Raw genomic sequence first — 144,179 nt, 5'->3', positions numbered from 1 at the left:
CTCAAAATGTAACTATTTATCACCTGTGAAATTTAATTTATGGCACCGAAGGTGTTAATATATATACAACGTTTTTGAAACTGTAAACAGTACCCAATCACCATTTCGATCAAAGAAATAGAACGCAAAGAAAAAACATCTTATAGTAACAACTGCTAGCATCACAGTGAAGGTACTACGCAGTTGAAGGTGCCACCACAAGATTGCAGCACCTGATGCGATATTTCGTGAAAAAATTCAAATGTTGCTGTGCACCCCCGTTGCAACTTGACCCTCTCTCCCCTGCCACTCATCATGTGTAGGTTGCGAATTTGTCTCTTACTCTAGACAGCGTCTGTATTGCTACAATCCATAAAACATTCTCTGTATCTTTATGCAGATTTCGCGTTTACTAAACAAGATTGTGATGAAAGCTTTACTCGTCTGTTACTTCATTACTTTTTTATTATTATTACTCCATCATGAATCCCTTTAATTAAGGAACCGTTGGCTTGAAGACTTCAAAATGGCATTTTCACGGTGGGAGTTATCGTTCAAAGTTCCAAAGATCACAGAAGATGAAACCTAATATACAAACGAACACATCACGCTCTAAAGTAGGACAGCTGCTCAGAAGAAAAGAAATTATACACATCTTGATAAAGCTGTATACTCGTATTTACTTGCTAAGCGCGTCAGTGCGCAAAGGTTACTAACACAAGAGCCAGAGCAAGAACAGTTCACACATACTACAGAATGCAGAGTCAATGGAGCGACCTGGTCGGCGCAGGTTAGCACAAAAGGTGGTCCAAAAATTTCGACGCAAGTCAGCAAGGAAACGGACAGTTCGTCTACGGCACATAGGTAAACAATATGATTTAGCACTCATAAGCCATCACAAAACTCCAGGGTCCAAGTCGAAGTTACTGATGCATCTGATCCAGACGTGAGCTACTGGTTCTGGTCCCCCCCCCCCTTCTTTTACAATTTAATTTCCCACAGAGGGGCAAGCTAGAAGCGTTTTACAATGCATAAAAAGCAGATTTTGGTTGACAGTACTTACCAATTTCAAAACCTGTTAGTTGATTTTATATTACAACTGTATCAGAGTCATTGATGATAATGTTATGCTGCCACGGTATAATAGTGATGCTGGTGGTGCATAAAATTGATCACGGTCTTGATGTAGATCGAATGCTGCATGTGATTATGTAGCCGCCTGCAGCAGCGGATAGAGGCTGGAAGTGATTGAGGTACATGAAGAAGGGAAATGAAAGAATCTTGTGAAATGGGGCTTTATGACTGCCTGTAAGGTGGAGCATTTCTCGGGACAGATTTCATCGTTTAGTAGTGGGCGTTGGTGTAAATTAATGTGGGAGAGTATGGATAAGGCATGAAGGAGTAAGAGAGGTGGGATATGGGATATTGGGTGCCAGATCAGGGTTTTACTGTTAATGTGTTGGGCCTAACGGTGCTCCAAGAAGAGAACATGTGGGAAGTGGATACTGGAACAGGATGCGAGTTGAGCAAGTAGCCGGCCGTGGTGGCCGAGCGGTTCTAGGCGCTTCAGTCTGGAATCGCGCGACCGCTACGGTCGGAGGTTCGAATCCTGCCTCGGGCATGGATGTGTGTGATGTCCTTTGGTCAGTTAGGTTTAAGTAGTTCCAAGTTCTACAGGACTGATGACCTCAGAAGTTAAGTCCCATAGTGCTCAGAGCCATTTGAACCATTTTTTGGGCAAGGTAGGTAGATGCAGAAAATAAGGTGGCGTGCAGTTCTTTACAGGAATTCGGGGGACTTGTGGTATTTATTAGAGACAGAGATGCAGGCAATCCTATCATAAGTTGTGATGAGGCGGAAGAGGAGTTTAGAGATTATGATAATTGTGGAAGGGCGTAGATTCCAGGTGACGCCAATTTATAGTTTTAGACGCTTTGAGGCTTTGTGTTGGATGATAAGGAGGGGTGAATTCGATGTTAATTTTCTGTAACGGCGTAGCCCCAAATATTTTAGTGTTTGGCAGATGGGTCGATTCCAGATGGAGAAATGGAAATCCGGTAACAGAAACGCCAAGTGGTGGGACGAAAGATAGTGGCTTGGTGTTACAATGAATTTACTCGAAGGTGCCTCGAATTATACTTCTTGATCAGAAGATTCAAGAGGCATTGTAGGGAGGCATAAGAGACTTGCAGAGTGTGTTTGGTACCTAGAAGTGCGGTGTCGTTAGCGTATTGCATAAGATAAGCCTTGTGGCACTCACAGTAGGGTAAGAGATGCGAGAGGAAGTGTGACTGATTCCAACATACAGTATGTAGGACAGTGGTGAAGAAAAGATAGGTTTATAGCTGGAAGAGCAGTTCAGAATGCCATACACTATGAAAGGATTTTTGGATACCACGGAAGAATTTCGTTTATTTAGTCGACGGGAGATAAGACAGGTAATGGTTCAAATGGCTCTGAGCACTATGGAACTTAACATCTATGGTCATCAGTCTCCTAGAATCTAGAGCTACTTAAACCTAACTAACCTAAGGACGTCACACAACACTCAGTCATCACGAGGCAGAGAAAATCCCTGACCCCGCCGGGAATCGAACCCGGGAACCCGGGCGTGGGAAGCGAGAACGCTACCGCATGACCACGAGCTGCGGAGCTGCGGACTAAGACAGGTAAGGTTGGTCGTAGAACGAATAATTGGGACGAAAGCTAAACAGTGTATTTGGGTGTGGTTAGATCTGGTAGCTCCACCTATGTCGGTGTCACCTGTATCACAGGATCAGCTCGCGTAATACCAGTTGTGCGCCGCCTGCTGGTAAAACAGCATACCAGTTTCAACACAAAAATTGGTTAAATGGCTCTAAGCACTATGGGACTTAACATCTGAGGTCATCAGTCCGCTAGACTTTGAACTACTTGAACCTAACTAACCTAAGGACATCACACACATCCATGCCCGAGGCAGGATTCGAACCTGCGACCATAGCAGTAGCGCGGTTCCGGACTGAAGCGCCTAGAACCGCTCGGCCACAGCGGCCGGCAGTTTCAACACAGTATCGATAAGTTTTTACTGTGGTAATTACCTCCGCTTGGATGACTCCTGCCGAAAATCGCGCATATTTTCTAAGCGAATGGAATGGACGTCGCTAGGTTTGATGTACACGTACAGACAAACAAATAATTACAATTACAGGAAAACTGAACAATTTATTCAAGAGAAATAGCTTCCAAAACTGAGCACGTCAGTAACGCATTTGCACGCCTCTGGCCCTTATGTATGCAGTTATTTGGCTTGGCATTGATTGATTTATAAATTTGTTGGATGTCACTGATGTCAATGGTCTTTTCTTCTTGGGGGACCACAGTAATATAGAAGTTTTTTGAAAGAAATTTTCACCATTTGACTTTTAATTGTACATTTATTTTACACAATCATGATTTCGGTTTTATAACCATTTCCAATTGCATGTTGAACTGTTGAAATTTGTCTGACCTGTCTGTCACATGCCATCACCGAAATACGTTTCTTCGACGATGAAATTCCACTAACAGGTGAACACATTTTAACATTTCAACATGCACTTGAGATTGACTATAAAGCCGAAATCACGCTTGTTGTATGTTCTCCTGAGAGATATCGTGAAAAATTCTGTCCAAATGGCGCTATAGATCCTCAAAATCCCGAGCTGACTGGAGGGCTCTGCTCAATATGCTCCATAAGTTCTCAACTGGCGAGAGATACGGATATCTTGCTGGCCAAGGCAGGATTCAACAAGCACGAGGACAAGCCATGAAGTGTATCAAAACGGAGCGTAGAACATTCGTCGACATACCGCGGTCCCGTAAGGGAGCCGCGAATGACAGCCAAATGGGAGCTGCTATGTAAAGAAACGACAAACTAGACCACCACTTCTTGTTGTCGGGCCCTATGGAGGACGACAGCCTGGTTGGTATTTCACTGCTGGGGTGTCTCCAAACATATCTTTGGTCTGGAACCTCAGTGACTAGAGTAGTCTTCAATGATGAGTCCCTATTCGAGCTGAGCCCAAATGTCCACGAAAGATGTGTGTGCAGGCTCTCCACACAGCGGTGGGATACTAACCTGACTGTAGTCCGCCACATGGACCAACAACCAAGAGTGATGATATGGGGTATCATTTCTTTGCATAGCAGGATCGCTTTGGGTGTCATCCGTGGCACCCTTACAGCACAGCGGTACGTCGACGATATTCTACGCCCCACTTTGTTGCTGCTCATGGCAATTCATCCTTCGTCCTGGGTCAATCGAAATAACGCCGGACCGTACACAGCAGTAGTTTCTACTACTTATGGTAGTGCTTGCGAAACCTACCTTGGTCAGTGTGATTGCCGAATCTCTCCCCAACTGAGAACGCTCGGAGCATTATGGGCAGGGTGCTCCAACCAGCTCGGGACTTTGACGATTTGACGTGCACTTTGGTATAATTTGGCATAATATCCCTCAAGCGCACATCCAACAACTCTGTCAATCAATGTCAAGCCGAATAACTGCTTGTATAAGAACCAGATATAGACCAATACGTTTCTGTGGTATTGTAGTCGTTTGTTTATCTGTAAATGTACATCACATTTACCGATTTTCCGTCCCGTTCGGGTGACCGGAAGTCATACTCGATAGCTCCCTACACCGTGACTCCAGGAGTAACACCGCAGTGCCTCTCCAACGAATTCGAAGAACGGGACTTCTCTCCAGGTCGCCACCACACTCAGCGACGATGTTCATCCAGAGAAGTGCAAAAGCACAGCTCATCACAGTGCGTTGCCATTCATCTCCAGCCCAAGCTTCACGGTCATGAGACGACCCGTTTGGTATTAACAGCAGCCTATTCGTGGGATGGTAATTTCCTAGTCCATCTGTTGCCAGTCCCCAAGAAATGGTTCGTGATGACACAGAATGGTGCAGGGAGTCCATTACTTGTTCTCGGATGCTAAGCGCAGATGTGAATGCGATCTTCCTTGTGGTGGTCAGATGAGGTCCACCGGAACCTTGACGACGAGTATGGCTGCCCTCATGTTCCCATGCAGTACAACATTGGGCAACTGCCACGGATGAATGCTCCAAAAATCTGGAAAACTGCAAGATTAGACCAGCTCGCCAAATGGAGACTCACAAGGAGGTAGGTTTCAAACTCTGTCAGGTACTGATAAAGCTGTCTTACATGACTATGCAGCATCTCCGTGTCCTTCACAGTGATCACTCAACGTGTGGTGCGATTCACGGGCCTTAAATACCCTACCAAGCCTGGTAACGTCACTTACCACGAACAACACTACTGCACCTGTCTCAAAGAATTGCCACTACAGTCATTTACAGACCTACCAACGGTGTGTACATCCACGAAGTTACTTTCTTACCCGACCACATTTTAGGCATGCTTTATTCCTTCTATCAGGTAGTATAGTGATACATGTCCATCATTTATTTCCAATTTATTCAGTAACTACACTGATGTGCTACAAAATTATGATCTCCTGCTCATTACTGTGTTGGTCCACATTCGAACGTAATACTGCAGCGACATGCGTGGCATGGATTGGGCAAGTGCTTGGCAGGTTTCTGTAGGTTTTGGCATCAGGTGTCTACGCATAGCTCACTGAGTTCCCGTAAATTACATGTCGATGGAGCTGGCGCCTGAGAGCCTGCAAGATGTGTTCTACTGCCCTCATATTATGCGAATGAGATAGCCCAGACAACAACGCGAGTTCACGTAAACTGCTCCTATTATTACGGTAACACGGTATTGGTCTTGCTGCACGTATATTATTATATAAAACCAGTAATGCAGTCGATATCGGAGAAACATCAAGCTCGAAGGGATGCAGCACATCAGCAATTGCATTCAAAAGTCCACAGACTCATCTCCCCCCCCCCCTTCCCGCCGTCCGGTGGCCGTGATGCGATGTATTATTCGAGCAGCCATTCATTTGGACGCCACTATAAATAATATTCGTCCGGTAAGGCATGATGTTTCCACTGACCCACGGTCCCGTCTCGATGTATGCGTATCTAATGCAGTCGTAAATGAGAATGTCGATAGCTTAAGATGGAAGACGTAGGGCTTCTCGTGTTAACAACATGGGCAGCAGTCTGCTCTGACGCACGTGCGCCTGCACCAGCGCTGCATTCAGTCTTCAAAACTGCCACAACTCGCCGCCTGTCGTTCTCTACAGATCGGGCAAACCACTGACTTCCACATTCTATAATGTGTAGTGAAAGCCCAATATCTTGTCGCCTTCTCTTAGTTTCACCGTACATCAATCGCTTTCCGTAGATGGTCACAACAGTAACACATGAACAGCAGACTAATTTCGCCTTTCCGAGATGCTCGTTTCTAGGTTCTAGGGGCCAATCCACAAAAGTCTGCCCTTTGTCAAAGACGCTTACATCAGTAGGCGGGGGCAGTGATGAACAATGGTTGTAATGTTTTAGATCAACAGTGTGTACACTTAGTACTAAAACACTGTAAGACAAAAAAACGACGCACCATGAAAGGATGATCCGAATGGGACGGAAAAACTGTAAATGTGGTGATTGAGGGAACTGTGACTACACTATGATATGTCATGGACGTGGTGCCTCCTCATGCGTTCTCTCTCATGTGACAGTATCTTGACGATATTTTTCAACAGCATATTTCTCGTCCACACATGGCATCTGTCTCCATGAAGTGTCTGCGTAATGATGAGGTACTCCTGGGCCAGCGAGGTCTCCAGATCCGTCCTCAACAATAGGTGAACAGGACCAGCCCATACATCAAATCCATCCCAGAGTCAGCAACGAGAATACAAAAGACCAGCTACAACAGGTGTGTGCCAATTTGCCTCACGATGGACACAACGACTTTATGACACCCTTCCCAACAGAATCAGTGTGTGCATCCAGGGCAGAGCGGCTCCAGCCTCACACTGGTACGTGGGCTGGGCTCATACCGTCAAATTCTTTGTAAATTTCACTCGGCTTTGTAATCACTTTAGGAATATCACATTAACTCTCAGCCCTTGAAGTTACATTTTATTTGCTCCTCCCCTTCTGGGCTCTCCACTTTTTTGCAGGATGTGTATTGCTGGATGTGTATGACTGGTGCCCCGACTGACCTACACTGCCGGAAAATAATTAGTACACCCATTTAGAGGTTTTCAATTCATTCAAGATTTATTGTTGAAATAGTGATTACATTTACAGTATAAGCAATTCTGAGTTCCCAGGTATGCACCCATGCTGAAACTCCCATATTAGCATGTGGTGTAGACTCCATGGATGACCATTCAGGTGCTGACTCTGGCATCCAGTCGCTTCTACAGATGGTGAGTAGTGTCCAGGGATACGTTACGCCGCTCTCTCTCTAACTATTCGCTTAGTTATGTAACAATTCTTAGCGGACGAGTCACACAAATTACTTCTCGTCCCATCATATCCCACATGGATTGGAAACAAGTCCCGAGTTCGTGCTGGCCAGCGAAGTTGCTACACTTCTATCAGAGTACGTCGAGTTTCCTGGGCAGCGTATGGGAGAACATTATACTGTTGGAACAACAAATCACCTTTCTGCTACAAGAACGACAAAAGAACGGGTTTAACCACATTCTGCACGTACCGAGCGCTCTTTAGTGTTCCCTGCAGCACTACTCAAGGTAAACGAGAGTTATAGCTTATCACATCCCGGACGATAAGTCCTTCGGTGGAGTTAGTGTGTCGCTGACGATGCACTCTACGAGACAGCGCTCACCAGGTCTAGATCGTAGCGAAAACGACCATGACTTGCGAGCACGCAGAGTCTGCTTTCGTCGTTGAAGATCACGGCACACCATTCCATCTTCCAAGCGATACTCTGACGACACCAGTCCGGCCAAGCATGTCGACGCTGTGGCATGAGTGGAAGAGGTGTGTGTGTGCCCATAGTCCCACTGTTAATAACCAGTTCGTGACAGTCCGTGTTGACACGTCCGGGCTCACAAGCCTTCTTATCTACGAGGGTGAGGCAAATGAAAACCTTAAATATTTTTTAAAATATTATTTATTGTGCAGAAGTGGTACAAAGCTGTATCACTTTTCAAGATAGTCTCCCCCACGCTCAATGCAAGTCCTCCAGCGCTTACAAGTGGATAAATTCCTTTAGAAAAAAATGATTTTGGTAATCCGCGCAACCACTCAAGCACCGCGTGGCGTACCTCTTCATCAGAACGGGACTTCTTACCTCCTATTGAGTCTTTGAGTGGTACAAACATATGTAAACCACTTGGGGCAAGGTCTGGTGAGTATAGTGGATGAGGAAGACGACCTCAAAATGCAGGTCTGTGATTGTACGGGCAGTGTGGGAAATTGCATTGTCATGTTGCAAAAAGACACTTGCCGACAGCAATCCACGTCGCTTTGATTTGATTGCAGGCCACAGATGACTATTTTAGGAGACCTGTGTTTGATGCGCTGGTGACAGTGGTCCCTCTAGGCATGTAATACTCCAAAATGACGCCTTTTTCGTTCCAAAAAAGAGTCAGCATAACCTTCCCTACTGATGGTTCTGTTCGAAACTTGTTTGGTTTTGGTGATGAGGAATGGCGCCATTCCTTGCTCTCTCTCTTCGTTTCCGGTTGGTGGGAGTGAACATAGGTTTCGTCCCCAGTAACTATTCTTGCCAGAAAGCCATCACCTTCTCGTTCAAAGCGCCGAAGAAGTTCTTCACAAGCATCAACACGTCGTTTTATCATTTCAGGAGTCAGTTGCCGTGACACCCATATTGCAGACACTTTGTGAAACTGGAGCACATCATGCACAATGTGGTGTGCTGACCCATGACTAATCTGTAAACATGCTGCAATGTCATCCAGTGCCAGTCGGCGGTTTTCCTTCACTATGGCTTCAACTGCTGCAATGTTCCGTGGAATCATAGCTCGTTGTGCATGACCTGGAGAGGAGCATATTCCACTGAAGTCAAACCATTTGCGAACTTCCTACTCCATTCGTAGACTTGCTGCTATGACAAACATGCATCACCGTACTGAACCTTCATTCGTCGAATTTCAATAGATTTCACACCTTCACTACGCAAAAACCTATAACAGATCGTTGTTCTTCCCTGGTGCATGTCGCAATTGGGGCGGCCATCTTTATACTGATACTGCGACGGTATGTTTGCATATGATCTATGTTGCCACCTGCAGCCCATGCTGCACGCTGTTTGTAGCACGCTTAGCAACTTACAGGATAACGGCGTTAAATTTCTATTTGTTATTACAAATTAAAAGTTCTCATTTGACTAACCCTCGTATGTTGTGGTGGCTGTACGATCTGCCACAGCTGCCTTCGTTATACGACGATCCAGGCGGGCGTCTGTGCTGCATGGATGTCCAGAACCTCGTCTACCAGTGTGAGAATGTTCACGTGACCACTGATACGAGCGTCGAACACAACTGAAGCAGCACGTCCAGTTTGTGTGGTAGTTCTCCGAGAGGAGCATCCACCATTCGGAAGGCCCCAGTTGGCTGCAGGAAGCAAGAGTGTGACTCCATGGCATGCTTCACACCATACACCACATCACATGCACCATACTGAGCTTTCTGGGTGTGAGCATTTTCCGCGCAGGTGGCGCTCTGGTAGCTATGCTACTACGCTACCATTTGGCAGGCGTCGTGGGAAGCATTATCAGTACTTGTACTAACCGCCAGGCGGCAGATTGTGACGCGCTCAAAATCGACGTCGTCCTCCCAGGCGAAGTAATTATTTTTGCCGGTGGTATAGATCCACTACGCCAACGGCCTTGCCGCAGTGGTAACACTTGTTCCCCTGAGATCACCGAAGTTAAGCGCTGTCGGGCTGGGCTACCACATGAATGGGTGACCATCCGGTCTGCCGAGCACTGTTGGCAAGCGGGGTGCACTCAGCCCTTGTGAGGCAAACTGAGGAGCTACTTCATTGAGAAGTAGCGGCTCCGGTCTCGGAAACTGACGTACGGCCGGGAGAGCGGTGTGCTGACCACATGCCCCTCCATATCCGCATCCAGTGACGCCTGTGGGCTGAGGATGACACGGCGACCGGTTGGTACCGTTGGGCCTTCGTGGCCTGTTCGGGAGGAGTCTAGTTTTAGTTTTATAGATGCACCACTGCACATCAGTAAATAGTGTCCTAATACTCATTCGTGAGACTGATTTAGATTCGTCGCCTACAACATCCCTGATGTGAGCGCAGATCGCATGAAGTGGCATATAGAGAAACCCACACGCCAGACAGAGAGAGACATACCGACGCCGCACCCCAGTCGCAGCGGTGGCCGCATGCGTGGCTGGCAGGTGAGAGCGTCCCTCGGCGGCTAAAAACCGCCCGTCCCCCTAGTGGTCGTGTAATAGCGGCGGCTGGCTGGGAGAGGAGAGGCGCCGTTTCCTGCAGATTACCGCCGCCCGGATATTGTGCTGGCCGCCGGCGCCACACCAATATCCTGGCCCCGTCTGCCCTGGGCGCCGTAACCAGCGTCACGCGACCCGCACACACCTTTCTCGCTGAGAGAATAGGTCGGCGGCGGCGCAGCGAGCCGTGGGATAGAGGCTAGGCGAGCGCCGGCACCGACGCCTCTATACGCGGGACAATCTACGACGAGCGTTCAATAAGTAATGCAAAAAATTTTTGCTCCCCCATTTTCGGCTGAAAAAATGCTGAATTTTTTGTGTGACATCAAGTATTATTTTAGCTTCAACCCTTATAGTTTCACGAAGTTCCGATCGGTGGCGGCGTTTTAGCCAGCCTTCAAAATTGTGTCTGTTACGGAGGTGATTTCCAAGGGCCTTTTGGTGGTAAACCAGAGCATCGCAGAAATTCATAGGCGCTTGCAGAATATCTACGGAGATACGGAAGTGAGCAAAAGCGCAGTCAGTCGTCGTTCGGCGAGGCGTTTGTCATCATCGCAAGAAGGTCGCACAAAACGGCCTGGCCAGCCGCACACAGTTGTGACTCCTGCAGCGTTGGAACATGCGGAGACTCTCATTTGATGTGATCGACGGATCACAGTGAAACACCTCGCTGCACAACTAGAAGTCTCTGTCGGCAGTGCTGACACACTCCTCCACAGATGGCGTACTCAAAGGCGTGTGCCCGATGGGTTTCTCGCCGCATAACAGAAGACCACAAAGATCAACGAAAGACAATGAGTGCGTAATTGCTTGCGAATTAATAGGCTGATCGTAACAATTTTTTGTCGAAAATCGTCACAGGAGATGAAATATAGATTCATCACCCCAAACCGGAACAAAATGACAACCCATGGAGAGGAGCCACACCATCTCTCCTCCGAATAAAAAGTCCTCAACGGGTAAAATCATGACGACGGTCTCCGATAACTCAGAAGGGGATAGTTTGATGGATGTCATCCCTCAGGGAGCAACGATAAATTCTGTATTGTGCTACCCTCAGTAAACTGAAGAAAACTTTTCAGCGTATTCGTAGCCACGGAAATTCAAACGAACTTCGAATTCACCATGACAATGCAAGGCCTCATACATGTCTACGAACCTGAGAGCACCTCACGAAACTTCATTCGATTTCTTCCTCGTCCGCCCTACAGTTCAGATCTCGCATCTTCCTTCCGTTTGGCCAAATGAAGGGTACACTCGACGGTAATCAGTACCCGGTTGACAGGGAGGCCATTGGTATAGCAAGACGTTGGCTCAGACTCCAACCAGTAGAGTGGTACCATGCGGACACGTTGAACGAAGACATTTTTGAAAAATAGGGTTTTTTAACCAAAAGAGTCCGGAATAATGTGGTGTATTGGAATTCTGAATAAAAGCAACCAGTTTTCAGAAAAAAGTGTTTCATTACTTACTGGGCACCCTGTGTAGCTACTGACTCATTTCTATTGAGCATAGAATATGTTGCACAGTGAGCCTTAGAGTAAGATTTAACAACAGAAACGAGAGGTTTTACCATTCAACGTGGCTTTAGATAGCAGTGAGGAAACTATTGATTTTGTATTAAAGGTTTTTTTCTCATTGCTGCTAAAATTTCAGTAATATTAAACCAACGGACACACAGGCCAAGTATACGAAACAGGTTCTCAGAAACGTGAGTGGCTGGAGTACTTTCTAAGGAAGAGAACCCAGTATAACTGCCGGGTTGGCGAGTATACAGGAAAGTACGACAGTACCGCTATTATTCTCGATAGACATAAGCTAAGATACGACGAGGAACAATCTGCCACTGTTTGATGATGATGCTGCAGCGTGCGTGAAAGCTACGAAACACCTCAGTGGTTTGGAAATCGTAAGAGATAAAATACAATTTACGTTACTGGAATACGTGACGCGGAATCTCCTGCCCACGTCAGAACCAGCCTTAACGTTCACCATTGATAATATTCACACAGCGGTCTAAATGTCCTAAAATGAAGACGCAATGACTTGTACGTTGTTACACTTAAGACTGTTGGGAGCCATCAAGGACACTCCAAGACAGGATATCAAAGAGACAATGCAGAGAGCAAGCAACGATAGTACCGTTTAGGTTACCGGAGACAGATAATAACACTAGAGTCTTGCAAATTGCAGACGCTCTGGGCAGGTGTCCCAGGGGACAAGTTCACTTCAGAGAATTAAATGATAGCTCCATCCACCGCCTAAGACACTGTTGTAAGGCGTCGCAGCAGAAGACAGCCATGAAAAGAAACGTCTTAGCAGAGGCAGCAAGCTTCATGCGTCAGTGCGTTTACTCAGGTTAGGGTGCTTCTACAGCAGTACCCACTCGCAACAAGATTGAGGGCGGGGCCAAGCGGCGTAAAACACTGCAGTTGATGGCCATAATACGAATGGCAAAGACGTTTGGCTTTCAGATGAACGCTGTTGTCCAGAAGCATCTCTACATACCGAGTAGGAGAAGGGGAGGAATCTAAATGTGGTTGACCACAGTGCCCTTGAGGTGCAGAGCGACTCAAAATATTGAGCGAAGCTTGTTAAGTGCCGGTGGATTGGTGGAATGACTATAGGAAGAGGGAAATAGATCGCTGCAACGATTCTTTCAAAACCAATGTTTTTGTATTGAGAGGGTATTCTGAGTGCGATCGTTGGGGCGTCGACTCCGTGTCGCTCGCCGCGCGGGATTAGAAGAGCGGTCTAAGGCGCTGCAGTCATGGACTGTTTGGCTACTCACGGTGGAGGTTCGAGTCCTCCCTCTGGCATGGGTGTGTGTGTTGGTTCTTAGGATAGTTTAGGTTAAGTAGTGTGTAAGCTTAGGGACTGATGACCTTAGCAGTTAAGTCCCATAAGATTTCACACACATTTGAACATTTTCCGTGTCGCTCGTGCCCAGCCTGTCTGTTTTTCTCTCTTGGAGTGCTGCTCTCAAGTTTGTCCTTAAAGTGCTGTTAGTGTTCACTACTTCTGTTAGCACCCACACCCGTGACTTCAAACGCTGACTTGTGCAAACAATTCATTGTAGTAGCTGAATTCCATGAATCTCTTGTTGCAAGCATCCCGTCGAGTCCTAAAATGGGCGCCTTTCGTAGGTGCCCTCTACAGTCTTTGGCGTTGATCCAAGTCATTAACCTGTGGGCACTGGGAATTTGTCTTTCTACATTTGCTCCTCGCCCCTCAGAAAGTGCAGACCGACCTCAAGCCCCCTGTCTTCCCTCTATCCTGTGTTAAGAAACGACCTAAACAACGTTAACAAATCAACTGTGGCCCCTTGAGATGGGTATCTTAGTATAAAAAAACCTGTCTTCCTGACATGTGCTCAACCCACATGAAAGTTAATAAATGCTAGGGTGATCAGGAAGAAAATGATACTGAAATGATATATCGTTTTCCTCTGACTTAGTTTATATTATAATATAAAACATACGAATACACAGAAATAGAGCACTGATCAAATTGGAAAAACAAACACGAAACAGTTACCGATTAAGGGCTGTACTGACGGTTAGCAAAGCTACTAAAGAGGAAGGAGGGAGGGGGGTCAACCACCTACAAAATAATAGCAACAAATTCTATCGGACTAATATATGTGGAAGAGTTAGATATTGTGCACCTCTAGCTGGACGTTCAATGCGACCTTCATTGGCTGAAATGCAGTACAGCAGATCAGTACGACCAGCTGCAGTGAAGACTAAAGTCCTCAAAGAAAGATTCCCAACATGCAAGAGCTGCGGATGTGCTCACCAATGTACTACACCTCAAGTGGAGTCTGCTTGAAGTTGCATAACTGTTAAGCCCGCTATCAGTGCATCCATGCACCAATACGACTGGAGAACCATAGTTGGCGCCCGCCGAAAACCAAGACCGTCCCGTCCTGAGATTCGGCACCGAATACCACGAAAAAGCTTCCCTTCTCAATGCCATCGTTCTACGTGGAGTGTCGCCAACCAAGAAGCGACTCGCGCAATTCGCACCGATGGGGTAATTACACTGAAAGAAGCCAAGGAAATCGGTACACTGTGGCGTTCGCTGTGTTATTCGGTGGTTTGGTATTTAACTAATTTGTAAATGGAAATGATAATCTTATTTTATTACATTGAGTAATTACTAAATAACTTTTCTCCCGGCTAAAGATTTGATCAAGTTGCTAAAGAACTCCAAGTTAACGTCGTGTTAAAGTGTTGTCTGTAAGTTGTGTGTCACTAAATCACAGTTCATACAACAAATTCTATACAACTATGGATTATGATGAAAACAGTTATCTTCAGCAAAATGATCATTAAAACCAGCCGCGCACAACACTGACGTATGTTACCTGAAACAATATTCTTCGCAACTCGTGCGTAATTAATTTGAACATTTGAACATTTTCCGTGTCGCTCGTGTCCAGCCTGTCTGTTTTTCTCTCTTGGAGTGCTGCTCTCAAGTTTGTCCTTAAAGCTGATGTATCAGCTAGAAAAGTTTGTTATAACGATCGTGCTATGAGCACTGTTTTTAAAGAACCAATCTGATTCGAATTATTTTCATTAAAATGAGTTCGGAACCACCGATGCACATTTATTTTTACACATTTGTATTACGTTCAGCATTTATGTCTGCAGAGTTGCGTAATTTGAATTTGCCGCTGTCATAATTCTTAAGATGGCGTCAGACAATTGATAGAAACTTTCTATTGTTAGAGCAAATAAGTAAAGATTTAAAACGTTTATTAAACGCTATAGACTACTTTCATATTGTGCAGTATTTAGACCTCATCAAGCAAACATTTGATTTGTTTCTAAGGAAAACACAGGCAAAAACGCGATACAAATCGCTATCATCAATGGCTGCGCTCGTTGCAGTGGAAAGAAATAATTAACACAGATAATACTTACTGAGAGAGGAATTACAGTTACAAATAATTATTCACTCATGTTTATAATAATAATGAACTCTATTTTCAAGTAATAATTTTCAAATAATTACAATTTCTTAACAGACCTCAGTTTGATATGCGTCTTGCGTGCTGAACCTACAAAAGCCAACCAACAAAAGGTAAAAAACAAAGGAAGACAAACGCAGATCATAAAAGGAAATTACAATTATCATTATCTTTGTATGATACACATTGATATGTCCAATTACATCATAGAATATTATATAAATAATTAATATTTATCATCGTTTTCATTGTTTTCAATGTTTTTTCATACGTCGAATAGATGTTTATAGCTGTTAGAGGCATAATTTCCTCTCGTCGCACTGTAGCCAAAAAACTCATCACGTGGATGTTACAACACCTGCCTAATATCGTGTAGGGCCCCCGCGAGTACTCAGAAGTGCCGCAACACGATGTGGCATGGACTCGTCTGAACTAGCGCTGGAGGGAATTGACACCATGAATCTTTCAGGGCTATCCATAAATCCATAAGATACGAGGGGTTGCAGATGTCTCCTGAGCAGCACGCTGCAAGGCATCCCAGATATGTTCACTAACGTCCACGTCTGTGGAGTTTGGTGGCCAGCGGAAGTGTTCAAACACCGAACTGTATTCCTGGAGCCACTCAGCAGCAGTTCTGGACGTGTGGGGTGTCGCATCGCCCTGCTGGAGTTACACAGGTCAGTCGGAATACACAGTCGATATGAATGGATGGAGGTGATCAGACAGATGTTTACGTGTGTGCCATCTGTCAGAGTCGTATCTACACGTATCAGGGGTCCCGTATCACTCCCACTGAACACGCCTCACACCATTACAGAGCCTCCACGAGCTTGAACAGTCGCCTACTGACACGGAGGGTCCATGAATTCACGAGATTGTCTCCATACCTGTACACGTCCATCCGCTCGATACAATTTGAAATGAGACTCGTCCGACCAGGCAACGTTTCCAGTCATCTTAGAGTCCAATATCGGTGATGACGAGCCCTGTGAGGCGTAAAGCTTTGTGTCGTGCAGTCATCAAGTGTACACGAGCGAACCTTCGGCTCCGAAAGCCTATATCAATGATATTTCGTTGAATGGTTCGTACGCTGACACTTCTTGATGGCCCAGCATTGAAATCTGCAGCAGCAGTTTGCGGAAGAGTTGCATTTCTGTCACGTTGAACGATTCTCTTCAGTTGTCGTTGGCCCGTTCTTGCAGGATCTTTTTCTGGCCGCAGCGGTGTTGGAGATTTGACGTTTTACCGGCTCGCTGGTATTAACGGTACACTCGTGAAATGATCATACTGGAAAATCCCCACTTCATCGCTACCACGGAGATGTTGTGTGCCATCGGTCGTGCACTGACTATAACACGTCGTTAGAACTCACTTAAATCTTGATAACCTGCATTGTAGCAAAAACCGATCTAACAACTGTGCCAGACACTTGTCTTATATAGGCGTTGCCGACCGCAGGGCCGTATTCTGCCTGTTTACGTATCTACGAGTTTGAATACGCATGCCTATACCAGTTTCTTTGGCGCTTCTGTATAACACCACGCAGGTACTGCGTGCTAGACGCACCATGTTTTCCCAATGGGAAAACGTGCCCCCAAAAACTATGCACAACCCCGCAATGTGTTGTGACGTCAAAGGCGGTCTTCCAATTGCGCCGCGATGTTAAGCCAAGCGCGCAGGTCGTCCTACGTCAGAAAAGTTGTGGCTGGTCTTTGGCTCCCACGCAGCCTTGGTGCCAGAGAAACGCGCTAGACAATGCTCCTCTTGCCAGAGCGATAGTTTGTGAAGGCGTCATTTCGTCGCACATCCGAGCCGGACAATACGTCCCGTAGCAGAATGCAAGGCGATGGTCAGTGTCCTGCGGCGTACCGGCAACCAGCGTCTCAGGGATCTGAAAACGTCAAAGACGACGGATGCCGCCAGCCTCCACAGCGTTGCGCGGACACCGCTTTGTCAAAGGCGTCGGCGAGCCTTCCACGAATAACCCCTCGGTGGACACATCGGTCATGGGTAACGTCCACAGCGCGATGGACGCATCTCTCAGGGGAACTTGTCAATGGGAGAGAAAAGATACCATTCTCACTATCAACTACCCCCAACTATTAATCCTAGCGGCAAACAATCTCTGTCACTCTATGTGTTATTCATTCGTTTAAGTGTCCTGATGGGTTACTAAGTGACTGAGATGGCTATAATGCCTCTGTATTTATTATTTAATAAAGAAGAAAGTAAGTGAGCCCATAAGCCTAGCAATATTTAAAAGTATAGTCGTTGGGTGACTGCAGGAAGATGCAGAATAACTTGGATGAAACTTCATCTTGTTGTTATAGATGACAGCTCGCTCAACATGTGGAAAAATATAAATTAAGGCAGATGAGTAAGAAAACCAGTCACGTACTATTTCATTACAGTATTGGTGGTTTCCTGCTCGACAGAATCACTTCCATAAATATTCAGCCGTAAGGCTGAAAAACGACATAAAATGGAACGAGCACGAAAGTTCGGTTGTAGGGAACGTGAATCGTCGACTTTGGTTTATTGGGATAACTGTAGGAAAGTGTAGTTTATCTGTGAAGGAGAACTTGAAAGGTCTCTGCTGGATTCCATTCATGTTAATTTCTTAAATCTGTGGTCATTTACGGCATAAATTCCTCGTCTAAATTTACTGAGGCGTTTCTGACTATCTGGGAGGAGACTGAGTAGTGGAACGTCTTACTTTTACACAAAAACAAGAACGATCTGTCACACTACTACACTTTAAAGCATAGTTTATATGTAATTCATGTCACACAGTCTCATACGGAACCTACATCCGCTTTCTTTTACACTCCTGGAAATTGAATTAAGAACACCGTGAATTCATTGTCCCAGGAAGGGGAAACTTCATTGACACATTCCTGGGGTCAGATACATCACATGATCACACTGACAGACCACAGGCACATAGACACAGGCAACAGAGCATGCACAATGTCGGCACTAGTACAGTGTATATCCACCTTTCGCAGCAATGCAGGCTGCTATTCTCCCATGGAGACGATCGTAGAGATGCTGCATGTAGTCCTGTGGAACGGCTTGCCATGCCATTTCCACCTGGCGCCTCAGTTGGACCAGTGTTCGTGCTGGACGTGCAGACCGCGTGAGACGACGCTTCATCCAGTCCCAAACATGCTCAATGGGGGACAGATCCGGAGATCTTTCTGGCCAGGGTAGTTGACTTACACCTTCTAGAGCACGTTGGGTGGCACGGGATACATGCGGACGTGCATTGTCCTGTTGGAACAGCAAGTTCCCTTGCCGGTCTAGGAATGGTAGAACGATTGGTTCGATGACGGTTTGGATGTACCGTGCACTATTCAGTGTCTCCTCGACGATCACCAGTGGTGTACGGCCAGTGTAGGAGATCGCTCCCCACACCATGATGCCGGGTGTTGGCCCTGTGTGCCTCGTCGTATGCAGTCCTGATTGTGGGGCTCACCTGCACGGCGCCAAACACGCATACGACCATCATTGGCACCAAGGCAGAAGCGACTCTCATCGCTGAAGACGACACGTCTCCATTCGTCCCTCCATTCACGCCTGTCGCGACACCACTGGAGGCGGGCTGCACGATGTTGGGGCGTGAGCGGAAGACGGCCTAACGGTGTGCGGGACCGTAGCCCAGCTTCATGGAAACGGTTGCGAATGGTCCTCGCCGATACCCCGGGAGCAACAGTGTCCTTAATTTGCTGGGAAGTGGCGGTGCGGTCCCCTACGGCACTGCGTAGGATCCTACGGTCTTGGCGTGCATCCGTGCGTCGCTGCGGTCCGGTCCCAGGTCGACGGGCACGTGCACCTTCCGCCGACCACTGGCGACAACATCGATATACTGTGGAGACCTCACGAGCAATTCGGCGGTACGTCCACCCGGCCTCCCGCATGCCCACTATACGCCCTCGCTCAAAGTCCGTCAACTGCACATACGGTTCACGTCCACGCTGTCGCGGCATGCTACCAGTGTTAAAGACTGCGATGGAGCTCCGTATGCCACGGCAAACTGGCTGACATTGACGGCGCAGCTAGCGCCATTCGACGGTCAACACCGCGGTTCCTGGTGTGTCCGCTGTGCCGTGCGTGTGACCATTGCTTGTACAGCCCTCTCGCAGTGTCCGGAGCAAGTATGGTGGGTCTGACACACCGGTGTCAATGTGTTCTGTTTTCCATTTCCAGGAGTGTATATACTGTATATGATAAGATACTGTCATCCCCCTTCCCTTCTGTGTGAGAGGATGAATGAGCAAATGTATTTCTAGTTGCATGCTTGATGGTAGCAGACAAGCCTGTCTGCTAGGGAACAGTAGGACCAACGTCGGAACAGGTAGCTACGCTTTCTAAAACCAAAGAGGTTTCTATCCTTAGTATGGTCCTGTCCGTCTCTTGTCATGTTGGTATAGGAAGCTGCCCCTCTGGCCACTTCCGTTTGTATTTGTGAGCCACCCTCAGGAAGGGACCAGGTCAGTCTGTCCATGGCGAGCGTCTGAAGTGGTAAGATCTCCGGCTAAGCGCGCCTCTGCTAAGTCCGTAGGACAATGGATTTCTTAAGTTCAGCCTAACTGAAAATTTAATCACCTTTATTTCAGGTTTAGCTCTAAAATATCTAATGTTATCTTAAATTGCAACGCAGTGTATTTCGAGTGTGAAGTTCAGAACATGCTTTGTCACTACTTTGTGAGTAAAGTGGAACCACGTGTTGATCAGTAACTCTAACTAAGATCATCAATCTTAAATGCGAGTGTGCGTGAGATTATAACATCTCGTCTTGACAATATTTTTCAATATAGCAACTTTTCTTTATGTTCAACCCACGTGGGGTGTACTTTGTGAGACCACTACCACATGCTTATACAACTGTTTGACCCATCAGGTTAATAGTAAGACGTTAGTAACCAGTTCGAGGTTTTTCTTTTGTAAATTGCTTTTCGATCTAATTTATTTTAATTATCAAAATTATTGTGGAGTTACATGCTTTGTGTAAACCAAGTTGACCACGTGAAGCATGTGGTGTAATCATCAAAGTAGCCCTCAGCCATTCTTTTTGGGAAGATCTCACAGAGAGTTAGTATGAATTTAGTATACCAGTGTGTGGTAATTACATGACGGACAGGATTGTGCTACGAACGTAACTTCTTTGGGTGAAAATTGAATCGATTGGTTGTGGTTAATTTCCTCTTGCATTTGTTTCAACGTTCTTCGTGTATTATTTTATGAATGCAGTGTTGTATGCAATCTCCCAATCTTGGCTCCATATTTGATGTGTTCCGTAAGATTACAAACTCACGTTTTCCACAATCCTAAATAAGGCACCAGTTTAGTTATGAATCAAATTTAATATGCTGAAATTTCAATGATCAATGTTAAAATAAATTTCCAAATACAAACTGATTTATTTCTTTTTATTTAAATTCTCTTTTATATATATATATATATATATATATATATATATATATATATCACCGGTTGTCGTATGACTATTAAAAGATTATAATCAATGTTACTCTGGTTGGGAATTTGGTAAGCTAGACTGGATACCTGGTGAAACAGTTGCGCAGTAATGCAAGGTTAACTTCCCCAGACAGCTCACAGCTTTTAACCCACTTTTATTGTCTATCACCACCGCTTTCATAGCAAATTAAATGCAACAACATTACACATGGCGACCCTGTTCTGTGATTCCGCTAGACTCTGGAATCTCTGAAACGTTAGATTGCGAGCGTTGTATGATCTTAAGCTTTTTCCCTACAGCGCTCAAACAACTTCTGCGTTGTTTCTGAGCAGACTTTCAAAAGAATCACGGCGTTGTTGAGCGGCGTTGTGTTGTTCGTCTTGTTTTGTTTTCTATATTTGTTTGTTTTATATGTATGTTTTTTTTCTCGCTTGTAAATTGCACTGACTTCGATCAAAGATATAAATTTGATGCGCGTGTGAAAAAGTGCGTACTAAGTTGGGTACCTTTCGTGTGACTGTCGTAATTTTTGCGGGATACATTTATTCTGATTAGTGTGTTGCGTACCGGGCATAAATTGAACTAATGCAGACTCGTAACCAAGCTAAAAGTAGGCGGTCCAACAACTTAAGCAACATGGACCATGGGGATAATTTGATTTCGAATATTAACACGCCAGACGGTTCCGAAAATGCAATGGGGAATACTTCAGAGGAAATGCAAAACAGGACTAACAGGCTAACATCAGAGCCTGAAATTAGTTTGCCTCCAACTAACCAAATTGATTTGGCAGAACTCATGAAAGCCTTACTGCAACAAAATAAAGAAAACACAGAGAAATCTGAAAAATTGATCTGAGAGCTAGGCGAACAAATGACGCAGAAACAAAAAAAATCGTTCTGAGAACAAAAAGAATCATCCGAAAAATCGATCCACGAGCTAGGCGAACAATTGACGCAGAAATCAGAAAAATCGTTCCGAGAACAAAAAGAATCATCCGAAAAATCGATCCGCAAGCTAGGCGAACAAATGACGCAGAAATCAGAAAAATTGTTCCAAGAACAAAAAGAATCATCCGAAAAATCGATCCGCGAGCTTGGCAAACAAATGACTCAGAAATCAGAAAAATCGATCCAAGAGCTAGGCGAACAAATAGACGAAAAACTAATCCAGCAGACAAATAAAGTTGACAAGTCGATGCAGAGAGTGTCCGTTGATATCTCACAAGGAATAAACAATCTGGCAAGTGAAATAAAAAGTGATATTATGAAAGAATTAGGCCGTACATTTCAACAAATCGATGACCGTCTGCAAGCCTTAGAACAGGGCAAGCGGAGTCGCGATGCGGAATCTAAAGAGATCGAAGAACAGCTACTTAGGAATTTCTAAGCGCTGAGAGAAGAATGCCAGAGAGAACACCAGCAGGTACTCTCGAGGGTCCAAGAGGCGGAAAGCATTGTCCCACGTCCGTTAGCAACACAGTAGCGGACAAGAGTTAAGCGATTCACGCACTGGAACAGCAAGTAGAACAATTGAAGCAGACTGGGGCGGAGGACAACAGACAAATACATGATAAGATTGCGGCATTAGCGGACATCGTAGGCACGATGAAGGTGATGGAAAGCGAGAACAATACTACACCGGTAGCGGCTGCAGAGACCGAAGAAGTGCGTTCGCTTCTTTGGTTTCAGAAGGGACAGTTCGAAGTGAACAGGTGGCACAAAGCTGTAACAGGAGATTTACAAGAACGCATGGCGCATCTGGAAAACCGCATGGCGTGTGATTCCGAACTCGCCAATAGCACTAAAAATAGCCGTACGAACAGTGCAGAGAGGGACTCCAGCCACGAGGGAGATTTTGATGACAGGGAAGAATGTATTTTGAGGGGCAGACATGGGAAAAATAGAAACATTCAAGGGTCTCGCTGGGAGGAAATGCGGGGATTTGATTTCAAACATTACCTTACGGTGAGAAAGTTTGAGATATTTCGAAATTCGCAAAAAGGAATACATCCACGAACATGGCTCAAGCAATTTGAGTTTTGTCTTCCCCCTGACTGGGCAAGTTCACATAAGATAGAATATATGTGTGGCTATTTGGAAGGCGAACCGGCGATTCGCATGAGGTCGGCAGCGCGTCACTGCAACTCCATTTGCGAGTTTCGACAAGCCTTTCTGTCCGCCTATTGGTCGGAAGCGGCACAAGATAGGGTCAAACATGGCATAATTATGCTGCCAAATTTGAACCAGTCTGGTTTCGGCAGCCCAGCACGCCTATCCGACCACATGCTCCAGGCAAATCAATTTTTATACGACCCATACGGGCCTGCGGAACTAATTAGGATATGCATCACCAAATTGCCGATGCACATGCGCCACGTCATTCTTGCGGGACGATGTAAAGAGGACGTGGAAACGTTTAAGACACTTCTCCAAGAGTTGGAATATAATACAGGAGAATGCCCGCCTTATGAGGCACAAAGTTATTACGGGGCACAGCAGTGCGACCACAGTCGTGGCCGTAGTACTAATCAACGGCGTGACTGGTCGTAACGACGCGAACGGAACAATAATCGGAACCGGCCGTATAGAAACTGGGGTAACAGTCGCGAACACAGGTGGAACAACGGAAATGATCGAGGACGTGGACAAGATCGTGAACGCTACAGGTACGGCAACCAGAATCGATACTACGATGAATACGCTGGGAATAGGACTGTAGGCGGAGCACCTCATGATGTTGAAATTCGGCCGGCTAACCCTAGACATAATCCAGCAAATGGAAATGAACAAAAGCGGCAATGACAAACGATCAGCGCAGAAGGCGCCCAATCGGAACGAATGAGCGACATGGCAAATGAGTAGAAAGAACAGTGAGAAGTAGAGAGGACGGTGAGGAGAAAGAATTGATTAGTTTAAATTTGTGACATATGCATTTTGAATAATATGTTGTTAAAAATAATGATAAAGATGTTTCTATGTGATTGATAGAAATGATGTTTTTAATTTTTTTTCTTTCCTTGTGCAATTAGGATTTAGGTTGGTTCAAAGGTGAAGATAAAAGGTTTCTTCGTGAACGAGCGAAATGCTGTTTATGTTTTTTTTTGTGTGTAAATTGAAATGAGTCGGTCCTGAGGGAAGCAAGATCTGTGTTGAATTAATGCAAAACTCAGGGGAATATCCGATCTGTGGGTGTTATGGGTCTGGCAAACCCAGGTCCCCAGCTGTTAGTAGCCTTGTTTCCGATTTTATGCTTTCAGTGCTACTATCTATCTGTTACTATTCTATATCTGTCAGTATAAATGAGGATCTCTTACTATAGTATGCGTGCTGTATGAATATTTTAAAGATAGGAGAACTCTGAGAAAGGAATGAGTAAATTTGGAATCTTGAAAACAGGATGCGATAATACGATTGTTTAACCAGTGGCTTCCCAATATACGCTGATATGATAATATTGATGATATTTGTATTTTTTGTTCTTTATAGCTGAGTACGTAAAGTGCTGTCTGTGGATTTCGTAAGTAGATTGATTCCCTTCAAGGTGAAATAAGAGTTGTGGTTTGTGTAATTTACGTGGCTTGAAATAGTATTATGACAGTCAAATGACGAGCAGTTTTTCAGCAAATGCAGAATGGAACAGTAATATGGATCCTTTCTGTGGTCTGATTGATGTTGAGCCAAAGCCTGAAAACTTATTCTGCGTTAATACTTGTCCTAGAAAAGCGACGTTTATGTGTTTTGCTGATACTGTGAGCATTACAGCTTATTGTTTTCGCTGGTTCGGGATGCACTGCAGCCTATATGATTTGTACTGAGGAAATTTCCCTCTTGAAGGTAGAGGAAGATTAAATAATTTTGTTATGGGACCGAAGGAAAGCTTGGTTTAATGTAATAAGGATGAAGCAAAACATTTGTCATTTAAACTACAGGAGGATTCGGATCTTTTGTGTCTGTTGTAAGTTCAATATGTTAAGATGAAACTGTTTTACAGAATAGAGGAGACCACAATTTTGCCATTCATGAGATATGAATCCAGAATAACCACCACAGGCGAAATAACTGATTTGGAAGCGAAAGGTAACTTAAAGAAGGAACGAAATCGCAGCAAAATGGGTAAGAAAATGTAGTATAATCTGTATGATGCAGATATTTTTACCGTTCTCAGAGTCATCTATGTGATTAATTCTTGTGATAACGTAATTTTAGATGAAATTTTCTTACTGTTTTATGTGTGAATATATGAGTATGATAAATGTATAATTGCGAGTCTCTTATCAGGTGTGTCAACTGGTATAAATGTTTTGGCGTGTAAATAACCATTGTTCTTTTTACTGTGTATGTTTAAGGAAAGTTCTCCATATTTATCATGTGACAAGACATATGCCGCAAGCGTCAAGAAGAGGACGAATTAGAACAGTGTTGTAGTGGTATAAACACTGTGTTGAAGTAGCATTGAAGTAGCTTGTTGGATTAACTAGTAGTGGATGGAAGTAGAATTTTGAGTAATGCATGTTTATGGGTAGTTAGTTTGTAGAATAGACAACAGGTGTGCATGTGTGTGTGTGTAAATAACATGTGAATCCTATGCTGTCCTGATCTATACTTGCACAAGGCATAGTCCTATTCATTTTAGTGAATTAATAAGTGGCATTTGATTTATTAAAACATAAGTGAACCACATTAGTGATGTGGATTTAAATATTATATTGTCAGTTCATTTAATTTTTATTTTTATACTGTCAAGTCATTTCACTTTTATTTTTTTATATTGTCAAGTCATTTAACTTTTATTTTTATATTGTCGATTCATGTAACTTTTTTATTTTTTTGAAAAAAAGGATAAGTCTCACTTTTGTTCTTAAAAAATTGTGAAAGACAATACTAAGCGGTATTATGTATGACATTTTGTAATCACATAACTATGATGAACAATTTCTGTGAATGCAGTTGAGAACGTGAAAGCGAATTGGCTAAACTCTTACGAGACAGTGGGAGCAGCGAGGAGGAGGGCTAGTTGTAAACTGGCGGGTTTCCCAGCAGGACACACTGTCAACCGGGCCACTTCGGGAGCGCGGCCGACAACAAAAGAAGGGTACGCAGCAAATACTTTCCCTTGCACCTGGAGCTAATGGCCAGCCGCATCAATGCGACCCTTCCTGGAGGCGATGACCTGAGATGTCCGAGTGGTCCACCGCAAGGAAATCCATCTGCTGGCAACGCACCACACGCAGGCGAACGTGACGAGACGGCCACGGTGAAACGACACAAGGCAGGGGATAAAGGGGCGTGGAGCCTTTTGACAGGTACTGTCCAGAGGAACTTGCAGACTTCAACGACGCCTATCAACATTTCCTGACGGATGCCCACTGTCAAGCGACAGTAAATCATAGTTCGATGTTCTCTGGCCGCTAAGGATGGCACAAAGAAGAGCCATTAAGTGTCATCCTTGCCCAGGAATATCAACCTGGCATGTCAAACGAGGATACCACACGAATTTGACAACGCAAACATGGAACCTAATCGAGATGTATGTGACACGGGCCACCAAGAGAAACTTCATGAGAGGGCAGAGAGGGCGGTATTGCACGCAACACATGGACAAAAATCCCTAGTGACAGCTGCGGCGACGATCCCCCCACCTCCCCTTATATTGTGCCTCGGAATAGTGGAACTACTGAGTGTGTCAGTGAACAGTGATTATACAGTTCTTAGTTCAATGCATATATGTGTGTTTCTGTCAGAGAAACTTTGACACGTGTGTTTTTGCAGGGGTTCGATTTATTGGTGTTTATTAGACTGACTCTTGTATTTTGCAGGTGTTCTATTTACTGTGTTTTTTTAGACTTTGACGCTTGTATTTTGCAGGTGTTTTATTTATTGGTGTTTTTTTTTTAGATGTTGACTATTGTATTATTTTATTGATCAATGTTTGTTCTTGTGTGATGTATTAGATTTGTGATATTTTGTTTCGTAAATTCATTCAACTGGCATTGCTTCGCTTATCAGTCAGATAGCTATTCATTACATTGGACTGTGATCGATTAGCCTTTGCATGGGGCATATTTATTGTGAGGAACCCCTTAATGGTAACAATCACATAATTATTGTAGTTTCAGTATAATGAAACAGTGCTCATTGTTTGCTAACTAATTGAAATATAGCAGAGTGATTAAATTAGTGCCACATAGTTATTTTATTTCTACAAATTATTAGTTTTATAAGATATAGAATTTTTTTTTTGCGATAACCACTTTGTAAAACATGTTTTTTCTCTTATCTTTTTTTTTGCTTTTGCGGATTGTGCATTGTAATGTTCTGCTTTATAATACTGATGTTATTTTCATGTTTTTTTTTTAATTTCTGTGGTACCTTTGCTATTTTCATAAATTTTACTTGTTAATAAACAGTCATAAATTTTCCTGTGATCATTTGGCTCTTGCAATGAGCAAATACTGGTGAACTCCATAAGGGTAACAACCAGAAATTGTTTTCATATTAATGACACAGGAACCATTGTTTTACTTGCTGACCGAATTAGGTCTACACTATCTTTTAAATAGGTGTCAAAGATTGTTTTTTTTCTCTTAGAAATTGGTAGATTCTATAGATGTGTTGAAATTATTGTGTTTTAGCAAGTAGCTGGTGACCTTTTGCCTTTTCTTTGCATTTTGGTTTAAGTTGGGTGTGAGAAGCCTGCTTGGGAATGTCCTAGCATGGCCACAAAATTCCCTGCACAGTCTTTTCCCGGAGCGTTGGGATTATGAAAGGTCTCTGCTGGATTCCTTTCATGTTAATTTCTTAAATCTGTTGCCATTTACGGCATAAATTCCTCGTCTAAATTTACTGAGGCGTTTCTGACTATCTGGCAGGAGACTGAGTAGTGGAACGTGTTACTTTTACACATAAACAAGAACGATCTGTCACACTACTACACTTTAAAACACAGTTTATATGTAATTCATGTCACACAGTCTCATACAGAACCTACATCCGCTTTCTTTTATATACTGTACATGATAAGATACTGTCATCCCCCTTCCCTTCTGTGTGAGAGGATGAATGGGCAAATCTATTTGTAGTTGCATGCTGGATGGTAGCAGACAAGCCTGTCTGCTAGAGAACAGTAGGACCAACGTCGGAACAGGTAGCTACGCTTTCTAAAACCAAAGAGGTTTCTATCCTTAATATGGTCCTGTCCGTCTCTTGTCATGTTGGTATAGGAAGCTGCCCCTCTGGCCACTTCCGTTTGTATTTGTGAGCCACCCTCAGGAAGGGATCATGTCAGTCTGTCCATGGCGAGCGTCTGAAGTGGTAAGATCTCCGGCTAAGCGCGTCTCTGCTAAGTCCGTAGGGCAATGGATTTCTTAAGTTCAGCCTAACTGAAAATTTAATCACCTTTATTTCAGGTTTAGCTCTAAAATATCTAATGTTATCTTAAATTGCAACGCAGTGTATTTCGAGTGTGAAGTTCGGAACATGCTTTGTCACTACTTTGTGAGTAAAGTGGAACCATGTGTTGATCAGTAACTCTAACTAAGATCATCAATCTTAAATGCGAGTGTGCGTGAGATTATAACATCTCGTCTTGACAATATTTTTCAATATAGCAACTTTTCTTTATGTTCAACCCACATGGGGTGTACTTTGTGAGACCACTACCACGTGCTTATACAACTGTTTGACCCATCAGGTTAATAGTAAGACTTTAGTAACCAGTTCGAGGTTTTTCTTTTGTAAATTGCTTTTCGATCTAATTTATTTTAATTATCAAAATTATTGTGGAGTTACATGCTTTGTGTAAACCAAGTTGACCACGTGAAGCATGTGGTGTAATCATCAAAGTAGCCCTCAGCTATTCTTTTTGGGAAGATCTCACAGAGAGTTAGTATGAATTTAGTATACCAGTGTGTGGTAATTACATGACGGACAGGATTGTGCTACGAACGTAACTTCTTTGGGTGAAAATTGAATCGATTGGTTGTGGTTAATTTCCTCTTGCATTTGTTTCAACGTTCTTCGTGTGTTATTTTATGAATGCAGTGTTGTATGCAATCTCCCAATCTTGGCTCCATATTTGATGTGTTCCGTAAGATTACAAACTCACGTTTTCCACAATCCTAAATAAGGCACCAGTTTAGTTATGAATCAAATTTAATATGCTGAAATTTCAATGATCAATGTTAAAATAAATTTCCAAATACAAACTGATTTATTTCTTTTTATTTAAATTCTCTTTTATATATATATATATATATATATATATATATATATATATATATATATATATCACCGGTTGTCGTATGACTATTAAAAGATTATAATCAATGTTACTCTGGTTGGGAATTTGGTAAGCTAGACTGGATACCTGGTGAAACAGTTGCGCAGTAATGCAAGGTTAACTTCCCCAGACAGCTCACAGCTTTTAACCCACTTTTATTGTCTATCACCACCGCTTTCATAGCAAATTAAATGCAACAACATTACACATGGCGACCCTGTTCTGTGATTCCGCTAGACTCTGGAATCTCTGAAACGTTAGATTGCGAGCGTTGTATGATCTTAAGCTTTTTCCCTACAGCGCTCAAACAACTTCTGCGTTGTTTCTGAGCAGACTTTCAAAAGAATCACGGCGTTGTTGAGCGGCGTTGTGTTGTTCGTCTTGTTTTGTTTTCTATATTTGTTTGTTTTATATGTATGTTTTTTTTCTCGCTTGTAAATTGCACTGACTTCGATCAAAGATATAAATTTGATGCGCGTGTGAAAAAGTGCGTACTAAGTTGGGTACCTTTCGTGTGACTGTCGTAATTTTTGCGGGATACATTTATTCTGATTAGTGTGTTGCGTACCGGGCATAAATTGAACTAATGCAGACTCGTAACCAAGCTAAAAGTAGGCGGTCCAACAACTTAAGCAACATGGACCATGGGGATAATTTGATTTCGAATATTAACACGCCGGACGGTTCCGAAAATGCAATGGGGAATACTTCAGAGGAAATGCAAAACAGGACTAACAGGCTCACATCAGAGCCTGAAATTAGTTTGCCTCCAACTAACCAAATTGATTTGGCAGAACTCATGAAAGCCTTACTGCAACAAAATAAAGAAAACACAGAGAAATCTGAAAAATTGATCTGAGAGCTAGGCGAACAAATGACGCAGAAATAAAAAAAATCGTTCTGAGAACAAAAAGAATCATCCGAAAAATCGATCCACGAGCTAGGCGAACAATTGACGCAGAAATCAGAAAAATCGTTCCGAGAACAAAAAGAATCATCCGAAAAATCGATCCGCAAGCTAGGCGAACAAACAGACGAAAAACTAATCCAGCAGACAAATAAAGTTGACAAGTCGATGCAGAGAGTGTCCGTTGATATCTCACAAGGAATAAACAATCTGGCAAGTGAAATAAAAAGTGATATTATGAAAGAATTAGGCCGTACATTTCAACAAATCGATGACCGTCTGCAAGCCTTAGAACAGGGCAAGCGGAGTCGCGATGCGGAATCTAAAGAGAGCGAAGAACAGCTACTTAGGAATTTCTAAGCGCTGAGAGAAGAATGCCAGAGAGAACACCAGCAGGTACTCTCGAGGGTCCAAGAGGCGGAAAGCATTGTGCCACGTCCGTTAGCAACACAGTAGCGGACAAGAGTTAAGCGATTCACGCACTGGAACAGCAAGTAGAACAATTGAAGCAGACTGGGGCGGAGGACAACAGACAAATACATGATAAGATTGCGGCATTAGCGGACATCGTAGGCACGATGAAGGTGATAAGATACTGTCATCCCTTTTCCCTTCTGTGTGAGAGGATGAATGAGCAAATGTATTTCTAGTTGCATGCTTGATGGTAGCAGACAAGCCTGTCTGCTAGGGAACAGTAGGACCAACGTCGGAACAGGTAGCTACGCTTTCTAAAACCAAAGAGGTTTCTATCCTTAGTATGGTCCTGTCCGTCTCTTGTTATGTTGGTATAGGAAGCTGCCCGTCTGGCCACTTCCGTTTGTATTTGTGAGCCACCCTCAGGAAGGGACCAGGTCAGTCTGTCCATGGCGAGCGTCTGAAGTGGTAAGATCTCCGGCTAAGCGCGCCTCTGCTAAGTCCGTAGGACAATGGATTTCTTAAGTTCAGCCTAACTGAAAATTTAATCACCTTTATTTCAGGTTTAGCTCTAAAATATCTAATGTTATCTTAAATTGCAACGCAGTGTATTTCGAGTGTGAAGTTCAGAACATGCTTTGTCACTACTTTGTGAGTAAAGTGGAACCACGTGTTGATCAGTAACTCTAACTAAGATCATCAATCTTAAATGCGAGTGTGCGTGAGATTATAACATCTCGTCTTGACAATATTTTTCAATATAGCAACTTTTCTTTATGTTCAACCCACGTGGGGTGTACTTTGTGAGACCACTACCACATGCTTATACAACTGTTTGACCCATCAGGTTAATAGTAAGACGTTAGTAACCAGTTCGAGGTTTTTCTTTTGTAAATTGCTTTTCGATCTAATTTATTTTAATTATCAAAATTATTGTGGAGTTACATGCTTTGTGTAAACCAAGTTGACCACGTGAAGCATGTGGTGTAATCATCAAAGTAGCCCTCAGCTATTCTTTTTGGGAAGATCTCACAGAGAGTTAGTATGAATTTAGTATACCAGTGTGTGGTAACCTTCGATCATATGATTTTGAATTTATTCTATAGATGTTTGATAAAGAATCTATGATAATCCATTCCTTTTATCTCCCCTTTTGTATGCTATTCTCAGTATTTGAATGGTACAGGTGTTAACCAAAGTATTGCCAGTGTAGATTTTATCCTCAATAGTTGCCGTCACTGTCAAGATGACTCACTTCCCTACTTTAAGTTTCCACAAAGTTTGTTAATTGGGTTTTTCTGTCCTTGGGGCGTTACTCAGTCCGCTGGAAGCGTTTGGATTTCGCGAATGCCGGGAGAACATTACCTTCCTTCATGTGTCGTGCCAGCAGTGAAGTGGAAAAAGACGAGGACTAGTAGAAAGTCTTGGATAACCCAAGAGATATTGAATTTAACTGTTGAAAGAAAAAAATCTAAAAACGCAGTAAATGAATCAGGTGAAAAGGAATACAAACGTCTCAAAAATGAGATCGACAGGAAGTGCAAAATGGCTATGCAGGGACGGCTAGAGGACAAATGTAAGGATGTAGAAGCATATATCACTAAAGTAAGATAGATGCCTCCTATAGCAAAATTAAAGAGACCTTTTTCTGAAAAGAGAACAACCTGTATGAATATCAAGTGCTCCAATGGAAAACCAGTCCCAAGCAAAGAAGGGAAAGCAGAAACATGGAAGTAGTTTATAGACAGTCTATACAAGGGCGATGTACTTGAGGGCAATATTACGTAAATAGAAGAGGACGTAGATGACGATGATATGGGAGATATGATACTGCGTGAAGAATTTGATAGACCACTGAAAGATCTCCGTCGCAAAAAGGCCCTGGGAGTAGATAACTTTACGTTATGACTACTGATACTTTTGGGAGAGCCAGGCATGACAAAACTCTTCCATCTGCCGAGCAAGATCTATGAGACTGGTGAAATACACTCAGACTCCAGTTCAAAGAAATCAAGTGTTGACAGATGTGAAAATTACCGAACTTTCAGTTTAGTAAGTCACTATTGCAAAATAATAACATGAAGTCTTTACAAACGAATGGAAAATCTGGTGGAAGCCGACCTCGGGGAATATCAGTTTGGATTCCATAGAAATGTAGGAGCACGCGAGGTAATGCTGACCCTACAACTTATCTTAAAAGACAGATTAAGGAAAGGGAAACCTGCTTATAACGTTTGTAGACTTAGAGTAAGCTTTTGAAAATGTTGACTGGAATCCTCTCTTTCAAATTCTGAAGGTATTAAGATTAATATACAGGGAGCGAAAGACTATTTACAGTTTGTACAGAAGCAAACTGGCAGTTACAAGCGTCGAGGGGCACGAAAGGAAAGCAGTGGTTGAGAAGAGAATGAGACAGGGTTGCAGCCTATCCTCTATATTGTTTAGTCTGTATACTAAGCAAGCAGTAAAGGAAACACAAGCAAATTTGGAATAGGAATTAAAATTCGAGGAGAAGAAATATACACCTTGAGATTTGCCAGTGATATTGTAATTCTGTCAGAGACAGTAAAGGACTTGGAAGAGCAGTTTAACGGAATGGACAGTGTCTTGAAATGAGGATATAAGATGAATATCAACAAAGCAAAACGAGGATATTGGAATGTAGTTGAATTAAATCAGGTGATGCTAACGGACTTGGGTGAGGAAATGAGACACTTACAGAAGGAGATGAATTTTGCTATTTTGGAAAAAAATAACTGATGATCTAAATAGAGATGAAATAGAATGTAGACTGGCGATGGCAAGGAATAAGTTTCTGAAGAAGAGAAATTTGTTAACATCGAGTATAGATTTAAGTGTTAGGAAATCTTTTCTGAAAGTATTTATGGCGTGTAACCATGTATGGAAGTCAAACATGGTCTTAAACACTTTATACAAGAATAGAATAGAAGCTTTTGGAATGTGTTGTTACAGAAGAAATTAGATGAGTAGACCACGTAACTAATAACGAGGAACTGAATAGAACTGGGGAGAAGAGGAATTTGTGGCAAAATTTGGCTAGAAGAAGGGATCTGTTGGTAGGACACGTTCTGAGGCTTCAAGGGATCACCAATTTAGTACTGGAGGGAAGAGTAGAGAGTAAAAATCGTAGAGGGAGATCAATAGATGATGACACTAAATAGATTCAGAAGGATGTAGGTTGCAGAGGTTACTCGGAGATGAAGAGGCTTGCACAGGATAGAGTAGCATGGAGAGCTGCATCAAACCAGTCTTTGAACTGAAGACTAAAGTAATAACAACAACTCTCCATTTATCAATCACTTGTTGGGTAGATTTTTAACAATAAAATTGCCTTTTTTAGAAGAAATTTAATCGAAAAAACCCGTGGTCAAACACCACAGTATCACAACGATTTTTCAACACCGTCGGCAACGAATCTTTTAATCTTCCTTGTAAATTGTCATTTAAATTGTTTTAAATCAACTGAATAGAGAGTCTCAGAATGTTGTTTCAGAATTTAGAAAGACTGTACAGCACGATGGTTTAACTGTATTTTTTTAATAACGTTGCCTGAAATGTCCGTTTTAGTACGCCTGAAGTGGACACAGTTCGTGTGAGTGTCGTAGATGGATCTTAATGCATCGAAAAAGATAGCATAGTTCTTTAAATTGCACGGACCCGGCGTCTCCAGCCCAAACACTTGTGCGAGCACAGTGAGAGGCGAGGTGTCAGATGTTGGTCAGGTACTGTTACCAGACGTGGACTGATACTTGACATAATTCAGATGTTCACGCTTAAGCAATGTGTTAAGCGACCTAGTCGAAATTTCACAAGGAATTTCATTTACTGCTAAGTGCCATTATGGTCTTCTTTTATTAGCCACCCGGGGCTACTAAATGGCATTGCAGTTACATAGTCACATGCTACAAATGGACACCCACTACAGATGCTCATAGTTTTGTCCAGAGGGTTCGAGATACGCCTCACATTGACACTGCATTGAACAGCGTACCCTCTCAAAGATACCTGGTGTATGTCGAAGACATCTTTCTGCCGTAACGATCCTGCCCACTACGCCTCCAGCAATGTAATAGGTGTTTCATGCACAAGACCCTCCAAATACCAGCTCACCAAAAAATTCGCTTGGGGGCAGATCGGCTGTTCTTGATGGTCTCGTGACTGCCACACCGCGACCGACCCAGTGGCCAGGACATGTGCCCTCACTTCTCTGCTGAAATTCGCTAGGGTTCAGTCGTGCAGAAATCGAATGCGGCGACTAATAGGAGTGGGAATATCGTCCACCATGTCCAGAAGAACCTCAAGCAGGAATACGAGACATGTGCGACCATCAAGTCTGTCCAGGAGAAAGTAAGGCCCCATTAAACTGTATCCGACGACGCCACGCGTTAAGTGTAATTTGCGCTGAGAGTCACGAGTACGTTCAGTATGTGGGTTCATATGCAGGTTGTGAAAGTTCATCAGTCCTCGAGTGAGAATGCACCCTCATCGATCAGAGGACACTCGCTCTGAAGATTCGCTCTCTGTGGATTCTTGCAGAAACCACCGCGCAAATCCCATGCGCTTGTTGTAGTCCCCCGGCTGCAACAATGCCTGAACTCTTTGGAAATGAAAAGGATGCAGTTCTTCGTCGTGTATAATACGCCAGATTGAGGGCTGGGGGATATCACCGGAGTAGGATACACCTCGTGTACTAGCTGACGGCTTATGCTGTACCCTTTCGAGAACACTTTCCCCCGCCACAACTGTCCGTGTTGTTCCTTGCGACCAGCATCCAGCTTGTGCACGTGTAACTAGCCGATTTCGCACAATCGGCAATGCAGAGTGGTGAATAAAGCGCGGTACGGCACCTTTCTAACGGGATATTTCACACGATACAATCGCAAGGCTTCTTTTCCATTGCAGTTGGCCACGCCACAAGTCCAATGCATCTCTCCCATTTTGTGGTACGTCTAACTATGTTACTCCCAACTCTTCCATGGCGTAGATGGCAACGGTCTCAGTGCGCTCCGTTCTTGTTCGTATAGCTACGTCCTCTCATGACCGTAGCGCCCTCTCATGGCTTTTGCAGCCCCCGGTTCCTACGTGATTACTGATCCCTGTTATGTGCCCTGTGTGCCTTGTCAGTTTGTAACCGGTTTTATGAATCAAAAAATGGTTCAAATGGCTCTGAGCACTATGGGACTTAACATCTGTGGTCATCAGTCCCCTAGAACATAGAACTACTTAAACCTAACTAACCTAAGGACATCAGACACATCCATGCCCGAGGCAGGATTCGAACCTGCGACCGGGCTGAGCGCCTAGAACTGCTTGGCCACCGCGGCCGGCTTTATGAATCACCCTGCACATTACAAGTAGCCAGTCGGAATGTAACATTGCTCTGTCGATTCCACTTCAGTTAAACGAAGCTTACCAAACTGTGTTGCAAGGTGCAAAATCGTCATTTGACACCGTTAATTAGCACCATGCATCAAGTATCACTTTCTTGTGGCTCGAGCTGCGTGCTACAATATGGAATGTACTTTAAGCGACAAAAATACAATCATGGCAGCAACAGCCAAGAACGTTACAACAAGGTTGCGTGGAAGGATCAAGATGAAGATTGTAACCCACATCAGGAAGTCTGACTAGCTGACTAGATAAAGCATAGCCTCTGTCGCCAAACCTAATCACATTAAACTACGTCCAACGCTAATCCGTGATGAGTGTGTCTTATGAAACTCCATCCGATTCAAATACACTACACGCTAGAACGTACGTTACAACGAATTTGTCAGTCGGTGGTAAGCAGGTGCGTGTTGTGGTCTTCAGCCCAGAGAGTGGTTTGATGCAGCTCTCCATGCTACTGTATCCTGTGCAAGCTTCATCTCCCAGTGCCCATTGCAACTTACATCCTTCTGAATCTACTTAGTGTACTCATCTCTTGGTCTCCCTCTACGATTTTTACCCTCCACGCTGCCCTCCAATGCTAAATTTGTGATCCCTTGATGCCTCAGAACATGTGCTACCAACCGATCCCTTCTTCTAGTCAAGGTGTACCACAAATTTCTCTTCTCCCTAATTCTATTCAATACCTTCTCATTAGTTATGTGATCTACCCATCTAATCTTCAGCATTCTTCTGTAGCACACATTTTGGAAGCTTCTATTCTCTTCTTGTCCAAACTATTTATCGTCCACGTTTCACTTCCATACATGGCCACACTCCATACAAATACTTTCAGAAACGACTTCCTCACACTTAAATCTATACTCGATGTTAACAAATTTCTCTTCGTCAGAAACGCTTTCTTACCATTGCCAGTCTACATTTTATATGCTCTCTACTTCGACCATCATCAGTTATTTTGGTCCCAAAATAGCAAAACTCATTTACTATTTTAAGCGTCTCGTTTCCTAATCTAATACACTCACCATCGCCCGATTTAATTCGACTACATTCCATTATCCTCGTTTTGCTTTTGTTCATGTTCATCTCACGTCCTCCTTTCAAGACACTGTCCATTCAGTTCAACTGCTCTTCCAGGTCCTTTGCTGTCTCTGACAGAATTACAATGTCAACGGCGAACCTCAAATTTTTTGTTTCTTGTCTATGGATTTTAATTCCTACTCCGAAATTTTCTTTTGTTTCCTTTACTGCTTGCTCAATATACAGATTGAATAACATCGGGGATAGGCTACAACCCTGTTTCACTCCCTTCCGAACCACTGCTTCCTTTACATGCCCCTCGACTCTTATAACTGCTATCTGGTTTCTGTACAAATTGTAAATAGCCTTTCGCTCCCTGTATTTTACCACTGCCACTTTCAGAGTTTGGAAGAGGGTATTCCAGTCAAGTATGGTAAGTAGGTACAGATGTTAAAGACGTGAGAAACAAACTCTTGCAACCTTCTTTTCCACGAGATGACCTTGAACACTCGTGCTTGACTTCTTCAAACTTGATTATTTTCCGACAACTATCAACAGACTATTAGTTTACGTTTGTGTTTCTGTACCATCTAAATTGCAGGGAAAGGAGTGTAAACATAGACAGCAATGGATACGGAGCTTTTCTGAAGAGTGAAGAAAATTTTCAGTGGGTCCTTGATTCAACAGCTAAGGAAAAGTTTGATGGAGTGTTTCGTGTTAAGTTTTGCCTTTTATGTTACTTAAATATACACGCAGCGAAAATTCTAACACCAGTTCCTACATGCGCTAGGAATGTGGAGGTATTAATAAGGGTAAACTATAAATATCCGTAAGTAAGGACAGTCAAGAACGCGAAAATAAATTAGCTGTGCCATACATTGAGGATATGCAGTGCGGAATGCTTTAGAAAGACCTGTGAATGTGCAATGGGTCAACGACGGAATGGAAAAAAATTAGCGCAGACTCATGACCTCAAAACAGATTCACAGTATTACAAAACGAAAGGAATGTCAGAGAAGATGAAGTAATGGAATATGTTTACCTTACAATGAAACACTTTCCCGTAAGACAGAGTAAACGGTAATGATTATTTGTCTTTTAACTATCACACGCAAATGAATTTGTAGATTGTTTCTTATTATTAGTACGGGCCTCCAACGACAACAGCAATATCCGTAGGAGCTTCTAGCGTGGCGCAAGAAACGCATCGTTTGGCAAAATATTCGATACCAAATAGAGTCAATGAACCAAGTTTCCGGACATACATTCCAAGTAAGTTTGCTTCTTCAGATATTTCATAATGCTCAACTTCCACTACATCACAATGAAATACTTTCTATATTCCTTGAGCCGTCTACTAGATAATTATTCAGATTCATTTTCCATCTTTTCGAGAGAGACGTCGGCCAGTAATTTAACGTGGAGCAAAAATGTCACGCAGGTTCAGTGAGCACAACTCGTATATATTTGCCCACGACGGGGCACATTTTTTTCCGGGCGTAGCACCAAGGCTCTGCTTTACAGCGAGGAAAATGATTCTTTTCTAAAGAAGTACAGTGAATTTCTTTTCGGCCTTTCACGCATGGAAAAATACTTTCCACTCGCGTGGTAATTACAATTCTGTATCCCCGTCAATTAGTGCAGCAGCCGTGAATCCGCTGTGACCATAGTAGCCAGCCGAGCATGTCTCACTGAAGTTGTAGCAAACAGGGTTAGAAAAGGAGAACAAATTCTCAGTCGTTGTCGAGAGTAAATAAGAAAAAATTCAGTTAACCTGTTTCTGTTGTAAATATCACGGGCACTAGTTTTCCCTTAAAAGCTCTCTTTTCTTTTCCTTTATACGCATTCGTAAACTCTATGTCGACGGTTAAGTGAACGTCCTTTCCAAGCAGTAGTCCAGCATATCTCTGGACTTCCAGATTACCTTCCAACACCGCAAAGGTGCGAAAATATTTATGTCAGTAATCTACAAGCCAATGAACTAACTTACTCTATCGCGTTTCACCTGATATGCGTGCAACTCACATACCGTAAATGTTTTGCAGGTCCTCTGTTCTCTTTTCGGTTCAGTTGTTTGGCTATACAAAATAGTTACTTCAAGAGGCACAAGATATAACTGCTCTGTATATCTATTAACTGAGATGCCAATTAATAGCAGGATAATGCAAAATCACAGAACACGTTATTTTAGAGATGACACAACCATTACGCTTGTAAACTCAAATTATTAGAGTAAAAGACATTTCAAAAAGTTTTATCTTGAAGTTTTATCTTGAAGTTACATTAAGAACATTTATGTATTAGAGAGGAACACGCCACTCCAGAATAGTAAGTATTGTTACTGTCAACTAACCACAAAAGATGTTCAATATCGTATTGATCACAAGTAACAAAGTGTGCACAGATTTAAAGAGGAAATGAGGAGGCATAAAGCATTGTGTTGGATGAGAATTCGAGCCGATCGGTGTGGCCGTGCGGTTCTAGGCGCTTCAGTCTGGAACCGCGTGACCACTACGGTCGCAGGTTCGAATCCTGTCTCGGGCATGGATGTGTGTGATGTCCTTAGGTTGGTTAGGTTTAAGTAGTTTTAACTTCTAGGGGACTGATGACCACGGATGTTAAGTCCCATAGTGCTCAGAGCCAATTTTTTGAGAATTCGATTTTATTGTTAACTGATCAAATAAAATGTGAGAATAGTAATTTTTCACCAATAGCGAACTGGCTAAAACTGAAATGAGGAGACGAATAAGTTTTCACATACCGGGCTTCGAAGCCAGTACCTGTCTTCGTTAACTTATAGTCACGAATAGAAGTTAAAAATCGGTTTATTTCACCCGTAACGAAATGCACATATGTCTGAACAAGAAACATAATGACTTAAAGTTACGTGACTGACTGGGATTAAAAACCGGTACCAAACGTTATCGCTGAAAACGCACGGAGACGCGTTAAAAATCATAACCATTTGTCACCTGTAGTTTGGTGTGCGCAGGCTACAAAATGAAATGACACAATGGAAACTTTTGTGCCAAATCAGTATTCGAACCGAGACACGCACTTCATGGAAACCCTGGGGAGTTCGGAATCTTGGGGGAACCCTGGGACAATGGAACTGCATTGTCTCAATGGCGACAAACCCAGCGAAAGGAGAGATGTGAGTTCGAACCCCAGTCCAGAATCAATATTTTCAGTATTTCAAATTCGGATACAAAAAGAAATACGCGACCGTTGACCTTATATGACGATTCGCTCATTAACAAGAATAAATTGCGAAAGACAGCAAGCTCGTGACATAGTTTATACCGAGCGTAACTACCGCCTCTGCCGTACTCCAACCTTTACAACTCTCCTAAAGTAGGTAGCTAAGGGAACTCATGTTTAATGTGGCTTTTGAACCATGGTGCTACTCCCGTCGTTCTACTTGTGTTGCTAGAGGTGTGCCTGTTAAAAATGGTTGCCTGGTGTGTGAAACGAACCCAGACCTTAGGCGTATATACCAAGAATCATTCCAACAGCCCACACTTGAAACAGCACAAGAAGGATGCTCCACAGTCTGTGGAGGTTGACTACAAGTTGCTCGATACTTCGTTTTCTTGTTCGTCTACCTCGATAGTCATTAGCCGTCTTACCAATGTGAATTTTTGACTTGACTTTTTCATTGCTGAAATGAAACCTCATAACAGCCAGCTGCAAGAACTCGCAACGCGATAGGATGCCGAAATTTCTGCTGGAAGTGTTGCTTTCCACTTTTGATTCTGTGCTGATACAGGTATTTATAATCTACTCATAAATTTAGCGCAGTGTAAATGCGAAGGCCAGATTTCGAACACACTATTATCCTTACGTTTTTAAACCGCATTTAGTCTGACATAATTACTTACGTAAGGGCGTAGTCACCTTTTCTCATGGAGCATATTATGAGGAGAGGAGAGATGTATGTAATCCACCAGCGTGAAGTTTACCTAAGAATCCAGACAAGTGCGAATAGAACTGGCGCGTTGAGGATTTCGTACAAACTTTATTATGCCTGTAATTAATTATAACAATAATAATTACTATTATTCTTCTTTTGAGTGTCTCAGTGCTCTAGTGTAAGTCTTTCTATTGGCTGCCACTTTAGTGACTTAGTTGTCCATAACCTACCCCAGTTATCAAGCCGGGAAAAGGGGATCGACAGTTTATCGTGGACTCCTCATATCGTTGAGAAGTGAAGGCCATCTTAAAACGAAGTCTTAAAAATCGATGATCGGACAGGAATCGATCCCAAGACCTCTGGTTTGTAGATACGAACTTCACGGCTAGAGCACCAGGACCAAAATGCCATTAGTTTCTTCATCTATAGAATTTGATACTTGAGTTTGCGTTAGCTAAATACCTGACATATTTTGTTGTATTTTTGACTACTTTGACTTAGAAGCTTAAATAATTTCAACTTGATACTTGTACCCATTCTTGAGAAAAAAGGATCTTTATAGACTACCGCATCTTTTGATTGCAGTGAGGTAGAATATTAAATGTTTTCATTACGAAGGCCCCGTAAACATTAGTATTTGAAATAAATTTCAAATTGATACCTCTGCCAGCTCCGGAGAAAAAGTGGTCTTAATAGACGGACAGCCCGACAGATGAGCAACAAATGGCAAAGTCGATTTAAGAGAATAAAGGAAAACTACTCAGCCATCACAATGGTGAGATGGAGATTTGAACAATAGCGTATTAACTTCATGAATAGAAAATAATGGTTGGCCCGAAAAAAACACTGAAGCATATGCCAATCGGAGTCCTTAAAATATAATTTTATGCATCTAGTTGCACAAACAAGAGGTTTTGTGTTAATAACTGCGTCCCAGAGGTGTGTTCATCGCAGTTGACACCTCTTCAACAACTGAGGCGTCTTGCAGTCGCAACCTACGAAAAGTCACATAGGAAACTGTATGTTAGTACTGTAAGAGAGAGCTCGTCTACACTCTGATGGTTTCACAAAGAAACCTATTCAGGAGCTTGGCTCGAAAGGATTCCCTATAGTACTTATTTTTCCTACAATGAGTCTTAAGATGGTGAAGTTAGAGTTCCTTAATGGTTTTCGATGTGGAGGCTTATAGATCGGTAGGAGCAGATGTAAAAAGCAGACAAAACGCTTAGGCCTCTTGCGACATAAGAAGCTAGGGATAACGGAACGTTCCTCTTCCCAAGGTGGTCACGTTACCGCTAAGCTAGCGAGTCATTGCTGTTATAGTCCATATCACTGTAGTATTGTTGATTAGCAGAGATAATTAATAATGTTAAATATGAGATTTGTGCGGAATGGCCCTCCTGGAATCTAATCATAAATTTGACAGCTCATTGTTACACCATAAGTCAGAATCTTTTAGATTATTTATCGGAAATGACAACGAAATGTCGAGTGAATTTAGCTGGACAATTCTCGACCGCACCAGGAAGTAAATCGACGGCCACGCAGTTGTCAAAAGTATTCTGTGATGTGGCCAGCTCTCCATTAGCCTAGCGACAGGAGAACTTGTTTGCTCAGCCGACGTGCAAAGCTGGCTAGCACTTGTGAAGCCGGCTGCTACCTCGTTTACTGGCAGTCAAAACTCTGAAGTACACCCCAATTCCGTGCAGTGTAGCTGCGCGGCCTAAGGCGCTTGGTCACGGTCCGTGCGGCTCGCCCCGTCGGAGGTTCGAGTCCTCCCTCGGGCATGTTGTCCGTAGCATAAGTTAAAAGAATGGTTCAAATGGCTCTGAGCACTATGGGACTTACCTTCTAAGGTCATCAGTCCCCTAGTACTTACAACGACTTAAGCCTAAGTAACCTAAGGACATCACACACATCCATGCCCGAGGCAGGATTCGAACCTGCGACCGTAGCGGTCGCGCAGTGCCAGACTGAAGCGCGTAGAACCGCTCGGCCACATCTGTCGGCTGGTAATTGGTCTCAATTCTGAAACAATCCATACCTGGCAACTGGATCAGGAAAAATACTGTGTTTTTGTCAAGTTATTCAGTGCTGCGACTGTCCATAAAGTGTTACGAAAGTGGGGCTATGCAGTAGATTTTGTGCATAGAAATGGTTATAAAAGTGAGGTTTCCACCTACAGAGCTGACATTAATTACAAAACCGTTCGTGTCTTGAATCTTCCCATTGAAATTGAAAACGATAAGATTAAGGAAGCTATTTCAAACTACGGGGACGTTAAATCAATTGCAAATGAACGTTGGTCACCTCGCTTTCAGCTGCAGTGTTTCAACAGGGTCCGCTGTTTAGGGATGGACGTTAAGACAAATATTTCGTCTCACACAACTGTTTGTGGGTATAACGCACAAATTGTTTGTACAGGTCAGGAAGCTATATGCCATGTATTAACGAAACCGGTCACTTAAGACAGGAATGTCCGCGGCGAACTGTTGCTCTTAAAAGTAATTTGATAAAGTCAGAAACAGTCTGGAACTTACCTTAAATGATGTGTTACCAAAGAATAGTCCGGATCAACTATTTGAGGATTTTAACGCAACGGTCCAACCTGCTATCCCTCTTCACGGTAACAGTCAATTTCTCCCGTTATCAACAAAGCGAAACCAACTACTGGTGAAAGTGATATATAACCGGAAAACGACGTCTGGAGACAACTGATAATTGTTCAGAGGACATGCTGTCTCGTACAACTCTCTCAGTTCGCAAGCAAAAACAGTGCGCTGAAGAGGCAAAGGAACTGATGACCAGAAAGAAAATACACATACGGTATCAGAAAATGAAGGAGGCGTACTCAGTATTCATTTGCAAGACACAACATGTGGACTAGCTGATTGCAAAGATCAGCAGTTACCTGTTAGTAAACAAATTCAGGGAGAGGTTGCAAAACTGTCGTCTCCATTTGTTTTCCTCGATCAGGAAGTAAGTGATATTAATAAAGAACAAGGAAGTGCTGGCCAAAATGAAATCACGGTCAACACCGCAGTGTAGGCGCCAGGAACAGAAATTGCGAAAGCGTCTGCTGCTGCCCCAGATAAGCTGCGAGGTAAAATAAAAACGCAGCCAAATGTGAATGTAGCCCGTAACCAAGGGAAGGGAAAATCTAGAAAGGGTGACTCAAGCCAAAAGAATGTTCGTTACGGAACGGTCCTACACGAATCACTGGAGTAAAAAGTAGGAAGTGTACGAGGAAATCAGTCTGCTAGCGGTACAACAGAAAGCTTCAGAAGTAGAAAAAAGCGGGTCCGTAACTAATAAACTGACTGAAATGTTTTTCCATGACCAGCCTTCCGAGAAAACTGTTAATAGTTTAACAGGACCCTGAACCACAGGAAACTAAATTAGTTCATCAAAACAATTAGATAGTAACAGCGCAATGACGCAATCTTATTCCGTCACCACTATAAACTTAAATAAAACGTCTTCCGGTTTGAAATTATCGGCACTTAAAGAATGTTTGTACGAATCCGCGACTGATATTGCCCTGTTACAAGAAGTTATAATGTCGGAGTTAGTAATTCCCGGTTATGTCAGTTACATAAATGTATCTCACGAAACAAGAGTTGGAATAACTGTTTTGGTGAAGGAAGGGATTCCAGTAAGTGAGGTGAAACGACTGGAATCCGGAAGGGGAATTGGACTAAATATCTATGGTGTGACTATCATCAACTTGTATGCCCCTTGAGGAAGTTCTCACCGAGCTGACAGGGCACGTTACTTCAAAGATGAACTGATATACTTGTTAAGGAAAAATCCAAGACATTTATTACTTGGAGGTGATTTTAATTGCGTTTTAAATCTAAAAGATCAGTTACCTAATTTCAGTTTCTCAAGTGAACCACAACAACTAGTTACTGGTTTGGAATTAAAGGATATATGGGACATCAAATATCCCTCCATTGTTGAATTCACTTATGCCACGGCAACATCTCGTACCACGATTGATAGATTATATATTTCTAAAAATCTTGAAACTTCCGTGAAAAAGGTAGAAACCATTCCTAAGTACTTTTCAGACCATTCAGTTGTCTCACCTTGAATACATCTAACAAGAGAGCCAGTTAGCCGATTCAAGAATCAGTGGAATTTGAATATTTCCTTGTTAGTAAATTATGATTTAGAAGACCTGATTCAAGAACCATGGGCAATATGCCTACGTGCTCGAAATAAATATGCCACTGCTATTGACTGGTTTGTTAAAATGGCGAAGCCAAAATTGAGGAAGGTTCTTATTCAATACAGTGCCCTGAGCGCAAGAGAACTGAAATACACTATAGAATATTAATATCCCGTTTTGATAGATCTATACGATCAGGTCTCAGCAAGTTCTTCACTTCGAGTAGCAGACATAAAAAAAGTCAAAGCCAAGTTACTTAATATTAAGAGAAATGAAATTAAAGGGTTGAAAATAAAATCGGAGGCAAATTCGGTGTCAGAAGACGAAAATACTTCCCTGTATCATTTAGTGAACCATACGAAAAACGGAAGAAGGGCTTTTATTGATGAAATTCGAACAAAAAACGGTACGATTCTCAGAACCCAGCAGGATATCATTGACGACATTTATCGCTATTATTGCGAGCTATATTCTGTAAATCAAAGCAGTGACGCGTCCTTGGAAGAATTCCTTGACATCCTAGCCCCACAGCTGACAGAGGATGACAACGAAAATTTTCTCGAGGTAGTCAGTGAAGAGGAGGTGTATGAGAGACTCTGTGCGCCTCACCACCAAAAATATCCCCAGGACCGGGGATGGTCTGCCAGCAGAGTTTTACATCCGTTACCAGCCAATAGTAGGTGTGAAAATCACGGACATTGTAAATGAGGTTATTCAGAATAAAATGATTCCGGCTGAGTTTAAAGAGAGTAAAATTGTTATTGCGCCAAAAAATAGTGGAAACAAAGATTTACGTAATTTTCGTCTAATTTCACTGCTGAATTCTGACTATAAATTAATAGCTAGACTAGTAAACAAGAGAATGTCATACCTTACAGATAAAATTATTAGTAAACAACAGAACTGCCTGCAAGGAAGAACCATTTTTTAATATCTAGCAGAATTCAGGGATATCATTGCAGTAACTTCTGTATCAAACATAAAGTGTCCTTCTTTTTTTTTTTTAGATTTTTATAAAGCATTCGATGTAGTAAATCATGAATATCTTCTACGGACGTTGAAGAAAATACGTTTCAACGATAGGGTCATATAGTTGATAAAGAACGTAGTAACGGGAATAAATGCAAAAATAGCGGTGAAGTGTCGACAATCCAGGCCGATACAAATAAAACGAGGTGTTCATCAAGGAAGTCCCTCTTCGCCATTTCACTGGTACGTTTCCTCCAGCAATTCCATGTTAGATTAAAAGGCTCAACATCATCAGGAAATAAAACAGTTATAAGAGCCTATGCTGACGATATAGGAGTCATTATAAGGAATAATGAAGAGGTAACCACGCTAGCAACAGTGATTGATACGTACTGTAGATTATCTGGAGCCAATGCAAACGAAAAAAAAACAAGATGTTAAATCTCAGAGGTTTTGATAGTATCCACGTCGAGTGGGCAAAATGCATGCCGCATGAAAATGACGGATTTAAATTGGAAAGTTGCAGAAGATAAAGTGCAAGGAGCTATTATAAAGAATTTAACTCTACATATGAACCAAGTTCAAAGAACAAAGTATATCAACTCAAGCATCCTTGCTAAGGCTTATAATACTGCCCAGCTGTTTCCAATACCGATAATAACAGCAAGGATAATAATGTCCAAAATAACAAACTTCTTGTGGAAAGGTGAAGTGGTCAGAGCACCTGCAAAAGTAGCCACTTTTGAGCCTAAACATGGTGGACTAGGATTAACTGACATAACGGATAAAACCGCTGCACTTCTTATCAAAACGCAAGTTAATTTAATAAGAGACTCGCGAGAAAGCATAACGAGCCAACGTTTCGAGATCATTAAAGCTCGAAGCCTGCTTCCCTCGATTGACGTGCAGAACATCAACAGTCGTTTACAGCATGCGAGAGTTTTCTATGTTGAGTTGAGTTCTGTAAGTGCCGATGTCAGACAGTCACGACACTTAAAATCAAGAGCCAAAATGCGGGAAAGAAAGAAAAGCGAAGGAAGGAACAAAGTAGAACGACAGTTTCCAAACATTAATTGGACTGAAATTTGGAAAAACATTAGTTCTAATGTGTTCGCGTCTAATAAAAAAACGACATGGTACAAGACAGTTAACAACATAGTTAGCACCAATGAAAGACTGAACGCAATCGGACTCTGTGAAACAAATTTATGTCAACAATTCCATCTAGCTGATAACATAATTCATAGATACGCTTGCAGTTGTCACATGAATAGTTGGAAGTGGATCCGAGAGCAAATAGCTCTGATTACAAGAACATCCCCTGAGATTATATCGTTGTCATCAATACACAGGCCTGAAGCACACTAGTTCCCAGAGACCAAAAATAACGCTATGTACTGATTGCTGGGAAATTTTGTTAATTATGTCATTAACAAACTAGGATCCGACAGCACCATAGAGTTCAAAGTACACATATTTTGTAAATAACACCAAATTAGGAGGTATTCGAATCACAAGAAAAAGTTCGGTAATATATTAAAAATTATATTTGACGAATGGGCATTGCTTAATCTCAAAAAGAGGACAGTGATGACAGTGATGTATTGTACTTACGTTAAGGATATTATTGAAATTTTTCCTGTAAATTTTTGGTGTGTAGTTTTTGAAATTTTATAAGCTAATGTACAGAACTTACGTGAAAGTCAGATTGTGTGTCTAATAGTGCCAAAACACAAAACATTAAAGCTGCATTATTGCTGTATAGTATAAAAAAAATTACGGGCCGCCATGCACTGTTGCCATTTTTCGCGGTACACACAGCCTCGTGATGCCGATTGAGGATCTACTCGACACAATAGTAGCGGCTCCGGCCAAAGATAACCGTCATAACGACCGGGAGACCGGTGTGCTGACCACACACCCCTTCCATCAGCATCTTCAGTGAGGATGACGTGGTTGTCGGATGGTCCTGGGGGGCCACTTGTGGCCTGAAGACGGAGTGCCTCTTCAATAGCTGTAGTAACTATCGTTTCCGGCCGAACTGAGAAATTCACCCGCCAGACACGAATCACTTCTTTTTATTTTCAGCATCGTCTGTTGTTATCCACTAAAGATTATGAGTAAATGTGACTTTCCATTCTTACGATCATAACGATCTTACAAGCAATACTTCTTAAGACTACTTTTATTGGCATGACATAAGGTTTCAAATCAAGCTCAAAAACTCGCAAGCAAATGCACTCCGCGACTATGTGCGAAACAAATCCAATTTTTGCTTGTGCTAAGAGGAAGGGAGAATCAGGTGTCATCAGCACATTCACATAGGAACATAAAACACTGACAATATTATCTCCTGAAATATGCCTTCATAAAGCGAAACTACGTCTGATGAATTGCCGTGTTAACATGCAATGTACTTGAGGCGGAGGGAATACAAAATATCAGATCGAGGTCAAATTGAACTCGGGGGTGAACTTTCTTCAAAGCTTTTCGCAATCGGCGATGTTTGCTTTATTACTGCTTCCTGATTTTTCATACTATCGGTGCCTCTAGGATATCAGAAACTTCATATGGGAATTCACGTAGTGTAACTATTAAAGCAGACTGTTGTTGTTGTTGTTGTCTTCAGTCCAGAGACTGGTTTGATGCAGATCTCCATGCTACTCTATCCTGTGCAAGCTTCTTCATCTCCCAGTACCTACTGCAGCCTACATCCTTCTGAATCTGCTTAGTGTTTTCATCTCTAGGTCTCCCTCTACGATTCTTACCCTCCACGCCGCCCTCTAATACTAAACTGGTGATCCCTTTATGCCTCAGAACATGTCCTACCAACTGATCCCTTCTTCTAGTCAAATTGTGCCACAAATTTCTCTTCTCCCCGATAAAATAAAGCAGACTACTACATTCAGATAGTACTCCACTTGTGGCTGAATGTGGCATAGTCTGTGACCTAATTTTGAATTCATTGCATCTTCTGATGACATACGGAAAGAGTCCGAACTGCTCTGAAAGTAGTGTTGCCCGCCATGTAAAAGCTCAGGCCGTGTTTTATAATGTAAAGTGGTTGCAGTCATGCGCCAAACTCTTCATTGTTGATCGGGATCATCTCTTCTTAACAACTTGATACTTACTGCCGTAATTCGTTGCTTGCTACAGTTATTGTTTAATTCGCGAGCCACTTAGAGAGTTCTAGAACATTTTTCTACACACGCGCCTTATCAAAAGGCGCCCCTCCCCTCTCCCTCCTTTTTCCTCGTTCATTCTCATCTGTGTCAGTTTTCGCTACCAATTGCGACATGTAGAGTACACAGCTACGGCATTTGGGCGCTCCACGTCTGCCACTGATGATTGTGATACGTCCTGTATAATCTTACTGCTGTGATGCCTGTGGCACGCCTATCATCTCGGTACACCATGTAGTGGCTTGTGTCGCTTGCGCCTGAAAATTTTCATAAAAAATCTTATCGTCTCGCACATAGGCGAAATGATGGTCACTGCACATATTGTGTGTTACAATATTTCCTTCTCAGATCTATTCAGTACCTTCTCATTGTCTGATCTTCAGCATTCTTCTGGAGAACCACATTTTAAAATCTTCTGTTTCCTTGTTCTCTGAACCACGTTTGAGGTCTGTTCAAGGTTACACTCCAGACAAATACATTCCGAAAAGACATTTAAATTTATATTGGATGTAAACTGGTTTCCTATTTTCAGAAATTTTTTCTGTCTATTGCACCCTGCTTTTTCTATCCTTTCTACTTCACCATCTTAATTTATTTTTCTGCCTAAATAACAAAACTCATGTACTATTTTTAGTGCCCTATTTCCTAATCTAATTTCCTCAGCATCACCTGATCTAATTCGACTACTTTTCGTTATCCTGGTTTTACTTTTGCTGATATTTATCATATCATCTCTGTTCACGACGCTATCCTACCATTCAGCTGTTCCTCTAAGTCTTTTTCCATTAGCGACAGAATTACAGTGTCATCGGTAAAACTCAAACTAGAGTCTTTTGTCTCTGAACTTCAAAATACTTTACAAATTTCCCTTTGATGTCCTAAACTTGCTGCTCAGTGCACAGACTGAATAATGTCTGGACTAGACTACATCACTCTCTCACTACCTTCTCAACTACGGCTACTTTTCATGTTCTTCAACTGCAGTCTGGATTCTATACAAGTTGTAAATCATCTTAAGGTCCCTGTATTGTATATCTACCGCCTTCAAAACATTACTGTGTCCTCCAGTCAGTATTGTCGAATGTCTTAAAATCGATAAATGTTAGAAACGTAAGTTCACCTTTCTACAGCATACTAAGATAGGGCCAGTATAGCCTCAAATGTTTTCCGAAATCTAAACTGATCTTCCCAGATTCCGGTTTTCTTTAGTTATCTTCTTTTATACAATAATTAATAATTTGTCAATGTTTTGCAACCATGACTTATTAGGCCGACAGTTCGGTAATAGTCTCGTCTGCGAGCGACTGCCACCTTGACACTGGAATTATTACGTTCTTATTGAGGGTATTTTCCCTACAGCACATACCGTGCACATCCGATGGAACAGTTTTGTCGAGGTATTTTCTCCAGAAGGTCTCAGTAATTTTGAGGGAATGTCGTCCGCTCCAAATGCCTTGTTTACGTGGTTCAGTGTTGTATTAGTTGAGTTCAGTATCCCATCTGTTATTCAAGGACTTTGTTCATCTATCACTAAAGCAACTGTCAGTATTACGCTTGAAGCAATAATTCCTAACCAAACGGATTTATTTCCAACAGGAATTTACGTAGAGATCGACGTTGTAAATAATTTACTTACGAACCGTGCTGAGGTGCCTGTGTAGTGTGTTGGCTGGTGGGATGTCGACGCAAATAAAATAGAGTTTAGCAATTTTTACCCTGTCAGAGATTACCTATGAGTTATAACGACGTACAAACAGCTGCTGTTCAACTGTGTCCAGCAAACGAACTTATCAGTTCAGTACAATAAGACAAAGAAAAAATTGCAAAAGCTACCGAAGAATTTGGTTACCCAAATAATTTCCCTAATCTTAATTTATGGTATGTCGGCTACAGTTAGTGAATCTGAAAAGTATTCGTAATTGCAATTTAGCTTCGATCCCTAGTTCCATAAATGCAAATAAAATTCGTTGGCCTCTTCATTTGGGTAACAATACAGCTGCCTGCTACATCTCTTTCAAAAGAAAGTGGGTGACGCTAAGATACATCTCGCTGCCACTAACAAAAGCCATGATTTCCAAGAATATATTTAGCCGCACTATGGCCTTCGACTTACTTCCTGAGGGGACCGGATAATCCTTTTATATTTACCTGATTTTTATTGTCATTTTGGTTAAATATTGTGAATGGTTCGCTTTTGAGTCCAGGAAGCTCGCTCGAAGTTGAAACTGCAACCAGTCTCGCCTTTTACGTAGAACATTATCCATCTTGACCATCACTAGGGCAAAGGGAGAACTTTATGCGATAGTTGCCCGCGGTACAGTGTTTACCCTACAAAGGGAAGCCTGTGGTAGCTGTGGGCTGCGATCTCTCTGGAGACAAGATTTGTACTTTTTCTGTGACAATGTTACAATCAGGCAGTTCGACAATCATCAAGGAAATCTTCAGACAACTTCTCCCTCTTCCTTTTTTTATTTTGTTATTCAGTGCCCTGTTGATCTAAAAATAAAAACTTTTGTATGTCTTAATGTTTTGTATCAGTGTCTACCCGTAACGTTAACTGTATCATGTGATGATAAAAAAGTGAATCACTTCTAGTGAATGAGCTTCAAGTTTGCAGTACACATAGGACATAAAAAACAGAAATAGCTCCGACGGCTACTGAAGAGTAGGGCCACCCAAACAATTGCCCCTGCTCTTTTTTATGGTATTTGATTTACAGTCGGTGAGTCTGGACATTATTTGTAGCTATGCTTTAGATCAAAATCATAGTTATTGAAATGCAAATAAAACTCACTGGGCTATGCTTCAGATCTTTCGGCTACCAGTCAATACCGTAGCAGCGGGCGTCACAGTATCTTCTAAAGGCGAGCTTCCCAACTGCCTGAACGAACCTATTCTCAGTGTCACTAGTCTAACGGAAAATTGGCGACACTGTGCAATGCTTTTGGCAGTTATGTGACCATCTATTTACTTCCTGGTACGGTTCAGAACCGTCCCGCTAAATTCAGTTGATATTTAATTATCATTTCCGATAAGTAATGTGAATTATTCTCACTTACGGGATAAAATTTGGGCGCCATTTATTATTTGATTCCTTGAACGTCATTCCACTCAAAATCATTAACTAATGGCTCTGGCTCTAAGCACTATGGGACTTAAAATCTGAGGTCATCAGTCCCCTAGAACTTAGAACTACTTAAACCTAACTAACCTAAGGACATCACACACACCCATGCCCGAGGCAGGATTCGAACCTGCGACCGTAGCGGTCACGCGGTTCCAGACTGTAGCGCCTAGAAGCGCTCGGCCACTCCGCATTAACTAATACCATATTTGACTTTACCAATTAACTGTGTTAATCAACAATACCGCAAGTAGTGAAATGATAACGATACCGCTTTGTAACAGGAACAGTATGTTAGCCCTACGTTCTAACCTCGCAAGAGGCATCAACATTTTGAATTTTTTCACGTGTGCTATTACCTAGCTATAAGCTTCCAGATCTAAAACCATTAAGAGAATCTTAACTTCGCCACCTTGAGTCTTATCACAATCTCGATTTAGTACCTCTGGATCTAAAGGTGAAAACTTAAGGAAATTGTAACCCTGCTGGCCTTGCATCCTTCTTAAAACATGTTTTTTTAAAGCGTTCATTAACGAATTTGTCAACAGGTGCAGTATGAATTGTGGGCGACTACTTTCCAACCTTTTAGGTTAATTTTCAAGCCTGGGCTACTGAGGCTGCAATGACATTGCCTGATCTTAATAATAAACTTCAAAGTGATCACAAATGCTGTATAAATGTTTGCAGAAGGACCCCACAGTCCACACATGCCTCTTACCAACCCAAAATCAAACTTTTTTTTTGCTTACCGCAACAAATACTTTAACTTTTTTGAATACACAGCTCTGTAGATTATGTGTGGTATTGAATAATTCGTTAACTGATTTCCTTTTTCGGTTTACTCTTACTGCGTGATTTATACATTTTCGTGGGAATCCCAAAATACTCCTTGGACAAGAAGCAGGCTCAGAAGTATGGAATGTCTTGCTAATGCATGATAGGTTGGGCTGGATTGTGTTACAGCCAATTTTTTACTACTAAATTGTACTTTTGTCATAAGGGAGTCATGGCAAATTTTAATTCGTCTGTGTTACAACAGAGCATATTTTACAGCGCTTCTCGTTGATTTACTGACTATAACAGAAAAACATGGGAGAAAAGTTAATCATCAATAATATACAGGGTGTTACAAAAAGGTACGGCCAAACTTTCAGGAAACATTCCTCACACACAAATAAAGAAAAGATGTTATGTGGACATGTGTCCGGAAACGCTTAATTTCCATGTTAGAACTCATTGTAGTTTCGTCACCTACGCTTCCACCTACGCTCAATGGAGCACGTTATCATGATTTCATACGGGATACTCTACCTGTGCTGCTAGAAAATGTGCCTTTACAAGTACGACACAACATGTGGTTCATGCACGATGGAGCTCCTGCACATTTCAGTCGAAGTGTTCGTACGCTTCTCAACAACAGATTCGGTGACCGATTGATTGGTAGAGGCGGACCAATTCCATGGCCTCCACGCTCTCCTGACCTCAACCCTCTTGACTTTCATTTATGGGGGCATTTGAAAGCTCTTGTCTACGCAACCCCGGTACCAAATGTAGAGACTCTTCGTGCTCGTATTGTGGACGGCTGTGGTACAATACCCCATTCTCCAAGGCTGCATCAGCGCATGAGGGATTCCATGCGACGGAGGGTGGATGCATGTATCCACATGTCCACATAACATATTTTCTTTCTTTGTCTGTGAGGAATGTTTCGAGAAAGTTTGGCCGTACCTTTTTGTAACAGCCTGTATTCCCATCCCTTTATTAATTAAAACACTGTAACGATGGCCCAGAAGTTTTTGGGTTCCACGCATCTAGAAAGCTACTGGTTTGGAAATAACGATGTCGTCAATCCAAGTTTAATGTGCAGTTTCGTCCAAAAAGAAATTTTCCTGATAGTTATTCTATAAGGAGCGAGAAGAAGAAACGTCTGAGGGCTATAGATCAGAAGAAGTAGTGCAGTAGGTACTGCTTTCCAGCGAAACTCCTGGATAAGTTCATCTGTGAAATAGTACCAACACTAGTTGCAGTTTCATAGGTCGCCTTTCGTATGTTGCAACTGCAAGGCGCCTCATTGTTGAAATAGATGCCAACTGCGACGGATACGCCTCCGGGCTGCAATTATTAACACAAAACATCTTGTTCGTCACAGTAGATGTACAGAGTTATATTTTGAGGACTGAGGACTGGCATTGGCTTACGGTTCCTCTTTCTCTCTCTCTCTCTCTCTATTTTTTTTTAAATCAAAAGAAACGTCCGCCTGCAAAGATTCGTTTTTCTCAAGAATGTGTAAAGGTATCAAGTTGAAGTTTATGTCAAATATTAAGCCGTAAGGTCCCATGCGGATGTACGGACGTAAAAAATTTAATCTTCTAAGTCAGTGCAGTTAAAAGATACGACCATACACGTCACGTAGTTTGAAACTCGAAAACTCAAGCATCAAATACTATACAGATGAAGCATACACAGAAATTTTAGTCCTGGTGTTCTAGCGGTGAAACACGTGCCTGTAAACCGAGAGGTCATTGGAACGATTCCTGGTCGAATCACCGATTTTGAGACTTCGTTCTAACCTGGCCTTCACTTCTCAACCATGTGAGGAGTCCACGTTAAACTGAAAGCTCTCTTTGCCTGGTTGGATAATTGTTGGAGGTTAGGGACACACAAGTCGCCGAAGTGATGCTGAAGACGAAGTGATGCTGAAGAAGTATCATTATTTACTTGAAAAAATATTTTTTACTTTATGAAAAGCATAATCTTTTATTTCCAAACAAGGGACGTTTTCCTTTCTTTTATCTCCACCTCCAACATTTTGCTCACATAGTAGGCTTTACGCTTTTTTCTGTACAAGTAAAACATTATTATTTATTTCAAGAAGAGATCGCTTACATACATCTTTGAAGACACTTTTGTCAGGCAAACAGGAATAATATTGGCGACGAAGCCACACAGACAAAGGCGCTTACGGCGAGGGTATCGAAGGGTTCAAGAGGAGGGAAACAGAAAAAGACTGATGAAAAAAAGTGGCGCCCATTAGAAAGACTTGACCCAAGAACTGAGTCACACGAAATTATTATTACAATTATTATCGTCTGTAAACATAATTAAGTTGGGACGGAATCCTCAGAACGCGAGTCTTACTCGCACTTTTCCAGTCTTGTAGGTGAACTTAGCCCTACTGGATTACGTACATTGTTACTCTTCGCATAATATGCTGCAACAGAAAAGCCACTACGCCCTTACCTACGTAGTTATATGAGACGAAATGCGGTTTAAAAACGTACAGATGAGAGTGTGCTCGATATGTGGCCTTTGCGTTTACAGTGCGCTATATGTACGAGTAAACCATAAATATAGGCATCAGCACACACTCCCAAACGGAAAGCCACACATGCAGCAGAAGTTTCCGAATCCTACCGTGTAGACATTCGTGCATTTGGCAGCTATGTGATTTTATTTAAGGCATTAAAAAATCAAGTCAAAAATACGCATTTGGTTGACAGCTAGCGAATGTCGCTGTGGACTAACGAAGAAAAGAATGTATCGAGCAGGTTGTAGTCAACCTCCAGAGGACCATAATTCTCTTTCTGTGTGGAGCATGCTTCTTTAGGACACAATCAGGAAACCATCCTCTGTGTGGGTTGGTGTCCTTTAGAATGATTCTAGCTACGTATGCTTAAGGCCCAGGTTCGATTAACGTTTTTAACAAGCACAAAGTTATCCTCTTCGTCTTTGGTACGGTAAGCCGAACAGTGTAGGGTATGCACCGTGCTACCAAATCCACATTAAACACGACGTCCCTCCGCTACCTACTTTAGAAGAGTCGGTGTGAGGTGGAGCATGACAGAGGGGTAAGTATGCTCGGTAGGAACTATGTCACGAGTTTGCTTTCTCAGATGATTTATTATTATTACTGAGCGAATCGTCATTTAAGATCATCGAGCACATATTTGTCGTTGTATCTTAATCTGAGATATTGAATATATTGATTCTGGACTGGGGTTCAAACTCACATTTCTCCTTTCGCTGGATTTGTCATCTTTGAGACGAAGCAGTTATGTTGTCTCAGTGTTTACCCAAGACTATGAACTTGAGTGTGGTAGCACAGTGTGTAGAGGAGTAGAGGAGGCCTATGATACTACAATGTGTAGTGGAGGTTACATGGCCTGCCAGGATTATTTTCCTACTTTCGTGATTCATTTGTCGACATGCTGCAAAGTCCCTTTACACATTGCCAGAGAAAACTATGAAGCACCAAGAAGAAGTGGTGGGAGGCCAATTTAACTTCTTACAAACTCGCACCATTGGCGGGTACGTAGGTAGTTAGAGTTTCAGTTCTATGTGACAGACATAATGGAAACCAGAGCACCAGGACTCGTAGAGCATACTACCCGACCACGATATTATTGTACTTGGCCTCTCGTAGCAATTATGGAAATCAAGCGTTGACGTTACAGTAAACAACACAGTGATGACTAAGAAAAATGCATTGAACTAAGAATGTTTTCATGACAGTAATGTATATACCCTGAAGTTGTTCAGTGTGTACTCGTGAAATTTCGTGTAAAAAACATTCGATGCCCCATCTGAAGCGCCCTCACTCCCAGGAGCAGTAATATTGTGATCGACTAATATAAGGGGCATGAACAGCTTCAGATGTTCAGTGACCGCTGGGCACAATGAGATGCCGTGTACTTGGGTTACACAGCTTTATCAGCACCTCACAGACTTTGAAAGGGGCCCCATAGAGTGTCTCCGTTTGGCCTGTTGGTCTAACCGTGCAATGTCCAGATTTTTTGGGCATTCGTGTGTGACAGTGACCCGATGCTAGACTGCGTAGGAACATAACGGTAGTCACATTCGTCGTCAAGACTGAGGTCGACCACGTGTGACCACCACAGTGGAGGTTCGCCGTACTGTGCACCAAGCACGCTGTAATCGCTTTACATCTGTCCCTACCATCCGAGAACAATCTATGGACTCTCTGTAATATGCCGTTATATTCTGCGCCACTGCTCGGAGAGCAGTAGCAGGGCTAGGAAATTACCATCCTATGCGTAGTTCACGCTAACACCATACCGCAAATGGCTATGTTTGGAGCCTTGACCGGGAAACGTGGACAGTTACTGAATGGTACTGCAATACGTACAGCGATGAGCTGTGGTTCTGCACAACCCAGGATGACCACAACTTGCGACTATGTTGGCGACCTGGGGAGAGGTCCCTGCGGACAGCTGTCGGGTATGACGTCAGGTCATGGCTGGTAGTGATCGGGGGAACTCTGCCGCCACAATGGTGCATCGCGACAATCCTGTATCCTTATATGTTACGTCTCATTCGACAGTATCGTGGTGATATTTTTCAAAGACGCTGCTGGTAAACACATGACATGTGTCTCTATGAATTATCTGCCTGATGTTAAAGTATTGCCGTGGCCAGCAAGATGACCACATCTGTCCCCAATAGACCACGTATTGAATTAAGTTAGACGTCAACTCCCTCCAAGTGCCAATGTCGAGGATATCAACGACCACTTACACAGTTGCGGGCCAGCTTCCCCGAGGAGTGAGGGCAACAGCTTTATATTCCGCGTCTCGTGGTCTTCTGGTTAGCGTCGTTGCCTCTAGATAGCGGGGACCCGGATGGTTGGCAATTTTCGTACCTCTGTGAATCGGTGTTAGTGTTGTCCTAATCATTCATCTCATCTACATCGACGTGCAAGTCGCCGAAGGGACATCAAATAGGAGGGCTCGCACCAGGCGGTCGAACGACCCCAGACGGGGTCTCCTGACCAATAAAGCCATGCGATGATTTCACCGGGTTATTGCCATCGTTCTCAACCAAATCAATGGATATATCCAGGAAAACGTGTGAAGCATTATACTCATAAGTGGCCTCATACTGTCAAGCTCTTTGTAAATTAGACTCGGTTTTGTGCTCACTATCTTCACTCGTGAAGTTTCGTGACGTTGATTCGTACTGATCGTGTGTTCTTGGAATTTTCAAAGTGGTTTTTCCACAGTTCAACATTTCTTTGACCAACTCTAAGAGTGACAAATCGATTAGTAACTCACTGAATTTCTTCAATATGCTCCGTTAATCTAAGTTTCTTGGGGCTCCAAATCGATAAATAGTACGGTTTTGTCAGTGGTTCTTTTGTGAATAGATTACGTTTTCTTGCGACTGTTCGATAAACTTCAATCTGACATTTACGTATCCTACCACTACAATTGTGTGCTCGTTTCACAATCAATCTTGGGGAAGTATACGTTAAATGTTTGACGATTGCGATCGCAGTGAACTGTACACCGTTTTTCCGTCTATATAAAGGCTTTAATTTACACTGAGGTCCAAAAGTCAGTATTTGCACAAATTACTGATCATCACGTATATCGCCACGTGAGCTCACTATACGCCATTGCATCATTTGCCAACAGCCTCAGAGTGTAAAAGAAATTTCTCTGCCTCGTGATGACTGGGTGTTGTGTGATGTCCTTAGGTTAGTTAGGTTTAAGTAGTTCTAAGTTCTAGGGGACTGATGACCATAGATGTTAAGTCCCATAGTGCTCAGAGCCATTTGAACCATTTTGTAAAAGAGAAAAGGAAACTGCATGCGAAATCGTTGTACAGTGCTTCTTATCGATGGCTCAAAACCACATTTTTTTCTGGTGTCTCAGAAGGAACATAAAGTTGACGCAATCAATCATGTGTTTCAAGCAAGCACAGCGCCAACGGAAAACTTGGGTTTGTTTTCCAATTCACGCAAAATGTTTTTTGAAAAGGAATTTTATGTTCCAAGTTAACCACATGTGATATTTATTTTAATGACTTGTGTTAACAGGGAGAGCACAACACGAAGAATAGCCAGACGTCCATCAGCGACTATGTAGCGGTAGCATTCGGGCAGCGTGGTGGGTGCAGGCCGGCCCACAAGCAGGGGCGACTCAGGCAAGAAAGGCCTGGCCGGCAAACGTTTACCAATATAACACCTGCGAGACTACGTCCCGATTAGCTGAATACCCCACTAGACTACTTTGGAACCGTTATATCGATTGAGGACATTAAATTCCACTTCAGAATACATTTTGTACGTAACGAGAAACGAAGCGACGTTTTCTGCTGACTCTAGGCGGCACATGAACTACGTGACGACTAGTTTCTGTTGGGACATCTACATCTACATGGATACTCTGCAACTCACATTTGAGCGCCTGGCAGAGGATTCATCAAATATCCTTCACAATTCTCTATTATTCCAATCTCGTATAGCGCGCTGGAAGAACGAACACCTATAACTTTCCGTGGGAGCTCAGATTATCCTTATTTTATCTTGGTGATCGTTTCTCCCTATGTAGGTCGGAGTCAACAAAATATTTTCGCATTCGGAGGAGAGAGTTGGTGGTTGGAATTTCGTGAGAAGATTCCACTGCAACGAAAAACTCCTTTGTTTTAATGAAGTCCACCCCAAATGCTGTATCATTCCAGTAACACTGTCTCCCTATTTCGCGATAATACAAAACGTGCTGCCCTTCTCGTCAATCCTATCTGGTAAGGATTCCACACCACGCACCAGTATTCTAAAAGAGGACGGACAAGCGTAGTGCAGGCAGTCTCCTTAGTAGATCTGTTACATTTCCTAAGTGTCTAGCGAATAAAACGCAGTCTTTTCCTAGCCTTCCCCACAACATTTTCTGTGTGTTCCCTCCAATTTAGGTTGTTCGCAATTGTAATTCCAAGGTATTTAGTCTAATTTACGGCCTTTAGATCTGACTGATTTATCGTGTAACCGAAGTTTAACGGATTCCTTTTAGCATTCATGTGGATGACATCACACTTTTCGTTATTTAGGGTCAATTGCCAATTTTCGCACCATTCAGATATCTTTTCTAAATCGTTTTGCGATTTGTTTTGATCTTCTGATGACTCTATTAGTCGATAAACGACAGCGTCTTCTGCAGACAACCTAAAGGGCTGCTAAGATTGTGTCCCAAATTGTTTATATAGATAACGAACAGCAAAGGGCCTATAACACTACCTTAGGGAACGCCAGAAATCACTTTTGTTTTACCCGATGACTTTCCGTCAATTACTACGAACTGTGAACTCTCTGACAGGAAATCACGAATCCAGTCACATAGCTGTGACGATATTCCATAAGCACGCAATTTCACTACGAGCCGCTTGTGTGGTACAGTGTCAAAAGCCTTCTGGAAATCCAGAAATACGGAATCGATCTGAAATCCCTTGTCAATAGCACTCTTCATGTGAATAAAGAGGTAGTTGTGTTTCACAGGAACGATGTTTTCTAAACCCATGTTTACTGTGTGTCGATAGACCGTTTTCTTCGACGTAATTCATAATGTTCGAACACAAAATATGTTCCAAAATCCTGGTGCATGTCGTCGTTAATGATATGGGCCTGTAATTTAGTGGATTACTCCTACTACCATTCTTGAATATTGATGTGACCTGTGCAACTTTCCAGTCTTGCGTACGGATCTTTCGTCGAGCGAATGATTGTATATGACTATTAAGTATGGAGCTATTGCATCAGCCTACTCTGAAACGAAGCTAATGGGTATACAGTCTGGATCAGAAGACTTCCTTTTATTAAGTGATTCAAGTTGCTTCACTACTCCGAGGATATTTACTTCTACGTTACTCATGTTGGCAGCTGTTCTTGATTCGAATTGTGGAACATTTACTTCTTATTCTCTTGTGAAGGCTTTTTTGAAGGCTGTGTTTAGTAACTCTGCTTTGGCAGCACTGTCTTCGGTAGTATCTGCATTGCTATCGCGCAGAGAAGGCATTGATTGTGTCTTGCCGCTGGCATACCTAACATATGACCAGAATCTCTTTGGATTTTCTGCCTAGTTTCGAGACAATGTTTCGTTGTGGAAGCTGTTATAAGCGCCTCGCATTGATTTCGAGCTTCTGTAAAAGACCGCCAGTCTTTGGGATTTTGCGTCTGTTTAAATTTGGCGTGTTTGTTTCGTTGTTTCTGCAACAGTATTCTGACCAGTTTTTTGCATCAAGGAGGATCAACTCCGTCGTTTCATTTATTTGATATAAATCTCTCAATTGCTGCCGATACTATTTCTTTCAGTTCAAGCCACATCTGGACTACACTTATATTATTAATTTGGAGTGAGTGGAGATTGTCTCTCAGGAAGGAGTGGATTGAAATCTCTTTTTTCTTTTTTTGAATAGGTATACTTTTCGTTTATTTTTGGAGGATTTGGGGGTTACAATATTCAATCTCGCTATGAAAAATCTGTGTTCACTAATTCCTGAATCCGTTTTGATGCTCTTTATTACGTCCGGAATATTTGTTGCTACGAGGTCAAGGGTGTTCTCACAACCGTTTACTTTTCGAATGGGCCCATGGACTAACTGTTCGAAATAATTTTCAGAGAATGCGTTTAGCACAATTCTGGATGATGTTTTACGCTTACCTCCGAAATTAAACATGTATTTTCGCCAACATATCGGGGGTAAATTAAATTCCCCACCAACTATTATCGTATGAGGCGGGTACGTGTTTGAAATCAAACTCAAGTTTTCTTTGAACCTTTCAGCAATTGTATCATCTGAATTGGGAGGTCCGTAAAATGAACCAATTATTGTTTTATTCTGGTTGCGAACAATAACCTGTGCCCGTACTACCTCACAAGAACTATTTACTTCAATTTCGCGACAACATAAACTACTCCTAACAGCCATAAACACGCCACCGTCAACCGTGTACAGCCTATCCCTTCGAAACACCGTTAGGTTCTTCGCAAAAATTTCGGATGAGCTTATGTCCTACTTTAGCCAGCTGTCAATGTCTATAACGATTTGAGCATCAGTGCTTTCTATTACCGCTTGGAACTCTCGTACTTTCCCAACACAGTTACGACAGTTTACAACTGTTATACCAATGGTTCCTATATCTACGTTCTTCCTGTGTTCCGCCTGCACCCTTTGTGACTGAAGCCCTTTTTGTGTTTTCCCGAAACCCTCTAACCTCAAAAATCGCCCAGTCCACGACACACAGTCCCTGCTACCCGTGTAGCCGCCTCATGCGTACAGTGGACTCCTGACCTATTCAGCGGAACCCGAAAGCCAACCACCGTTTGGAGCATTTCAAGGAATCTGCAGCCTACACGTTCGCAGAACCGTGTGAGCCTCTTATTCAGACTCTCCACTCGGACCTGTACCAGAGGCCTGCAATTTGTCCTGTCGACTATGCTGCAAACGGTCAGCTCCATCTACACAACCCTGTTGATTCTTGGGAGAGACAACTGGTATCTATCGTCCACGGTAATAGCTGTTTGATGCCTGTCTATGTGCAAGAACTACGCTTATCTGTTTTAATTTGGGTTGTACTTTTTCATTTCACTTAATAACACACGTGCGAAAGTTGTGCACGAACATAATATGTTTGTGCTGAACTCATTAGGAATGCCGTGTCATGTTGGTCGATACAGTTCCCCACAGTCGTTTAATGAACAAAGTAAGAGCATATGGACTATCAGACCAATTGTGTGATTGGATTGAAGAGTTCCTAGATAACAGAACGCAGCATGTCATTCTCAATGGAGAGAAGTCTTCCGAAGTAAGAGTGATTTCAGGTGTGCCGCAGGGGAGTGTCATAGGACCGTTGCTATTCACAATATACATAAATGACCTTGTGGATGACATCGGAAGTTCACTGAGGCTTTTTGCAGATAATGCTGTGGTGTATCGAGAGGTTGTAACAATGGAAAATTGTACTAAAATGCAGGAGTATCTGCAGCGTATTGACGCATGGTGCAGGGAATGGCAATTGAATCTCAATGTAGACAAGTGTAATGTGCTGCGAATACATAGAAAGATAGATCCCTTATCATTTAGCTACAAAATAGCAGGTCAGCAACTGGAAGCAGTTAATTCCATAACTTATCTGGGAGTACGCATTAGGAGTGATTTAAAGTGGAATGATCATATAAAGTTGATCGTCGGTAAGGCAGATGCCAGACTGAGATTCATTGGAAGAATCCTAAGGAAATGCAATCCGAAAACAAAGGAAGTAGGTTACAGTACGCTTGTTCGCCCACTGCTTGAATACTGCTCAGCGGTGTGGGATCCGTACCAGATAGGGTTGATAGAAGAGATAGAGAAGATCCAACGGAGAGCAGCGTGCTTCGTTACAGGATCATTTAGTAATCGCGAAAGCGCTACGGAGTTGATAGATAAACTCCAGTGCAAGACTCTGTAGGAGAGACGCTCAGTAACTCGGTACGGGCTTTTGTTGAAGTTTCGAGAACATACCTTCAACGAGGAGTCAAGCAGTATATTGCTCCCTCCTACGTATATCTCGCGAAGAGACCCTGAGGATAAAATCAGAGAGATTAGAGCCCACACAGAACCATACCGACAATCCTTCTTTCCACGAACAATACGAGACTGGAATAGAAGGGAAAACTGATAGAGGTACTCAGGGTACCCTCCGCCACACACCGTCAGGTGGCTTGCGGAGTCTGGATGTAGATGTAGATGTTAATTTTCTTCACACTGTTGTCTGGATCACAAAACGCTATAAACATAACGTAATTTCTGGTCTGATGTAGCTTCATAATGCCTAGGCGAGCGAAACTAGATAATCCCTAATACTGTAATCAAGCATCACAAGCAAGAAAATACTTATTTTAGGAAATTAGCAGCTGTGACCCTTACATAATTTCTTTTTCTTTTTTTCCGATAAGATTCAATTGTCAGTCCCTACATCTGTCGTCGACCATGTGCAGGTCTTCCTAAGTCTTGCTGCTTTTCTGGCACTGCACACTTACTGCAGACCAGTGATTCCCAACCTTCTTCTGTTCAGCGCTCCGTTGTTATCTTCCGATGTTGGCCATCACCTGCCTCCCACCCCTCCACCAGCCCCCGCACACACATACTTGTGTTCCGTAACCACATTACGTATCCCTAGTTTCAATGCAATCAAATATTACCTCGCGTCCGAAGCCTTCTATACACAAAGTATTATTACAATCACAGTTGGAAAAACGAGGAATTTTTTACATAATCTTTGCTCTTGGTAGCTCCATGTGGCCATCTGGAACCCAGTCTTCTTGCGACCGAACCTTCTCGTGACCATCGCTGACAACAATCATGTACAGTGGTTACGTTCCTGCAAAGTGACTCTGAAAAGTCGCAGAAAGAACACGCAGCTTCTCGTAGCCCTATTACACGACCTCCTTCAAACTCAGTGAGATGTTGATTATGTGGTCTTTGACACTTCAGAGGTGTTCTTGATTAATGTAAACTCACCACGTTCAATTTCAAACTAACGCCCACGACCGTTACAGCGTGTGTTTAAAGCAAATCCGATTACTTCATAGTGATGCTACTAGCGCCACTCTTATGCGACTGGAGCGACATTTGAATAGACTTCATCTTTCAGATGCAGCAACACGCCTACCAACACGTTCATGACGCATAACTCATTCTTGGTTTTGCGATATCTTTTCCGTCTGTGTATGAAATCTACTGCAACAAAAATTTGTCAAAACTATTTATTCTTGGTAATTACCTCACCTTGGTATGTAGAAGAAGACATTCGAATTCTTCGTCGTTTTCGTGACAGAGATAAAACGGCTCTTCAAGAAACAAAATTTCATCTTGTTAACAGCATTAATGGATACAATCTGTTCACCTAAATTTTTGTCAGCAAAATGCTGCCTATGGGTTACGCAATGTATTACCAGTACTCTAGGTGTAGGAGATTTTAAATGGGCTATAAACCGGCTATATCAAGAAAGTATTGCTACATTTCCATGAGTTGCACATTCAAGAACATTTGCTAAGGGAATGCTTTTTATCCCACTTCCTTGCATGCAGCACAGCCTTCTAGGTTGGTGAACTGACTAATAACATTCTGATTACAGAACACATTCTAAGTTAACAGCAATGCTCCGTTGTCTGTTGTTGCCTGTTTATCAATTTACGTTACAAATTCTGTGTTCTCAGCACACTGAAAAGATTTCCTCCCACATCAAATACTGTCTCGTCAATTACTCTCGAAATTGTGTCATTACGCAGTTGATTTTATCACGGCATATGCGCCAGGTCCCAGTATTGTGCGGACAATTTATTTAAATGCGGTTAACATGAGTGTTACCCTGACTGCATGTGATTTCCTACATTTCGCTGTCAATAATCAAAATTTATAGAAAGCATGGATACCTTTTCGCAGAGAGGAGGTTTCCCAAGTAACTTGCCTATAGAGTTAGATCTTAGTGCCATGTAAATTGAAACCTATGCAGCCCACTATGTCAGTATAAAAATTACGAAGGTAGGAACATAACCTGGTAAACTTCATAGCGTAATTTGAAACTGTGATTTCACGAATGGGACACAACGATAGTTGCCTGTTTCTAAACAGGAGGGTGAATCCATTTTTCAAGCACCCATTCGAATACGTGCAGCACTTCTTTTTCGCAAGCATATTGAGAAAATATGTTTCCAACATACACTAGTTACAGAAGGTGGACAAAAATATGAAAGCACTGCGAGAAATGCATGCTTTAATATAAATACAAATGCGATCCAAGCCTACAGGTTGTGCTGTTGTATTTGAAGGGTATCTACGTTTAATCTCGTTGCAAGTGTCCTTCGTGGTGAGAAGAGTGTCCTGTCAAGTTGTAAGTGTATCATGTCGGAGATAAGTGAATTCGAACGTGGATAAAATGTTGACGCTCGTATAGTGGCTGATTCCATAGCTAAGCCGAACTGTCTGTGTTCCAAGAGGCACCGTATCGAAGATTTATACTGACCACGCGGAAAGCGGGAAAACATCGTGCGCTGTCACAAACGCAGACAGAAGTGTGTGCTGAGTGATCATGACGGACGGTCATTGAAGAGGATTGTGACGAAAAATAAAGGAACGATAGCTGCAGAAGTCACTGCAGAACTGAAGCTCGCACTCGCAAACCCTGTCAGCACCAAAACAAAACGAAAGGAGCTGCATGATCTGGGATTCGAATGATAAGCTAGTATTCCTAAATCACTCATCGGTGATGCAAATGTCCGTAACAGGAAACATAGCGCCTAAGCCATAAAACTTAGACTATGGAGCGATGAAAGAAAGTCACTTGGTCGGGTGAGTCTTGTTTCATATTGTTTCCAACTTCTGACGCAATTTACGTCCCAAGAGCGAAACAGAGTGGGGGTTCGGTGATAATTTGCGCAGCCATATCGTGGTATGCCGTGATTTATCTTGAATGTCGCATTACTGGCAAGAGTTATGTGACCATTTTGACTGATCAGGTCCTTCCCAAGGTACAACTGTTGTTCCCCAATGGTGTGTTCCAAGATGACAGGCCCCACGTTCACACAGTTCAATTCGTCCAGGATTGGTTTTGTGAGCACGACGATGATGATTTTTCGCAGACCTTCTGACCATCATAGTCACCAGATCTCAGTGTTTTTCAGCCTCTGTTGTCTACTTTGGAGAGAAGGGTGAGTAGTCGCTACCTACGTCCATCATCGTTATCTGAACTTCTCACTATCTTGCAAGAAGGATGGTATAATATTACCTTGAAAATAATAGAGGATTTGTATTTATCCATTCGAAAACTAGTGGAATCTGTTTTGAATGCTACATTTGAGACGTGGGACTTAGGGAAAGCAGGAAAAGATGTGGACGGGGCCTAACCAGTTGGTTGCACAGTAAACACGTACACTTTATTTAAGGAAATATTTTTTTAAAAACAATAATTTTATTAAAATGACTGTAACACAAGCTACACTGACGGCTGAAGGCCTTATTATGATTGAATTAACATTATTTGTCGGCTGAAAGGCCACGAACAATAGGAATAATTTAAATAAAATATTATTTTTAAACAATTGGCACAATCAGACCAAATAAAGGAAGGAGTGATCCACAGATAGTGCTCCAAGGATCGGCCTGAGAAAAGTCCCTACAGCTACGTAAGCGGTGAGACAGGCATATGCTCACCTAACAGGATGGCAACTCAATCTAGGGACAGCTTAAACGCCGACCAACACACTCGAAAAATCCACCTAAGATGCGATAGCCAATACCACGATAGAATAACAGTTAACATCGTCAAATGACAAGCATTTAATTACTCAAGTTGGCTCCACCAAATCCTAGTACGCAGACAGGGCTAAGACCAAACTGCCTGTTCAAAATCTGACTAGATGCACATGGAACCGCAAAAGACAATTCCACAAACAACTCGAACAATGCTAAACAGTCACTACACAGCAACAGGACGAATTGCACGTAGACATGAACGCTAAGAACACAGAATCGGTCGAAAGACCAGATACACGTCGTCGACTCAGACGAACGACCGAACGACCAACCATCCGTCGTTGCCAATCAAGTAGGCAAGGCAAACGTCGGAGTATAAAACCGCCAACTGACAGCTTGATGGCATGAGGTCACTTCGACGGACGGACACGTACACAAGTTAATGTTGCACTACTCGAACATAACGATCCATTCAACTTAAACTCGCTGAATTCGGACCTCGACGTGGTCGTGCACTCTCGTTACCCCATCCTTCCATCGGGCAGTGCATATACCGCCAGCTCCCTCGGCGAATACTGGCGCTGTCGGACCTCACTGCTGCTCCGTCCCCCACTGAACTCCGACACACGACGACCCGGAAATACTAGAGGTCGATCCGAAAATAGTACCACAGTACTCGCTATCGATAAACGCCGCTGCTACCACTCACGGACAGACAAAGCGAGCAAACGCAGTGGCGCCAGTGAACGGACTAAGAAAACGAGACATCACAATCCGAATACACGACGTCAACCTGTCAACGGTACAAGCACGATCAAGAGCACGGCTCAACACCCTATTAGGCACTGCAGTGTCTCGTGTTTTTGGTGTTTCCATATTACTGTCCACCCTGTGTATGCCACTGACTAGACGCTACAGATTTTGACTGTGATCCTTCAAATGTTGGCACAACGTGCAATGCACCTCCAGAGTCAACTGTAGCATTACTGACGTTTTACTGCTGCTGAACGGGTTCTTATCACTCATTGTGAGTCGCCTACGGGAATTTGCCTGAATCTGAGGTCCTCCACTTCGAGCGCGCGTACTGACTCCAAGATAGAATATGTACTGAAGTTAAAAGTTGTGGAAAATAAAGTGTTAATTCTTAACACATTGTTATTTCTTACCAAATTCTTCCTAATACTGTCTGGTAAGAATTAAAACTTTTTAGTTATTCTGGTAACCGGTATATCGTTTTAGCCAATTATATTAAATTTAGCTGTCGTAATCGTATTGTTATGGCTGGTTCAAATGGCTCTGAGCACTATGGGACTTAACTTCTAAGGTCATCAGTCGCCTAGAACTTAGAACTACTTAAACCTAACTAACCTAAGGACATCACACCGTAGCGGTCGCGCGGTTCCAGACTGTAGCGCCTAGAACCGCTCAGCCACCCCGGCCGGCGTATTGTTATGAACAAAATTCAATTCACGTATATTATTGAGTGTTACTAACTAAAAGATCGTGTGTCCAAGCAAACTCAGAATTATTAATTTTAAATTGACAACAGCCTCTGTTTCATTGTTTAACTATATTTACCTAGATTTCAGTTGGGATAACCCAACCTTCTTCAGAATAAAAGGAACTACGATTTGTCCATAATGGACTTATCTTAGTTTCTTTTATTCTGAAGAAGGTTGGGTTATCCCAACTGAAACCTAGGTAAATCTAGGTAAACAATGCAACTGAGGCTGTTGTTAATTTAAAATTAATATTTACCAGTTGCTGACAGGGCCGCGAAATACTGAAAATAATCAAACTCGGAACGCCTGTCCTCGCCTAGCACTCCCCTTTTCGCTGCAACGTTCTCCTGCCGCCACTTTTCGCTTGATAGCCCCCTCGAGAAGTGGAAACGCACCCCAAGCGGCGATAATGTCCTTGAGAAACACTGCTGCAGACAACGGCACCGCCTGCAAATAGTGTCGCAAAACTTCCGAGGTTATCCAGCAAGTCATTTATACGTAGACTGTAAACGCCAACAGCCCTACTACACGCTCTGTGGTTATTCTCGAAGTTACTTGTCGTATATATCTGCTTAGGAGTATTTATCTTTTCTCTTGCGTTCTCTCTCTCTCTCTCTCTCTCTCTCTCTCTCTCTCTCTCTCTGAGGGGGAGGGAGTGTGTATCTATCTCACACAAGCCGGCTGGTGTGGCCGTGCGGTTCTAGGGGCTTCAGTATGGAACCGCGTGACCGCTACGGTCGCAGGTTCGAATCCTGCCTCGGGCATGGATGTGTGTGATGTCCTTAGGTTAGTTAGGTTTAAGTAGTTCTAAGTTCTAGGCGACTGATGACCACAGATGTTGAGTCCCATAGTGCTCAGAGCCATTTGAACTCTCTCTCTCTCTCTCTCTCTCTCTCTCTCTCTCTCTCTCTCTCTTTTTCTCTCTGTTTCTGTCTTTCCCTCTATATGCGTGTGTGTGGGTCGGGGGGGGGGGGGGAAGGGGGAGTATCTATCTCACACAAACATACGCACGCACGTACTCACAGGGACGCAAACACGTGCACGTGCGCACGCACACACACAGCTTAACTGAAGATTTGCATATTTGTTTCAAGTCGAATGAATTTATAGCTACGCATATCAGGGCTGAAAAAACGTTGTTCCTTTGGTCTTTGTGGTCTGCACACAAATGATAACATTTGGGCGCACGAGAGACAAGCCGCCACCGAGAGCCTCAGTTTCCAGGGACACGGACGGCACAGATTTGAGACTCGTCGCTGTAGCGGCCGCTGGTATCGACAGCGAACGAAGCCTTATGTCAGGAGCCGGCGACGTAATCCAGTTATCGGAACGCGGCCCTAATACAAATTGAGTCTCCGCGATAAGGCCTGCATGCTGACGTGGCGCGGAGGCAGCGCCCGCTAAACGCTATTTCAGAGCACAAAATAATATCCCACTCGCTGTTGTAAATTCTTTTCGCTCAAGCCTGCTGTTGACAGCGCTTCGTGTTTCGAGGACTTCCCACACTTGCGAGTCTAAACAACGTGTACACTACCTGGTCACGTCTCGCTTGTGTATAACACAGCATACGCTGCGTTGCAGTGCATTTATCCCTCCTGGAGCAATCATTCACGCCGAACTGTTGGTTTTATGATAGACCACGCAGTAATAATAATAATAATAATAATAATTTTTGTCATTATATTATTTGTAATAAATATTCAAAAGTATAGTTAAACCGTGTGTCAGATCGCGAGTATACGTGTGCATGTATGTGTGTGTGTACCTGCCTGAATGTGTGTGTGTGTGTGTGTGATTAATAATAGTAATCATTATTATTAATAATAATAATATTGTTATTAGGACCCTACGACTTAACTTAGAAGAAATATTAAGAAAAGGCAAACCTACGTTTCTAGCATTTGTAGACTTAGAGAAAGCTTTTGACAATGTTGACTGGAATACTCTCTTTCAAATTCTGAAGGTGGAAGGGGTAAAATACAGGGAGCGAAAGACTACTTACAATTTGTACAGAAAGCAGATGGCAGTTATAAGGGTCGAGGGACATGAAAGGGAAGCAGTGGTTGGGAAGGGAGTGAGACAGGGTTGTAGCCTGTCCCCGATGTTGTTCAATCTGTATATTGAGCAAGCAGTAAAGGAAACAAAAGAAAAATTCAGAGTAGGTATTAAAATCCATGGAGAAGAAATAAGAACTTTGAGGTTCGCCGATGACTTTGTAATTTGTCAGTGACAGCAAAGGACTTGGAAGAGCAGTTGAACGGAATGGACAGTGTCTTGAAAGGAGGGTATAAGATGAACATCAACAAAAGCAAAACAAGGATAATGGAATGTAGTCGAATTAAGTCGGGTTATGCTGAGGGAATTAGATTAGGAAATGAGACACTTAAAGTAGTAAAGGAATTCTGCTATTTGGGGAGCAAAATAACTGAATCATGTGAGTACACATGACAGATCCTCCATTGTACTGCCCTTTTATACTTTCTGCACTAGATACTACCGCCATCCTGTATATCTGCATATTGCTATCCCACGACTTTAGCCACACAAGCGTAATGTAAGTAAGAACAGGGTGCCACGCTGCAGGTGCTCTAGCGGATTATCAGTTCGATTTCTAAATGTTCCCGTTGTAAAATATGGGGTTGTTAGGAAGTACGGAACAATCAAATGGTCTGAAGTACATTGTTGGTCATGAAAACTATAACACCATAAAATTGGTATGCAGCAAACATAAAACTGCCATGAAGTGGTTTCTCATTCAGAAATCGTATTTCACTGTTGTTTGCTTGTGAGAAGTTAGTGTCATGGCTCCTGTAAGAGGAATAAACGTCTACTAGCACCTGTTGCAATTCGATAACGGCAGGCTAATGACCTACAGAGACTGCTAACGTTGGTCGGGCACCAGTTGTGGTAATATGGTCAGCAGCGGCTATATATCTGAAGTGTTAAGGCAGCTGGTTGCAGCTTTTTTTTTTTGGCCTTAATCACCTTTAAAAAAATAGCACAAGAACTCACGTTGCCCGTGGTTTCCTGAACCTTGAGTTTTGACCAGCTATTGGCATAGCCAACGTATTCTGCATTTCTCTCATCCATAAAAATTGTCTGGCCTGCCGTGGCAGAGAGATTGGCGCCCTCCCACCCGCCGGCCACCACGAGTGACGGTCTCTGTCTCAATTAGAGATGGGCAAAACTGTTCTTTTCAGAGATTGGATCAGAACTGTTCACTCCCTGAAATGAATTAGTTCTTTTTCATGACTCACCACTCATTTACAGTAGAAAATAAATGGAAGGCACATTGCCCTTTAAACTTGGTTTATTCCAGTACTATACCTGTATTTTGATCTTGAACACAGATAATGAGTAAGAATTTTGTATTGTTTATTGAAATTTCCACGATATGACAAAGTTTTTGATTATTGATTTATTTTGCACTATCCTGGTTTTTTGGGTGATCGGAAAATTTCGTAACTTGAGATTTACATTAACAATATATTTGGCTATAATGTATTAAAATTTCATTAACCTCATACAAATACATCGCAAGCCATATATTTTTAAAGTGAACATTTCCTTCCGAAGACGCCTAAAATCGCAAAATATAAATTTGACTGTAAAACGAAAGTGCTGCATATAGCCTTACGCAGAATAAAACAAGGAAAATATTGGTGTATCACATTTTGCGATACATTTATCGGTTCGCTCGTAATTAAAGCGTAAATTCGAGTGTCCATAATAAAAATCCTATAGTAAGAGGAGTCATCAGGAACCTAATCTAATCAGTTTAAACAAATAAAAATAAAATAAAAACAATTGATGTATACATAACATAATAATGTAATATACATAGCGGTATTACTACGAAGAACAATATCCAGTAGGGACGAACTCCGATGCAGAGGCGCTGAGTCGAGCAGGTCGAGCCGCGAGCTGTATTACTGCGTGAGCTGAGACCGCAGAGACCAGAGTGACACCTGAGTCGCTTTGCTCAACACTCTGGCTAGAGTCGAGATGGTGGGGTGAGCGTTGAACGGCCGAGTTCTGAGGGCGGGGGGGGAGCGGTGAACTCACCCGCTCCGAGACAAATCGTCCGTTCCCTTGCGAGCAGGTTGTTGCAAGTAGTTCCTATGTTATCCGCTAGGTGGCTCTCTGTCCTGTTGCTCGCATCAGCTGCCCAGAGGGCAGGACGTGCGACTGAAACGATCGCCGACATAGTGCGACACTGCACGTGGCAGACGACGCACAGAGACGGAGCACTGCACAATGCAGGCAGCCAAGGTAGAAGCAGGGCAGAGGCCGGCGCTGGCTGTGTTGTGTGGCGTGCACTGTGCTCTGACCAGCAGAGGCGCTGCTGATATGCTCCGCCTCTCTCTCTCTCTCTCTCTCTCTCTCTCTCTCTCTGCCGTGGGAAACGTTTGGAGCTACCGTTCTTTTTTTCTGAATCACTGATTGTTCACTTCTTTGAAAGATTGAACTCTATGAATTAGTTCAAGAGCGGATCCCCCATCTCTAGTCTCAATCTGACTGTATGCCCGGCAGGTTTAATCCACTGTTGCTGCCAGAGGTAGCAGCTCCGTGTACTAAATTCTGCACAGTGTACACCCTAAATCATCTACAGATTTCATCCAGTATTCTTCATACCGTATTGTAGACATACAGAAAGTAACATTTCGGTATCTCTATCCTTTCTTTTCCTACAGATTTTGGGGCCAGCAATGTTTTTAAAAGTCTAGTAGCCATCCACAGAAAAGGAGTAGATTATAGTGAAATGGAAGTAATACAGCGCGAAAACCAAAATAAACTGAAGCATACGTTAAAATGTCTCTGCGACATTGGAGATATATATATAACGTAATTTTTGAGAACATTTCTCGTGGAGAAAGAGCTATCTAACTAAAAGTACTTTAAAGATGGGTTATAAACAGTCTCGACTCCAAAACATTTATTTCGATGGCAATCGGTTTCGGTCAGTATTTGACTATTCTAAGACCCTCATACAATGATGGTAGGCGGTAGCGGCGCATGGAGCAGGTGTTGGACTCCGCGGAAGTCAGCTGCTGTTCGTGTAGTCAGAACACCCACTCCAATCTCCACCACAGCCCACCATCATGGTATGAGGGTTTGAGGCTGATCAAATACTGACCGAAATTAGTTACCATCGAATAAAATATTTTTGCAGGCGATGCTGTTTATAACCCATTTTAATATTGCCACCAATGATTAAATGACGTGTTAACAAAATAAAGCTGAAGCACTCACATGGAAAAGGCAGGAAAATGTCTCCTACTTCTTTTAAAAGTCTAAGCTGTTTCTCTGTAGCCATAGCCACAGTAGCCTTTAGCAGTCCTTTTCACATCCAGGTATGAAAAACTTCTCACTTCACTAATCGTTCTCGTTATATTATTATTATTATTATTATTATTACTGTCATTAGGGTGTTCTCGGTTGTCCCCGCACTTTCTTCCCTGTGACCTTGCATTAGGAAGTGTTTAATGAAGGAAGGTGGTGTCTGTTCAAGCCTAATACGTGTTCCTTAGCGTTGGGCTATATCTTTCAGTAGTTTTTTTCTTCCCTCCTATTTCTTGTAGAACCATCTCATTCCTTTTTCTGTCAGTCCAGCTAGTTCCTGTCATTTTTCTCCAGGACCGCATCTCCCCTGCATCGAGGCGAGCTTTCTCCCCCTCTGCCTGTCAGATCAGGACACTTCACATAAAGATCTTAACAAATCTAACTTTGGAAGCTGATGGGCTTGTTCAATAATAATAGTAGTAGTAGTAGTAGTAGTAGTAGCTTTATTCATCTGTATATCTCTTTTTACAAAAATATAGGACATGTCAAAGTATTTACAAGTGTAGACCAATTTAAAGCAAACTTATTTTCATACACATACACTTACAGACTTCTAGTTAGAGACAATCATTAGATTTACTCCTGGTGTACAATACTTTTTTTACAAATAACTTATTACATAATGTAATGGCAGACTGTTCACTCATATCTCACTGCCAGTCAATGCACACACTACACACACATTGTTTCATAACACTTCACTCACTACACACACACACACACACACATTGAATCTTCCTGGCAGATTAAAACTGTGTGCCGGACCGAGACTCGCACTCGGGACCTTTACCTTTAGCGGGCAAGTGCTCTACCATTTGAGCTACCCAAGCACGACACATGCCCTATCCTCACAGCTCTACTTCTGCCAGTACCTCGTCTCCTACCTTCCAAACTTTACAGAAGCTCTCTCTGCAAGGTCGCAGGAGAGCTTCTGTAAAGTTTGTAAGGTAGGGGACGAGGTACTGGCAGAAGTAGAGCTGTGAGGACAGGGCGTGAGTCTTGTTCACGAGCCAATTTATGACCAGCAAGCATAGATGAACTCGCTGATTTTTGTGATTTTGGGTTACAGCAGGCTATAATCACCCATACACATGATTTTTGAAGCTTTCCCGTTGCATGCTGATGTTGCACGAACGTGGAATTATCAGAGTTCATCACATCTGCCAATTCTTGAGTACACTGACGTGGATCACTGTGGATAAATGGGTTTAGAATTAATGGGTTTAAACGAGCTTCATCAATCCCGAAGTTCTTCTTCAACTTGGATAGTCACTTATGCCAAGACGATCCTGCTTAAAATGAGAAAACCATTTTCTTGCCGTGCTCTACCAGCGGCCTTATTTTGACACATGGCGTAAATATTTCTAGCTGCCTCCACTGCTGTCCACTGTCTGCTGAATTCGAGCAAAAGAATATGTCGGAAATGTACCGAATTCTTCACTTTACACTCCATTTTCTAGCGTCCACAGCTCCACTCACTACGTCCAAATAATAAAATGGCAATGTGTGAACTCAAATAGTAAGAGAGAACTACAGATAGAAGATGACGATCGATAAATAAACGTAGAACAACTAGAATACCATAATGCAGCCGGCCGGAGTGGCCGTGCGGTTCTAGGCGCTACAGTCTGGAGCCGAGCGACCGCTACGGTCGCAGGTTCGAATCCTGCCTCGGGCATGGATGTGTGTGATGTCCTTAGGTTAGTTAGGTTTAATTAGTTCTAAGTTCTAGGCGACTGATGACCTCCGAAGTTAAGTCGCATAGTGCCCAGAGCCATTTGAACCATTTTTGAACCAAAATGCAAAACAAAAACGCTACTATTGTATGCACCAACCTAATATACGCGGAAAACTAACTTCTGCTCATTTCTGTTCTGTTTGTGTGTGTGTGTGTGTGTGTGTGTGTGTGTGTGTGTGTGTGTGTGTTGAAAGGAGTATACTGGGGTGCAATTGTATGTGGCACCAAAATTTGATAAGAATATTAATAAATTAAAATGAAACTAGTATACTATAAACAGCGAATGTCTCTGATAGACTCGATAATACGGATCGCTGACTGTGCTACCTATGAGGGAAGACGATGGAGCCGGTAGTCTTTGGGGTGTGTTGTGTGAAGCCACCAAGAGTTAGATTATGCCAATATTGTTGAACATGGAAGCAGAAGTCTTTATGCAAATAAGGCAAAGATGTTCAATAATTATGATTTCTGTTTTTGCCAGCGCATTAGTATAGATGAAAGGCCGCTGGACCTCATGGGATACCAGTTCGATTTTACATAGAGTACGCGAAGGAACTTGCCCCCCTTCTTGCAGCGGTGTACCGTAAGTGTCTAGAAGAGCGTAGCGTACCAAAGGACTTGAAAAGGGCACACGCCATCCCCGTTTTCAAAAAGGGACGTCGAACAGATGTGCAGAGCTATAGACCTATATCTCTAACGTCGATCAGTTGTAGAATTTTGGAACACGTGTTATGTTCGAGTATAATGACTTTTCTGGAGGCTAGAAATCTACTCTGTAGGAATCAGCATGGGCTTCAAAAAAGACGATTGTGTGAAACCCAGCTCGCGCTATTCCTTCACGAGACTCAGAGGGCCATACACATGGGTACCAAGGTAGATGCCGTGTTTCTTGACTTCCGCAAGGCGTTCGATACAGTTCTCCACAGTCGTTTAATGAACAAAGTAGGAGCATATGGACTATCAGACCAATTGTGTGATTGGATTGAAGAGTTCCTAGATAACAGAACGCAGCTTGTCATTCTCAGTGGAGAGAAGTCTTCCGAAGTAAGAGTGATTTCAGGTGTGCCGCAGGGGAGTATCGTAGGACCATTGCTATTCACAATGAAACGTCCCCTTAGAAAAATTAATGAATTACTGTGCTGATAAACCTTTTACGATATTTGCTTTTCAAACAGCTGAGCAAAACTGAACGTACTCAGACATTACTCTCTTTACTTATTCTGATCAACACTAAACTGACACACAATGTTTTTAGCGCAACGCAATCTGACTTTTAATAATCCCTACAAAAGAATGGCCCTGACTAACAATAACCTATACCTTTCACAAATCACTTACCTCACAAAAATCTTCGTTACTCGAACCACTGCAATACAGCGAGCTCCAATACTGCCAACTAAATAAAAGATTCAAACTACTGAAGGCACTAACTACTGATAGGCATAGTTAGCAAATGAAATATTTTGATAGAGAGCAAACAATGTATTTACCTTAATAGTGTTCCAAAGTCATAATATATATATATAGCAATTCATGACATCCAGTCTTACAAATTTACTGTCTCTTATGGACACACGTCCAGATCATCCGCTCTCAAAACTCCGCCATCTCTCTCCCTACATCAACCACTGCTGTCGGCTCACCTCCAACTGCGCAACGCTACGCGCTGTTAACAGCCAACTGCCCAACACTACAATGGCATATACTCCAACAACGCAAACCAACCACAACCTTCACACAGCACAGTCAGTGATTTTCATATAGAGCGCTACGTGGCGTTACCAACATAAAAACCTACACAGCCTACTTACAACAATATACGTAAATGACCTTGTGGATAACATCGGAAGTTCACTGAGGCTTTTTGCGGATGATGCTGTAGTGTATCAAGAGGTTGTAAAAATGGAAAATTGTACTGAAATGCAGGGGTATCTGCAACGAATTGACGCATGGGACAGGGAATGGCAAATAAATCGCAATGTGCTGCGAATACATAGAAAGAAATAGCCTTTATCATTTAGCTACAATATAGCAGGTCAGCAACTGGAAGCAGTTAATTCCATAAGTTATCTGGGAGTAGGCATTAGGAGTGATTTAAAATGGAATGATCATATAAAGTTGATGATTGGTGAAGTAGATGCCAGACTGATATTCATTGGAAGAATCCTAAGGAAATGCAATCCGAAAACAAAGGAAGTAGATTACAGTACACTTGTTCGCCCACTGCTTGAATATTGCTCACCAGTGTGGGATCCGTACCAGATAGGGTTGATAGAAGAGAGAGAGAAGTCCAACAGAGAGCAGCGCGCTTCGTTACATGATCATAGTAATCGCGAAAGCGTTACGGAAATGATAGATAAACTCCAGTGGAAGTCTCAGCAGGAGAGAAGCTCAGTAGCTCGGTACGGGCTTTTGTTGAAGTTTCGAGAACATACCTTCACCGAGGATTCAAGCGGTATATTGCTCCCTCCTACGTAAATCTCGCGAAGAGACCATGAGGATAATATCAGAGAGATTAGAACCCATACAGAGGCATACCGACAGTCTTCCTTTCCACGAACAATACGAGACTGGAATAGAAGGAAGAACCGATAGAGGTACTCAAAGTACCCTCGGCTGCACACCGTCAGATGGCTTGCGGAGTATGGATGTAGATGTAGATAGATGAGTTGGCTTATAATTTGCAATTGTTGAGTAACCCCAGAATGTACGTAAACCGTTTTGAAAAAAGGCTGGTTAGATATTTCATTTTTGTAATGGCTGAAATGGTTCAAAGGGCTCTGAGCACTATGGGACTTAACATCTGTGGTCATCAGTCCCCTAGAACTCAGGACTACTTAAACCTAACTAACCTAAGGACATCACACACATCCATGCCTGAGGCAGGATTCGAACCTGCGACCGTAGCGGTCATGCGGTTCCAGACTGAAGTGCCTAAAACCGCACGGCCACACAGGCCGGGCATTTTTTAATGGTTTTAAGATTTGTTTACATAGTTATGTGTAATTTGATGATTTGCATTTATGTTGGATGTTGGATTAATGAAGTTAGATAATACTTGCTGTTTAAATCTCATTGTTTGTGAATCAATTGTGAGTAATGTAACTTCAATTTTGAGATGTTTTTGAAAAGCCAAACTTAACTCGCAATATAATTTTGCTAAAAAAACTGAGTGTTATGATGTATTCACTGTAATGAGTACCGCCTCCCTGTCAAGGTCATATTTTTTTTAAACATGTTGGATTTTTTTAAAATCTCTCCTTTATCATCCAAATGAATTTCATGTGTATTTCAAGTAGCATGGCCAGCGTTGCACACTGCTGAGTCTGTAGCTCGAGTATTTATATTTTTTTATGAGAGACTAGGATATATCGCGTTCTTCCGTTGCTGCTTTAGAGGCAAGACAATTTATTTGTTATGTGCACAGGGACCAAAGTTATCACTTTTGAACAGGGCCAGATGATTCAGCGCCTAAGAGGCTGAAGGTATTTTGCAGTGACTGTATATCTGTATTGGTATTGGGAGTTGCACTGCCCAATCGATTCGCATAAAGTTTTGCCAACAATAACATACACTATGTCCTTCACTTGCAGTTACAACTCGGTACACAACAATTCGAGTTTTGAAACTTCCTGGCAGATTAAAACTGTGTGCCGGACCGAGACTCGAACTCGGACCCTTGCCTTTCGCGGGCAAGTGCTCTACCAACTTTTTTTTTCTGTCGCGCTGACCACTTTTTTTTTTAATCACAAATGTAAAGGAACAGGGATACAGGGATGTTGTTTTTATTTATTTATTTATTTATTTTCCATAAAGATCACTCTGTTAAAAGGAACATGTAGATCATTTCATGGTAAAGTATGTGCATTACATATGGAGCGGTGAGAGAAGCGTCAAATGTGCACACCGACTGCACCCGGCACATCCCAACTGCGTGGGGGGTCGAGGAAGACTGCGTGAAGATAGCTGGCAAAGGTTTTCCCATAGTGTGACCATCTATGAACCTCATTGTGGGCTTGCTGCAAGAAATACCAAAAGTCGAGTCGCGACTTGGCAGCATCCCCATAGAGGTACGCGATCGTCCAACCTTTGACCCAGATGATCGAGTGTGATTTAGTCGCCGGAAAGTAGTCACTCTCCGGATATAAGAAGGAAGCAGGTGTAATATGTTGCGGGGTCACACGGAGGTAGCAAGCCACCATCTGTCTTCCTAGGAGCCATACGTCCTCCACCGCGATACAAGTTAAGCGGTGATGGTCGTCATCCACTTGGCGACATTTCGGGCATAGTGGAGTGTCCACTAGTCCAATTGCATAGAGTCGTTCGTTGGTGTTGAACTTGCCACAGGTGACAGAAAACCACAGTGCCCGAACGAAGGTAGGAAGGAATTTTTGGTGCACATGTCTCCAAATCTTCGGCCAATGCAACTTGGGGTGTTTGAGTTCAACGACATTACGACTTGTCCGTCGTTGCAGCCAAACATAAAAATCCTTCGCGCATGGTGGTCTCGTGCGCGGAAGCTCGTCTCTGACATAACTAAGTTCCACGATAAATGTTGATACATGCGCAAAATGTGGCGTAATGTTGCCCACCGCTACCGGAGGTGTGAGGGACGCTGGAACTAGGAGATCCAGTAGGCGGGTTGTAAGGGAATCACGCCCGCTACGCCATTGCTTGTACATCGTGGCTAGAAGGAGCGCCGTCGCGCGGCAGTGAACATTTGTAAGTCCGAGTCCCCCCTTGTCCGTAGGGAGCGAGAGCGTTGTGTATCGCACTTTGAGGGGCGATCCAATCATCACAAAATAACCTAGTGCTGATTGAAGTCGACGTCCGAGCGTGAGTGGTAGGGGCAGGATCTGCGAAATATGCACCATTCGAGAAACCACATAAGTGTTCAGATATTCGACTCGCTGCAAAGAATCGAGGCGCCGTAGGAGATGTTGTCGGACCATGGTACGTGTTGTCTGTAAAATACGTCGGTAGTTAACTGCCGCAGTATGTTTTACAGATGAGGTAAAGTCTATGCCGAGATAGCGGAATCGTTGCACACAAGGAAACGGACTGATTTCTTCTGGCGTAAGGCCCCTTCCAACCGGCATTGCTGCCGATTTGTTCATGTTCACTGCACTACCCGCCGTCACACTGTGGTCCAACAACAGTTCAAGGACCGTCTTCACCTCTTCTTCAGAACGAACGAGCAGCAGGAGGTCGTCCGCATAGGCACGACATTTGAAGGTGTAGCCCCGCAGTTCCATCCCAGAAAGAGAATTTGTTAGCCTCCCAATTAATGGTTCCAACGCTATCGCGAACAGCAGCATCGAAAGAGGGCAGCCCTGGCGAATGGATCGTCGAATTTGAATGGGCCCTGCGATACGCCCATTAACCTGTACCAAGGATTGTGCGCCCCCATAAATCCTTCTAATGAGACCAGTAAAAAGGTCTGGAAATCCCATTTGTTCCAGTACAGCGTACAGATAGTTGTGGCGCACCTTATCAAAAGCACTGTCAAAATCAACCGCCACCATCGCTGCTTTAAGCCGGCACTCCTCCGCCAGCGCTATCACATCACGGCATTCGCCAGTAGCTGTTTGCACATTCACCGATCCACCCGGTGTCGTCTGTTCTGGAGAGAGAACGCTACGAATTAACATACTACATCGGGACGCTAGCAACCGTGCAAAGATCTTATAGTCGGCATTAAGCAGGGTGATGGGGCGATAATGTGTGACCGTAATTCCTGGCTTCGGTTTATGTACTGGCACCAAGAGGTCTTCCATGAAAGCCGGTGGAATAGGCGCATCGGAAGTTAACATCTCGTTGTACATTTCCGTCCATCGCGGTGCCATTTCGTTGCGAAATTCTCGATGAAATTCAGCAGGAAGTCCATCAATGCCTGGGGACCGGTTCAACGCACCCTTTGCGATCGCATCACGTACTTCCTCACAGCTAATGGCTTCCAGTAAGGTTCCCGCTGCTTCCACCGTCAGTGTACGGGAGACGTACGTGGCTATACGTTCGAGGTTATCGACAGGGGCTGCTTCTTCCCGATAGATGTGTTGGTAATGGTCGACGAATGCAGAGTCAATGTCCGCTTGACGCGTCACTCTCCGGTCTTCGCGGGTAATTAATTCCCGTACCAAAACGCGTCGTCGGTGCTTTCGTTCATTCACGACGTGGTGCATGGAAGGAATCTCGTGCATTATCATATCGTGACATCTGGCGCGCACCATGGTTCCCTGAAGATGTTTCCGAGCTAAAGCCACTAGTTTAGCTTTTATCCTTTTGCGTTCGATCCAGACTTCCTGTCCCGGCGGACCATCGTCCAGGTCGCGCAGCGCTGCAAAATAAAAGTCGGTCGTACGGCGGCGCCATTCTGCCATCTCCCTGCTATATGAGATGAACGTACGGCGAAGCGCCGGTTTAGCACAAGTCAGCCACCAATCAAGCTTCGTCGCATACCTTCCAACCCTTCGCTCGCACATCGTCCATGTCTCAAGGATCCGGTGACGGCATTCAGGATCATGTAGATGTTGAATGTTTAATTTCCACGGGGCCTTACTGTTCCACACCTCTCTACGGGGAAGAAGCACCGTACAGATGTAAGCGCTGTGATCGGAAAATGCCAATGGCCAGCGTTCCGCGTCCTGGACATCATTTGCTTGAGCGCGTGAGATATAAATGCGATCTAACCTGCTCGCCGAATGACTTGTCACATAGGTGTATCCCGGTGCATCTCCATGTCGTAATTCCCAAGTGTCACTAAGTACAAGGTCGTTGACAACGATTCGCAACTCTTGGCTGATGTTTGCTTGCGGCCATTGGTCTTTCGGGCTGAGAACACAGTTGAACTCTCCACCAATTATTACACATTCATAACGTCCATGGAAAAGTGGGGCAATATCTTCTGCATAAAATCGCGCCCTTTCCCGCCGCCGATTGTTTCCCGACGGTGCATAAAGATTGATGATGCGTGTCCCAAACGTCGTGAAAGCCATTCCCCTAGCCGAGGGAAGGTAACACACGTTTTCCACTGGGAAGCCATCTCGCACGTAAACTGCCACCCCACTCCCATTGTGATCTCCATGTGACGAATAGGATTGGTAGCCTGCGATGTATGGGAGTGCAGCTATGTGGACTTCCTGCAGCAAAGCAATATCCACATCAGATGCCCAAATCGTTTCCTTCAGTAGGTGTATTTTGGCCGGTGAACGCACGTCATTGATATTTAATGTCGCAATACGGTTCGCATGGCGTTGAATCCCACTCTGTCGATGCGCAACACCATCTCCCTGCATCGGCGCTGGGGGCTGAGTTATAAGACGTTCTCTCGCCCCTCTCCCTTCACCTTCAGCAATTATTACGCCGTCTTAGTGAGTGCCGGCTGCCTCTGTATGACGTCCGGCGCCTCCTCAATATCGTCATACCACATCTTTGCAGGCGGTAATATATTCGTGTCCATTGCCACAGCATCTGCTTCGGGAGAGCCAATTGGTTGTGATTCCTCTTCAGCATCACCACGTCCCGGTACCGTCAATGTAACAGACCGCTGCGGGTCTGATCGAACAGTTTCCATTGCCTCATCCTGTGTCGTAGAGGCTGTTGTGTCGTCTTGGTCCACAGGCACATCGTCGTCGGGGCAAGGGGAGTCATCCCTAGGAGATGTCGTGCGACGACGCCGTTTCCTCCTTTTCGGGGAACGTTGTTTGCGTGATCTTCCTTCCGTGTTCTCAGATTGTAGGGAATCACGGCTGCCCGACAGAAAAGCATCCGCAGGAACAGGAAGTGTTTCGAGTCCCATCGTTGTACTTGGCGGGAGTTCGATCGAAACTGATGTTGTCGTCACAGAGTGCGTTCCAGACGGTACAGCATCCGTAGTGGCTGGAACCGCTTCATGTACTATCGGTGTGCTTGGTGGGAGTTCGGTCTCATCGGATGTTGTCGCCGTAGATTGTATGCTCGATGGAGCAGCAACCTCTGTCATCCCGACGTCTGCTACAAGGTTTCGGAGAGTGCCATCTTCCACCAGGGCTGTGTCTTTTCGGTCATCAGCGGACGCAGTGACGGCTTTGGAATAGGTGATCGGAAGTACTGTCATCGCCGGCGACGGCTCCCGCACATCTGAAGGCAGTTGCGTAATCCGCCGTTGCATACAGTTCGACCTGAGGTGTCCCTCCTGGCCACAGCCAGAACATGTACGTGGTTGACCATCGTAAATCACCACCGCTCGACAACCACTAATTGTCAGATAGGACGGTACATGCTTCTGAAGATCAATAGTGATCTGTCGCACTCCGTCAAGAACTGGGTACGTGGCGAATTGTGTCCAGCGTTCTGCTGTGTGACTATGTACCGTGCAGTATGGCTTAAAAGCCTCGATAACTTCGTCAGCCGGGAGCTCAAAAGGCAGCTCAAAAACACGTATTGTCCGTACACCCAGACCAGCATGTTCTACAGTTACCGTGCCGACATTCCCGTCACTATGGCAAAAACGGAGACCTGCTTTTGTCGCCTGTAGAATTCTCTCACACGCCGCGTCATTTACCATCTTAACATACACCGTGGGACTAACGATGGACAGATGAATTCCGACAATATCGTTTGGCGGTATCTTGACGACCTCTCGAATGAATCGTTCCACTGCTAAAGCCTTTGGTCGTTCGTAGTCTTTGCAGAAATTGAATCGTAATGTAGTTTTCCTGTACTTGTTCGCCATGACCGTTGTTACTAGCCCGCGCGCAGACTAAGTCCACAAGTAAACAAACACTCGCACACGCCGCCCAGGCGGAAGTAGCGGACCTCCGCTTCGCACGGCCGCTAGCGCCGAACTGCCAACTGAGCTACCCAAGCACGACTCACGCCCCGTCCTCACAGCTCTACTTTCTTTCAGGAGTGCTAGTTCTGCAAGGTTCGCAGGAGAGCTTTTGTCTTGAAGTTTGGAAGTTAGGAGACGAGATACTGGCAGAAGTAGAGCTGTGAGGACGAGGCGTGAGTCGTTCTTGGGTAGCTCAGTTGGTAGAGCACTTGCACGCGAAAGGCAAAGGTCCCGAGTTCGAGTCTCGGTCCGGCACAGAGTTTTAATCTGCCAGGAAGTTTCATATCAGCGCACACTCCGCTGTAGAGTGAAAATTTCATTCTAATTCGAGTTTTGTATCTATTCCACAGATCAGACATTCATTAAACGTAATCTGCCGGCTGCTGTGGCCGAGCGGTTCTAGGCGCTTCAGTCCGGAAGCACGCTGCTACTATGGTCGCAGGTTCGATTCCTGCCTCGGGCTGTGTGATGTCCTTAGGTTGGTTAGGTTTAAGTAGTTGTAAGTCTAGGGGATTGAAGCCCTCAGACGTTTTGTGTCCCATAGTACTTAGAGCCCTTCGAACCATTTTTGAAACGTAATCGTAAAGTTATCAATTTTAAAGAAAGTTACAGTGTGTGTGTGTGTGTGTGTGTGTGTGTGTGTGTGTGTGTGTGTGTGTGTGCGAGCGCGCATGTGTTTGTGTGTGCGCGTGTGTTTGTTTGTGTGTGTGTGTGTGTGTGTGTGTGTGTGTGTGGGTGGGTGGGTGGGTGGGTGGGTGTGGATGTGTGTGGATGTGTGTGTGTGGGTGGGTGGGTAGGTGATTGTGTGTCTGCGTGCGTGTGTACGTGCGTGGGTGCGTGTGTACATCCGGCGTGCTGGGAATGAAGAGAATACTGAGGCAGCTGTATGACAGGTACTACTAATCAATTTTATTTACGCAATGTATTGCAGCAAATCGTCGAGCTACAAAGTAGCTTCCCTTACCCGCCAACGGACGAACGTGGACGTCAGCTTCGTGAGGTCGGGTAACGGCGATCCAAGTCTCTGCGGGGCAGGGAGAGGCGGCTGCCTCGGTCTGTCTGGACGATTTATCGGCCGTCCGGCACCGCGCCGCAGCACAGCACAGCACAGCAGAGCACGGCACGGCGCGGCGCAGCGCAGGCGGGGACGGCGGCCAGCCGCCTGCAGACAGCTGCAGATAGCGGCGGCTGCGGGCGCCGTCACTCGGGAGGCACTCAGAGGGCCAGGACCAGATAGTGCCGCGCGCCCACCCGCCTCCTCCCACCCCCCCCCCCCACCCCCACACACACACCGCGCCTATCTGCACCAGCGCCAGCTCCCTTTGCACTTGCAGCTGTTATTGCCCTATCTCCTTCCAGCAGAAACTGACCGAGGACAGGATACAGCATTCCATTCAGCAAACCGATAACACTGGTAAGAAGTCACATTATGTGAAACGAAATTCTTCAACCAGCATCGACAGGGACGCACTTATCATACTCGTGAGATAGCTAAGTGACGCGATTTCGCATCGCGCTTCTCATATTGGTGAGTTAGTTAACTGAGATTGCCAGGTCTTATTACCATTATTCTGCTGAGGTCTCGACTCTTGACTGCTCGTAGGAGATGTACGGTAGAAAGTACTGAAGGTGTAATTGTTTGATTTAAAGCACTCCGTCTTCGGGCCACGAGTGGCCTACCGGGATCATCCGACCGCCGTGTCGTCCTCAGTGGAGGATGCGGATAGGAGGGGCGTAGGGTCAGCATACCGCTCTCCCGGTCGTTACTATGATTTTCTTAACCGAAGCCGCTACTATTCGGTCGAGTAGATCCTCAATTGGCATCACGAGGCTGAGTGCACCCCGAAAAATGGCAACAGCGCAAAAAATGGTTCAAATGGCTCTGAGCACTATGCGGCTTAACTTCTGAGGTCATCAGTCGCCTAGAACTCAGAACTAATTAAACCTAACTAACCTAAGGACATCACACACATCCATGCCCGAGGCAGGATTCGAACCTGCGACCGTAGCGGTCGCTCGGCTCCAGACTGTAGCGCCCAGAACCGCACGGCTACTCCGGCCGGCGCAACAGCGCATGGCGGCCTGGATGGTCACCCATCCAAGTGCCAACCACGCCCGACAACGCTTAACTTCGGTGATCTCACGGGAACCGGCGTATCCACTGCGGCAAGGGCGTTGCCCATTTGATTTAAGGGTCATGAATATTGTGAAAACGTAACTCTAACTAGTGATGGTACTGGATATTATCATGAAGTGATGTACAGAAGCGATTATTCTTGGTGTAACAAACAACTGTGAAATGTTACTACTTGTAACAGTCTTTGATCGTAAGAAATTTTTCTACAAGAGGTGTTTATTATTTAATGCAACACTTTTTTTTGCTGAAAGTAGATTGCTTTTATTCAGGATTCTAGTACACTATATTATTCCCCACTCTTTCGGCTACAAAACCCTATTTATCAACATAATCTCACGCCACTTTACTGTGTGGGCCTTTGTGTCCACATGGTACCGCTCTACAAGTCGACGACAGAGCCAATGTCTTTCTGCATCAGTAACCTCCCCATCATACACGTACTGTTTCCTGTGCAGTACAACCTTCACTGGACCAAACAAATGGAAGTCGGAAGGTGCGAGATCAGCGGTGTAGGGTGGATGAGGAAGTACAGGCCCATAAAGTTCTGTGAGCTCCTCTCTGGTGCAGAGTCTTATGTGAGCCCTTTGTATTGTCGTGCAGATGGAGACGTTCGGTTGCATTTTTGTGACGGCGAAAATATTGCAGAAGTCCCAACTGTCTGCGGCCGACCGGCACGTGGGTGATCGGGCAGGTATACGTGACCTTGTCTTTACCTTGTTGCAATGATGACTCGCCGTGCATTTCTTCACTGCCACGTCTCCGTAGGCGTTTCGCAGCAAGCGCCTACGAATATATGCGATGTTCTGATTTTCTGCCAAAAGAAACTCTATCACAGCTCTCTGCTTGGAACGCGCCTCCGTCACAGATGCCATTTGAGGGCTACTTATAGCGCCACCACCTATTGGAAGTTCATGCAACTACAGTACCTGAAGCAGTAATGTTCCCTGATGCCCCCAACAAATTACGCATTTCTTCAACCGAAAGTGATCTAGAAAAAAAATTCTTGTCACTCCTTATGGAAAACCCGTCATATTTCTTTTGATAACTGGTTCTGAGATTGACCGAGTTGACTCGTGAGAATGAGCGGCATCGATAGTATGTATTATTGTATCTTTTCTTAACTGGCGAGAACAGGTTTACTTTCCACATCCATCGGCGTGCAGCCGGCGCATAGCCAATATAAGGCTGCTTGACACACATCAGTGTCACCCTTCTATGTCGCTATCCACAGTACCAACTCCTGTACTTTCTGTCTCACTGCTGTTGAGCCCCAAGGCTCCGTCCTATCCCCTCTCCTCTATTTCCTATACACTGCCGATATGCCCAAAACTTCCCCGCCTGTTCACCTCCTCCACTTTACTGATGACACAACATTCCTGGCCTTTTATCCTCCCCTTAAATGGTCCCAACGTGCCATTCAAACCCACCTCGACCAGTTCACGATCTTGTGAGACCAGTGGCTCCTTCGCATCAATCTTTCCAATCATCAGGCAATCATCATAGGTCATACCACTCGTTCCTTCCAGCTCCACTATTTTCCTATCCACCTCACTCCTACCCTGAAATACCTTGGCTTCACACTTCACTGTCACATCACCTGGACTCACCATCTTCTTACAATCCAACACAAAGCCCACAATAAACTCTGCTTCCTGAAACTCTTGTCTGGCCGGACATGGGGACGGCATCCTTCCACCATCCTTTGCACCTACAGATCCGTGATCCACTCTGTCCTTTGTTATGCCAGTGTATACTGGATTTCTGCACCTCCCAGATTATATAAAGCCCTCTAAATCCTATAATGCCATGCACTCTGCCTCACCTTCCGTATCCACCTTCTGTCCCCCATGTGCATCCTCTACAAACTTATCCACTTCCCCCACCACCTTCTTTTCCTCAAACGATTCCGCACCCTGCACATCGTCCACCAACTCGTTTCCCAACCCCCCCCCCCCCCACCACCACCACCACCTGGTGTCCCCCTTCCTCTCAACCCCCAGCCCGTTGCTGTGCCTTTCCCATTGTGTCCCGCTCTCCTTCCATCTCCACACCCTCCACTTCCTTTCCCAATGCAACTTCCAGCACCTACCTATCCCAGGTGACGAGCTTCACCCTGACATCTACCCCTCTTACCAACTCTAAACCCACCTTTCCCTCCTCCCCCTCCTCAGGGCTCCCTCTCCCCTCCTCTTCCCTTCCCCTGAGTGGTTTTCTTCCTCATATACCCTCCCTTCCCCATGGCCCCTTTCTGTTTCTCTGTGCTCCCTCCTAACTTGCCTTTCCTCTTCATGTCCCACCCCACCAATCTACTGTCTCTTGGTGCACCACCTGCCCCCCCACCCTTTTTCTTTTTTCCTCGCACCCCCTCCAACCCTCCACCACTTGAACCTCCTTTCCCCTCTTTTCCCTCCTCTCAGGCCTGCTGTCCACCTACAGGGGCCTACCAGCGGTTTTTATTCTTTGTGTGTGCTCGTCACTTACAGTGGTTTTTTAAGTGTGTCTCACTGTGTGTTTTTCTACTGTGGCCGAATTTTAACTTGTGTGTGTGACATCAGTGTATTTGTAATACCCCAAAAATCGCCAACTGTGTTATTTTAACTGTACGTCGACTTTTTAAACTGTCCCCCAATGAACGTCCCCGTGTTAGTGTATATTTTAACTTCCATTGTCTCCATTTACTGAGTTTCTATATCCCCCTTTCCCCCCCTTTTTCAGGTTTAAGATTGCTCTTTTATTATTTGTATACCACTTGGCTGAGGAGCAGTGGATTGTGCAGCTTCCAGCGCCCACCACCCCAATGTGGGGCAGGGGAATGAAATTACAATAAAGAAAAAAATATGAATGCCATGACAGGACCAGCCCATTTACTGCCGACGTCTGTGACGATGTTCTTCTACGAATTTAAAGGGAAATGTTCACACTCACCCATGGCATGTCTGTGACTGTGGAAACCATGCTTCAGCCGACGCTGTATCATGATTGCTGTATTTCGTGTGGCCATATTTTCTCACATCACAGCTGCGGGACGTGCTGTTGTATTGTCGTTTAGCAGTTTATCATCATAAATTTGAATGACGAAAAATTTACAAAATTAGTGCACAACTATCCTGCGTTGTGTAATCTTTCCAATACCAGATATATGGACACAGAGCTGAAGAACACACACCAGAATAGAATAGGAGCAGAAATAAAAACATCTGGTAAGTATATTGTTGTGTGTTACTGATTTTATATCAATGAATACAATCAAGTAGGTAACAAAATATTGTTTGAGAGTGTTTTTATTTCCTTATGCCATGGTATCAGTATCAATATCGTTACAGTGAGGTCTACAAGGGGCAATACAGTTATGGAGAATGTCTTTGTGTAATTAAAAAATAGTGATCTGCTGTTTGGAGGAGCTTTGATAGAAACATGTTCCCCATCCAAAGCTACTATAATTTAGGAAAATGCCAGATTTCATAAAAGCTCTTAGCAATTTTCTTCCACATTTCTTCTTTCGGAATAGGCATCATATTACCTGTATTTATCTTGCATTTGTTGTATTAACTTGTGAATCGTACTATGCCCCATCTAATAGCAAAATGAAATAGTGTTTAGCCCATCTCCAATGGCTAAATATCTGAAAAAAAGCAGATAGAATGGGCAAATAGCTCATTTTACTGGAAAACTGAGAATACAATAGCCACAGGTTGCTAAAATAATTTATTCTATGTTGCCGGCCCACCTTGTAAGGCTGGATGGGAAAATATTGGAGATAACTTCACAAAGTCTTTGTAGAAAACTAAAACTGGGAATTACCAAAAGAGCAAAAATGTGAAGCTTTACAAATATTTCGGCCAGCTGAGCTTTTTCAAGAAATGCTTTGAGGAGAAAGAGACCAGGCCGAACGCTGACGACGAAATAACAAAACGAAGATGTCTCAGATGGTCTTAGCAGCAATGAAGCAGAATCCTGCGAAAATGAATAAAGCACTCAGGAATATACAACAGAACCCAAGAATCCCTAAACTATAGAATTACAAGGTCCCACCCCACACAGTCCAAAACCAAGACGTGCTAATCAGTGTCTTACACCACGAAAGAAAACAAAAATCAGCTGGTACCAAACACTGCTGCCCAGAAACTGCTGCTACTACTTTAATGCAGTATCCCATTACAGAGAAAGAAAGTATGAGCTGCCCTTCATCGCTGCCACAACATCCCACTGACCCTGGAATGGCTCCAGTTTTACGCCAAGGCGAATACATCAGCTGCCGTTCAAAAATATTTCAAAATGCTTGTGGACCACCAAAAAATTCCCCAGTCCTCTTGCTTGGCAAATTACGCTACACCACTGTACTCTGAACTACCTCCCCCTGCCGGAAGCTCTCAGCATTCTACCGTAGGGAATGAACATCACAATACAACATTCGCTGGTCAAAGACAACAGTCAGCTTCTCCCACCCATTTACTGGGTCAGTGATAAGCAGGCTGCCATCACTCTACTTCAGAGAATGAATTACAAACAGCATCATCTAGTGATCGAAGCCAACCACCTGGTTCGTTCAACTGTTCATTGCAACAATATTTTCACACTCCTGCTGAATGAAAACGAAGTTGAAAGATGGTTTTACATGAAGTTCCGTCTTCAAACTTATGTCACAGTCGTGACTCATTTGAATGTCTAAATCAATTTGCTTTCAACATGCTTTGCACATACTTAGAGTAACACATAGATCAAACCTTTGTTCTTTGTATACTCTTACTTACGTAACATATATTTGATTTGCTATATGCATCTATTGATTAGCGATGGTGAATGAACGTTGATTTCAGATATTTAATTACCAATAAAGTGTCAAAGTTTACTGCTATTCATGGGTGTATTCATTAAATTATAGTACATTATGTCCACAATCTGAGCAATCTGCAACACAGAGGTCAAGAAAACACACTGGAACAAAACAGGAGTGTAAATAAAAACAATAGGTAATTAAATACGCATATACACTCTTGGAAATGGAAAAAAGAACACATTGACACCGGTGTGTCAGACCCACCATACTTGCTCCGGACACTGCGAGAGGGCTGTACAAGCAATGATCACACGCACGGCACAGCGGACACACCAGGAACCGCGGTGTTGGCCGTCGAATGGCGCTAGCTGCGCAGCATTTGTGCACCGCCGCCGTCAGTGTCAGCCAGTTTGCCGTGGCATACGGAGCTCCATCGCAGTCTTTAACACTGATAGCATGCCGCGACAGCGTGGACGTGAACCGTAAGTGCAGTTGACGGACTTTGAGCGAGGGCGTATAGTGGGCATGCGGGAGGCCGGGTGGACGTACCGCCGAATTGCTCAACACGTGGGGCGTGAGGTCTCCACAGTACATCGATGTTGTCGCCAGTGGTCGGCGGAAGGTGCACGTGCCCGTCGACCTGGGACCGGACCGCAGCGACGCACGGATGCACGCCAAGACCGTAGGATCCTACGCAGTGCCGTAGGGGACCGCACCGCCACTTCCCAGCAAATTAGGGACACTGTTGCTCCTGGGGTATCGGCGAGGACCATTCGCAACCGTCTCCATGAAGCTGGGATACGGTCCCGCACACCGTTAGGCCGTCTTCCGCTCACGCCCCAACATCGTGCAGCCCGCCTCCAGTGGTGTCGCGACAGGCGTGAATGGAGGGACGAATGGAGACGTGTCGTCTTCAGCGATGAGAGTCGCTTCTGCCTTGGTGCCAATGATGGTCGTATGCGTGTTTGGCGCCGTGCAGGTGAGCGCCACAATCAGGACTGCATACGACCGAGGCACACAGGGCCAACACCCGGCATCATGGTGTGGGCAGCGATCTCCTACACTGGCCGTACACCACCGGTGATCGTCGAGGGGACACTGAATAGTGCATGGTACATCCAAACCGTCATCGAACCCATCGTTCTACCATTCCTAGACCGGCAAGGGAACTTGCTGTTTCAACAGGACAATGCACGTCCGCATGTATCCCGTGCCACTCAACGTGCTCTAGAAGGTGTAAGTCAACTACCCTGGCCAGCAAGATCTCCGGATCTGTCCCCCATTGTGCATGTTTGGGACTGGATGAAGCGTCGTCTCACGCGGCCTGCACGTCCAGCACGAACGCTGGTCCAACTGAGGCGCCAGGTGGAAATGGCATGGCAAGCCGTTCCATAGGACTACATCCAGCATCTCTACGATCGTCTCCATGGGAGAATAGCAGCCTGCATTGCTGCGAAAGGTGGATATACACTGTACTAGTGCCGACATTGTGCATGCTCTGTTGCCTGTGTCTATGTGCCTGTGGTTCTGTCAGTGTGATCATGTGATGTATCTGACCCCAGGAATGTGTCAATAAAGTTTCCCCTTCCTGGGACAATGAATTCACGGTGTTCTTATTTCAATTTCCAGGAGTGTATTTCTGAATTTACATCGATAAATACAAGCAAGGTAGGCAAACGATTATCGGTTTGAGAGTGTGGGCTATAGCTGCAACATTTTCCTATATCTAAGTGTTTGATAACAGCACTGAGACTCAGCCTCAGAAAAGAAGTATTCACCGAATATTTCTCTAACACAAAATGCGTCTGACGTTGCGCTCCCTTCTTGTATATATAAATTTTGTAATGTGTCAGCTCACACTGCTCACATTCACTTTCTGAGTGCCATAATCATGTGTACTTCTATCCCACTTTTTAATAAGTTTCTGCAGTAAGCATGTGGCCATAATTACAAACACGGAAAAACATCGCAGCAGCAAAAAGCAGTTAATGTAGAGTAACGAAATTTCGTGAATACATTTGCCTACATAACATATTTAAGGGGTTAACATTGCAAAGTCACAGGTTGATAAAGGCGTGAGAAACGTCGCTGTAAATATGAATTACTAGTACATTAATAATAGGTGTAACAGCCAGAATGTTGAGTGCAAGGTTGCAAACGTGAATTCATTGTACTGTACACGTGCCGGATGTCAGTTTGTGGGAAGGAGATCCATGCCAGTTTTACGTATCGTATAAAAACTGACAGAACAACATATATCGTTCTTACAGTTTTATTTACGTTACGAGCCAGAAATATATAATACAAAGATTAATACACTATAAAGAGAGTACTTATTTAACCCTCAACGACCTCCTCATCCTGGTCGATCTCCAGTCGGATGACCAGATGCACCGGCCGAGTTCGAAGACTTAAAGTCCGCACCATCCCATCTCTCCTTGCTATTGTTTAAATAACGCGGGGTCTCTTCCCCATACGACCTGGCTGCTTATCCTCTCGTAAGAGCACAACGTCTCCCACTCCACATTTAACCTGTTTCTTGTTAGGACGCTGTACTTCATATAAGTTTCTTAACTATAACACATATCCTTTCTTCATTATTTTCATAAAAGATCTCTTACAACAGCACATGTAATTAGTAAGACATAATATTTTCGTAACAAGTTGACGAGTTTGACGGAAAGCGGTTCTGCGAAATATAAGCCTGTTACATCAAATATCTAAGTGAATTTAATGCGCTCAGGCGGCAGATGAGGTCCTTTCTTGCATCCTCAGGCACTTATGGCTATCTTACAAGGGAGACACATGTGTATGACTCATTTTGCTCTTTGTCTTTCCCTTAAAATCGGAAATTCATTCCGTAATTCAGGTAAAACTATAGTAATTCCAAAGTCGTGTAAGCGTATGTGTGTTGGTCGAATAATTAATTTTGTAAATGGCGGAGAACCTTTTCAGACTAGTGGATCGTTTTCCAGTGCATTCAAGTCCGCAAAGTGAAGTAGTCCTCCGAATCTTCTTTCTAAGCGCGTGTTTTCCGCTGGAAAGCCTTCCCGCTGGACTATCCGTATCCAACTTCGTTTTCCTGATGGGCACTGAACTAGCCCTCTATCTTTTGTGGACGTGCAACATTATGGATGAAATGGAGAACCCATGCAATTATGTGCAACAGTTTCCAATAAGAACTGTATTTTGATGCATCATTGGGACATACCCATGCTTTAATAGTAGGTTTGTTTGGATTTCTTTCGTGTCTGTGGTAGTGGGTCACAAGAGAGTTTTGTTGAGGCCAAGTTTCAGGTTTCTGAGTTACCAATGAAGGCCCATGCCACCATAGCGTGGAAGATTGTAATCTATCTATCGAAATTCTGCGTGGTGGCGAGCTGCCGTATCGTCTGTGGTAGGGCAGTGTTTCCACTGCGTTAGAGTTAAAATTTTATGGGTGTCGTTACTCTATTAGCGACAAACGTTTTCCAGCGATTTTCATCGCTTCATATCGAGCAAAGTGCCAACCATGGAATTACAGCTCTGAAGGGCCCTGGTTCGTTCCCGGGTTTTGGCACCATTTTACGTATCGTATAATAACTGAAAGGACAACACAAACCGTTCTTAAAGCTTCATTTATGTTACTAGTCAGAGATATATAATACAAAGATTAATACACTTGCAACAGGATACGTATTTAACCGGCATCAGGTGTTGCACTTGGTCGGCCAATACGGTGTCGGTTAGTGCTGAGGCAGAACTATCTTACATCGGAAAACGCAACAGACCTCCATCCGGCGTTTCAATGAGCTCTTGCTTGACACCAATCAACTCGCAAATGGCGGTTGTTTGGGATCAGTGCATTGGTGAAGCACATTGAGAAGGAAGTTAGCCTGAGTAGATTAAATCTGGCACACGACGTAGAGGTCTATAATTCCGTTACTCCAGGACGACTGCAAAGAATAAGTATTCGGTGAGCACTTTACGTTGAACTTGTTGCCGTCGTCACTTCGGATGTCACCGGAAGCTTGGAAATGCTTCCCATAGTTAATACGTTACTTGTGTGTTCATGAATATCATTTAAATGTTATCGTGACAACGTTTCACCGATATTTGCTGCATTCAGCTTATTTTAATCAGGGTCGGTTGCTAAGCGCTGAGTACCGTGTTTAGCCTTTTTAGCTTATAACCTCAGCTGGGGTCCTTCCATAACAATTTTTCTCTTAAATCATTTAGATAATTCAGAAAATACCAAAGCACGACATAATTTAGCGGCACTTGAACCCAATTACGTTTTATTCATATTCTGCTGTAACTCCTTGTTTTCAAAAGTATACACGCCATGTTAAACCTTGGGTTGTGTAACCGAGCATAAATGTCAATTCAGTTGTTTCTCTTTCACCAAGTATGAGTAGTGGTCTAAACTGGTGTCTCAAGGATTTAATTGCTCATTTTGACCATTTTTCTCTCTCTGTTATAGTTCAGCATCATTACTTATCCTGACTAAGATAAAGATTGTTTCAAATGGCTCTAAGCACTTATAGGACTTAACATGTGAGGCCATCAGTCCCCTATAAAGATTGTTATTGATATTCCAAGGCACCAGTTGATGAGTTACGAAGGCCTGTACTGCTTATTAATTTCAAAAATATTCTAACCATAACTCTGTGCCTAACTTTGCTGGTCTTTCTATCACCTGTCTTTAGCACATATAAGATGAACTCATTGCAATGCTTGTAAATTATAAACGACAATCACAGATCAAAATACATTCACATTCAATGTTATACAAAAGGTTTGACACCTGGTTTGCTACAGAACACCGTCATAGCGAGGAAAACAAATTAGGAATGCAAGGGTTATATTTGCTCTTAAAGGGCCGCCTAACCAATATCAGTTTTAGGACGGTAGTTTGGTACTGAGATTCAAAATTAAGTCTTTGTTTAACAATTAATTTATTTACTCAGAATCTCGACATTTAAAACAAAATATAACTTAACAACTAAATGAACGTTAAGTGTCGTAAAGTTGACTGCAAAACTGCCCCAACGCCACGACCACACAGTCCTCTAAAATATTAAAAACCAAAGCTCTCTAGTTGCTCAGTTTAATCATGAAAGTCCGGTTAACATTATAGGGAGGTACCTCATATATGAGAGAGACTGGTTGGGAAGCGCTACAAGCTTTCCTAATCTTTACATACAAATAAATACAACGTAAATGAGTCCAAGACCCATGAAACAATACAATTAATCAGGCAACTCATGTTGCGTAGCAAAGTCCACAAATTGTAAGTTATTCAGGTACAGAACTGCACTAATTCGAAATGCGTCACTTACTCAAAACTCACAAAACGTGCACCAGTACACGCCAATAAGCATCGGATAAAAACGTCCGATACGATGGCAGGAAAAATGGCTGGGCCCGAAGAGCTCTGTACCCTCCCCTCCCCCCCCCACCATATGATCAGCATATCTGCATACAGGGAGGTGAATTCGTCATGCACAGTATATAATCTATTCACTTGCGGTAGCATAGGCAGCTGACTTCAAAGAAGATAACCGCATTCTCCGCCAAAGCGAGTGGCAGGTGTTTATTGCATGTTCCGCAAATTACGGTGCCGCGGAGACCCACTTCATTTCTCCAGAGCCTCTGTGACTAACCTGCCGTCGTGAAGCTAGACCACAAGACAGATACCTGGACTGCTCGTTTCCTAGCAAGAGAATCTGAATGGTACTTCTGGAGTTAGCAGGCCATGTACTCTGATCAAAAATGGCCAAGAATGAGCGAAAACGTAATGAACTATCGGTCAGTGATATGTGATGGTCGCATCACATGACCCCATTATCTCTCTGTTCCAAATTAGAATTATCATTCTAAAAAATTCGTCCGGTTTAACCCAGCACTGGAACCCAAGGAATCCAAAACACCTAACAGTCTTCCCTCAGGGAACATGCATCATTGCTTGCGTGGTTAAAATGACAATACAGTGTACCGATATCTAGAATACGTCCAAACGAATACATATCAAAGTTGACGGCAAAAGTGTAAAACAGGGAATCTCGGTCTCACTTGACACAAATTCGACGATTACGAAGTTGTTCAAATGGCTCTGAGCACTATGCGACTTAACTTCTGAGGTCATCGGTCGCCTAGAACTTAGAACTAATTAAACCTAACTAACCTAAGGACATCACACACATCCATGCCCGAGGCAGGATTCGAACCTGCGTCCGTAGCGGTCGCTCGGTTCCAGGCTGTAGCGCCTAGAACCGCACGGCCACTCCGGCCGGCTACAAAGTTGTTTCACAGGCCTGGGATGACAGTGCAGGCTTGCTTTGTTCCGATATCTGGGATACGTCCAAACGAATACATATCAACGTTGTCGGCAAAAAGTGTAAAATAGGGAATCTCTGTCTCACTTGACACTAATTCGACGAGTACAAAGTTGTTTCACAGGCCTAGGATGACAGTGCAGGCTTGCTTCTATAAGGATGGTTTTAATTTTACGATATTAATAAAACTGTTGTGCAACATTTTAACAAACTCGCAACCATTCACGGTAACTAATTTTCGAAAAAAGTGAAATTTTGACTTAAAAATTGTTCTTTTCAAAATGAAATCAGATACTGAAATAATATTGTCCCGCAATGGAACATCATATAATGAAATATTACTCTCGCGTTCTCACAGAAAGGATGATTTTGCTTATTTCCTTTGTGTCGAGAACTAAGAATGCACTTCCATCCAGCAATAGCCTGCAGTTTTAACTATTTAATGGTTTTATCATGACCCAGCTAAGCATAGACTTAATTTCACAGTCAGCGGTAGACTTTAGTGCCCAGGGAATGCAGTGATTCATGTGACAGTACGTTTCGTGCAGTCATTTTATTATACCCGGCTCCTCATCAAATAAAGTCCTTTAGTAATTGCTGTAATTCCTCATGTTGTTCTGGCATCATGGCAATGGATTCAGCTGTTCTTTGCTCAGATACACTCAAAGCAGAAACATTAGAAGGTGGATAGTACTTTATTTAACCTGTGGCACAAGTCATCATTTTAATCATGATTCTTTTACAGTAGTGTCCATGTAATTTGTCTTATTGAACTAAGTTAATTGTTATAGGAGCTCCCTCTATCGGTAACATGTGTTTACCACAGGAAAAGTCTATTACGGCATTCATCTCTTTCAGTGTATCACATACAGTAATCAAGTCTATAACAAGACTAGGTACGGCTAGGCATATGCATCATTTTGATATCACTGTGATAGCCCCATTTACTCTTTATGGCCAGCCTTTCGGTGCAAAAGGTTGGTTGGTTGATGTGGGGGAGAGGACCAAACAACGCGGTCATCAGTCCCATCAGATTAAGCAAGGATGCGGAAGGAAGCCGCTCGTGCCCTTTCACAGGAATCATCCCGGGATTTGCCTGAAGCGATTTAGGGAAATCACGGAAAACCTAAATCAGGATGATTGGACGCAGGTTTGAACCGTAGTCCTCCCGCATGCGATTCCAGTGTGCTAACCACTGCGCCACCTCGCTCCGTCGGGGCTAAAGTTGGTCACATTCAGTTTAACTTTCCTTGGCTCTTTGTTGTCGGCTGCTCATTAATTACATCAATAATAATTATAAAGTGGAATCTCCAATGATTACTTTCTTCATTACCATTCAGCTAGTTTTGATTCGTCTACCAGTGTTAGGGCCCTGCATTTTGTTGGTAGCCGGGATTTTAATATCTATTTTTCCTTTCGATTCGGTATTTGTTCCCATTGTTACCCCTGTGGCCATTTATTTGTCCACTCACATTATTAAACATACCATCATAATCTCCTTGTTGATCAGCATTCTTATTCAGTTGCTGCTGGTAGTTACAAGTATCATTATTAGAATAACTTAACATGCTACGACTACTGTACATGTTGATGATGGCACCTCTGGCTTTGGCGTTTTCCGTTAGAATGTCAACAGCGTCTACTGCGCACAAAAATTCTTCAAAATTAACGTCATTGATTTGAACTACTTTCTGCTAGCTGTCAAGTGGCAGGCGTATCTTTAGTCTCACAAGCCAAGTAACACTCGCGAATCGGACTGTGATTCAGAAAGTGTAGAATAAATTTCTTCATTTCCGTCATTGATCACAAAAAGTCCTCAGACTACCCGTCTGTCAGCAAGGTGCATTTTCAGATCTGCACAAATACAATTAGTGGATTGCCTCTGGCGTAAAACGACGGAATGGGCTATAATGAAAAGTATTACTAACATACATGTTAAAATTATACACTTTAAATATGATGAGGTACAGCTACTTTAAAAGCATTTCCTAGTACACACATCGAAAAAAGTTTTGCATAACCTCTGTTCCGAGAGTTCCGGAACCTATACAGAAAATTGGAATAGAGATCAACATAAACATCATTTCTGCCCTTTTTATTGCTCATGAAAACCAAACATTACATGTTGTACCACCTTACGGCGGGACCTTCAGAGATGGTGGTCCAGATTGCTGTCAACACCGGACCTCTAATACCCAGTAGCACGTCCTCTTGCATTGACGCATACCTGTATCCGTCGTCGCTTACTACCCACAAGTTCATCAAGGCACTGTTGGTCCAGGTTCTCCCACTCCTCAATGGCGATTCGGTGTAGATCCCTCAGAGTGGATGGTTGATCATGTCGCCTATAAACATCCCTTTTCAATCTATTCCCGGCATGTTCGATGGGGTTCATGTCTGGAAAACATGCTGGCCAGTCTAGTCGAGCGATGTCACTATTCTGACGGAAGTCATTCACAAGATGTGCATGATGGAGACGCGAATTGTCGTCCACGAAGACGAATGCCTCACCAATATGCGGCTGAAATGGTTGCACTATCTTTCGGAGGATTACATTCACGTATCGTGCAGCCATTATTGCGCCTTCCATAACCACCAGCGGCGTGTGTCAGCCCCACATAATGCCACCCCAAAACAGCAGGCAACCTCCACCATGCTGCAATCGCTGGACAGTGTGTCTAAAGCGTTCAGCCTGACTTGGTTGCCTCCAAACATGTCTTCCACGATAGTCTGGTGAAAGGCATATGCGACACTCACTAGTGAAGAGAACGTGATGCCAATCCTGAGCGGTCCATTCGGCATGTTGTTGAGCCCATCTGTACCGCGCTGCATGGTGTCGGTTTGCAAAGATGGATCTCGTCATGGACGTCGGGAGTGAAGTTGTGCATCATGCGACGCATTGCGCACAGTTTTGAGTCTTAACACGACATGGCTGCACGAAAAGCATTATTCAATATGATGGCGTTTCTGTCAAGGTTCCTTCGAGCCATAATCCTTAGGTAGTGGTCATGCACTGCAGTAGTAGCCCTTGGGCGGCCTGAGCGAGGCATTTTATCGATAGTTCCCGTCTCTGTGTATTTCCTCCATGTCCGAACAACATCACTTTGGTTCATTCCGTGACGCCTGGACACTTCCTTTGTTGAGAGCCCTTCCTGGCACAACGTAACAATGCGGACGCGATCGAACCATGGTGCTGACCGTCTAGGCTTGGTTTGAACTACCGACAACACGAGCCGTGTATTTCCTTTCTGGTGGAATGGCTGGAACTGATCGGCTGTTGGACCCTCTCCGTCTAATAGGCGCTGCTCATGGATGGTTATTTACATCTTTGGGCCGGTTTAGTGACATCTCTGAAGAGTCAAAGGGACTGTGTCTGTGATACAATATCCACAGTCAACATCTGGGAACTGGGGGAGATGCAAAACTTTTTTTGATGTGTGTGCATATAATGGAGCCATAGCGGCATCATCGAAAGATAAGCACAAAAGCAGCCAAACATCGTCATACAGAAATGAAACATCGTATATTCTGAAGTAATTTTGTTAACAGCGCTACTACTCGAAACAAACCGCTGTGTAGTAGCCACAGAATGTTTGTGTCGCAAGCTCGCCAGATATCGCTGCTATAGGCGTACAGATATTCTTCAAAAAATGGTTAAAATGGCTCTGAGCACTATGGGACTTAACATTTGAGGTCATCAGTCTCCTAGACTTAGAACTACTTCAACCTAACTAACCTATGGACATGACACACATCCATGCCCTAGGCTGGATTCGAACCTGCGACCGTAGCAGTAGCATGGTTCCGGACTGAAGCGTCTAGAACCGCTCGGCCATAGCGGCCGGCAGATATTCTTCAGTCACGCAATTGTGCGATATGGAATTTTAAAAAAATTCAAATGGATAAAGACAGCAGGTAGTAGACTTTGTAAGGTGGCACGGTCTCCTGACCTTCATTTCTTACATATTCCCACCTCACCATCGTATTCTACGTACCACAAAGTTTCATTCGAGCCCACATGCGATAGGGTAGAGTCTGTTTTACATATTTACATTTAATCGATATGCAAATCTAATAAATAAATCGCAAGTGCGCACCGAGAGAGGATGGCTTACACAAACATTCAAGACACGATGGGCACAGGAGTTTTTGTTCGGCGGAGACAACCACCCCACTGCAAAGTCCATGTGAAGGTGAGTTAGCATGCACCTGAGCTGGCCAGCTGATCACCCACAGGGGAAAAGGATAATGGTCTTCATGTTCACCCTAAAAGCAAAACCCACTGTACTGTTTGGAAGAGCCCCAGCATATGCATTTTTTGACGAACCTAGCGCGCAGTTTTAGAGTTCTCACAAGTGGACAGTAAACGCCTAACGCAGATGCTATATATTTCCGGACTGGTCGGCTTAGCCATTCTCCCGTTTGTAAGAGTAACGATGATTGGTGGACTATTTCTGACGCAATGAGCTGGAGGAGTGAAGGAAAGACAGCAGATGATATGCCTTTTCACTTTTTGCATGCAGGGAAGTCCTTCTGATGACCCTCTTGAAGTGGGAACACGTAGTGGGAGCGTGTATGCAGAGAGTGAGGAAAAAGTCTCTACTCAGTACTGCACTGAGACAGCACCTCTGTCGATAGCGAATTGGAGTGATACTCTATATTGAGTCACTTGCGATTAAGCGTTTGTTAACTGTCTTGGCCGCGACACTTAATGTATGGTGTGAACACAGAGTATTAGTTAGCACCTGCGAGCGAGCATTGAGTGGCATCACGATGGACTGGTTATCTGACTGGTGTGCCACGCCAATAGATAGACTAGGGGCAGATAGTAGTCCTTGACTTCATCAAGGCATCTACATCGACATGATTATTCTGCAATTCACACTTAAGTGCTTGACAGAGGGTTCATCGAACCACAATCATACTATCTCTCTACCATGGTGGCTGTTTGCAACACTGACAGGGGACACACAACACTTTCAACAGCAGTATAGAGGCGACACGGCGGCAGATGTAGGCAGGGGGAAGACCCAGACCGATGAGGGGAAAAAGGGGGGGGGGCGAGAAATAGAAAAAAAGGAGGGAAGCCAATGGAGGGAGAGGACATAGAAAAAGAGGGCAGGGTGGACACGAGAAGGGGTAGGGAAGGCAGTGAAGGGGAAAGCAAAAGGACTCAGAGGACAGAAGGGAGTCAGAGAGAGGGTAGGGAGGGAAAACAGGATGGAAGGGGGAGGGGACCCCAGGAACAGGAGAGAGGGAGGGAGGGGGGGGTGATAATCAGAGCTGATACGAGGGACTCATGGAGGGAGAGAAGGGGGACTTGATGGAAGCTACCTTGGAAGAGGAGATGAAGAGTGTAGAGGCGGTGGGTAGGGGGGGGGGGGGAACAACAGTGCAGACAGGGCAGATGCTTGGGGTTAGAGAGGAGAGAAGCAACCAGCACATGAGGGGGATCAAGTCAGTGGGAGGTGTAGAGGACGTGGATATGTTTGAGGAAAAGAGCAGATGGGGGGAAAAAAAGAATCACGTCATAGAGGATCCTCATGTGGGACAAAAAGCACACACAGAAGGCAAGGCGAAGTGCACGGTGCTTAAGGATCTGAGAATTTTTTTTGGGAGGGGGGGGGGAGTTGGATTTCCAGGGAGGACTGGCATAACAGAGGATGGGACGGATTAAGGATTTGTAGGTGTGGAGGATAGTAAAAGGGTTCAACCCACATGTCCAGCCAGAGAGGAGTTTAAGGAGACAGAGGCAGTTATGGACCTTGGATTGGATAGAGCAGAGATGAGGGATCCAGGTGAGGTGACGATCAATGGTGAGTCCAAGGTGGGTGAGGGTGGGGGAGAGGTGGACAGGACGAGCGCAGATGGCAAGGGGAAAATGAAGGAGCCAAAAGGAGCGAGTGGTACAACCTATGATGGTTGCCTGGGTCTTGGAAGGATTGATTTTAAGGAGCCACTGGTTACACCATGCAGCAAAACGGTAAAGGAGATTCTGGAGAAGGCGTTGGGACCATTGAAAGGTAGGTGTGAGGGCAAGGAAGGCAGTGTTCATCAGCATACTGCAGGAGGTGGACTGGAGGGGGAGGTTGGGGCGTATCTGCCATGTACAGGGGTTGGAGGAGAGGGGAAAGGACAGTGCTCTGGCATACACCTTTGGAGAGGTGTAAAGTTCAGGGATCGGCGTTATGGATGGTAACATGGGAGGGGCGGCGGGAGAGGAAAGAGGCAATCAGACAGACATAGTGAATAGGAAGGGCATAGGTCTGTAGTTTAAGCAAGAGACTGCGATGTCATGCACAGTTGTAGGCCTTTTTGAGGTCAAGGGAGACAAAAATGGCAGAGTGATGGGAGTTATGCTGGAGGTAGAGGAGATGAGTGAGGTAGGAGTTGGTCATCAGCAGAGAAGGAAGGTCAAAAGCGACATTGGGTGTTGTGGAGGAGGTGGTGTCGGTGGAGGTGGTGATGGATGCACTGGGTTTTCTTCTTCTTCTTTATCGTCGTCTTGTCCCATGCCACGTAGGGTCGGCGTTGCTCTTCTGGATCCTTCTCCTCCATAGTACTCTATCCATTGCCTCTTCCTTCTTCCATCCTTTCTCCCTTAGGTCCTTGATATCTTATCCTTCCACCTCATCTTCGGTGTTCCTCTCCTTCTCGCTCCTTCAGTCTTTATATCTTCAACTCTGTTTCCGATATACTCTTCCCCTTTTCTCTGTAAGTGTCTGTACCACCTTAGTCTGATCTCTTGTATCTTTTTCCCCATGGATTCCACTTTCAAAACTCCTCTAACGAATTCGTTTCTAATCCTGTCCTTCCTCGTAACCCTACAAATTTGTTTTATCATTTTCATATTATTCACTGACCTTCATAAGCTTGTCCTTATGTATGTCATTATATTTTTGTCTATAATTCGCCACAAGAGCATATCAGCATTATTGACACTTGACTATTTCCTTTCTAACAATCTAAGTTTGGTCGTGTTTTATTTTATTGTATTTTATTACTGTAATGACTCATACACCTGGTGAACCTACTACAGTCCTTACTGACTGTATTTGTTGTTCTATTCCACATCACACAGTTATATGATTGAAGAATATCTGCACAACTACATAGCGACATCTGTCGAGCTTGGGACATAAACTATTGTGGGTACTGTATGGCAGTTCTTTTCGAATAGTAGTCCTGTTAACAAAATGACTGATGCAGAATTGTCTGCGATCTTGCGGGCACTGGAGCCGATGAGACTTTCTTCCTCGCTTAAATTTCTTGTCTGTTCCGATTCACTCAGTGCCCTTCAATCATTGCACCATTTGTATCCGGCGGATAAAGCAGTCCAGACCATCCAGGATGCTCTCCTCCGGCTACAGCGACTGGGGAAGGTTGTAGCTTTCTGCTGGGTTCCGGGGCATGTCGGCATTGCTGGGAATGAAAGGGCAGATCTCGCAGCCAAGGAGGCGTGTCTTGATCCACACGTATCTCAGTGTGCTATCCCGTTGCACGCACTCACCTCGCTGTTGAGCTCCCGAGTCATGTGTCGGTGGGAGGATGAGTGGCTGGAAGTGACTGACAATAAGCTCCGTCTAGTCAAGCCCACAACGCGTGTGTGGTGTACTTCCTTTCAGCCCCGTCGACGGGACGAGGTTCTCCTCACTCGGCTTCGAATAGGCCACAGCCCTTTGACGCATGGCTTCCTGCTCCGGCGAGAAGACCCTCCATTGTGTGGTGCTTGCGGCGTCCAGGTCACTGTGAGCCACATTTTACTGGATTGTGTTTTATTTTCTGACCAGCGGGCCTCGGCTGATTTGCCGGCGGACCTGCCAACTCTTTTAGGCAACACTCGGACGAATGTGGTTAAAGTTTTAAAGTTCTGTGCCTTGTCAAATGTTTTTACAAAGATTTTAGGAAGAGGATATTAATTTGCTCACTGTGTGACAAGCTCGCCCATCTTTTATGTAAGTGGCCAGCCAATGACACTTTCCTGTGTCATTCTTGTTGCTATGTTTTCCCTTCCCTTAGCTTTTACTTTCTTATGTAGTAATTTCTCTCTTTTCCTGCTTTCTTTGAATGTGTTTTTCAGTTTTATTAGGTCTCTCCACATTCGTTCCTTTTAATGTGTGTCAGGGCGCTGATGACCTCGATGTTGAGCGCCCATAAACCCCAACACACACACACACACACAACAAAATGACTCCAGCATGTACATCTGCCTGCTTAGCTGAGCGGTAATGTGTGAAGGGGTCGGAGAGATATAGTCATAAGCCACATCGAACTAGTTTTGAGATATAGCGAGTTTAAAGTTCCACGGAGGTCTGAAAATGTTTAATACAAAATAGAAACCTTATTTCTACTGCAAACACTTGCTTAATACTTCCGAAGCATGTTGTTAAATAGTCAACTCACTGCATGCTATAAAATACACTCCTGGAAATGGAAAAAAGAACACATTGACACCGGTGTGTCAGACCTACCATACTTGCTCCGGACACTGCGAGAGGGCTGTACAAACAATGATCACACGCACGGCACAGCGGACACACCAGGAACCGCGGTGTTGGCCGTCGAATGGCGCTAGCTGCGCAGCATTTGTGCACCGCCGCCGTCAGTGTCAGCCAGTTTGCCGTGGCATACCGAGCTCCATCGTAGTCTTTAACACTGGTAGCATGCCGCGACAGCGTGGACGTGAACCGTATGTGCAGTTGACGGACTTTGAGCGAGGGCGTATAGTGGGCATGCGGGAGGCCGGGTGGACGTACCGCCGAATTGCTCAACACGTGGGGCGTGAGGTCTCCACAGTACATCGATGTTGTCGCCAGTGGTCGGCGGAAGGTACACGTGCCCGTCGACCTGGGACCGGACCGCAGCGACGCACGGATGCACGCCAAGACCGTAGGATCCTACGCAGTGCCGTAGGGGACCGCACCGCCACTTCCCAGCAAATTAGGGACACTGTTGCTCCTGGGGTATCGGCGAGGACCATTCGCAACCGTCTCCATGAAGCTGGGCTACGGTCCCGCACACCGTTAGGCCGTCTTCCGTTCACGCCCCAACATCGTGCAGCCCGCCTCCAGTGGTGTCGCGACAGGCGTGAATGGAGGGACGAATGGAGACGTGTCGTCTTCAGCGATGAGAGTCGCTTCTGCCTTGGTGCCAATGATGGTCGTATGCGTGTTTGGCGCCGTGCAGGTGAGCGCCACAATCAGGACTGCATACGACCGAGGCACACAGGGCCAACACCCGGCATCATGGTGTGGGGAGCGATCTCCTACACTGGCCGTACACCACTGGTGATCGTCGAGGGGACACTGAATAGTGCACGGTACATCCAAACCGTCATCGAACCCATCGTTCTACCATTCCTAGACCGGCAAGGGAACTTGCTGTTCCAACAGGACAATGCACGTCCGCATGTATCCCGTGCCACACAACGTGCTCTAGAAGGTGTAAGTCAACTACCCTGGCCAGCAAGATCTCCGGATCTGTCCCCCATTGAGCATGTTTGGGACTGGATGAATCGTCGTCTCACGCGGTCTGCACGTCCAGCACGAACGCTGGTCCAACTGAGGCGCCAGGTGGAAATGGCATGGCAAGCCGTTCCACAGGACTACATCCAGCATCTCTACGATCATCTCCATGGGAGAATAGCAGCCTGCATTGCTGCGAAAGGTGGATATACACTGTACTAGTGCCGACATTGTGCATGCTCTGTTGCCTGTGTCTACGTGCCTGTGGTTCTGTCAGTGTGATCATGTGATGTATCTGACCCCAAGAATGTGTCAATAAAGTTTCCCCTTCCTGGGACAATGAATTCACGGTGTTCTTATTTCAATTTCCAGGAGTGTATTAATTTTAGAATGATTCTAATTAAGATGTAGTCATCGGTGGCTTATGACTATATCTCCCAAAAAATTGTTTAAAACATAAAGTATGAATTTGTAAGGATTTATTTTAACTACTCTTACACAGCAAGCAGAATATATAATTTTTACACATTAATATATACATATCAGGTATCTGAAATGTATAAATTACTTTTTCATTGATACAGTTACATCAAGGAAGTTCCTCTACATCAACGTTGTACACGTTATCTCCAGTACATGACCGAAAGAAATCTTGATTTGCTGGAGGTATGTATGGTATAAGAGACAGTACGTCATAAATTTTTTGTGGTTAATTCGTAGTGGCTTTCTGTACTTCATTGGCAGCTGATATGGATTTGGTTCAACTAGCCTTCCTTTCTTTTTGACACGAATATCCACTGACATGAAAGCTCCTGTCTGAATAAGAGTGCTTTACATTTAGCTTGAAGGGATCTTCAGACTCAAACTTAAATTGAGTAACTCCACTGAAATGGTGGGGATCTCCAGATGTGGATTCTGTATGTTGTGAGATCAATGTCTTCAGGCTTTCCAAACTTCTGAAGTCTTCTCTTTCCATTTTGGTTACAATTAAATGTTTTGGACTCGCAGATTTTATTACTTCTGCCCATTCATCTGGAGTGTACACTATTGGACGTTGTTTCTTGCATACCGGTCAATGCGACCAAAATCACGATCGCAAGGTAGCATGGTGTGACCTACCACAGGGAAGTAATGCTGGACAGAATCAAATCTATTGGTAGCGACAAGGGACCTTTCCAAAGCAATAATAGTCCAATTCTTTGCTTGACCCTTGCAGTTGTCTGTGATTATGTGGAGATGTTTTGTCTGAGGATTAGTTATCTCCAAGTACTTCAATAAGCAGCTCCCAACCTCATCTGAACGCCGTCCTCCATCTTTCTCGCTCCACCGAAACATATAACCCTTATTTGATCCACAGTCGTGGATACCATAATTGTATGTCCATATTTTCCTCTTGTAATGTGCTGGACCAACTGTTAGTTTAGGTGTGGGGAACGTTTGCTGCATGTCCATTGCTATCACATGATGCTCTTTCGAATGTTCTTTAGCCAGAGCAGTCAAAGACGCAATCATATTTTGTCCTCTGTCAGCCTTTTTGAGATGCAGTTCATATTGTTGTTTCTTTTCTGTGACTTCTTCTGCACATAATTCGGGGTTATTTATTGCAATTAGAAATCCATCACATTGTGAACAGGTGTCACTTTTTGGTAGTTTGAAGCCTATGTTAAATTCAGATACGAAAATTTCTCTGAATTTACTTTCAGATACTGCAGGAACCTGCTTTTCCTTGCAGTATTCTGAGTATTTATTTCGAAATAAGGAAGCAATTGTGAGATCACAATCCAAAAACACTTTATTGAGGTTCTGTTGCCTTCTATAATGACTTATATTTCGGTATGGCGTTGAGAAATTCTCTCACACTTTGTACAGCTTCGTCTTGAAATTTATGTGAGTATTTTCCAAGTTTTCCTGAAAGAAGAAAAAGATGAGCTTATATCCTCTTCCTAATAGAAATATTTGTATAGTACTCAGTTTGAGGACATTTCAAACTTATAGCACAGAGTAACATACAAACCTCTTCCATCTTCTTTTGGCACTGCAAATCCCTGCTTCATTTGATGTTGCAAATTCCTCACTCTACATGTATGTATCTGTAAGCTATGAACTCTTAGGAAAGCTTCCTTGCAGATCAAGACTTCTATTCTGCATACTCTCACATTATAAGAAAATGTAACATCTCTGGATGATATTTTCTTGGGAGTCTTTTTTTGGATAGCTTTGAAAGAAATTATGACAAATATAACAAAATGAAATAAATATACAAAATATTAAACCATTTGTACTTAAATAGTGAACAAACCTCCTCTTTTTCGGTTCCATTTTCAGGTAAGTATTCTGGGAATTAAAGTTTCCTATGTCCCAAAATGAATGAAAAATGTTTCCTTCCTCTCCAAGCAGTTTTGTGAAGCATTTACTTAAACAAGTACAGGGACTTCCTGCAGTAGCAACCTGAACAGTCTTGTTGGTGTTTAAAGACTTATACTGCTGACTAGCATTTCGTCCACGTTTTACTTTGTTTTTCTTCCACTGATCAATATTTCGCTTTCCTTTCCGTGAAGGCTTTGGTTTTTCGGGTGATTCTTCATTTATTCTACTTATTTCAAGCTATAATATGAAGAGCAAAATAGTCTAAGAATTTGCGTGAGATATAGTCATAAGCCACACAAAACATTAAATTTCGCTAAAATCACATAAATGAGAAAATATGTTTTACACATCTTTTGCCTTTGAAACTACATTATTGCACCATTAAGCAGTAATATAAATGTGCCCATCAAGTTTCATCATTAACACACAGAATGGCTGTCAAATGCGTTGGCGATGTTGAGAGAAACAAAGTCACAAGCCACAGGAAATTAATCACCAGAAATAAACCGTTTTATATAGTTACCGAAACACCATATGAGCTGGAACTACTGTTCGATGGATGCCAAGATTCATCATTGTCAGGATCCCAGTGGTAAAGCTCTTCACTTCCACTACTGTCTGTGTCAAATAAGCGTTGAAGACCCGAAGACGCTGCAGACGTTCCTGATGCACCTGCCATTTTGCCGTGGCATGTGACTACTTATCTTCTGAAACTACCACCAGATAGCACAGTATAGAACTGCACTCCGTCATAGCCTGCCGTCTGTTGCAGTAACACGGAACTTTTTCAACACATTGTGAAGAAGACATTGTTAAGAATTCCGCAACATGAAAAACTCAATTTCGTGAAAGTTGTGGCTTATGACTATATCTCTCCGAGCCCTTCAATTTTGATAACTGTAAAGGGGGCCCACGCTCGATTTCCGGCCTGCTTGAGATTTTCTCCACTCGTGGACTGGGTGCTGTGTTGTCCTTATCATGATCTCATCATCACCGTCACTCTAGTCGCCCAATGTGGAGTCGCGTAAAATAAAACTTGCAATGCAGCATCCTTCAAAGTCTACGGATTATTCTGCCTGGGCTACCCTTGTGGTATAATCTATGGTTTTCAAACGCCTGTTGCTGTCTGTCTGTCTGTCTGCCTGACTGCTTCGTCTGCCTGCTTGTCTGCTGGCTACTGGCGTCTATCCGCCGCCTGGTGCTCGCTGCCGTCCGCCCTCCGTCCGTCTGTCGGTCGCCACGCTGTTGTCATAAGTCCGTCTGCCTGCCTGCCTGTTAGCTGCCACCTGGAGCTCACCGCCGCAGTCCAGGGGCTCGCCGCTGCCACCTGCGCCACCGCCGCCGCCACCTCTGCCACTGGCCAAGGATCCATGGCCACCTCCTTTTGACGTCGTCATCCAGCTGCTGCCCAGAGGGATTCGCCAGACCGCCTTCACCGCCTGCCAGAGGGACTGCTGCCCCCTCAAGCTTAAGGCTCCCTCATAAACACTGCTACCGCATCCACCGCTGCTGCCACCTCCACCACCGCCACTACCGACGCCGACGCCAACGCCGACGCAGCCACTGCCGTCGCCACCGCCACCTTCCCTGCTGCCTCCACTGTCCTCGCTGCCTCCACCATTTCTCGTCCTTCCTGCCATCGCTGTCACCACTGTCACTGTCATCACCCCCAACTTGCACACCACCACCATGTCCCACCTCAACACCTCCATCATTTTCACCTCTCCTCAGCTGCTCCAACCATCATCACATCAAGCTCATCCACTGCACCCATCCACATCCTCCCTTCCCTCCCTTTCCACCCCCCACTCCTGCGTCATTTTCGGCTGTCACTTCTCCCAACTCTCCCTCACCCTTAGCCATCGCCCCATCGCTATCTTCCAACTTCCCACCTCTTACTGCATCTCTCACAACAGGCTCCCAGCCAGCACAGATTCCTGCCCACAACACCACAATCTCTGTGACAGCCATGCCCCTACCCCCTCCATCCCCCACCCCTCAGGGAGGACCTGTCCCCACAACCTCCCCCTGCAACCCATCCTCCAGCCCCCTCCCCACCCTGCTCTGTCCAAGAAACCCTATGACCCACCCTTCCCCACAGACGCAACCCTAGCCCCCCACCCTACAAGCCTTTCTAGCCACACCTTTTGTACTCTCCAATCCTGATCCTCAATTCCTCAACGGTCACACCCTCACCCTTGCCATTTATAAATGCCCCCATCTCCCTTCTCATTCCCCAAAAGGACTCAGTCTTCATTAAATCCCCAAATGCTTGCTTCCACACTGATCTCCTCTCCAACATCCCACGTATCCCATTTGGGCCAAAAGCTATGCCTACCTCCTACCACACCCCATACTCTCCCTGACAACCTCAACCTCCCCGACCTGCTGACCTTCATTGCTGTGATCATGAAGCTTAGCCCCTTGGTCATGGAGGCTGAGGTGTTGGTGGAACTAAATTCCCATCCTGATATTGAAATCCATTCACCCCCTCAGCTCTTAAATGATGCTGGGCTGACTTACCTAAAGCGCCTATTCACCAAATCCTCCTCCCCCATCGACTCCCTCCTCACAGAGGGCTCCCTAATCTACAATAGACATCATAAAGTGGACCTCTCCCATCCCCCTACCACTGCCAGTGCTACCTGAAGTACAACAACCATGTCACTGCCACCTCCAAGAGCCCCCTACCTGTCCCTACTGCAAAGCTTCCCGCTTCGTGAGCAACTGCCCCAACCTCGCCTCTCACCCCTCCTGTAATACCTGTAACAGGATGCAGTTCATCCTACCTACTCCTCTAAATGTAAAGTGGAACCTCTTCCCATCACCCCTGAGCTCACCATCCCTGTTCACCCCATCGATGACCGCATCCATCCCAACAACTCGCTCCACCTTCCCCTTACTGTAGAGGACACCATCCACTTTGTCACCATAGTCCTCCAAAACATCTACACTTTCTAATGCCCCCACACCCTTTCCCAAATCGCCCTTGCTGCCCATTCCATCTTCCACCTCACCACCTATGCCACCTACTCCCACAGCTAGGCCCACTTCAACTGCACTACCCTCACCACCCTCGTCTCAATCTCTTCTACCATGGTGCGACAATATTACAGCATTCTTTACCATAATATCCACTCCCTGCCCACCTCCACACTCCTCTTCCTTCACACCCTCCATCAACACCACGTGGATGCCTTCATCCTAAATGAAACATTTCTTCAACACTGTATTTCTGCCTCCTCAGCTCCTTACACCCTCCACTGCAACGATAAACCATACCCCCCACTCCATGGCGGGGTTGCTGTTGGCCACCTCCATGTTTGGCCCCAATCTCTCCTCAGCAATCCTGTTGATCATCTCACTCTCAACCTCTTTTTCCCCACACTTACTGTCACATGTGCCACCATCTACATTTTCCCTCATATTCCCATCCTGTATGACTTCCTGGCCAACATTGACCACACCTTCTCCACATATATGATTGCCACAGACCTCAATGTCCACAGCTGTGCTGCAGCGGAGGCATTGGTTTATCACCACCTTCCAGGGATACCTGGTTCCCATCCCCCAACACACCTGACCTGAACCCAACACCATTCCCACTGTGATCCTAGCCTCTCCAAACCTCCTTGGGCGCATCACCCTGGATGTTCTAATTGGTAGTGACCATGCCCCCATCCTCCTCACTACCTCTGATGGTTGCCATTCCTGTCCCAATCCTTGTCCTCACATTCCTGCTAAACTTGTCCACAACTACTCCTGCACGAACTGGGATGCCTACCGGGACTCCATACATACCCAGATAGAACGCCATGACCCTACCCTACAATCTCCCAATGACATCTCCTGAACTGCTACTTCTTCCACCAGACCTTATCTTACGCCATTGCCACCCATATCCCTACCAAAGCCATCCACCCTCACCACCCAGCCCAACCTCCACAGGCTGTCCTTCTTCTTCGTGAATCCCATTGCCTCTACCAATCCTTCCTCTGCACTCGCGACTGGGCCACACTCACCTGCCACTGGTAATTACAATAACACATCCGAAACATGCTTACTGTGAAGAAACGCCATGCCTGGTCACAGACATGCACACAACTCAACACCACATTCCCGATAAACTCTTCTAAGTATTGGTCTGCTTTCCACTGCCTTACTGGGAACCGCCCTACGCTGCAGTACCCTCTCCTCCTTGATGACCATCCCTTTCCTGACAATCTCAGTAAGGCCAACCACTTTGCCTCTCACCTATCTGATGTTCTTTTCATTCCAGAGGATCCACTATTTGATTATTCCCTCTTCCTTGATGTCATCGAACATACTTCTACTTCTCCCCTTGCTCCTAGGTTCCAGTACTGGGGCAACACACCAACATCAGGACTTAACACTTCCATCACTACACAGGTCATCAGCCTCACATTCTGCACTATACACAACACCACTCCCGGCTATGAGTGCATTACCTACCACCATCTCAAACACTGTCCTCCCTCCTTCCTTGCAGTCCTTGCTGCCCTCTACAACGTAGTCCTTGCCACTGGCTTCTACCCCGACCTGTGGAAAACCTCCAGTATCCTGATGTTCTCCAAACCCAACAAGCCTCCATCTAAAGCCTCTTCCTATCGTCCTATATGTCTCACCTCAGTGTTCAGCAAGCTCTAGGAATCCATCCTCGCCCAGCACATCCATCACCACCTCCTCCCCAACACCCAATATCGCTTTTGACCTTCCTTCTCTGCTGATGGCCAACTCCAATGCCTCACTCATCTCCTCTACCTCCAGCATAACTACCATCGCTCTGCCATTTTTGTCTCCCTAGACCTTGAAAAGGCCTACAACCGTGTATGGCATCCAGGTCTTCTGTTTAAACTCCAGACCTACGCCCTTCCTATCAGCTATGTCCATCTGATTGCCTCTTTCCTCTCCCACTCTCCCACCTATGTTACCATCCATAACGCCAATTCCTGTACCTTCTACCCCTCTGCGGGTGTGCCCCAGGGCTCTGTCCTTTCCCCTCTCCTCCAACCCCTGTACATGGCAGATACGCCCCAACCTCCCCCTCCAGTTCGCTTCCTGCAGTATGCTGATGACACTGCCTTCCTTGCCCTCGCATCTACCCTCAATGGTCCCAAAGCCTTCTCCAGACTCACCTTTACCGTTTTGCTAAACCTTTTCCCGACAGCTGTAGTTAGTTGTTTGTCCTTTTCCTCTAAGCTCTGCTGGAAAACGTCTGTGACTTGTTCCGCCTACTGTGCAATTTGTGCCTTAATAGTACCACGCCAACCATGTGAAGAATCTTGTACTGTTTGTGACAGATCTCCATCAGTGCTAGTTGACGCATCTTGGCCTTGCTTCACGTCGTCAAACTTACTTTGTAAATCGTCAAAAAACTATGGTAAATGTTTATGCTCGTCACGTAATTGCCAGCATTCGGTTGCTATACTTTGCTGTATAGTAAATCCAGTGAATGGCAGAGTTCAGTACAATTTGTAACTCAGTCTTTTTTTTTTCGGTTCTCATTTCTGTCTGATTTGTGTCAAACTGCGTTTGAAATGTGGTCTGAAGAGCAGTGTGAAGTGCATCATGACTAGTTTGAAATTCGATTTTCGGTGCAGTTTTATAACCTCGCAATTCCGTTTGAAGAGCAGTTTGAAGCTCAGCTTGACTAGTTTGATATTTGGTTTGCAGTGCAGTCTTATTACCTTACAGTTCCATTTGAAATGCAGTTTTAAGTCCTGTTTGACTAGTATGCATGGCGTTTTCGAATTGCAGTGACAACTATTCCGCGCGTCTTAAAAGTAGCGTAAGTAGATCAACAACCTCCTATCTAGTCTTACTTCTCGTTGACCAAGAAAATTTAAAAATTTCACAGCATAGTGGAGTATATCTTTTGCAATCACTTACATTGTGTTGAAGCAGTGAAAATAATTTGCATTGATTAATCAGCTTGCGTTTAGCTTTAAAATAAAACGAAATATAAACAGTCTAACGACGATTCCAGTGTGCTATATCGCGTACATAAAATTGACATAAAAATTCACTACGCTAGCTACTGCTATCTCCGAAAATAAAATGCTTTTCCTTCTACTAATAAATACCCTTCACACCCACATGAGAGCCAGCAGAGAGAAATGGAATTTTACTTTTCGTAGACAGCTGTGTGGTTTCCTTTACAAATGTCAAATCGTATTTTCTTTTGATATGAGTTCGTCTCCAGGGAATGCGTATGGAAAAGAAGCATAGTATTAATCACATATATTAAATAGAAGTACAGTATTTGTAAAAGAAAATGTTGCACACAGATTCATGTAAGTTTGTTCACATATTCAAGTAATTGTCGTTTCACAGTGGCCAAGTTAAATTATTTCGTTCAGTTTTAAATGTTGTGTTCGGTGTTGTATATGGTAATGATGAATAGTCTGTTTTAAAATCCAATTATATAAACTCGTCATATAATGTGATGTGAAGATCAAGCGATTGTCCTCGGAAAGGGTCGACTGGAATATATCGACAAACAGCAAAACAGCTTTGATCTCGCAGTAATTTGAATTCGTCATAAGTCGCCGTGTATGTAGTGCGGTTCACTGTTATGTTTGCTACCTTCTCCCCGATCCCATTTCCTCGTACAAGTTCTGTCAGTTGTCTATAAGAATAGAAATAATTGGATAAGAGAGTTGTTAAGCTCCAGCCTCACCTATTATTGTGTCACGAGCACCAATTTATTGTCTAATTCGTGATTAAAAAAGTTATCTCCATTGCTTCACAATCATGATACTTAGCTGCACATAAACAAATAGATCTCTATTTAATAGTGTCTCTGGTTATAAAGCAGTGATTTAATAAAGTTGTCTCTGATTCTTAGCTAAGCTACAGTGCATAACACAGGTAACACAGAGTCCACGTATGTTAAATTAGAGAGGGTCCACTAACCAACATTAGTTGGTAGACAATACTCTGGAATTCTGTTTAAAACGAAAGTCTGTATTTAATATGTCATTACTAGCAAATCACGAGGTTCGGAACATATGAAAGTTACGGGAAACAACTTTCTAACTAAATGAACACAAATCCTTGTAATTTTGACTAGAAAGCAGCTCCAAAGCAACGAGCAAAAATTCGTCTAAAATATTAAAACACAAAACTCTCCAGAAGTCAATTTAATCGTGAACGTCCATCTAACACTGGGGGTGAGGTGCCTCGTGCAATTGGAAGACTGCTAGGGAAAATCTACAAGCTTTCCTAGTCTGTGCTAATAGCCTAGGAGCTTGATGTATTTGCATGTTTTACCAGTGGATATTCACATAGAGTTATCTACTCTTTCCTGAGACTACGGGGTTTAGGTATTGTACGTGTTAGAATACTGGTGTAATTATAAAATTGCTTGTATATTTATGTATGAATGCCTTTCATATTCCAAAAATGTTTGGAAAAATTCTTGTAGGCGATTTGCCCAGGATCGTCTTGTTCTTCTATCGAGCATTGAACTACACTGCTTGTTTGTATGTTACTGAACTTATGATGTAATACTTCTCAAACATACGCATGTATAGATTGTATGTGGTATATGATTTTTTGTATATTCTGTTACCCAACAATTTACTCATCTGACTTACAAAGATATCTTTGTTCACTGATTTTACAAATTGTACCTGTAGCCGCTCTTCGTCGATCTGCTGTCGTCGGCTTCTCTGACGTAATATATTGATGTTATTATGTACTGTATATGCCCGACTTTTCCTTATATCTACACATCAGATAGACTTTTCGTTATATATACACATTATTTGGAGGAACCACAAATATCTTCACTGTAACGCCTACTAAATTTTGGATTTTCATAATAATAATTAATGTTGACTTTTTCATTTGTTGCTACGTTACGGAACACAAGATAGTTAATAATGTCTTTGGATGTTAGTTATTATTTCAGCTTCCTATTTCTGGCGGCACTACTTATCCGCACTGTTTCTGATTTTGTATTATTTCTGTGCGTTTGGAAATGAAATGTTAAATAGCTTTTAAGACACAATTTACACTTCGTAATATTTCATAATCGAACCTCCCGTCATCCAGAGGTACAGTTTGCAGTTTGCCTATGATCATCGTTGACTAATACACATGCTGTTGTGGAAATCGCTTCAGCTTTTTCATTAACTTCACTTAATAATAGTTAGATGATCACGAATGATTGCGTTTTGTCTATTGAGAAAAGGATAGATAGTCCTACTATTACACTCAGCTATTACAGCAACTAAAATGTCCGTGATTTTTAATTTTCGTTACTGAAAAATATTATAGCAAGGACTACGGTCCATTACTATACTTCGATACATATTCAGACTTCGTACGCTTTTAATTTCGCAAAGCTAAGTGTCCAATTCTCTTCTTATATTCAGTTTAATGTCCCTTCCTGTAGTCCACAGATCCCATTATCGGTTATTCGGCATGTTATAGAGTTTAATATTGAGCAATACTTTTTCTCGCGCACACAATTCCTCAGATATTCTTAGTCCGTGATCTTCCGGACTAGATTACCTAGAGCTCAGTATAAGTTTCAACGTAAGTCTGTCCCGTATAAAGTAACTACAGTCATTTTTCTTCCAGTTTAACAGAAGTGCCCTGATCCCTTCCGTAGCCTATCACACGGAAATGCCAGTATATCGTACGCCGCAGCTACGTAGACTTATTCAAAGCGTAGAAAAAAAGACAAGAGAGTTAACAATATCCGCGCATGGTTTATCTAGTAGAATTTAGAAACAAAAGTTGCCTCGTTGAACCCTCTTTGATTTCCCTGAGGCGCTACTTTCCTGAGTGCGTTATTCTGATGAAGGATTATATATAGATAATTTTAATTAAAACTTTTTCAGTGCTATTAATTATTTCCGATATTTTCGATCACCTCTATCCTGGATGAGAATAAGCCTGATAATATTGTTCTCAATTAAAAGACTGGTTATACATTGTATATAACAAAAACAATTTTGGTTTCATACAAAACTTATGTACTTTGTTCTTACGTACAATAATGTCATCTTCAGACTTTTGTTTCAGTTTTATGGTAAATACAGTTAGGTATTCCACATATAAATGCGGCAGTTCCTTAGCTACTAGGTGCTTATACTAACCTGACATTACCGGCATTATTTGATATCCTGTAAATGCGCAGGTGTGAATTAGTGAATACACTGTGTTAAAAAGTGTTGTATTATACAACGGATATTTTCATAATGATCGACTGAAAATCATGTTTGTTTCTTGGATTGTAATATCTTTGGCGGATATACTCTTTACTGTGGCAGCATATTGAGGTGGTTCTCTTTTATGTATTGATATTCATATGTCATGAAAAGTTGGAGTTAGTATTATGCAGCCTGCTTCACATCTGGAAAATTATTTAGATCAGTGACTCAGTTGTGGTACTACTTGCAGTTAGTTACCTGACACGATGTTTTTATGTTAAAAGACACCACCAAGACGCAGAATTTCAGATATATAGCTGCTTTTATTATTGCTGTTGACTTGTACTGGAATAGCAATGCTAAGGAGATTCTCGCAATTTCCATTTAGTGGGGATGAAAAAATTTACTTAAGTCACTTTACTTAAATATAATTCAATATTGGAGAAAGTGATTCCTTTTACTGTTTCAAAGGAAGAATCGCTAATCAAGAGAATCCTTCTACATTTACTTCGAGTTTTATTTGTCAAAATTAGCTAATATTAAAATATTTATTACGACTCTGGGCCGTTATCATCTAGAACAATGGCGTTGACCTTTGCACCAATGTTCCCCTGTAAAATTTGCGTAAAGTATTTAAGTCATTCGCTTTATGAATATAGGATCTGTTACAGTAAAACATTAGCGACACTTTTAAGTAATACTTGATTATATTTAGACTAAATGTTACATGAGACTTACACGTTTTCATGCCTAGTTACAAAATGGCTTCTTACACTACCAAGAAACAAAAGTGAAGTGGGTGCGATCCTTTTTCAAAAGAAGCAGGGATTACAACAACATTCGCAGATCATACTAGTTGATTACATAATCTTTGTGATTTTTCTACGATAATATTTATTTCGTTACGTCAGTTTTATTGTATTGGCGAAGTTCTACCTTTTTTTTTTTTGGGTGTCCCCTTGTGAGGGGATTTTTACAATATCGGATCTCACTCACTACCAGATCCGATCACTTCGCATGATTCTTAATGTCTTCAGTCACACTTGTCACTGGCAAGCATAGTTTGAGATTATTCAAATTATGAAGCAAGTAGAGCTTTCACTTACACCTCCAGTATTTGTTTACGGTGTGTTTTAGGCTTTAGATTTATTTTTTCAGGGTTTGTGTTTAACTTACTCTTTGTCCTGTGTCTGCACATGAAGGCGAACAGTTCGGAATAACCTATGACCTAATAACAAAAGTATAATACTTCCCTATTCGGATTACAGGCGCAAGGGGAAAAAACGGGTCGAAAATAACCCCATCTGGAGTCTTCGAGCTGTTTCCTTTCCTGTGTTATTTAATGATTTTTTTCGAATGATAGATATTTAAACATACATATGTACAACAATTATGATAAAATAGTAACACAAAAGAGAAAAAGTTCATGTAGAAATTAGTTAAAATACAAATTATTTTAGAAAGTTTTTCATTTTCGCTGGTAAAGAATGCCCATGACATGTCTTGTCACTTAAGGTTCAAGTCCGTAACAAGTTATACTAGTTTCACGTATAAGGCAAAAGCCTTAGTTTAGCAATATTAGAAAAAGGTTTGACTTTACACTCGTGAGCAAAATGTTCCGTGTTTTCTGAAGTGTTCATGAGAAATCGTCGCGACGGCAGTTGACGACGGTGTCGACGAGTATTCAGGACAGGGCAGTGGCATAAGCAGGAACAAGGCGCGCGGGAAGCAGGTTCGATGGCCGGTATATGACGTCAGCGTACAAGTGAGCGTCGCCCGGCGCCGATCAGCTAGCGGTCCAGACCTACTACACGCCCGCCCGCAACTCGTGCGATCTGAATAGTAACCAACCGCGTATTAGCCTTCTGACCAATAGCGCTACAAAGTACACTGGCTGTAAGGGAATGGCCAAACGCTCCACAGTCACATGTGTATATGTGTCAGTAGTATGCTGGTCGAGAATAGACAATAACAGTACTTGGGATTTTGGCTTTTTCAGAACATTCTTTTACTTTAATGACTTTGTAAACACGTGTTCTTTATGATTTTCCTGTACGTCACTCTGGTGGGCGTCTGTACTAGGTTTATCGTTGCGACACTTTCACACTGTTCCGCTAACACTTGCGCCGCTGAGAGCGTTCACTAGTGATTTTAGCTCGCGGTTAGCTGTTTCTTAGCCACACAGAGTTAACTGCTATGTATAGGTTCACTCTCTTGCAATACACACCACTGTTCCTTGCTATGCACAATTCAGTGAAACTGTAACAACCACATAGCACTTTACTTATTACAGTTCAACCATACCTGATGGGCATTTACGTTTACTTTATTACTGTCGCACTTTGGTATAATTTATCAATGTTTTGCGTAGCTGTAACATCTACAGTTTGTTTCACTTTTACTTCGTTTAAAGTTCGTACCGTGTGAGTAACTTCTTTCCTCATGTCACTAATGAGTGTCATGAAAAGTACGTCACATTTTGATCCTTTCCAGTAAAAGTATACACATAAATACATATACAATCGATATTACATTTTTCGTCGGCTTTACCGACTGAAATTTAATCAGTAATGTGCTTTCTCTATTACATAATTATCATGTTCTTTGCCAAATCCTCTTAGTCATGAACTGTCTGCCATTTGGCCACTCTGATATCGTGAATTCAGTAAATTTTGTACATAATATTGTCATTCAACACAGTCATTCGCTTAACGTAGATTGTGCGCTTGCAGCTGCCTTGCATGTGAGAGTGCAGCCACAAGTACTTCTAGCTGGTATTCGCGCAAACTCTGTCAAGCTGTACTGTAGCTGAAATGAGAAATACAAACGATTCAGTGGGACAAATTTTCGGGCGCACGCACTATGCGCAGTGTTAGTATGTCATGTTCGAGTCTCGGTCCGGCAGACAGTTTTAATCTGCCAGGAAGTTTCATATCAGCGCACACTCCACTGTAGAGTGAAAATTTAATTCTAGAAGCAACTCCCAGGCTGTGGCTAAGCCATGTCTCCGCAATATCCTTTCTTCCAGGAGTGCTAGTTCTGCAAAGTTCGCAGGAGAGCTTCTGTGAGGTTTGGAAGGTAGGAGACGAGGTACTGGCGGAATTAGAGCTGTGAGGACGGGGCGTGAGTCGTGCTCAGTTGGTAGAGCACTTGCCCGCGAAAGGCAAAGGTCCCGAGTTCGAATCTCGGTCCGGCACACAGTTTTAATCTGCCAAGAAGTTTCGTAGTATGTAAATTATGGACAGTCCGATTCATTTGCTAATATGTTACTTCACGTACGTACATGATGCACACGTTCAGTTCAAGTCATTCAAAAATACACATACTTACACTCTAAACAAGACAAGAAAATTTACCCACAAAAATGAACGAAGCACACATAAATCACAAAAAGACATATTCAAACTAACCTAAATTTGAAACTTCCTGGCAGATTAAAACTGTGTGCCCGACCGATACTCGAACTCGGGACCTTTGCCTTTCGCGGGCAAGTGCTCTACCAACTGAGCTACCGAAGCACGACTCACGCCCGGTACTCACAGCTTTACTTCTGCCAGTATCTCGTCTCCTACCTTCCAAACTTTACAGAAGCTCTCCTGCGAACCTTGCAGAACTAGCACTCCTGAAAGAAAGGATATAGCGGAGACATGGCTTAGGCACAGCCTGGGGGATGTTTCCAGAATGAGATTTGCACTCTGCAGCGGAGTGTGCGCTGATATGAAACTTCCTGGCAGATTAAAACTGTGTGCCCGACCGAGACTCGAACTCGGGACCTTTGCCTTTCGCGGGCAAGTGCTCTACCAACTGAGCTACCGAAGCACGACTCACGCCCGGTACTCACAGCTTTACTTCTGCCAGTATCTCGTCTCCTACCTTCCAGACTTTACAGAAGCTCTCCTGTGAACCTTGCAGAACTAGCACTCCTGAAAGAAAGGATATAGCGGAGACATGGCTTAGCCACAGCCTGGGGGATGTTTCCAGAATGAGATTTTCACTCTGCAGCGGAGTGTGCGCTGATATGAAACTTCCTGGCAGATTAAAACTGTGTGCCCGACTGAGACTCGAACTCGGGACCTTTGCCTTTCGCGGGCAAGTGCTCTACCAACTGAGCTACCGAAGCACGACTCACGCCCGGTACTCACAGCTTTACTTCTGCCAGTATCTCGTCTCCTACCTTCCAAACTTTACAGAAGCTCTCCTGCGAACCTTGCAGAACTAGCACTCCTGAAAGAAAGGATATAGCGGAGACATGGCTTAGGCACAGCCTGGGGGATGTTTCCAGAATGAGATTTGCACTCTGCAGCGGAGTGTGCGCTGATATGAAACTTCCTGGCAGATTAAAACTGTGTGCCCGACCGAGACTCGAACTCGGGACCTTTGCCTTTCGCGGGCAAGTGCTCTACCAACCGAGCTACCGAAGCACGACTCACGCCCGGTACTCACAGCTTTACTTCTGCCAGTATCTCGTCTCCTACCTTCCAAACTTTACAGAAGCTCTCCTGCGAACCTTGCAGAACACAGTTTTAATCTGCCAGGAAGTTTCATATCAGCGCACACTCCGCTGCAGAGTGAAAATCTCATTCTTCTAACCTAAATGTGTTCAAAATATGCTTGTTTACCAAGTACGAACCTGTTTACAATTTTCACTGACCATGGGATGGTCGCGTGGCAGAATGTATCGTGAGCTCGGACTTGCATACTGTACTCATACCCTGTGATTATACCGGGTCTTTCGGTAAATACATCGGCAAATAGGTTAAGCAACTGTGTCAGTTCACTTTGTTGCTGGTCAGTCAAATATGTGGATTCGTCTACCTTTTCGACAATATTCTACTTGATGTTCCGTGATTCCTTCACCCAGGCATCTTCCGTATAGTTCAAATGGCTCTGAGCACTATGGGACTTAACTTCTGAGGTCATCCGTCCTCTAGAACTTAGAACTACTCAAACCTAACTAACCTAAGGACATCACACACATCGATGCCCGAGGCAGGATTCGAACCTGCGACCGAAGCGGTCGCGTGGTTTCAGACAGTAGCGCCTAGAACCGCTCGGCTACTCCGGCCGGTCATCTTCCGTATCATTTTCACTCACTACTGAGCAATTATTCACCTCCATTAGTGTGGGACTGTCAGGGAGCACTACACTAACGTGCCGACAATAGTTCGTGAACCCATCAGGCGTCCTGATTGACACCAATTCGATCTGCTTATCATGGTATATTAAGGTGCAGATGCCCTGTTCCAGGTCAATTTTCTCCTTCATTTCACAGAGAGCATATAAATCCAGGATAAAAGGTACGGAGAGAGTTCTAACCACCGGGAGTGAGCTTGTAAATGATTCTTTTTCCAGTTTTATCTCTACCTGCACCTGGTTTTTTATTAAGTGCCTCTTCCCTCGTAGGGCTCCTACCGCTCTACAGTTTTCCACTGGTAAAATCGGCAGCTTCCTGAACCCGTCCACACAACGGAACAATTGTTCATCTATCACGGATGTGCTAGCGCGGGTGTCCACAATCACTGTTATTAAACTATCGTTAATTGTAGCGTGCTAGGCAGCCTTTATCCATTCCATAACATCCGTACTTCGCTGTCGCGCTTAAGTTATTAGCTCGTACTTTAAATACTGGCCATCACTGTACCACAGCATACAGACGTTTACATCCCGCCCCCCCCCCTTTCTCCGCCACTGCCGACCAACTGAGAAGGACCTACAGCGGTCGGCCGGTGTATGACGGCCAGTCTCCCGCTGCAGGTGTCTCATTTTGTGACGTCCACAATCCTCACGCTCTCCCTTTGAGCGCAAGACTGGCTCTGTGGTACATACACTTGGGCATTAGGGTCAGGTGGATGCAGCGGTGGCGGTGGCATGAGTATATTGTTTATGTAATGGATCGGTACATTATTACTTGACATTTGACTTTGTGCTTTCCACTGGGCGTTTCCAGTGGTCGTTTGCAGTGCACATATGTTTTTTCTGGGAGAAGTTGTGGTTACCCCCTTTTTCACATCTCCTTTTACGGTTGTATTGTTCATTGCCGGTTTTACTCAGTGAGTAAGTAGATCGTGAATATTGGTTTCCTTCCGCATGGTCAGAAAGCCAATTACTATTACTTAGTTGCTGGTTATGTCCCACCGGCCTTTTATTGTACGCTTCACCATTTCAAGAATCATTGTTTTTCGGGAACCCGTTCTTTCTGGGGCTGCTACTATTCGACTGTCGTGATTTATTTTTGTTTTGATTACTCCCCGCATTGCCATATTCGTTTTGAAGTGTATCTTCTTGGATTAATTCCAAAGAACCTAGTGCTGACAAAAAATGTTCTATGTCCGTGTCTGGGACATGGACGAGTTTTTCTCGAATGGTAATGGGTAGTTTTCCTTTAATAATTCTCAATACATCTCTTGCCAACATAGGTTCATCCCAAAAGCGCTTCTTATTAAGATATTTCTCGAAATACTTTCTTAAATTCCCTGGTGGGGATTGAACAGTTCAGGGTTGTATATCGGTTTTCCTAAACGTTCTTGTACAGATCGAGACCAGAACCTTGAAAGAAATTTGTTTTCAAACTCAGAAAACGACGCGAACTGTCCGGCCGTTTCAAGTGCCCACAGCGCTGCATCTCCTGTAATAAAGCATGTAACAAACTGAATCATGTCCATGAGAGAGGCAAAACGTTTTTAAAACTTTTTATAAAGATGACAGGATTCACAACCTTTTTCTCATCATTGTAAATCTGAAACTGTCTATGTTTTATCAACGATTCTAGAAGTTTTACTTGGGCAAGGGTTGATAGGCCTGGGCATTGTCTAGTTTATTTATTCTATCGTCAAGGTCATTGATTTTTTCTGGAACATCTTAGTTTTGCTGTACAAGTTCCGAAACATTTTGTTTTATCACATTCATCTCTTACGATAGATGGCAGGTGATAGCCTTTTCTCGTTCTTCTAAAAGATCGTTTAATTTCTGTACAAGAAGGGCATCACGCTCTTTCTCTCTTTTCTCCCTAGCCAGGGCTTCAGCCTTCTCTCTTTCTTCAAGAGCTTTGGCTTGTACCCTTTCCCTTCCCTCACGTTCCTTACGTTCTGATTGTAACACGTCTTTTACCTGACGTAAAAGTGATTGTTCGCGTTGTCTTTCCCGGATATCTAATTCTGCCAACAGCATCGGAAGAAAGACAGGACTGGGACATGCTACTGATGCACCATCAGCTGATGATGTGGCGTCAGTCATCGTTTCTGGCCTAATTTCATGAACATGTGCGCTCACTTGAGCTTGTGCAGAATATTCAGTAAAATCGTGAGATTTTGGTACCTGTTCTGGTTTCTTTTGAGGAATGTGCGAACGGGTAATCTCCGATGGGTCAGTTATTTGGAGTTCGTAAGCATTATCGTCCACTTACGTATCAGATAGAGTCTCACACTCGGTAGTTTCTCTCTACGTGACCTACCAATGGCTACCAATGCTTATTCAATGAAAATATACACAAGACACACAAAAACACAAGAAATATAACACACACCTTAAGTGAAATTGTCTCACAATATACTAAAAAGGAAACACACGAAAATTAGAAATTTTCACTTAAATCCACTTTCTTTTAGCTATGTAAGCCTATCATTAACTAAATTTCTTTCAAATTGACTCAAAACTTGACTCTGTACATGAACTGAGCTAGTACATCTGTACAGAACTTCCTGCAACTGCAGTGCAAGTTTTACCTATACTGAATTGGTAACTATCAAAAACACTGAAAAATAGTCTTGTGATCTATGTTCTGAAGTTGACTTCATGCACACTTTACTTTAAATTACTTTACGCTAATCTGGCCAGCAAATTCGTATGAAAAATGCACTGCACAAAACTATCTATGTCAGACACTCAAACTGAACGCTATCATTCACCGATTTTAGTAAGAATCGTTTTGACTTCACTGCAAAAATATGCAAACATAAATGCATTACAATATGAAGACAATTTAAAATTTTTCACTGTATGGAGTGCCTGGCCCCAGACTCATTTATGTGTTTTCATCTACCAGCCAGCAGCACTTGTATCTGCACTCTTACCTTTTGTAGTTTTTGGTTTATTGTTCTCTTTTTTTTCCCCTCGATGCTGCAGCCCAAGGATCAGTTGCAGCACCAACTTCTCACACATCGATAGGTTGCTTGTACGATTTTGATGGAAGTGGTACATAAAACAGTTTATTTGTAAAACGTGAAAATATGTATCACCTTGAATTTCTACATACACAAAATATACATTTACATCTAAGTTTTAGTTTGGCATTCTGATTTTGACCAAAACTAAATATAGCTATATATCTGTTTGCACATCTGTTCGGATTTATTTATGTAAGTGGTTCGAGCTGCACGCTTTGGGCTCCAGTTGTAGTGTAGCTTTATGTACCTCCGCACCTGGTATATTTACATAAATCGGTGGTTCCCGCCCCACCCGTTGGGCGCCATTGTGGTGATTCTCTTTTAATGTATTGTTATTTATATGCTATGAAAAGTTGGAGTTATTATTATTCTGCCTGCTTCATAACTGGAAAATTTTTTAGGTCATAGGTCAGTCACTCAGTTGTGGTACTTCTCGCAGTTAGTTTGCCCGAGAAGATGTCTTTGTAGTAAAATACACCACCAACACACAAGTTACCAAACATGTAGTTGCATTTATTATTGCAGTAAACTTTTGTAAGTTATTTATGTTGTTGTTGTGGTCATCAGTCCTGAGACTGGTTTCATGCAGCTCTCCATGATACTCTATCCTGTGTGAGCTTCTTCATCTCCCAGTACTTACTGCAACCTACATCCTTCTGAATCTGCTTAGTGTATTCAACTCTTGGTCTCCCTCTACGATTTTTACTCTCCACGCTGCCCTCCAATGCTAAATTTGTGATCCCTTGATGCCTCAGAAAATGTCCTACCAACCGATCCCTTCTTCCAGTCAAGTTGTGCCATAAACTTCTCCCCAATCCTATTCACTACCTCCTCACAAGTTATGTGATCTACCCATCTAACCTTCAGCATTCTTCTGTAGCACCACATTTCAAAAGCTTCTATTCTCTTCTTATCCAAACTATTTATCGTCCATGTTTCACTTCCATACATGGCTACACTCCATACAAATACTTTCAGAAACGACTTCCTGACACTTAAAACTATACTCGATATTAACAAATTCCTCTTCTTCAGAAACGCTTTCCTTGCCATTGCCAGTCTCCATTTTATATCCTCTCTACTTCGACCATCATCAGTTATTTTGCTCCCCAAATATCAAAACTCCTTTACTACTTTAAGTGTCTCATTTCCTAATCTAATTCCCTCAGCACCACCCGACTTAATTCGACTACATTCCATTATCCTCGTTTCGCTTTTGTTGATGTTCATCTTATATCCTCCTTTCAAGACACTGTCCATTCCGTTCAAAAGCTCTGTCTCCGACAGAATTACAATGTCATCGGCGAACCTCGAAGTTTTTATTTCTTCTCCATGGATTTTAATACCTACTCCGAATTTTTCTTTTGTTTCCTTTACTACTTGCTCAATATACAGATTGAATAACATCGGGAAGAGGTTACAACCCTGTCTCACTCCCTTCCCAACCACAACTTCTCTTTCATGCCCCTCGACTATTGTAACTGCCATCTGGTTTCTGTACAAATTGTAAATAGCCTTTTGCTCCCTGTATTTTACCCCTGCCACCTTTAGCATTTGAAAGAGAGTATTCCACTCAACATTGGCAAAAGCTTTCTCTAAGTCTACAAATGCTAGAAACGTAGGTTTGCCTTTCCTTAATCTTTCTTCTAAGATAAGGCGTAAGGTATGTATTGCCTCATGTGTTCCAACATTTCTATGGAATCCAAACTAATCTTCCCCGAGGTCGCCTTCTACCAGTTTTTCCATTCGTCTGTAAAGAATTCGTGTTAGTACTTTGCAGCTGTGATTTATGAAACTGATAGTTCGGTAATTTTCACATCTGTCAACACCTGCTTTCTTTTGGATTGGAATTATTATATTCTTATTGAAGTCTGAGGATATTTCGCCTGTCTCATACATCTTGCTCACCAGATGGTAGAGTTTTGTCATGACTGGCTCTCCCAAGGCTGTCAGTAGTTCTAAAGGAATGTTGTCTACTCCCAGGGCCTTGTTTCGACTCAGGTCTTTCAGTGCTCTATCAAACTCTTCACGCAGTATCGTATCTCCCATTTCATCTTCATCTACATCCTCTTCCATTTCCATAATATTGTCCTCAAGTACACCTCCCTTGTATAGACCCTCTATATACTTCTTCCACCTTTCTGCGTTCCTTTCTTTGCTTAGAACTGGGTTTCCATCTGAGCTCTTGATATTCATGGAAGTGGTTCTCTTTTCTCCAAAGGTCTCTTTAATTTTCCTGTTGGCAGTATCTATCTTACCCCTAGTGACATAAGCCTCTACATCCTTACATTTGTCCTCTAGCCATCCCTGCTTAGCAGTTTTGCACTTCCTGTCGATCTCATTTTTGAGACGTTTGTAGTCCTTTTTGCCTGCTTCATTTACTGCATTTTTGTATTTTCTCCTTTCATCAATTAAATTCAATATTTCTTCTGTTACCCAAGGATTTCCACCAGCCCTCGTCTTTTTACCTACTAGATCCTCTGCTGCCTTCACTACTACATCCCTCAGAGGTACCCATTCTTCTTCTATTGTATTTCTTTCCCTCACTTGTGACAATTGTTTGCTTATGCTCTCCCTGAAACTCTGTAGAGCCTCTGGTTTAGTCAGTTTATTATGGTCTCATCTCCATAAATTCCCACCTCTTTGCAGTTTCTTCAGTTTTCATCTACAGTTCATAACCAATAGATTGTGGTCAGATTCCTCGTCTGCCCCTGGAAATGTCTTACAATTTAATACCTGGTTCCTACATGTCTGTCTTACCATTCTACAATCTATCTGATACCTTCTAGTATCTCCAGGATTCTTCCATGTGTACAACCTTCTTTCATGATTCTTGAACCAAGTGTTATCTATGATTAATTTATGCTCTGTGCAAAATTCTACCAGATGGCTTCCTCTTTTATTTCTTACCCCCAATCCATATTCACCTACTATGTTTCCTTCTCTCCCTTTTCCTAGTCTCGAATACCAGTCACCCATGACTATTAAATTTTCGTCTCCCTTCATTACCTGAATAATTTCTTTTATCTCATCATATATTTCATCAATTTCTTCATCATCTGCAGAGCTAGTTGGCATATAAACTTGTACTATTGTAGTAGGCATGGGCTTCGTGTCTATCTTGGCCACAATAATGCGTTCACTATGCTGTTTGTAGTAGCTTACCTGCACTCCTATTTGTTTTATTCATTATTAAACTTACTCCTGCATTACCCCTATTTGATTTTGTATTTATAACCCTGTATTCACCTGACCAAAAGTCTTGTTCCTCCTGCCACCGAACTTCCCTAATTCCTACTATAACTAACTTTAACCTATCCATTTCCCTTTTTAAATTTTTTAACCTACCTCCCCGATTAAGGGATCTGACATTCCACTCTCCGATCCGCAGAATACCAGTTATCTTTCTCCTGATAGCGAAATTTTTCCAATATTGAATCATATTTAAGGAAAGTGACTTCAGTAATTATTATTCATCCCCACTTAACAGAAATTGCGGGAATCTCTTCAGCACTATAATTTCATGAATGTAACACGAATAACCCCCCCCATGAACCATGGACCTTGCCGTTGGTGGGGAGGCTTGCGTGCCTCAGCGATACAGGTGATCGTACAGGTGGTCGTACGTCTCAAAAATGAGATCAACAGGAAGTGCAAAATGGCTAAGGAGGGATGGCTAGAGGACATATGTAAGGATGTAGAGGCTTAGGTGGAGATTTCAATTTACCAGATATAGACTGGGACACTGAGATGTTTAGGACGGGTGGTAGGGACAGAGCATCGAGTGACATTATACTGAGTGCACTATCCGAAAATTACCTCGAGCAATTAAACAGAGAACCGACTCGTGGAGATAACATCTTGGAACTACTGATAACAAACAGACCCGAACTTTTCGACTCTGTAAGCGCAGAACAGGGAATCAGTGATCATAAGGCCGTTGCAGCATCCCTGAATATGGAAGTTAATAGGAATATAAAAAAAGGGAGGAAGGTTTATCTGTTTAGCAAGAGTAATAGAAGGCAGATTTCAGGCTACCCAACAGATCAAAACGAAAATTTCTGTTCCGACACTGACAATGTTGAGTGTTTATGGAAAAAGTTCAAGGCAATCGTAAAATGCGTTTTAGACAGGTACGTGCCGAGTAAAACTGTGAGGGACGGGAAAAACCCACCGTGGTACAACAACAAGGTTAGGAAATTACTGCGAAAGCAAAGAGAGCTTCACTCCAAATTTAAACGCAGCCAAAACCTCTCAGACAAACAGAAGCTATCCGATGTCAAAGTTAGCGTAAGTAGGGCTATGCGTGAAGCGTTTAGTGAATTCGAAAGTAAAATACTAGGTACCGACTTGACAGAAAATCCTAGGAAGTTCTGGTCTTACGTTAAATCAGTAAGTGGCTCGAAACAGCATGTCCAGACACTCCGGGATGATGATGGCATTGAAACAGAGGATGACAAGCGTAAAGCTGAAATACTAAACACCTTTTTCCAAAGCTGTTTCACAGAGGAAGACCGCACTGCAGTTCCTTCTCTAAATCCTCGCACAAACGAAAAAATGGCTGACATCGAAATAAGTGTCCAAGGAATAGAAAAGCAACTGGAATCACTCAACAGAGGAAAGTCCACTGGACCTGACGGGATACCAATTCGATTCTACACAGAGTACGCGAAAGAACTTGCCCCCCTTCTAACAGCCGTGTACCGCAAGTCTCTAGAGGAACGGAAGGTTCCAAATGATTGGAAAAGAGCACAGGTAGTCCCAGTCTTCAAGAAGGGTCGTCGAGCAGATGCGCAAAACTATAGACCTATATCTCTGACGTCGATCTGTTGTAGAATTTTAGAACATGTTTTTTGCTCGAGTATCATGTCGTTTTTGGAAACTCAGAATCTACTATGTAGGAATCAACATGGATTCCGGAAACAGCGATCGTGTGAGACCCAACTCGCTCTATTTGTTCATGAGACCCAGAAAATATTAGATACAGGCTCCCAGGTAGATGCTATTTTTCTTGACTTCCGGAAGGCGTTCGATACAGTTCCGCACTGTCGCCTGATAAACAAAGTAAGAGCCTACGGAATATCAGACCAGCTGTGTGGCTGGATTGAAGAGTTTTTAGCAAACAGAACACAGCATGTTGTTATCAACGGAGAGACGTCTACAGACGTTAAAGTAACCTCTGGCGTGCCACAGGGGAGTGTTATGGGACCATTGCTTTTCACAATATATATAAATGACCTAGTAGATAATGTCGGAAGTTCCATGCGGCTTTTCGCGAATGATGCTGTAGTATACAGACAAGTTGCAGCATTAGAAAATTGTAGCGAAATGCAGGAAGATCTGCAGCGGATAGGCACTTGGTGCAGGGAGTGGCAACTGACCCTTAACATAGACAAATGTAATGTATTGCGAATACATAGAAAGAAGGATCCTTTATTGTATGATTATATGATAGCGGAACAAACACTGGTAGCAGTTACTTCTGTAAAATATCTGGGAGTATGCGTGCGGAACGATTTGAAGTGGAATGATCATATAAAATTAATTGTTGGTAAGGCGGGTACCAGGTTGAGATTCATTGGGAGAGTCCTTAGAAAATGTAGTCCATCAACAAAGGAGGTGGCTTACAAAACACTCGTTCGACCTATACTTGAGTATTGCTCATCAGTGTGGGATCCGCACCAGATCGGGTTGACGGAGGAGATAGAGAAGATCCAAAGAAGAGCGGCGCGTTTCGTCACAGGGTTATTTGGTAACCGTGATAGCGTTACGGAGATGTTTAACAAACTCAAGTGGCAGACTCTGCAAGAGAGGCGCTCTGCATCGCGGTGTAGCTTGCTCGCCAGGTTTCGAGAGGGTGCGTTTCTGGATGAGGTATCGAATATATTGCTTCCCCCTACTTATACCTCCCGAGGAGATCACGAATGTAAAATTAGAGAGATTAGAGCGCGCACAGAGGCTTTCAGACAGTCGTTCTTCCCGCGAACCACACGCAACTGGAACAGGAAAGGGAGGTAATGACAGTGGCACGTAAAGTTCCCTCCGCCACACACCGTTGGGTGGCTTGCGGAGTATAAATGTAGATGTAGATGTAGATGTAGAAGGCCCCGGGAGTAGACAACATTCCATTAGAACTACTGACGGCCTTGGGAGAGCCAGTAATGACAAAACTCTACCATCTGGTAAGCAAGATGTATGAGACAGGCGAAATACACTAGGACTTCAAGAATAATATAATAATTCCAATCCCAAAGAAAGCAGGTGTTGACAGATGTGAAAATTACCGAACTATCAGGTTCATAAGTCATACCTACAAAATACTAACACGAATTCTTTACAGACGAATGGAAAAACTGGTAGAAGCCAATCTCGGGGAAGATCAGTTTGGATTCCGTAGAAATATGGGAACACGTGAGGCAATACTGACCCTAAGACTTATCTTAGAAGAAAGATTAAGGAAAGGCAAACCTACGTTTCTAGCATTTGTAGAGAACGTTTTGCCAATGTTGAGTGGAATACTCTCTTTCAAATGCTAAAGGTGGCAGGGGTAAAACACAGTGAGCAAAAGGCTATTTACAATTTCTACAGAAAACAGATGGCAGTTATAAGAGTCGAGGGATATGAAAGGGAAGCAGTGGTTGGGAAGGGAGTGAGACAGGGTTGTAACCTCTTTCCGATGTTATTCAATCTGTATATTGAGCAAGTAGTAAAGGAAACAAAAGAAAAATTCGGAGTAGGTTTTAAATCCATAGAGAAGAAATAAAAAATTTGAGGTTCGCCGATGACATTGTAATTCTGTCAGAGACCGCAAAGGACTTGGAAGAGCAGTTGAAGAGAATGGACAGAGTCTTGAAAGGAGGATATAAGATGAACATCAACAAAAGCGAAACTAGGATAATGGAATGTAGTCGAATTAAGTCGGGTGATGCTGAGGGAATTAGATTAGGAAATGAGACACTTAAAGTAGTAAAGGAGTTTTGCTATTTGGGGAGCAAAATAACTGATGATGGTCGAAGTAGAGAGGATATAAAACGGAGACTGGCAATGGCAAGGAAAGCGTTTCTGAAGAAGAGGAATTTGTTAACATCGAGTATACATTTAAGTGTCAGGACGTCGTTTCTGAAAGTATTTGTATGGAGTGTAGCCATGTATGGAAGTGAAACATGGACGATAAATAGTTTGGATAAGAAGAGAATAGAAGCTTTAGAAATGTGGTGCTACAGAAAAATGCTGAAGATTAGATGGGTAGATCACATAACTAATGAGGAGGTAGTGAATAGGATTGGGGAGAAGAGAAGTTTGTGGCACAACTTGACTGGAAGAAGGGATCGGTTGGTAGGACATGTTCTGAGGCATCAAGGGATCACAAATTTAGCATTGGAGGGCAGCGTGGAGGTTAAAAATCGTAGAGGGAGACCAAGAGATGAATACACTAAGCAGATTCAGAAGGATGTAGGTTGCAGTAAGTACTGGGAGATGAAGAAGCTTGCACAGGATAGAGTAGCAGGGAGAGCTGCATCAAACCAGTCTGAGGACTGATGACCACAACAACAACAACTTCGGAAAAATCGACTACTTTTACTGTTTCAAAGGAAGAACCGCTAATCAAGAGAATCCTCCCACATTTACATGTATTTCTATTTGTCAAAATTAGCAAATATTAAAAAATTTATTACGACTTTGGGCTGTTATTATCTAGAACAATGGCTTTGACCTCTGCACCAATGTTCCCCTATAGAATTTGCATAAAGCATTTGAGTCATTCGCATCATGAATATAGGATGTGTTACTGTGAAACGTTAGCGACACTTTTAAGTAATATTTGATTATATTTAGACTAAATATTACATGAAACTTATACGCTTTCATGCCTCATCACAAGATGGCTTCTGACACTACGAAGAAACAAAAGGGAAGTGTGTGCGATCCTTTTTCAAAAAGAGCAGATATTACAACAACATTCCCAGATCATATTAGATGATTGCATATTCATTGTGAGTTTTCTGTGATAATATTTATTTCGTTACTACGTCAGTTTTGTTATATTTGCGAAGTTCATCAATATTATTGTTTCACATGGTAATGCACAGGTGTGAATTTGTGGATATACTGTGTTAAAAAGTGTTGTATTGTACAATGGATATTTTCATAATGGTAGACTGTAAATCATGTTTGTTTCTTGGATTGTAATATCTTTGACACATACACTCTTTGCTGTGGCAGCATATGTTTACTGTGGGTCTATTAAGTACCTTTACGCTCAGTCTTTGTATCATTTAATGAGTCACAATATTTTACCTAAAACTGTTGATGTGTATCATAATAAGCCTTGTAGTATGGCAATCGGCTACAGCATGACATGTGAAACGTAAAAGTCGTATTTATTTGCTTTGTTAAGCACATTTTTCAGCTATCTTTACGTATGATGTTCAGTGCTTAAAGACTACAGGAAGTGTATTTTTCGTCAGTCACATGTGTTGTTCATTTCTATTGGCTATAGTCCTTGGATGATGGTTAGCAACCGAAAATGATCGGAATAAATATGTAACATTTAATACATTAAAGTTAGAATGTATTTTCTAAAATATATTAATGCTGAAAACTGTCGCCTAAAACATGTACAACTTTAAGTTGAATTTCTTGAGTTCATGTGCACTATACTGTTTGTGCCTCATTATGACAGTGCACTAGGATGTGTTCATGTGTCTTTGTATGTAATGAAAACACCTTAGTTATTCAGCATGGGCATGCGACTATGATCTTCATAGATTTTCTTTCATTGAAAGTCCCATTAGTATTTACAGATGCAAGAACCTGACTGATGCTGTCCCCAAATCATCCATGAACTCAGCTCAGTAGTGTGACACATGGATCAAGTAGCTCAACTTTAGTAAATCATCAATCTCTTAAAAGGATTCTCAGGCACCTTTGCCTCTGTGGGTACTTAATATCTTCTTTTGGGTCAAACCCTGGACTGATGTTCAGAAATCAAACGAACAATTCTGAAGAAGGTTCATACCAGAAACTGCAGAACACATTGTTCTCATTCCGAGAACTAGACCCACTCGCACTAATCTTGGTGTACCTTTGATAACAGCTTGGCTATACTATTCAGCTTTCAGGTCAAATGTTAATACCGCAGGGGAACGAAGATACTCAATATCAGTGTAACGTATACAGTTCTTTTTCTCCTTCTTTGTAGGCAGTTAATTATTATTGCAACATGTCACGTGAGAAATGTTCAATCAGCTTCGACATAGAACTTTCCTCTTAGATTACATCTCTCTTAAATGAGTTCCAGCAGTGAGCAAAGCATCTCGCTAGGGCTAAAAAGAAAAACATGAACATGTTTCATAAACTCCATAAAATGAGAGTTTTAAAATTTCGAAATCAATTATTATATCCTGTATATTTCACAGGACAAAGCCTTAACCATTGCAACACTTAACTGTTCGCAATAAAAAGTCAGTAACACATTTCACATAATCACACGCACTCTCTCTCTCTCTCTCTCTCTCTCACACACACACACACACACACACACATATATATATATATATATATATATATATATATATATATATATATATATATATATATACCAGAAACTGCAGAACACATTGTTCTCATTCCGAGAACTAGACCCACTCGCACCATGTAACGAGAAAGATCATGTTAAATTTAAAAAATTATGTTTCGTAACAACACAAATATTTACTTCAAGAATTAGGCACCCCTGTCTCCCGCTAGGCTGGCTCAACTTATTTTACTCAGTATCGTGCGTCCTCATGTCTTGATGTGGATGGAGACCTACAGTTCTGTTATTTCCAGGATATCCCAACAAAATAAGCATCTGTATTTGGGATTCCTAAAATTGCGAAAGGACCTGTGTACAGATGTCGCCATTTCCTATTTCTCTTGTCTAGGAGTGACCTGTGAGGATGGCTCCACAGCAACATTTCCTCGCTAGCTCCAACTTTTATAGATTAATCAACTCCTTGCAATCCATTCGAGCATTCCATTATTTTCCCATTCACTGCTTGCCTCTGCAATTATGGGATGAGTTTAAAGTATGAGAAAACTTCTCGTATGGAATTACCTCGAGATGACAGATATAACTGTACCGGGTTTCTCTTCAGACATCTTGGAATATTTATGCAAGAGGTCTAACTACTGTTTTCTTTGAGCTTCTGACAGATTTTCTGGCTCTTCTACCCTTAATTGTACCTGTGTTTTAAATCCAACAACTTCAGCAGAATTCTTCTGCTGCACTTTTTGCCTTAACATTATCCTCAGCAGTCCAGTTAATCTGGAAACCTTGACAATACTTTCCGTTGTTACTTGCTCTCTGTAATAATGCTACTTGAACACTCACATCATCGATCAAGCCGGCCGCGGTGGTCTAGCGGTTCTGGCGCTGCAGTCCGGAACCGCGGGACTGCTACGGTCGCAGGTTCGAATCCTGCCTCGGGCATGGGCGTGTGTGATGTCATTAGGTTAGTTAGGTTTAAGTAGTTCTAAGTTCTAGGGGACTTATGGCCTAAGATGTTGAGTCCCACAGTGCTCAGAGCCATTTGAACCATTCATCGATCAAGGTTGAGACCCTACCCAGAAAAAAATCAGATGACCTTTCCTCATACATAGTCAAGGCCCAAGACATATTTACCGATTAATCCCTCGATGATTAGAAAGTTGTATAACGTCGTTACGTTTTCTAGTTTTACCCCCAAAAGCGTCTGTAATCTAATACTCTTCAATTGAGTGCCAACGGCTCCAAGAATTCTGCTGTTGTGAACTGGAAATGTAGGTACCTTAGCTCTCTTGGATACATTCTCCAAAAAAATTTTTAACACCACATTCACAGTTTTGCCTGTGTACAGAACAATTGTTACAGGAACATCCCTTATTGCTGATCGATCAGATGGTTCATATGATTGGGGTTCATAGCATTTTGGTAATGGGTTTGTCGTGAGCTAGGAGTATTGCTTGTACTAAGCCCTGCTACCTGATATGTTCCCTGCCCTTGTCTTGTCTTCACGCCTTCTTCCATCAGATCGATGGAATATAATACTGTCATTAAATCTTCCAGGTTAGGTTCAGAAACAAGTATTTATTTCTCTCTAATTTTTACAGTAATTTTGCCTTGAAAATCCTAGAAAGGTCTTTATGAGACATTGACTCACCCCAGTAACCTATTTCATTCAAATGCTTTTCGAAACATCTCCTAACACAGCCATTTCGAAAATAAAAGGGCTCTTGGTTAAAATCCTCCTTTCAGAGTCTCTCTCGCACTTTAAAATATCAGTATTTTGCAATAAATGCCTTTTCGAAATATTTGCAAGATTGACACGAATCCATAATCTCTGTCACCCATAAGGATCCATCACCATGTATGTATCCAATCATCCGGCAGCCCTTCATTCAAAATTCTTGAATATTTACGTCTTCTGTTCTGGTGAAGCAATTTTAGAAAACCATATTTAGTACCTCTGCTCTAGTGACATCATCATAGCTGTCACACAGTGATGATATTGATTTCCCCTTGCCGTTGATTTACTTCGAATACGATCAGATTCTCTTTTGGTTTTCTTCCATAGCCACTATATCATCTGTAAATGGCAGCACATCCTTCCAGAGGCGTTATTACAAGTTGTGGCAAAAATGGCAGACTACGGCGACTGTGCCAGGTTTCGGTAGGCTGTTGCAGACAATGATATCACCCTGTTATATGGCCATTTTTCGGGGCTCTCATTTTGTTCATTAGACACGAAGCAGCGCCTTGATATACTCAATCATACTTCCTGTCTCAAAACACAGCTGACATGTTCATATGCATTAGAACTGTAGGACGGACTGCACAGGAATGCACTTGCTATCAACAACTTGCTATCACCCTAACATATTTTCTTTTTTCTCCATATAAAAATCCATAGAGTAACACTTCTCTTGTAATGACCTCCACTGGAGAATTGCTGTTTATTATCTCCACAACAATCACATGTTCAGTAGTATGTAGTGGCTGAATTCCACGCATGGGAGAAAGCAAAAAGAAATAATACATTCTGCAAGACAGCAGCATAATAAACAGCCCTCCCAACAGACAAATATTTAACAATCATTTCCTCTAGTTTTGCGACCTGCGTCGCTCTGCTAGCACTTAATTATACGTGAAAATCTGTTATACAATCTCTTTGGCAGTGTTTAGATTCAGTAATCGTTACATGACAAGCGCTGTGTGTTTTGGCAGCATGGAATTCTTCACAAGGGTAGATTGGCTAACAATACATGTGGTGCTAAGGGTGCTGTCCTCTGCAACATGTTGGGACAGGTTGTGACTGTTGCAAATGAAGGGATCCTGGTGCGGAAAATTCTGTCTTGGCACAAGGCTGTGAAAATATTATGACTCAAAAATCAGTGAACTAAAGAATAAGATCACATACAATGCTATAGAAAGAGAATAGCTCACGATTCTTTGGAAGCAGTTGAGTGGGTTGTGATAAATGGTTTTGTCGACAGAAACTGAAAATTAAAGCAGATACAGAAAAATTGACAGAGAACGATGAAGCAAAGACACTTATGCTCCAGGGTGTGTGATGAATGATATTAGAAACTTTTCTCAGGGGGAGGTTGTCACCTCGTACGTTTTCTTCAAGTCTTCTTGGATCAAATCAGTGGAATATAATACTTTCATGAAACTTCCAGATTGGGTTCAGAAACATGTATTTATTTCTCTCTAATTTCTACAGGCAATTTTTCTTTTAGGGGCGTATGGATGTAAATAAGTAGTGTGTATGGTAAAGCATATCGGCACATTAGTATTGGTTATCTGACCATTAGAAGACTTCATTAATGGAGGAGACATATAAGATCCAACACATGACGATACGTATGTAATCGTTTTGCTGGTGTGATGCTTAAACCCAAACCTCTGGTGATACTATGCGCTACAAGAGGGGGAATACGTATCACAGGTAGGTTTACTATTCAGAAAAAAAATCTGAGAAATTACATTCCAGGTAGAACGGGTAGCGTGTTTCTTTTAGTAAGTATGAAAGCATCCTGGAGATGGTCAGCCAACTGCATTGTCAGAAACTGCAAGAGTCGCGTTCTGCATCACATTGGTAAGGTTCCAGGAGCGTACATAGCTAGAAGAGTCAATCAGAATATATTGCCCCGTCTTACATACATAATGCAAAAAGTTCACTGAGATAAAATTAGTCCACATCAACAATGGTTCATCCCATGACTAGATCAGGGAAGTGGGTGAATGACACTGGTATGCAAAGTATCCCCCCCCCCCAAAACACACACACGCACACACACACTAAGGCATCTTGTGGAGTATAGATAGTGGACTGAGATGTTTGAAAAATCGTGTTTTAAGGGTAGATGCAAAAGTGATAATGCAAGTATCAGCGGAGTAACAGAAACCTTTCCGATAGCCATATCAAGTACTTAGGGTAGTGGTGGACTTCCTTGGTATTAGTAACAAATCAGGTAATGGTCGAGTTTCGTTATTAGTAGGTACAGTATCGTCCATCGCTCAGTACCAGTGCCATCGCTAGTGCTAGTGTTTCTGAAAGAAAACGAAAAAAAGAATTATTAAATGGCATCTACAGCCTTCTCGACCTGGCAGTATCAGGCTCTTAACTTGACTTCAGCATCTGCTGATTTATCTTCATTATCAATGACAATGCTGTAAATGTGCTGCCAGGCTTTAATGGTATACCTGGAGAGAGGCAGATGTATGATAAAATATTAAAGTCTAACATTTTACAACTGATGATATTATTGTATTATTTACACGTAGGTGTGATTTTGCTACTAAATAATGCATTTTGCTAATAACTCTGTATAGGTAACTCCGTCAGCTTACACACAGACAGTGACATACCCGAACTTTTGTAATAAAAGAATTATTTTAAAACATTTCTTAAGTCAGTGACAGTATGCCCAGAGTCTGGCATCAGTGTTCCATCAGTTTGTCATCCTTTTTTCGGCTGACAACTTTTTTTCTGTCACTATCTTCTGTGACGCCATAGCCCGCCTTCTTGACGTCGTCTTGTGTGACGTTATGGTATGTCACAGTCTGCCAGTTCCAAGATGACAGCACCCCTGTTCACATAGTTTGCATCGTCCAGGGCTCGTTTTGTAAGCACAATGATGGGTTGTCACATCCATCCATGGTCACCACAGTCACAGATTACCAATATTATTGTAAGCAATGGAATCTCTGCTGTTTCGCGATAATACGGTGACAGCTAGAGGTGTACCTGTGATAATGGGGAATGTTAAATTATCATTGCATTCACGTTGTGACTCGGAATCATCAATCATATCTGATTCCATACAATACAAAGTTGTAGAAGAGGAATGGTCGGACTGTTGTAGCTGGCCTCTATTCCAGAGGGTGTATGGATGATTGTTATAGGGATCTGATACTTTAGCATGAGTACTGGATTCTGAAAGAACATTTACACAACAGGAAGCATTTGAAATGTAGATAGTGGGGACATTTATTGACCAATAGGGAGAAAAGAAAATTCTTTTGCCTTGCGTCAAATCTATACTGGTCCTGAAAAGCCCTAAGATGTTTGGATCAGGTATTGTAAGCAACGACTTTGAAGGAATATGATTCTCACAAAATTAGTAGCGTTTAGCACACCTGCTTAAAACATCGTAGGGATTTGAATCTGTAAGAACGAGAATATATGAATGGAGATATTCGTTGACCTTCTTGTGCTGAATGCAGTGACCTTAGGGAACACTGTCTCTTCAAAGTTAGTAGACTGGAACCTTGTATTAGACGTTGCCACATATCGATAGTTCAATAAACTTCCATGTCCCGCCGAGTGTGATGGGAAAAACTCCTATAGTGTCACGTGTGGAAATATATTGTTTGTTATTGCAAGAAACTGACAAGTCAAGTTCTATATGAAACTTCCCCGACATATGAAACTTCCCCTACAGTATATGGTTCAGTTGTTATCATGTAGTCAAGAGAATTTGGAATATCTTACTATGCAAAAAATTAAATGCAAAATTGAGATTCCTGAAGGCTTTCTACTAAAAGGAGTGTTGTATAGGATGTAACTCAGCACAGTCTCCGGCACTGTACCGGAGGAAAGCAGGCCCGATCACCACATTCCGAAATTAAGCTAATACACTAGAATGAGGTCATTATAATGTTCGACTGACTTTGAAAAGCAGATTAGCTTGGCTGCTAAAAGAACACTAATACTCATTTATTATCTGTATTTATGTGTTAGGTTTTGATGTTATAACTACCGTTGAGTTTGTCATTTGATCAAAGTGTCGCGTAATTCCTACTGTGCGACTGCATAAGGCAGTCCTCGGCAACTATACTTTAAATTGTAAGCCACACCAGTAGTCTCTACAACTGAGCCAAGAGTAATTTGTACTGTTCTACAGGAAGTCTTTATGTACTTTGATAAATAATACAATTTTCGGTATCTTCAAAGTGCTACTTTATTATGATGCTAAGACTGAATTTTCGTCTGCGATCTGAAATCGAACTTTCCTCTTTGTGGAACCTTGTCCAGTAACATTACTCCTGAGACCTATAGTAGCACAGCAAGTACACCGAGTAGCTGCCATGTTGATCGAAGCTTAAGCGAATCTAACAAACCGTATTTGTAGCTTTTGTAGTCATATTTACATATAACTAGAACATGCAGTTTAAGTGACATACAGCGTTAAAGATCTCTCCAAAACGCATCGTCTTTTGTATCGTGTGTGTGGCAAGGTGTTGAAAAATGTGACGTCAGCAGATAAACATGCTTTTAACCTTGGTGTAATTTACTAGTTGAATATGATAAGAAGCCCTAGTACCAAAATTTCAGTCGGTGAGAACCGCAGCTTCCTCAAAGTTCAGTTTTGTACGATCAGTGGGACATAACCTTCAGTAGGTCAAGAATATCAATTACATCTTTGTTGTTTAGAACAAGATGCATTAGCGTCTTCAGCCTTGCAGGGGTGATTGATGAGGTGAAGTACTACTAAAAACATCAAAGAAGATCAGTATATAAAACTCCGATCTTTGAGCCGCCAGTCAGATAGCCTCAAGTAGGACTAAGATTAAAATTCTAACATCTTTACACACTTTGATAAATACCGCAGACAATTTAGGTGCGGAAATAAGGTCGCAAAACTTAATTTTTGAGACGACAGTAATGTTTTAGCCATCTACTGTACCTTAACCCTTACGTTACACCAGTAGTACCAATAAAGTAAATTATGTGCTTTGTACTGTTATAGAGCAACAATGCAGACAATTTAGACGTGAAAATAACTTTAATTTGATGGTCCATTGTAGTCTGTAACAAGTGGGGTACAAATATTGAAGTTAGTCGCTGCCAAGAGAGGTACAGTTAAAATGATAGCTGACTCTTTGGCACAGACTAACTGGGTGTTTCATTTCAACGACTGATTAGGTATGAGGCTGTGATTGGGAGGGATATTTTAATGGCTGTAAAATTTTGGGTTGTTACTGGGGGAGTAAAACATATGTCTGTGTGTGCGCGCGCGCGTGTGAGTGTGTGTGTGTGTGTGTGTGTGTGTGTGTGTGTGTGTGTTTGTGTGTTCTGCGAATGCTAACAATAACTGTGGTGAAGCTTGAGGAGAAGTTGAAAAATGATGTCAGGCGATACAACAGTGTATTGTGATTGGGAGATCTAAATACGTATTTATTAGCTTAGAAGCCCTCTGATTGACATATTTCCAGGAAAGTGAAACAGCTTAAGGAGGAGCTGAAAAATGTGATTGGAGAATAAAATACTTGGTTGTGATTGGAAGATCTAAACATATGTGTGTTGGCTTAAAGTTTCTCGCATTGTTCTATTTTCAAGAAAGAAGTTGCCTTAGGAGAGCGAGGAAGCCAGGAGGGAGACATGATGTCATCATCCCACCACCACCTCTGCAGCAGCTGTCCTCGCACAGCCCAGCCTCTGCATGTAAGTCCTCTCTCATGCTATTCGTGTGGAATGTGGCGTAAAGAGTAGGTTGCTACGTTACTTCGTACTTTGAATAATCTCGCTGATACACCCTACTTAGTGTCCAGTCTGTCCATTCACTGGATAACTGTTATCGGCAACATTTCGATTTCTTCCAAACTCTTACTTAGGTAGG

Source organism: Schistocerca cancellata, chromosome 6, assembly GCF_023864275.1.
Source record: "Schistocerca cancellata isolate TAMUIC-IGC-003103 chromosome 6, iqSchCanc2.1, whole genome shotgun sequence".
Taxonomy (NCBI): Eukaryota; Metazoa; Arthropoda; class Insecta; order Orthoptera; family Acrididae; genus Schistocerca; species Schistocerca cancellata.
The sequence above is the reverse complement of the archived record's forward strand: the minus strand, read 5'-3'. Positions refer to the sequence as shown.